Source organism: Oncorhynchus tshawytscha, linkage group LG15 (assembly GCF_018296145.1).
Source record: "Oncorhynchus tshawytscha isolate Ot180627B linkage group LG15, Otsh_v2.0, whole genome shotgun sequence".
Lineage (NCBI taxonomy): Eukaryota > Metazoa > Chordata > Actinopteri > Salmoniformes > Salmonidae > Oncorhynchus > Oncorhynchus tshawytscha.
In genome coordinates, this window is record NC_056443.1 from 5,735,352 (window position 1) to 5,876,769 (window position 141,418).

At 43.7% G+C, this 141,418-nt stretch overlaps 10 protein-coding genes across 21 annotated transcripts in view; 5 read left to right on the forward strand and 5 right to left on the reverse strand.

Moving 5' to 3' along the window:
* Positions 1-10,497: 10,497 nt before the first annotated feature.
* Positions 10,498-29,036, forward strand: LOC112214201 (phenylalanine-4-hydroxylase). Its single transcript, XM_024372786.2, has 13 exons — positions 10,498-10,676; positions 11,897-12,013; positions 18,395-18,578; positions 19,785-19,873; positions 20,457-20,524; positions 20,944-21,140; positions 21,239-21,374; positions 21,645-21,714; positions 23,622-23,678; positions 23,788-23,883; positions 27,307-27,440; positions 27,585-27,700; positions 28,135-29,036. Exons 1-13 carry the CDS (start codon positions 10,617-10,619, stop codon positions 28,176-28,178), a joined length of 1,368 nt encoding a protein of 455 aa, XP_024228554.1. The 5' UTR covers positions 10,498-10,616; the 3' UTR covers positions 28,179-29,036.
* Positions 29,037-29,496: 460 nt separating this feature from the next.
* Positions 29,497-41,352, forward strand: LOC112214922 (tyrosine 3-monooxygenase-like). The gene is made up of 12 exons (XM_024373954.2): positions 29,497-29,815; positions 29,957-30,134; positions 30,263-30,351; positions 30,513-30,580; positions 30,735-30,785; positions 30,938-31,083; positions 31,432-31,567; positions 31,758-31,827; positions 31,942-31,998; positions 32,227-32,322; positions 32,478-32,611; positions 39,769-41,352. The coding sequence occupies exons 1-12, from the start codon at positions 29,588-29,590 to the stop codon at positions 39,926-39,928; spliced, it is 1,413 nt and encodes a 470-aa protein (XP_024229722.1). The 5' UTR covers positions 29,497-29,587; the 3' UTR covers positions 39,929-41,352.
* A 3,244-nt stretch (positions 41,353-44,596) lies between these two features.
* On the reverse strand, positions 44,597-55,226 carry LOC112214202 (nucleoporin Nup37). Of its 5 annotated transcripts, none has more exons than XM_024372787.2 (10): positions 55,098-55,226; positions 52,942-53,154; positions 52,608-52,732; positions 50,108-50,180; positions 49,753-49,847; positions 45,836-45,926; positions 45,554-45,735; positions 45,368-45,418; positions 44,989-45,082; positions 44,597-44,830 (listed from the first exon to the last, which is right to left on the reverse strand). In XM_024372787.2, exons 1-10 carry the CDS (start codon positions 55,098-55,100, stop codon positions 44,717-44,719), a joined length of 1,041 nt encoding a protein of 346 aa, XP_024228555.1. In that variant the 5' UTR covers positions 55,101-55,226; the 3' UTR covers positions 44,597-44,716. The 5 variants fall into 5 exon arrangements, with proteins under 5 accessions (XP_024228555.1, XP_024228556.1, XP_042153933.1 ...); XM_024372788.1 differs by lacking the exon at positions 55,098-55,226 and adding an exon at positions 55,003-55,091; XM_042297999.1 differs by lacking the exon at positions 55,098-55,226 and adding an exon at positions 55,007-55,031.
* Positions 55,227-55,349: 123 nt separating this feature from the next.
* LOC112214203 (PCNA-interacting partner) lies at positions 55,350-67,951 on the forward strand. Of its 4 annotated transcripts, none has more exons than XM_024372791.2 (9): positions 55,350-55,479; positions 56,602-56,886; positions 57,010-57,113; positions 57,680-57,839; positions 57,972-58,123; positions 59,593-59,770; positions 59,902-59,983; positions 66,377-66,542; positions 67,087-67,951. In XM_024372791.2, exons 6-9 carry the CDS (start codon positions 59,667-59,669, stop codon positions 67,350-67,352), a joined length of 618 nt encoding a protein of 205 aa, XP_024228559.1. In that variant the 5' UTR covers positions 55,350-55,479; positions 56,602-56,886; positions 57,010-57,113; positions 57,680-57,839; positions 57,972-58,123; positions 59,593-59,666; the 3' UTR covers positions 67,353-67,951. The 4 variants fall into 4 exon arrangements, with proteins under 4 accessions (XP_024228559.1, XP_042153934.1, XP_024228560.1 ...); XM_042298000.1 differs by having other exon boundaries at positions 57,685-57,839; XM_024372792.2 differs by having other exon boundaries at positions 56,649-56,886.
* A 95-nt stretch (positions 67,952-68,046) lies between these two features.
* On the reverse strand, positions 68,047-69,653 carry LOC112214204 (pro-MCH 2-like). Its single transcript, XM_024372794.2, has 3 exons — positions 69,315-69,653; positions 68,494-68,635; positions 68,047-68,138 (listed from the first exon to the last, which is right to left on the reverse strand). Exons 1-3 carry the CDS (start codon positions 69,555-69,557, stop codon positions 68,089-68,091), a joined length of 435 nt encoding a protein of 144 aa, XP_024228562.1. The 5' UTR covers positions 69,558-69,653; the 3' UTR covers positions 68,047-68,088.
* A 10,975-nt stretch (positions 69,654-80,628) lies between these two features.
* On the reverse strand, positions 80,629-102,965 carry LOC112214206 (insulin-like growth factor I). Of its 4 annotated transcripts, none has more exons than XM_024372797.2 (5): positions 102,606-102,965; positions 100,933-101,092; positions 88,146-88,327; positions 86,192-86,227; positions 80,629-84,041 (listed from the first exon to the last, which is right to left on the reverse strand). In XM_024372797.2, exons 1-5 carry the CDS (start codon positions 102,651-102,653, stop codon positions 83,982-83,984), a joined length of 486 nt encoding a protein of 161 aa, XP_024228565.1. In that variant the 5' UTR covers positions 102,654-102,965; the 3' UTR covers positions 80,629-83,981. The 4 variants fall into 4 exon arrangements, with proteins under 4 accessions (XP_024228565.1, XP_024228563.1, XP_024228566.1 ...); XM_024372795.2 differs by having other exon boundaries at positions 88,065-88,327; positions 102,606-102,961; XM_024372798.2 differs by lacking the exon at positions 86,192-86,227 and having other exon boundaries at positions 102,606-102,959.
* A 7,206-nt stretch (positions 102,966-110,171) lies between these two features.
* On the forward strand, positions 110,172-114,640 carry LOC112214207 (WASH complex subunit 3). Its single transcript, XM_024372800.2, has 6 exons — positions 110,172-110,378; positions 110,604-110,768; positions 110,888-111,028; positions 112,330-112,437; positions 112,523-112,587; positions 112,754-114,640. Exons 1-6 carry the CDS (start codon positions 110,328-110,330, stop codon positions 112,848-112,850), a joined length of 627 nt encoding a protein of 208 aa, XP_024228568.1. The 5' UTR covers positions 110,172-110,327; the 3' UTR covers positions 112,851-114,640.
* Positions 114,641-118,744: 4,104 nt separating this feature from the next.
* Positions 118,745-122,083, reverse strand: LOC112214923 (DNA damage-regulated autophagy modulator protein 1). The gene is made up of 7 exons (XM_024373955.2): positions 121,683-122,083; positions 120,878-120,945; positions 119,949-120,091; positions 119,366-119,543; positions 119,215-119,273; positions 118,977-119,069; positions 118,745-118,875 (listed from the first exon to the last, which is right to left on the reverse strand). Exons 1-7 carry the CDS (start codon positions 121,811-121,813, stop codon positions 118,831-118,833), a joined length of 717 nt encoding a protein of 238 aa, XP_024229723.1. The 5' UTR covers positions 121,814-122,083; the 3' UTR covers positions 118,745-118,830.
* Positions 122,084-124,348: 2,265 nt separating this feature from the next.
* Positions 124,349-141,198, forward strand: LOC112214208 (N-acetylglucosamine-1-phosphate transferase subunits alpha and beta). Of its 2 annotated transcripts, XM_024372802.2 has the most exons (22): positions 124,349-124,655; positions 124,957-125,042; positions 125,190-125,309; positions 125,682-125,732; positions 126,209-126,411; positions 126,573-126,637; positions 126,837-126,971; positions 131,021-131,182; positions 132,126-132,305; positions 132,578-132,748; positions 133,157-133,280; positions 133,407-133,604; positions 134,115-135,289; positions 135,533-135,732; positions 136,047-136,266; positions 136,468-136,581; positions 136,681-136,766; positions 137,045-137,084; positions 137,182-137,240; positions 137,619-137,786; positions 138,579-138,669; positions 139,449-141,198. In XM_024372802.2, exons 1-22 carry the CDS (start codon positions 124,524-124,526, stop codon positions 139,518-139,520), a joined length of 3,852 nt encoding a protein of 1,283 aa, XP_024228570.1. In that variant the 5' UTR covers positions 124,349-124,523; the 3' UTR covers positions 139,521-141,198. The 2 variants fall into 2 exon arrangements, with proteins under 2 accessions (XP_024228570.1, XP_024228569.1); XM_024372801.2 differs by lacking the exon at positions 137,182-137,240 and having other exon boundaries at positions 137,045-137,143.
* LOC112214209 (cholinephosphotransferase 1) overlaps positions 141,195-141,418 on the reverse strand; it is a 16,368-nt gene continuing 16,144 nt past the window's right edge. The window contains exon 8 of the mRNA XM_024372803.2: positions 141,195-141,418. This exon is cut by the window's right edge and continues 1,458 nt beyond it. The gene's annotated coding sequence lies outside the window, so the exon portion shown is untranslated.

Below are 141,418 nucleotides of genomic sequence, written 5' to 3' on the forward strand. Positions count from 1 at the left end.
GGCCATCTGCCTGTGTTTCTCAGGGGATCCCTTTCTCTCCTGAGTACTAGACGGGATGTTTTATTAATTCACTTTCACCTGATTACACCCTCTCTGTGAGCCAGCGTACATTAATAGGCATTTCATCAACGTTTAATCAAGGCTGCAGCACAGCGAACCGGGAACCAGGGATCAGAGCATCCTGGTCAGAGCATCCTGTTCAGGTCAGCAATAAAGGGCCAATACAGGGACATATGATTGCATTAGGGAACACGCACACACATAACAAGCCTCATGAGAACTGATACTACAGCCAGAGACGCAAAATAATATTGTAAATACACGCCGCAGCAATTGAGCAAAGTCACCCACTCAATTCAGCAATGTCGCACACTCCAACAAAGGACTACCATAGAAACACAAAGAAGAAGAACAACACACTAAGCGCACACCGGAGGAACCACAGGTGTCGGAATACAATGGGAGCATTATACGACGCAAGATGGAACCGCGGACGAGGAGATCGGGTTCAGAAGACAATCATGCACACGGCAAACCTATTACGGCCACACAAAAGAGCAGGGTTAGCTCCCCAGCATGGACCGGACCAGGTTCAAATTAGAGACAAAACCAGAGAGCAGCCGGATCCAAAAGAGAAAGCCCAGGGTCAGCTATAATGAGAGCTGAATGTGAGCATCCAACCGGTCCTGTTTAATGGGGTTCATCCCCGCAAGGTCTGTGTCCTGCCTCTGGTGTGTGTACACGTTTGGTTGTGGGTCAGGGGGCTGCAAGGGATCCGTGACCCCGAAATGACCTCTGGGAGTCAGAGGGGACCCCCACTGGCAGGACAGAGCTCTCTTTATACTTTAATCTGGTAGCACAGAGGATCAATATGGCTACCATCGGCGCTGGTGATTGTGTGAGCAGGAGTTAGCGTTCCAGCCATTTTCGGCTGCTCACCAGGTGGCTGGCGCACGGACACAAAGCCAGCATCCCTCTGCCACCCCGGTCACAATGACCTCTGGGACGGTGGCACACCACCGGCTAACCTACTTAACATTCATTAGTGTCAAAGAGGTGAACAGATGCTCAGGTCTTACAGCTCTTCTCTCTCATGTTCTCACCGTGGGACTCATTGAACAAAGTTCGACGTGTTTTTCATTTGGGATATGGGAGAGGTCCGGCTTCAGTCCATTCTGCTGTTGATTAAGAGGAGGGCTGGGTGGCCAGACTCACCCTGTCCTGGTGGAGTGCTGAGCAGGAGCCATGATGCCAGGTGGTGATGTTGACTGGACGTCTGGGCCGGGCCAGGAGCCTGGTAGGATGGTTATTCTGGTGCTGTTGTTCTCTGTCCAGTCTGTTCCCCCAGTAAGGCTCTGGCCCTCGCCCGTTCTCAATGACCCACATGTCCCCTGAACTAATCTCTCCGACCTCTCTATTAAACTGTACATTACATTCCCTCTCTATCGCCCCACTGAGTGAGAGGACAATGTGACATCTACAGGTCAATTCATATGGCTCACACTACAAAATATGCTCTTTCTCCATGATGTTGATATAGCTACCTCACTCTTGCAGTGACTGAATAGACATGGGGAGGAAGAGTGAAATACCTTCCTGTGGGGGACTGAAACTGTGTTTTCATACGTGGATTATTGCTGTTAATAATGACCACCTTGTTAAACCAGTCTAAGTCACTGGTGCTATTCCCAGAGTAAAAACAGATGAATGTAATACAATACTAACGAACGTAGAGTTCCTTTTCGTCATAACTTTGAGACACATTTACACACAAAAACACCTTTCATGTTCTCTTGTATGTCCTTCACATTTGGGTCAGGCCCCGTGATCCTCCAAAGCCATGAATGAAGATCGTCCCAAACCCAACCACACACACACACACACAGAGGCCAGACCAGAAAATACAAACAGCTGGACAGAGGGCTTTTCAGCCCAAATACAGAGAATAGACATGGATCACGTTCTGGGCTGCTATAACGCTAGAGCATAAGTCTCCTAGCCATAATTACATTACAGGGGATATATCAATTATATCCCCTGAATATATCAATTCCCCAAATCAGACCTCATGAGTGTGAATGTGTACATGTGTGTGTGTGCCTGTGTTCATTCTAAACAGAGACCTATCAATCAAAACGTATTCTCTAGAGTGTGTCTGTCTTCAGTTGGATGTTTTTTTAACTTAGAATTTGTTTTGAGGGGACATTTTGTTAAAATAAAAAAAAACAGTAGTGACATATTAACAAACCCCAAACCAGAGAGTAACGGTAACCGTTGTCCCCAGTGACAAGAGGCAACACCGTAACACACACTGACACAAACAAGCTTTCTTTAAGGTTGTTTGATATCTTTGACAGCCTGTCTGAATTTTATGTCTAGTAGAAGCTCTTTCCAAGCTGATGAAAAGCTGAAAAATGTAACAAGTTCTTGTAAAGCTGTTTTCCTTTACAGTCCATTAACTTTGTAAAAGTTTACGTATTACACAAGTCTTTTCCCATATGAACTCAATAAGGAAATGAGTTGTTTCGGGACAGACTAAAGCTTCATGGGTGTATCTCAGCTCCTGACCCTGCCTATACAGGTCCCTTCCTAAAGCACACTCTCCCCTTGGCTCCCTCCGTTCTGCCCAACAGGGGTCTCTGCAATGCACCTTGGGTAATCCAGATGTCACAATGCCAGTTGCTAAGACACTGCTTGGAAATGCATTGTAAAGGGAAGCACAGCCTGGGATAAGTCACTGGCAGTCTGTTTAATGCTGTGATGTCTCAACACTGTTTTACGATAATGGGTCATTTTCTTTGATATAGCTTATATCATTATTATAGTTATATCACCCTTATATTATGCTTGTCTGAATGCCCCGAATTGAACTGCAGTATTTTCTTCTAAATGACACACCACAACTGATCTGACGTCAGATCCATACCAAGATTGATACTCCATTGCAATCCACAGGTTAAGTGTTGAACTAATGGGGTAACACTTCATTTTGAGGGTCTGCCTGTATACTGGATGAACCATTACAACCCTATACCTGCTGTTACAGCATTATTACCACTTTGTCATGTACTGTTCTGTTCCTAAACCCCTTATTATAAGAACCTGAAAGCATATAGAAATGCTAAACAACACACCTTATGAATTGACTTAATGCAATGGTTTAAAAAAAGAGGTAATTAATCAATAAGGCCCGAGGGTTGTGGCATATGGTCAATATACCACGGCTAAGGATACAGACCTTAGCCGTGGTATATTGGCCATATATCACAAACCCAAGAGGTGCCTTATTGCTATTATAAACTGGTTACCAACGTAATAAGAGCAGCAGAAATAACTGTTTTGTCATACCCGTGGTATACGGCCTGATATACCACGGCTGTCAGCCAATCAGCCTTCAGGGCTCGAACCACCCAGTTTATAATAATGTTTATAACCTGTTTAGAATCAGATAAAGAGTTGCTAAGGCAATAGCATCCCCAGCACATTCACTCACAAAACATGCATACACACACATTACACGCGCAAACACACAAAGCTGACAAAGCCCAATAAAAATACCAAATACTGTTCTAAGGGAGAGAGACCTGCCCACTCTGTGCTGCCCATTGTTGGCAGCAGGGCTGTGAATCAAAGGGGGGCTATGACCTGGGCTGGGTCTACCCAGCAGGACTGAGGGGAACCCTGCTACCCGAGCTCACTCCAACCCCTGGTCCCCGCTCAGCCTGGGGCACCACACTGGGCCCCCCCTCCGGTACCAACGTTTTTTCCCTTATCTCATCAATCTGTCAGCTTACCCCTGTGACACACTGCACAATATGGTCCCCGTATTCCTCCATTAGTGCCCTCTCTCTCAATATGGCCCCAGCATTTCTATATCAATGACCTCTATCCCACTGGGCAAGGCCCCTGTTCTGCCTAGTAACAACCAACAATACGATCCACAGCCATGCACATCCTCCTCATAGACTGGGCCACTATTCACTAGAGTCTATATTCATCAATACACAAAGCTGCATGCAATAACACCCATAATGTTCTGGGTCAAAATGACATCTTCAAAAACTATTCTGTGAGTGTCCCTATCAAGGAAACAGCTGGTGCATGCACGTGCAAAACTGGCACACTGGCACAAAGTAGGCCTATAAGAAAGAGTGGTATTCAAGAAACCCAAAATGCTGGTCAACAGGCCCTCACCTATTCAGTACAAGTTGGACACATGTGTATGGGGGTAACAATCAGGGAGAGAGGGAGATAAAAAGAGAGAAAAGAGAAAAGAGAGAGAGAGTGTGTCTCTCTTTGGAGAACCATGCCACTCGATTGGACTCACTTTAGAAACAGACTATTCAATTCATTTCCAAGTAAGAAAAGGAGACTCCAAATTATACATGGAATCTCTTCAATGGTGATTCTCTTAAATAGCAAAAAGGGGGTAGGCTGAGGACTGTATAAATTTGACATATACAAGGTAGCAGGGCATAGTGATTGTTGCTTCCCCAAAAACTTTTTTCTTTCAGAAAACCCTTTCCTTGCTGAATAGGCACCTATTAGTGACTCCATTTTAGGCACAGGGCTCTTCAATGGCTCCTCACTGTGCGTCTTTATCATAGTCAGGCCCTGAATGCAGGCAGCCCCCCTCCTCCTCCACCCCGAGCCCAGCTCCTCAGACTGTATAGATAGGTGCTGGAGGTGTGGTGGTGGCTGAGGTGGGGCGAGGTGGGGGTGAAGTGGGGTGTGCTGGGGTGGGGTGAGGTGGAGTGAGGTGGGGGTGAAGTGGGTTGTGCTGGGTTACTCTCGCACCCTGTTTCGAGCTCCAGGTGTGGTGGGTTAAGCACAGCGCTCTGAAGCCACTAAAGAGGACTCCATTGTACAGGCGCACACTTTCTTTGCCAGCGTTCTACATGCAGTAGCTGATCTCCATAAAGCCCCCCCATGCCTCTGGCGAATCGCTGCACACCACCTTCAAGCCCCTGTATTGTTGCTGGATTATTCTGGAGTTGGACGAAAGAAAGAGAGGAGAGGGAGAGGGATGTCTGTACTTTATCTCCAGGGGAGACGGAGAGTAACGAATGAGCTTCGTTAGAGAAGTGAGTTACTGCGCCGAGGGCCCCACAAACACCTGCAAGGAGACAGGCACGCGCAGAGGCCAGGGCAAGGAGGTCCCGTTGTTTATCTAACTGTGCTACCAGCCCTCTTCCAAAACTTCAGTGTACCCCAACCTCATGTCAATCCCTCAATGTATTGTAGCCCCCACAACAATACTGTAATATTCTACTGTCCATCACAATCCCTATCCACCCTTCAGTCCTCTAAAAATACTGTCCAGGACTAGTCCATCAGAATGTCCCCTGGGCCAAGATACCAACATTCTTTGAAAGGTTTAATAATTGTTACTGTTTGTGTATGTGTGTGTGCCTGTGTGTACATGCATCTGTGTAAAAATCAGCTTTTCAAGAGGGGAGTTAGTTATAGTGTGTGTGTGTGTGTGTGTGTGTGTGTGTTATGTGTGTGTGTGTGGTGTGTGTGTGTGTGTGTGTGTGTGTGTGTGTGTGTGTGTGTGTGTGTGTGTGGTTGAGAATACAGAGAGTGAAGTTGAGAGAGAGGGGCTGTATGATGAATATGGGGGCATTGTTCAGCCATGCTTACCTCCACGGGCAACCATCTGCTCCCTGTCAATGCGTCACCTGCTCGTCTGGGCCGTCTCCACGGAAACCGGGGGAGGGGGATTAGGAGAGGTTATGCCTTTGAAGGGAGGGGCCACAGCGACAGGCGAAGAGGAGGAGGTTGCCTGGGGAGACCAGAGGAAGGGTTACTCAGAGAATGGTGTCCTCTGGTGGAGGAAACTGTATGTCAGCACATCACAATGTTGAATACAGGTCGAAAAGTGTTCCTGGGCAGATCATGTGGTCAGGAAAAACTCTTGGCCCTATAAATAACCTCTGAGCTATTCTTGTGGAATGCTAATGCCAAAATATAAACTCGCCGAGGTTTGTGTGGAGCTCATTGTAAGGCTTTCATTGACGTCATGCAACAGCCAGGAAAGCTGACCAATGTAGTGAACACGACTGTAGTGGCTGATTAGCTGCTGTGAAGTGATGTCCTGTCTGTGTGGGCAGCACAGTGAGACTGGTATATTGTGTGACAGAGAGCAGGAGGATGTCGGTCCATCACAGGGATCTAATTAAGGCACACAGGTACAAACGCTGTGCAGTCTGCCTATGATCACCACCATGTAAACACAGGCCTCAGCGCCGCTTGAAAGGCGTGTGTGGGAGTTCACAATGGACCTGATGAATGCATCAGCCAGTGGCTGGAGGCAGGAAGTATTGAAACCGTCAATGAACACAGGAGCAAACAACACTGGGCTTTAAGTTGGACTCTGTCACCCCATCAGCTTCACTGGTAAGTTACCATGCATCAAGTTACATTAATAGGTTCTCTCATTAACTTGGAATGAAATAACATGCTATTTAGCAGATGATGAACAATGAACGAACCAAAGAAACTAAGTCTCCTGGCTGGGTCGTTCACCCACTCAGACAGACAAACTTCGAGGCAAACAAACATGGGTGACCATTATACTTTCATGTCTCTGGTGATATCATGGAGCTCAGATTAGAGGGATATTTCTGTAAATAATACTATGTATATAAAGGTAGAGATAGGATGGGTGGTGATACTAAGAGTTGTGTAGAACAAAGGGTCTGGGGGGAGTGAGAGAGAGGGGTCTGGCTTCACAGTGCACACACTCACTGCTGAGGAGGAGCAGCCTGCCACACATGGACGCTCACCTGGAGCCGTTCTCCTCAGACCCACAGAGAGAGAGAGGAACACAGCCCTGGGGGACAGGAGAAAGTCTGAGTGACAGGTGAAAGTGACCAAGTCGTGGGGAGGAAACACCTATTGTGTTTGGTCAAGAGGGCAGAGAGCCGGCGCAGAGAGATAGGGCCTGCTCAGCCGCCCGCGTCCCTCCTAAAGACGAGATCGTCAGCCAGCCTCCACACCCAGGGGCCTTTAATGGACTGAGGGGGTCGGTTTAACTCACTCTCTTTACCTCATCGTTTAACCCCCCCCACACACACACCCTTGGGTCACCAACTGCCAGGTTAGAGACACAACCAAACCCCTCTCCACCAGTACCCTTTTATGTTGTGGAAACAAACCCTAAGGCTAAAACGTATCTCATCAGTTAGGCCAGTTCTATTTGAGGTCAGTTCTACTTGGACTGGTGACAGACAGACTTCCTCTTTCAGTCTAAATAAAATCTACACTTTTGAGATTATATCTGCCTCTCTTCCTGTGACTCCAACAACTTTCGATGGTATCATGGTAGTTTCCTAATACAAACACTGCACTACCCCTACAACTGACATTTCAGAATCAGATATTATATGAAGTCAGAGAGACAACTGAATGGTGTCCAGAAAAACCTGCATAAGTCCACCAAACACTTCAACCCAGATTCTACAGTAAAGTAGAATTTGGTCTCCCATCATATGGAGTAATTATTACTCCCTATCCACCATTCTCCCAATGGGCCTACCGACATTGGGCCTGCGTCCTCTCTGTGCTGGCCTGGGTGAGATGTGCTGTGATCCTGGGAGAGTTGCTGTCAGGGCCACGTGTAGCAGGGAGGTGGCCGGGGGTGACTTTCCTGGGTGTAAAATTCAATTATGCAGCGGGTGAGCGTGTCTGAGCGTGTCTGTTGAGAAGCGGTGGGCGCACGGCTGCCTGTTCCCAGCGTGCGGCGAGGGGGTTAAGTGCCACAGAAAGAGCTCCATTATCCGAGTGAGAACAGCCCATGTGGCTGGCCACACGGCCCCCATTCCCCTTTCACTCTCTTTACAACAGCCCTGCTGAAAGCCTCAAAGTTTAATTCTTTATCCCCCCCTCCCCCTTCAATCTCTCTCCCGCTCTCTCACTCAGTTCAAAAAGAGTTTTGCACAATGCCAGTGGAAACCCAGAGTAGATTCTTCAGCACCCCTGTGGACACTGGGCTGCGGCTGGGAGACAGTGCACATGTGGGCCCGATTCACAGGACTGCCGTCAATCAGGCCATAAATCAACGACATCTCTCATGAAGACACAATTAAGCCTCACAACTCTATAATGCCCCCCCCTGTCATCTGTCTTGTCCCAACCCAGCTTCCTAGTCTAGTCTCTACAATCACACGGACTCTGCAGTTATTCAGACGAACACCACAACAACATAATTGAATCCGAGGTCTGTGTTGCATAATGATAGGGCAGATAATGACTCACAAAAGGTCTAAGAAATTCACAACAGCTGGAATACATGTGGGAAACATTCAGGGAATGGGTCCTGAGACAGGCTAAATGTTCATTCCTCACTATTTTTCACATGAAGCACCCAAATGACAAAATGCCCCAGAACACATTTGACCCAAGGAGTACTTAGTGAGAACAGATGCTCTGTGTGAGACAGAGAGAAGAGGACTGAGGCTCTATGGAACAGGCCGTTGTCCGCACACACTTGGCCACTTCACATGAAGAACGAGCAATTGTCTCCATCACCGTTAATGACGCAGTGAGTCCTCGATCTGATGTACAGTGTGAAGAACACATTGAGGAAGCGGACAGGCACATTAATGAGGTTTAATGACACCGTTATTACAGCATTGACTATCTGTGCAGCTATGCAATGGAATCCAACAGCAGTCATTGGTATAGGAGACAAGTGTGTAGTCACTGATATACAGTGAGATGACATATGTGCAGTCTGAAGAAATGAATGCTCTTACACAGGAGGTCAAGTAGAGGTCAGACCCTCTCCTTGCATACATTTATCATCGTGTCACTATCCATAATGACCATGAGTGGGTTGGGTGTGTTCTCATTGTTAATACCACATTGTTGAATTGTGAGGAGTAGGCCTATTCTATCAAATGCTTGTTTGTGGTCTCTTTTAACAAGGAGAGGTAGATAGGCCTACCTTCTTTGGTGTAGAGAATTCTGTGTATATTATTGATAGGCCTACCTTCTTTGGTGTAGAGAATTCTGGGTATATTATTGATAGGCCTACCTTCTTTGTTGTAAAGGAGAATTCTGGGTATATTATTGATAGGCCTACCTTCTTTGGTGTAGAGAATTCTGTGTATATTATTGATAGGCCTACCTTCTTTGGTGTAGAGAATTCTGGGTATATTATTGATAGGCCTACCTTCATTGTTGTAGAGGAGAATTCTGGGTATATTATTGATAGGCCTACCTTCATTGTTGTAGAGGAGAATTCTGGGTATATTATTGATAGGCCTACCTTCATTGTTGTAGAGGAGAATTCTGGGTATATTATTGATAGGCCCACCTTCATTGTTGTTGTAGAGGAGAATTCTGGGTACATTATTGATAGGCCTACCTTCATTGTTGTAGAGGAGAATTCTGGGTATATTATTGATAGGCCTACCTTCATTGTTGTAGAGGAGAATTCTGGGTACATTATTGATAGGCCTACCTTCATTGTTGTAGAGGAGAATTCTGGGTACATTATTGATAGGCCCACCTTCATTGTTGTTGTAGAGGAGAATTCTGGGTACATTATTGATAGGCCCACCTTCATTGTTGTTGTAGAGGAGAATTCTGGGTACATTATTGATAGGCCTACATGTCTAGGCCTATTGCCTTACTGTGTTCGTTGAACACCAGCAGAAAGGATGGAGCTGTATGACAATTTATTTAAATAGCTGTTTTAACATTTTAAATTAGAGTCATGTGAAATACTTATGGCTTATTCATCAGTTGACAGGTATGTTGCCCTGGCACGTGACACAAAAAAATACAGTATTCCTACATGGCTTAGTCCTATAAGACACTCAGGATCAAACTGTTTTTATTTTGAAAAGTAATTTACAACTCTCCGTTTGTTTTTATGGAGAGGGACGTCATGTAGGCAGGCCGCTGAAGTGGCGCTGTATTGAACATAAGCTACAACCTGTTTTAACCGGTTGTTCGGCGCCACCTTGTGGCTTTTAGGAGCACCATCACGCCACTGGATGCTGGTAAGAGGGGCCAAGCAAGCAAAACCGACCCCAAAACATTCATAACACAAAATACCTAAAAAACTGCAACAAACTTTTGATCGATACAAGTTGCGTCGTTTACTGTCATAACGTAGCCTTATATGAGTAGCAGCTACACAACTTTATTGATTTTAGGGTCATTATAGTGGTCTAATGTCTCATTATGAGCATGCGTCACAGTATAGGAATGCATTGACCATCCTCTTCATCAATATACCTAAGTCATATTCATCTGTTACATCACAGGGAAGTCCTGTGGGTGGAGGCTTGGTTATGGTAATGGTTATGAAACGTTGATTCTGAACATTTACTCAGCCACCTCTACCCCAGCACTAGACAATAAGAACCAGGTGTGCCAATATAGCAAAGAACAAAATGTGCCAATATAGCAGTTTCATAACGTCATGGCTCCATAGGGCTATACTCATTCGCGTGACAGGGATACAAACCATAAGGGGGTGTGGTGTCAGGTGGGACAACATGAATGGCTGAAGTTGAACTTGAGCTGCTCAAACAAATTCGACCAAAGCACACACATTCAGCATCAGTAGTTTCATACCTGCGCAACGAGAAGACTGGAGGATGGACAAGGCATACAAAAATATTAACGGGGACTATCCCACACTGGACAATGGCAAAGAGGTAAGCAATATTAAACATCAAATCTAGTGTAAACAACCATATTAAATGTTTAACAACATACATTTATGAACTTGTTTTTCACTAATAATATAATGGTGATGACAATATGTTATAATGTTGAATGAGTAATATACATTTATAAACTTATTGACTTATAATACTAGAATGAGGATAACTGATGGTTTTATGATTCTATTCATTTAATATAGCCATATCATTATTATTGTGCAGTAAATTCCATGCCACGAGATAGGGAAGGGAACAGGTATATTTGGCATTAGACAAACCCCCTTTAAAACGTGCTATTGTATGAAGTCACAGTGTCATTTGGTGAAACGGCTATTAGAATGGCAGCTATGTTATTCATTGTCCAGCTACTGTATGTTGTTCACTGTGGATGGAATTTTCTAGTCGGCGGAATGGCAACACAGACTAGACTATTGTAAACATCTCATAGTCATTGTGAATCATATTAAAAGGTCAGTGACTATGAATCCATGCAGGAATGTGTGTGATAAATATATGTATAGATGTTTTTAATCTGATCTAGAAAAGGGGTGCACAGTTTAACACCAGCTTTTGCTTGAGAGGTAATGATAAAACGTTTAGTGTTTGTTAATTCATCACAATAACGGACTGTGGAGATTCAAAATGGATAGAATCCCAATAAACATCGAAGTTCAAGGAATTGTGGACGTCGAGGTATTTGTGCTGAGTAGAGATAAATAGTCGATTTGGATGAGATGGTGTCAGGGGTCATTACTACAAAAGGTCAGAGGGGAAAGGTGTGAAAGCTTTGCGCTTTAAGAGGTAAGTCTTTTAGAATACGCAAAATAACCTGGGTTCTATAACCACAGCCCACACACAAACACCAAACATGATTTTTCATTGTGAGTGATACTTTCATTCATGGATTAAATTAACACAATCCTAATGATATAATGCATATTTGTTCAACTGTATGATCTACCTGGATTCCAATCAGGTTTGTGGGTCAGATTGTGGAGGCTCAGTCATTAGGGAGTGGGCGACGTGTTTGCGGTTCGGCTAATCAGAGAGCGAAAGAGTGAGAGGGCATAAAGGAAGAGAAATAGCTGTGTAGTTGAGGTAATGCCAAGGGTCACCACGCTACAGAAGGTTGCCCCCTGGAATGTGTGCAGTGGTAAGGTCCAGCCCCGGGGGTCATAAGTCAAATTGCTGTGAGTCTTGTCTTGTTGCAGAGGAAAGGCTCCATGTACCTGGAGGAAGAGACCAGTGCCAAGGCGGGGGTGCTGTCCTGCTTCTTCTCCCTGAAGGAGGAGGTTGGGGCGCTGGCCAAAGCCCTCAGGCTGTTTGAGGTAAATCACTCAACATAACCATGAACATGAATGTACACAGTATAAACAAACAATTTTACATGTGCAGTGATGTACTGTAGTCACACACATGCAAAGTAATGTTCAATCTTTATTCTGAAATGCTCTGATGTGTTTGTCCAACGAGTCATGGGTCCAATGAGTCATGGGTCCAATGAGTCATGGGTCAAGGACAAATAAGAAGTAAAAAACCTGGAAAGCTAAAAAAAGAAAAAAAGAAAAAGCTGGAAGCAGTAGTAGCTGAAAAAGCTGGAAGCAGTAGTAGCTGTAAAAGCTGGAAGCAGTAGTAGCTGAAAAAGCTGAAAGCAGTAGTAGCTGAAAAAGCTGGAAGCAGTAGTAGCTGTAAAAGCTGGAAGCAGTAGTAGCTGAAAAAGCTGAAAGCAGTAGTAGCTGAAAAAGCTGAAAGCAGTAGTAGCTGTAAAAGCTGGAAGCAGTAGTAGCTGTAAAAGCTGAAAGCAGTAGTAGCTGTAAAAGCTGGAAGCAGTAGTAGCTGTAAAAGCTGAAAGCAGTAGTAAATGTAAAAGCTGGAAGCAGTAGTAGCTGTAAAAGCTGGAAGCAGTAGTAGCTGAAAAAGCTGGAAGCAGTAGTAGCTGTAAAAGCTGAAAGCAGTAGTAGCTGTAAAAGCTGGAAGCAGTAGTAGCTGAAAAAGCTGAAAGCAGTAGTAGCTGTAAAAGCTGAAAGCAGTAGTAGCTGTAAAAGCTGAGAGCAGTAGTAGCTGTAAAAGCTGTGAAAGCTGTAGTAGCTGTAAAAGCTGGAAGCAGTAGTAGCTGAAAAAGCTGAAAGCAGTAGTAGCTGTAAAAGCTGTGAAAGCTGTAGTAGCTGTAAAAGCTGTGAAAGCTGTAGTAGCTGTAAAAGCTGGAAGCAGTAGTAGCTGTAAAAGCTGAAAGCAGTAGTAGCTGTAAAAACTGTGAAAGCTGTAGTAGCTGTAAAAGCTGGAAGCAGTAGTAGCTGTAAAAGCTGAAAGCAGTAGTAGCTGTAAAAGCTGTGAAAGCTGTAGTAGCTGTAAAAGCTGGAAGCAGTAGTAGCTGTAAAAGCTGGAAGCAGTAGTAGCTGTAAAAGCTGTGAAAGCTGTAGTAGCTGTAAAAGCTGGAAGCAGTAGTAGCTGTAAAAGCTGGAAGCAGTAGTAGCTGTAAAAGCTGTGAAAGCAGTAGTAGCTGTAAAAGCTGGATGCAGTAGTAGCTGTAAAAGCTGGAAGCAGTAGTAGCTGTAAAAGCTGTGAAAGTTGTAGTAGCTGTAAAAGCTGGAAGCAGTAGTAGCTGTAAAAGCTGGAAGCAGTAGTAGCTGTAAAAGCTGAAAGCAGTAGTAGCTGTAAAAGCTGTGAAAGCTGTAGTAGCTGTAGAAGCTGGAAGCAGTAGTAGCTGTAAAAGCTGGAAGCAGTAGTAGCTGTAAAAGCTGTGAAAGCTGTAGTAGCTGTAAAAGCTGGAAGCAGTAGTAGCTGTAAAAGCTGGAAGCAGTAGTAGCTGTAAAAGCTGTGAAAGCTGTAGTAGCTGTAAAAGCTGGAAGCAGTAGTAGCTGTAAAAGCTGGAAGCAGTAGTAGCTGTAAAAGCTGTGAAAGCTGTAGTAGCTGTAGAAGCTGGAAGCAGTAGTAGCTGTAAAAGCTGGAAGCAGTAGTAGCTGTAAAAGCTGTGAAAGCTGTAGTAGCTGTAAAAGCTGGAAGCAGTAGTAGCTGTAAAAGCTGGAAGCAGTAGTAGCTGTAAAAGCTGAAATAGCTGTAATAGCTGTAAAAGCTGCAAAAAGCTGAAAAAGCTGTGAAAGCAGTAATAGCTGCAAAAGCTGTAAAAGCTGAAATAGCTGTAATAGCTGTAAAAGCTGCAAAAAGCTGAAATAGCTGAAATAGCTGTAAAAGCTGAAAAGGCTGTAAAAGCTGTAAAAGCTGAAATAGCTGTAAAATCTGAAAAAGCTGAAATAGCTGTAAAAGCTGAAATAGCTGAAATAGCTGTAAAAGCTGTTAAAGCTGAAATAGCTGTAAAAGCTGAAATAGCTGTAAAAGCTGTAAAAGCTAAAATAGCTGTATTATTATTTATTTAATCTTTATTTAACTTTAAAAGCTAGATGTTAAAATAGTTTCTGTAGGTGAGAAAGAGAGGTGAGTATGAGGCTGTTGTTCAGTACAAGCACAACAGCAGGCTATAAGCAAACGATCAGGTGTTTTTATCCATGTCATACCATGCGTACCAAATATGAATAAAACAGATGGAAAAAGACTAATCCACAGTATCTTCAGAGTCAACTTCACAGCTGTGTTCTGGACCAGGAAAACGGCTTCGTCACTCCTTCAGGAAGACAGTTATTTTGTTTACATTGGAGTCATTCAGCAGACACTCTAATCCAGAGCCTTTTACAGTAGCGAGGGAATACATTTTCATACATGCTTTCATATTGGTTTCCTGTGGGAATCGAACCCACAACCCTGATGTTGCAAGCGCCATGCTCTACCAATGAGCTCCACGGGACCATTTATCACTAGCAACTTTAGGGAGGTAACGATCATGCCCATAAAAATCAGAGAGACTAAAAGATCAGACAGAAGTTTACTAGCTGCCATTTGTCAGTCCAGGGGACCAATTTCAAGAGACAGCCAGGGCTTCACACTGAGTTAGCCAGACCTTCCCTCGTTTCCCTTCTCTCCTCCCATGTAAGAATTTACAAGATACGCAACCAAAGGCGCTTCATAAGACAGCATGTTTCCAGTTAGCGCCAGATGTTCGAGGTTACTGACCATCCTCCTGCATCCTGGTACCTGCCTCAGTAAAGGACCCGTGTCTGGCTGAATACAGTACATAGTTGTACACACTGTACTGTAACTACTGCACCCCCATGAAGTATGAATAATGGACATTTCCCTGGGGCAGAATGTACATGAACATTTAACTAGCCAAATGTTAGTGGAGAGTTTCCAGCAGGGTGTGAAGGAGTTGGAGGACTACCCCAAGGTTTTTTTTACATAATGTATCATTCAAGTCCTAGGCTTTAGGTTGGTGCAGTAGGTTCCCTCTACCTCTGGGTAAAAAGTGTTTGTCAACATTGTTTCCTTGTTATTTCGGAATCAAAACGATACCATTGCTTTCATTATGGATGATGCTGTAGCTGTCTTAACACATACATGTTGAACATTGTTGTGTCACTTTAACCCAAGACCTTTCAACCAGGGTTCAAGGTTTGGTCTATTTGAAATATTTTGAGTTTGTTGACAACTCAATCAAATATTAACCAAAATGTGATTGTTGATCTGACATCTTTGTCCAATGTGCTGGTTGCCCAATGTATTAGTAGCCAATGTTGTTAATGTAGGTTACTGCATTTAGAGTTGAGGGGATGTAAGCCTGACAGTGTAGATTTACGGCTCTATGGTAACTGTTAGTGTGATGACATCTTTATCTTAGATATCTACGGGAGCAACTGTGGACACAATCTTTCCAGGCCGCTCTTTGATCCACGATGCAGGCTGAGGTTTCTGTTTTTGAAATAGTCAAACAGACTGGAAGACACCCATCCGACCCCAAAATGGTCACCAGTTATGGCTACTGCGTTCATTTAACCATGTTGTGTTGTTGCCACCAGCAACAGTTGACCCTGTACCAAGGTGCATTGTTTTTTATTTATTTTGTGTTGACTTAAACGACTGTGTACTTCGTAGCACGCAGTCGGGGCTGTTGGGCAGCACATCCATTGTTTCACCTTCGACGATGAAGTGCTATCAACGTTTAATGTCCTAGTGGTCAAAACAGAATTGGATTGTCTTGTGCCTCACTTGTAGGGGAGAGCGGGGTAAGTTGTGTCAAAGGGTTAGTTGAGCCACCCCTTGTTTCTAAGAAACCATACACACAATGAATCATCTGACCAAATATTTAGGAAGAGGTCATCATTTCATGGAGTCTTGTGAAGGAAGAAACCACATGGAAAAAGTGGTAAGTTAGGTCCAAAAAACAGAAAATAAATTAATTTAGTGTGCTATACGTTTCATGATGCTTGAATCAAAACCAAAGTAGATGGTTTTATACATCAGTTGGGGTCTCTATAAACTTCACATGAGGTTCTAAACCTAGCTTGAAAGTTCATCCTTGTAGCTCTGTTGGCTAATATAGACAAAATGTTTGCCTTGGAGTAAGTTGAGAAAATGGACATTAGGACAAGTAGAGCCAATGGTTACCATTCTCCATACAAATGTTTCAATTTGGTCAGTTGTATGCATAATATGCCTGCAATAGGTCATGCATATGAACTCAAGATATTGCATTTGTATTGTTACAGAGCAGACATCCTCATGTCCTGTGTATACAAATGTAAAACAATCAGGGGTCTAGCCCCCTTTAGGTTCTTGAGAGAGCAGCCAACGGAGTGAGAGAGGGGAAGAAGTCCATTCGATCAGCAGCAATGGATGGGGAAAAAATAGACTGAATGACACTGAAGAGGTACATTGACAAAAAAAGAAAACTAACATGTTCCTTGTGAAAGAGAGGCTATGAGAGAGTAGCAGAGGCACACGAGGTCTTATCTGATTGACATGGAGGCTGAGCTTGATAAACATATCAAGAATTTCGCAGACCAGTTTCATGGGCCTAATCGCCTCAAAATAACTTGCCTACGAATTGGTACATCGAAACAACATCCCTGTCCCAGACAACTGGTCACGAAATGGAAGGGTTAGTGATTTTGTACAGAGATATCTATATCTGAAAGTAGGCATACATTTAAATATACAATATACCACATCCCCATTCCATGAAGTAAACTTTGACCTTCCATTCCCATCACCCACTCACCCCATCCCTATTTTCAACCTACCCAGGGTAAGTTGTGACAAGAGACCACTTTTTTTGGGGGGGCAAGCCGTTTTCAAAACTATTATGAATTCTGATTATTTCCAGGGACACACACCATCCTGAAATATATGTAGATATCTTTGTTAGAAAGAATACTATATTTCCCTTGATGTTGTGATGCTGAATGTAAATAACAGCTCAACTTACCCCACTCTCCCCTACAGATTAAAAAAAACTCTTAATGTGTGTTTGTGGAGATGTGTGAGATCAATAAGTATCTTCCACATGCTGTGCTCCAAATGTAAACATGAGAAGCTCCTCTGCACCTATGAGCTCTCATTCCCCAGATCCACCCCCTACTCCGCCCCCATCTCCCTGTAAAACCCCAAACCTCCCCACCATCAGACCAAGTTTTAGTCCAATCACCTTCCAGCATCCACACCCTCCTTTTCTATAAAAACAGGCCACGTTACCCTGACAACCATCAACATCAGCTGCCCCCCTGTAGAGCACCTCTCAGTCAGCAGTGGGAAGACAGGATCATATGCATGGTTTCGGAATACAATGTTCCCATATGGCTTTATGTATGTGGAGTGAAACATCGAAGGCATCCAAGTAGAAACCATCATAATTTGAATGTGAGAACCTGAAAATGACAGCTCAAGTAGGAAGGACCGAATACAAAGGAAACGTTTACATTGGCTCCATATATCCATATTACCAGCTGCATAACCAGCATCATTCATACCCATGTACATATACAGTGTTCATTTGGAGTCAAGAAGTCCTCCTATGCAGTTCCAGTCCCCAGTTACATCTCACTAACTCCCTGTTTATCCCTCTGAAACGCCAGCCCATGTGATGGATGACATGCGAGGAGTTAATTCCTAGCATCAGTAAGCTTGTCATGACCGGACCAAGGCCTTAGCCCAGCCAGGGCACTGGAAGGATTAATGTCACTCACATGAGGCCTTGTGGTAGACATTCATTCCACTTCAAAAGTCACCAGGAGCATAGCGACATCCCTAGGAAGTACACAAATCTACCCAAATGACCCATAGAGGCCCTGGGTCCACATTAACTGGGCGGGGGGCATATTTTGGAGCGTTGTTTTGTAACTAAATGCTGTTGGATGTTGAAACAACAGCAGATTCATATGGTTGTTGTGCAAGCCCTTTCAATGCTACCACAGCTCACGTCCTGGGTCTAGTCGGTTCTATAACATCCAGCCCACAGTTAATTATCTGGGTGATTGTTTAGTGGTGTACTGTTCTGTCCTAAGGGCATGGTCGACTCCACAAAGCCTGTCAAATGACCACTGTTTGGATGTGCACTTGGCGCCCTCTAGGGGTATGCTAAGTCCACACAACGTATTTCCAGTGCTGGATCGTCATGAGTTGAATCACAGGTTTGTAAACTCATTTTTCAAAGATGTAACCTAACTTTTATTGTCAATAATACAATAATGCTTTTAAAGTAAATATACAAAACAAAATAACCAAAGAAATAAAGTGATTTACAAGATCTAATAGCAGGATTGAACCACCCAGCACAGGATTTACAGAGCTACATGGCTTCTCCTCTGTCTCTGACTCAACAGGAGAAGGGCATCAACCTGATGCACATCGAGTCTCGCCCGTCGCGACTGAACAACCAGGAGTTTGAGTTCTTCATCAGCGTGGACACCAGCTACTCCAAGTCCCTGGACGAGGTCATCGACGGCCTGCGCACCGAGATCAGTGGCCACGTGCACGAGCTCTCACGCAACAAACAGAAGGACACAGGTGTGTGTATCAGGATTGGGGTTAATTCCAACTCTCGGCAATGCTTTTTAATTAGGAATATTTGGAATTGGAATACAGAATTACTTTTTGAATTGACTAGAGTTGAAATGGAATTCATCCTAATCCTGGTGTGTATGAGTGTATGTATATAGAAAGATATTATCAATGAATAATCAATCTAGATATGCATATAACATATTAGAAACCATGACTGAAAGTTTTAAAAACCATGACTGATTCAAATCATGACTATTAAATCATTATTTTAAGTGTACTTAACAATAATTATATGATGATATATTTGTGTCTAGGAGGGAGAAGGGGGAAGTAGACAAAGCCTGTGTGTGTGTGTCACATGATCTGAACTTTGGGTGGCGCTTTAGCAGGCCATCAGCCAGACTGTCTAATGAGGTGATGAGCGTCGCCGCGGAGATGGATGGCCTGTCCCTCACATCCAGCCTCCTTTATTAGTTGTTTCCACAATGACATTAGTTTAGTTACTGGGCACCAACTGGCCTGGCTGCAAACAGAGGAGCCCAGTGTCACCGACTGTCACAGAACAGACTGCCTCTATCACAGACCCAGAGGAGGGAAATCCGAACAGGGTCATCGCTCATCCCGGACAGATAAACAGGGCCACCACCAAGCCCCCTCTGCCTAGCCCTATGGTCTACTGGACAGGGCGACAGGTTAATGTGTGATTGGAGGATATTAGAGATATTTATGGTCTGAGATGGAGACAGGCTGTTTTGAGAGGAGTCTGGTGGGATCCCATTGTTCTCCTAGCCTCAGGCTGGACCACACGGCCTCGATTTAGATTAATGGTTCATGTCCAGTACTTCTAACTGTCATAAATGAGCCAATGGGTGACCTTCTCTGGTGCTCTGTTCACTGTCAACATGGTTACTGGATAGTGTTCTATCCCAATACAAAGCACCCTGCAGGCAAATCCCCCTCAAAGCCATCCACATCAATAATCATTTGGGCTTCACTTGTTTCAATCAATTTACATTTTGGAACTGGACATTGAACACAAGGCAGATATACTACAGACAATTGTAAATAATACTAAATTGTAGTTTTCTACATCTCAAGAAGTTATGCACCATTGTTTTGACTGATTTTACTCTGGTCTGTTTTGGCCATGTATATATCTATTTGTCATTCACCTGAACTGGGTAATGAGGAGATTCCCCCGTCCCACAGTTCCATGGTTCCCCAATGACATCCAGGACTTGGATCGCTTTGCCAACCAGATTCTGAGCTACGGATCTGAGCTGGATTCTGATCACCCTGTAAGGATCAACCATTTATTACTGTCTGTTTACATCCTACACACTGTGTACTGGCTGTCTGCTTTGTATTGTATGTGTGTCTGCATTGTTGGGAAGGGCCCGTAAGTTGACATTTCACTGTTAGGTCACACTTGTTATACGAAGCGTGTGACAATTACTATTTCATTTGATTTGTGTGTGTGCGTGTACATACGCATGTACATGTGTGTGTGCATGTGCACCCACACGTGTGTTTTATGAAAGACTCAAATCGTGATGAGTCCCCACTCTGCTATCTATTCTAATGGAAACTCTCTAGGGCCCCAAATTGATGTCATTGCTTTAATTGAGCCCCTATAATTATAGATAATTGCTCCCTTTTGCCACCGTCTATAAAGTGAAATGTATTCCTCATGAGCAGCATACATTCTACAAAGGCCTCATTTGAATATGCGTTTCCAGCCAGGGCTCTCAGCAGAGTGGGAGAGTATGATGCTGTCAAAGAGTCCAAGTAGTCCTAGCTGAGGATTTACACACTATATACAGGGCCAGGCAGTGACCATAAATAAGATCTAACATGGATTACTTCTGTCTTTCACTCCAGGGCTTCACAGACCCAGTGTACAGAACCAGGAGGAAGGAGTTTGCCGACATTGCCTACAGCTACAGACAGTAACTATTCATCCATCCAGACTAGAATACTTTTTCTCTTGGGCTACTAGAAGTGATCTATGTCCCTCTCCTCCAGCCTCATTTCAGTCCCCGCTTGGCCTTTTATTGAAAATGACCACAAACAAAAGGGGACAAATTACAGAGGGGGCAGTGGTGGATTTGAAGCCTCTAGCTTTGTTCGCATAATTGAGACTTCATTATTCCCAGGAACTACAAAGAGCGCCAGCCCCAATGAAAACGCCCTCACAGGAAGCTCACATTTACATAGCAGTGGGACCTTGGTAGAATAATGAAGTGAATCCACTCACTGATCCCCCCCTCATCCATCCTCCCTCACCAAATAGGGACTGTGTGTCTGTGCATAGAATAACATATTATACACAAGTGTGTTTTAACAACAGTGTGTCTCTCTGTTTCAGTGGCCAGGTCATTCCCAAGGTGGAGTACACAGCGGAGGAGAAGGCCACATGGAGCACAGTGTTCAATGAGCTGAAGACTCTGTACCCCACGCACGCCTGCCGCGAGCACAACCGTGTGTTCCCCCTGCTGGAGCAGTACTGCGGCTACAGGCAGGACAACATCCCCCAGCTGGAGGACATCTCACACTACCTGCAGTGTAAAGACAACCGATTGTGCCTAAGTGCCCCACTTCCTATGCTTCTATCAGCGTCCCACATACACTGACATGGTACCCTCCCCTCCTCTCTGTTTTAGCGTGCACAGGTTTTCGGCTGCGCCCAGTTGCTGGCCTGCTCTCCTCTCGGGATTTCCTGGCTGGTCTGGCCTTCCGAGTCTTCCACTCTACACAGTACATCCGGCACCAATCCAAGCCCATGTACACACCTGAGCCGTAAGTGTCACCCTCATCATTTTAAGGGGAAAAAAACATCAAAAAGACAACATTGCCATGGTATGTTTTATGGGCCGTCCGATTTGTCATTTTCGCCCGTTTCCACACCCATAGAATCGGTTGGTAATCGGTTTGCAAATTACGGCACCCTGTTAAGTATTTTCGGCCGGCAAACGCCTCTGTTGTGTCCGTACCTTTATATAGGTATCACACCCCACCTTGGGACCAGTTGAATATGTTCTACAGTCATTGACTTACATCTCTCCACAGGGATGTCTGCCATGAACTCCTGGGCCATGTTCCTCTGTTTGCTGACCCGACCTTTGCCCAATTCTCACAGGTAAAGAACACAAGAGGACATGAACTTTCTTTAACCCCTGCTGGTATCATAACTTCAGAGAACTATCGTTGGCGTGAAAAAGGGTACCACTTTAAAGATCAGCTTCAAACACAGTCATGCTAGTCATAATGTTGAAGAGGATTGAGGAGAATACCATGCAACTGTACTGCATGTGTCAGTTTTTCTCTAATATTGGTTTTACTCCTGTAGAACGCTTTCATCTGTGTTACAGCACAATATCCTGAAGCAGATACAGTTGAAGTCAGAAGTTTACATACACTTAGGTTGGAGTCATTAAAACTCGTTTTTCAACCACTCCACAAATTTCTTGTAAACAAACTATAGTTTTTGCAAGTCTGTTAGGACATCTACTTTGTGCATGACACAAGTAGTTTTTCCAACAATTGTTTACAGACGGATTATTTCACTGTATCACAATTCCAGTGGGTCAGAAGTTTACATACACTAAAATGACGGTGCCTTTAAATAGCTTGGAAAATTCCAGAAAATGATGTCATGGCTTTAGAAGCTTCTGGTAGGCTAATTGACATCATTTGAGTCAATTGGAGGTGTACCTGTGGATGTATTTCAAGGCCTACCTTCAAACTCAGTGCCTCTTTGCTTGACATCATGGGAAAATCAAAAGAAATCAGCCAAGACCTCAGAAAATTCTGGTTCATCCTTGGCAGCAATTTCCAAACGCCTGAAGGTACCACGTTCATCTGTACAAACAATAGTACGCAAGTATAAACACCATGGGACCACGCAGCCGTCACACCGCTCAGGAAGGAGACGCATTATGTCTCCTAGAGATGAACGTACTTTAGTGTGAAAAGTGCAAATCAATCCCAGAACAACAGCAAAGGACCTTGTGAAGATGCTGGAGGAAACAGGTGCAAAAGCATCTTTATCCACAGTAAAACGAGTCCTATATCGACATAACCTGAAAGGCTGCTCAGCAAGGAAGAAGCCACTGCTCCAAAACCGCCATAAAAAAAGCCAGACTACGGTTTGTAACTGCACATGGGGACAATGATCGTACTTTTTGGAGAAATGTCATCTGGTCTGATGAAACAAAAATAGAACTGTTTGGCCATAATGACCATCGTTATGTTTGAAGGAAAAAGGGGGAGGCTTGCAAGCCGAAGAACACCATCCCAACCATGAAGCACGGGGGTGGCAGCATCATGTTGTGGGGGTGCTTTGCTGCAGGAGGGACTGGTGCACTTCACAAAATAGATGGCATCATGAGGGCAGGATAATTATGTGGATATATTGAAGCAACATCTCAAGACATCAGTCAGGAAGTTAAAGCTTGGTCGCAAATGGGTCTTCCAAATGGACAATGACCCCAAGCATACTTCCAAAGTTGTGGCAAAATGGCTTAAGGGCAACAATGTCAAGGTATTGGAGTGGCCATAACAAAGCCCCGACCTCAATCCTATAGAAAATGTGTGGGTAGAACTGAAAAAGCGTGTGCGAGCTAGGAGGCCTGCAAATCTGACTCAGTTACACCAGCTCTGTCAGTAGAAATGGGCCAAAATTCACCCAACTTATTGTGGGAAGCTTATGGAAGGCTACCTGAAACATTTGACCCAAGTTAAACAATTTAAAGGCAATGGTACCAAATACTAATTGAGTGTATGTAAAGTTCTGACACACTGGGAATGTGATGAAAGAAATAAAAGCTGAAAGAAATAAATAACTATTTCTACTATTATTCTGACATTTCACATTCTTATAATAAGGTGGTGATTCTAACTGACCTAAGACAGGGAAATTTTACTAGGATTAAATGTCAGGAATTGTGAAACTGAGTTTAAAATGTATTTGGTTAAGGTGTATGTAAACTTCCGACTTCAACTGTATGGACAATAACATGATTTATTTGATGCCATTCTGAACAGGAAATCGGTCTGGCTTCCCTGGGTGCCCCCGACGAGTACATTGAGAGGCTTGCTACTGTAAGTATCTCAGACGGCTGTAGTTGATGTTGTGAGACGACTCCTGATACCAGAGGAAGGCAAAACAATATTGAATGTGTGATGAGCCCTTGTGTCTGCCTGTCCACAGGTCTATTGGTTCACAGTGGAGTTTGGCCTCTGCAAGCAGGGCTCTGAGATCAAGGCCTATGGAGCTGGTCTTCTCTCATCATTTGGAGAGCTGCAGGTATTTACATTGGATTTACACCTTCCAGAGCGACTTACAATGACAAATAGATGCTAGAAGCAGCCATAGTGGTCACATGTTGGGCATCTTCACAACAGAACAATTCCGGCGCCGACAGAGATGGCCGCCTCGCTTCGCGTTCCTAGGAAACTATGTAGTATTTTGTTTTTTTTACGTGTTATTTCTTACATTGGGACCCCAGGTAATCTCAGGTTTAATTACATACAGTCGGGAGGAACTATTGGATATAAGAGCAACGTCAACTCACCATCATTACGATTAGGAATACGACTTTCCCGAAGCAGATCCTCAGTTTTGCCCACCACCCAGGGCAATGGATCGGATCCCAGCAAGTTTATTAGCAAGTGCATCAGCGATGTCGTACCCACAGCAACTATTAAAATATTACCAAACCAGAAACCGTGGATTGATGGCAGCATTTGAACGAAACTGAAAGTGCGAACCACTGCTTTTAAATCAGGGCAAGGTGACCGGAAACATGACCGAATACAAACAGTGTAGCTATTCCCTCTGCAAGGCAATCAAACAAGCTAAGCGTCAGTAGAGACAAAGTAGAGTCGCAATTCAACGGCTCAGACACAAGAGATATGTGGCAGGGTCTACAGTCAATCACGGATTATAAAACGAAAACCAACCCAGTCGCGGACCAGGATGTCTTGCTCCCAGACAGACTAAACAACTTCTTTGCTCGCTTTGAGGACAATACAGTGCCACTGACACGACCCACTACCAAAACCTGCGGACTCTTCTTCACTGCAGACGACGTGAGTAAAACATTTAAACGTGTTAACCCTCGCAGCCTGCAGCCCAGACGGCATCCCCAGCAGCGTCCTCAGAGCATGTGCAGACCAGCTGGCTGGTGTGTGTACGGACATGTCCAATCAATCCTTATCCCAGTCTGCTGTTCCCACATGCTTCAAGAGGGCCACCATTGTTCCTGTTCCCAAGAAAGCTAAGGTAACTGAGCTAAACGACTACCGCCCCGCAGCACTCACTTCCGTCATCATGAAGTGCTTTGAGAGACTAGTCAAGGACCATATCACCTCCACCCTACCTGACACCCTAGACCCACTCCAATTTGCTTACCGCCCCAATAGGTCAACAGACGACGCAATCGCAACCACACTGCACACTGCCCTAACCCATCTGGACAAGAGGAATACCTTTGTGAGAATGCAGTTCATCGACTACAGCTCAGCATTTAAAACCATAGTACCCTCCAAGCTCGTCATCAAGCTCGAGACCCTGGGTCTCGACCCCGCCCTGTGCAACTGGGTACTGGACTTCCTGACGGGCCGCCCCCAGGTGGTGAGGGTAGGTAACAACATCTCCACCCCGCTGATCCTCAACACTGGGGCCCCACAAGGGTGCGTTCTGAGACCTCTCCTGTACTCCCTGTTCACCCACAACTGCGTGGCAATGCACGCCTCCAACTCAATCATCAAGTTAGCAGATGACACTACAGTGGTAGGCTTGATTACCAACAACGACGAGACGGCCTACAGGGAGGAGGTGAGGGCCCTCGGAGTGTGGTGTCAGGAAAATAACCCCACACTCAACGTCAACAAAACAAAGGAGATGATCGTGGACTTCAGGAAACAGCAGAGGGAGCACCCCCCTATCCACATTGACGGGACAGTAGTGGAGAAGGTAGTAAGTTAAGTTCCTTGGCGTACACATCACGGACAAACTGAATTGGTCCACCCACACAGACAGCGTGGTGAAGAAGGCGCAGAGACGCCTCTTCAACCTCAGGAAGCTGAAGAAATTTGGCTTGTCACCAAAAGCACACAAACTTTTACAGATGCACAATCGAGAGCATCCTGTCGGGCTATATCACCGCCTGGTACGGCAACTGCTCCACCCACAACTGTAAGGCTCTCCAAAGGGTAGTGAGGTCTACACAACGCATCACCAGGGGCAAACTACCTGCCCTCCAGGACACCTACACCACCCAATGTCACAGGAAGGCCATAAGGATCAACAACCACCCGAGCCACTGCCTGTTCACCCCGCTATCATCCAGAAGGCGAGGTCAGTACAGGTGCATCAAAGCAGGGACCGAGAGACTGAAAAACAGCTTCAATCTCAAGGCCATCAGACTGTTAAACAGCCCCCACTAACATTGAGTGGCTACTGCCAACATACTGACTCAACTCCAGCCACTTTAATAATGTAAAAATTGATGAAAAATGTATCACTAGCCACTTTAAACAATGCCACTTCATATAATGTTTACATACCCTACATTACTCATCTCATATGTATATCCTGTACCCAATACCACCATCTACTGCATCTTGCCTATGCAATTCTGTACCATCACTCATATTTTTATGTACATATTCTTCATTCCTTTACACTTGTGTGTGTATAAGGTAGTTGTTGTGAAATTGTTAGATTACTCGTTGGTTATTACTGCATTGTTGGAACTAGAAGCACAAACATTTCGCTACACTCACATTAACATCTGCTAACCATGTGTATGTGACAAATAAAATTTGATTTGGTTGCCATTTAGCCATGTGGCTATTTTTGCGAGGGTGTCTTTCATGACCTGTTTTTATGCCCACGTGCGCAGGCCTCCTTTCTGCAGTTCTAATATAAACAAATCCCTATGAGGTAGCCCAGTGGGCTGTCAGTCAGCAGCATCGCATTAGTCAAATTGAAGACGGTTCTCAGGGCAGACCTGGTTGTAGCTAGATATGTCGGGGACAGTTCTAATCTTAACCTAATTCTCCAAACCTGCCAGGTAAGTTCTCCTAACCTGCTACGAAAAGTAACTTCCACTAGTCAAAACCGTCAGATCTGCCCTGATACCAATCTTGGTTTCCACTAATGCGATACAGCTGTCAATCAGTTTGTTAGTGGTCCACCCAGGGCTCAGGCTAAATGTGTCACTGGGGGAAACTGGTGAGGAGTGGGTTAGTGGTTCACTGGAAAAGTAGGGGGCAGAGACAGAATTCATATCTTAAGTCACATCAGACATTGTAATCAGAGGATGAGCAGTTAGCTGAGTCATATCACAGCAGGACGCCATTCACACTGCACTTCCTGTTTACTACTACCGAGGCGCACAGAATGTCATTGAGGAATTGCACACTGCTAGTGGTCCGTGACCTCAAAACACCAAATGAGGACTTGTAACCTGGATTCTGCTCATTGTAGATTGATTCATGACAGTGGTGCATCTCCCATGACAGTGGTGCATCTCCCATGACAGTGGTGCATCTCCCATGACAGTGGTGCATCTCCCATGACAGTGGTGCATCTCCCATGACAGTGGTGCATCTCCCATGACAGTGGTGCATCTCCCATGACAGTGGTGCATCTCCCATAAGTGGGGATTAGAGTTGGAGTCAAACTCTGGAATAACATTTGACTGTTTGAATTGTTTTACAGTACTCTTTGACAGACAAGCCCAAGATTCAACCATTTGACCCTGCAAAGACCAGCCTCCAGAAGTACCCAATCACTGAGTTCCAACCCGTTTACTTTGTTGCAGAGAGCTTTGATGACGCCAAAGAGAGAGTCAGGTAATATTTAACATCTGCACAATATTAAACGTTAATTATGTCACATTCATTCACTGCATTTGCTTTGGAACTCTGGATCTTTATATCGCAATATATACGTTCACATTTTCAATTGAAAGTCCTATGTTATGACTCTTTATACAGGAAATTTGCCGACACCATCCCCAGGCCTTTCTCAGTGCGCTACAATGCGTACACCCAAAGCATTGAAGTCTTGGATAACACCCAGCAGCTGAGAAACCTGGCTGACAACATCAGTGGTGTGTGACATTTCTATGGAGTCCTCATAAAACGAACGTCTCAATAACCCCTTATGCAAATACCAACATCAAGTACTACTGGAAATGGATTCAAATGAGATTTTCTACCAATTGTCATTTATATACACTGTGTGTAGTATATGCTATTTAGCGTACACTTTTATTCAAAGCGGCTTACAGTGATGGAGGCATACATTTTACATAAGGGTGGTCCTGGGAATCAAACCCAGTACTCTGGCATTGCAAGAACCATGACCTACCAACTGAGCTATAGAAGACCACGCTAGGATTTATTTTTGTCTTGCCTTTTCCAAATTGAAAACAGTTTAATGCAATACAATATTGGTATGAATGCCCAACTCCTACTGGAATGTAATGTTTCTTAATCTTTCACAGATGAACTACCTAATGTTATCATGTTGCTTTTATTTTAGGGGAAATTGGGATCTTGTGCAATGCCCTGCGGAAGATGGAGTAAGGAGACCACTTTGGAGACATCCTTCAATACTGATGTGCGCAATGATAGAATCTCAATGCATTTCATCAATCTTGTAGATTTCCATTATACTCTTTGTATTTATAATCTGTGTGCTTGTCCATTATAACATCTAATGCATTCTGCTTCATCTTTATATAAATTATTCATAAATACCTACTGCATCCCAGACACTAGTCATTTTAAGTAGAACATTTTCATTTTAGTCGTCAATATTAGAGGAGCACTCGCTCAATGAATCACACAGACATACTACTAAGCCAATGAAAATGCACATCGAAATTAGTCACTCATTGTAAATATGAAGTTACATAAAACAAGTATTAAGTTTAAATGAATTATTCGATAAGTGAGTGAGTTTTTCGTTAGATTTTTGTTAACACCAACAAGGAGAAGTATTATTTTAACATACCCTTTTCAGTATGTTCTAGAAATCCAACACCGCCACTACAGTATTGATAGGTTAACCGATGTCATTTTCTGTAACCAGCTGAGAGGGATTACATTGGAAGAGTGCTGTTCCAGAACTATTAGCTCAGGCTTTGAAGACGATCTAATTCGCACTTGAGTATTCTATCTATATTGGTTAAATCGCAAATAACAAAAATACATCCTTGCATTATGCTAGAAATAGCTAGGCCTATATAACACAACAAGGAAATGCAATGTGTATGTCTAGCATGTTAGAGAATGTGTTTGATTATATCCTGAATTCTGATTAATCCAAATGATCGACTGTTTTTCCATTCTTTACTATCACGTGTTTGTATAATAATATAGAATATAATGTGTTATTAACTTGCCAAATAAATGTATGCTTAAAAGGTCCTTTCAGGTCAATTCTCAAAATAATTGTGTTTTATTATTATTATTAGGCTATAATTGGTTGTGAGGACATATTTTGTATTAGAGTCTGTCAAAGTGCGTTTCAGCACCTTGGAGAGCATCCCAAGTCAGGGGAAAATAAATGTCCTGTTGCACCTGTTACAAATCAATGGAAAGAAAAATATATAGCCTAGAATAAATGTAAGTAAAACTCAATATTCATAATCTTATTTTGTAGGCTACAAAACGTTTTTCTCTCTCAATATATTAGGCCTATACGTGCTTTCATAAACTGTGTTTTATTCCATTAAAAGGTGATTGATTGGCTGTTATGACGCATAACACCTAAAAGTGAGACGTGTGCATTTGCGTAACTCATTTCCATAAAGAATTGTGTGGCACTGGGATATAAACCTGTCTCTCTGCTGATAGCACAGCTTCAGACACTGCCTCGGAGAGTCTCAGTATCCGGTAATAGGCCTATATAGACTATTCGATCAAACAAATCATAGCAACTCTACAATATTATTTTTAAGACAGTCTACGATCAAATTGACATAAGTTCAATGAAGACAGAGAGTGTGGCGCAAAACATTCCGTTCGTCGGCAGAAAGCGAAGTCTGATCGAAGATGCCCGGAAAGAGCGCGCCAGCGGTTCATCTTCCCCTGGCCCATCGCGGGGCGGTGAAAACTTTGTGTTTGAGGAAAAGGAAGGAACAGTGACACTGAACATTCTTTTCGCACTCAGCCATGAGAAGAATGCAGGGTTCTTTAAAACTGGCAAAGTATTTGAGGTAAGGAAAACATGTTCATCATTAGATATGAGTTGCAGATGGAGAGCTTCAATAAAATCAGGTCTACGGCATCGAATCAAGGTGATAAAATATACATGTGTTTGCTTATATATGATATGTATGTCTTTACCATGGATTCAGACGTTTGAAGCTAAGCTTCTGCATATTGAGAGCCGACCAGGGAGGAAGTCTAAGAACAGTGGCTGTGATGATCTGGAGTTCTTTATGAGGTGTGAAGTGCACATCTCGGACACAGACATCTTCATCAACTCACTCAAGAGAGTCGCCGACGACGTACGCACTATCCCAGAGGAAAAAGGTTATAATACAATTTGAATTAAATAATAAATCACACGTTTCTAATAATAGTGACGTTTTTCTTATCTATTCATTTAAATTGTGTGAAATAATTATGCTCTGACATATTTTCCTGTTTCCTTGTTTTAGTTCCCTGGTTCCCCAGAAAGATCAGAGATCTGGATAAATGCAACCTGTTGATAACGAAATATGACCCAGATATGGACCAAGATCATCCAGTTAGTGTTTACCTTAGCAATATCGCTAGGCTTCCATTTATATGGCATTGATACAATACTTGTATAATTAATTGGATTGTTAGAAATAAATACTCAACTATCAAAAAGGATAACAAACTAAAAATGTCATGGTTAACTAATTGTTATGATTCCTTTTTCAGGGATTCAGTGATCCAGAATACAGAAAAAGAAGGTGCTTCATCGCTGAACTTGCAGCAAATTACAGACAGTAAATTGATCTCATCATTCTCACCTTTCAAAAAAGATATTCCCATGTAGTCAGTCGATCTTAGGTGCCAGCACTGCATCATTGGACCAAAGGCATGCCATTGTAGAAATGCATTCGTAAAGGAATGATTGATGCATCCATCTCTGTTCCACAGGGGGGAACCATTACCCAGAGTGGAGTACACACCAGAGGAGGTGGCCACATGGTGAGAATAACAGCTGATGTATAGTATACTGGAGATGGACATCATACCATCCTAATAGACTTATTTCATAATGATAATGGTCTACAGTCAGTATACCTGTGGAGTTGGAATGACAGTGTTCTAATGACTCTGCTGCTGCTGTCATTTAACAGGAGAGAGGTGTACCGGACCCTGAGGACCATCTACCCTGACCTGGCATGCAGACAGTTCCTGGGTGGGCTGCAGCAGCTGGAGAGAGAGTGTGGCTATGGAGAGGACAGTATCCCCCAGCTCCGGGAGGTCTCTGCCTTCCTCAGAGGTGAGGCCCAGCAGCCTATCTCGGCCTGAGGGACAGAGCAATAGCAGCACTATGCCCAGCTTCAAGGAATAGAATAAACATGGACAGAGGCAAATCCAGCATGCCCATGACTTTCCATTGAATGACCAATTCTGGTCGATGACTGTGCGTAGTGCGCACCTTGTTAGATTGATTATGCCTCGTTATTTTATTGTAGATTGCTTACAACAGTAATAACAACATTAGGGATTGTTCTCGTACTGCAGAAACACTACAGGCAGTCACTGTTCACCATGTATGAACATCAGCATCCATGCTGTGAATATGTCTCTGACAGTGGTACCTTGCGCTGTGTTCTTGTTTGTCCAGAGAAGACAGGCTTCCAGCTGCGTCCGGTGGCAGGGCTACTCTCCGCCAGAGACTTCCTAGCTAGCCTGGCCTTCAGAGTGTTCCAGTGTACCCAGTACATCCGCCACGCCTCCGCACCCATGCACTCCCCGGAGCCGTACGTCAAATGGTGTCATTGACATAGTAGAATCACTCGAAATAAGCAGTGTGTGTCATAATATTCAGTTTACTAACTGATCATAAATAATAACATATGTATGATTCATGTGTATCATGATAATCAGTTTAATCAATGGACATATTCATGTGCGTCATGTAGTCACTGCTCTTTCGCTTCCTTCTCTCAGAGATTGCTGTCATGAGTTACTCGGCCATATTCCTATGCTTGCAGACAAAGAATTTGCCCAGTTTTCCCAGGTAAAAACATTTAGACTTGTAATATGGTTCATATGGCGTAATAATACATCCATTATAATAATACATAAATTGTCTTATCAGTGCGCAACACTCACAATTGTTTGACATTTGCAGGAAATTGGCCTAGCCTCACTGGGAGCATCAGACGAGGATATTGAGAGACTCTCAACTGTAAGAGCTGACCTTTGAGCTTTCATTTCAAAATAAGCAGTTACCAATCAGATGTAAAACATAAGATACTGCACTGAGGTTGGGTGTTGGACTGCAAATTATGGACCTTTGCTGCCATCTAGTGGAAAATATAAAATACTGACCAATCTGACCATTTGATGAATGTGTTGTCAGGGGTGAAACGGAGCCTTATCATTTCCTCATCACTTGTTGCCGTCCCTCCGACAGTTGTACTGGTTCACCGTGGAGTTTGGACTGTGTAAGCAGAATGGAACTGTGAAGGCATATGGTGCCGGCCTCCTGTCCTCATATGGAGAACTCATTGTGAGTAGTATTTTACATTGGTACTCTGTAGAATTGTACTGATAGAGGGGACTAATTCCTAATTTATTATCTGTTTTCATATAACATGCCACTAATCATTTCTGAAGGAGTCTAAAACGATAACTAATCACTTATCTCTTACTTCCATCTTTCAGTATGCTCTCTCTAACGAACCTGAGTACAAGCCATTCAACCCAGAGGAGACAGCAATCCAGCCTTACCAGGACCAGACATTCCAACCTGTCTACTTTGTCTCAGAAAGCTTTGAGGATGCCAAGATTAAGATGAGGTACATCAATGCATACAAGTGGTGAATGTCTATATGTGAGCACTTCAGTAAGTCACAGGAAATGTGTAACATGTGGCGTATACCTTGGATTTGAGTTGATCTTGTTGCTCCTGGACACGGGGCTGCAGGGGTTTTGGGGAGGAGCCAGTGGGAACCTCAGGGGATCTGAGGACACAGAAGCAAATCAGACTGAAGGCAGCTGTTTAGGAGTTACTCGTAATTAGCATATTACGTTTTGTAATATATTAATGTAATCTGATTGAGCAGAGTATGGATGGACATGGGCAACTCCAGTCCTTGGGGGCCAGAGTGGTGTCACACTTTTACCCCATCCCTAGCACAAACAGCTGAGTAACCTAATTCCATTCTAAACTGAAGACCATGGTTAGTTGATTATTGGAGTCAGGTGTGTTAGTGAACACATGTATTTATTTATTTCACCTTTAGTTAACCAGGTAGGCTAATTGAGAACAAGTTCTCATTTACAACTGCGACCTGGCCAAGATAAAGCAAAGCAGTGCGACACAAACAACAGAGTTACACATGGAATAAACAAACATACAGTCAATAATACAATGGAGAAAGTCTATATACAGTGTGTGCAAATGAGGTAGGATAAGGGGGGTGAGGCAATAAATAGGCCATAGTGGCTAAATTATTACAGTATGGCAAATTAAACACTGGGGTGATAAATATGCAGAAGATGAGTGTGCAAGTAGCGGTACTGGGGTGCAAAGGAGCAAAATAAATAACAATATGGTGATGAGGTAGTTGGATGGGCTATTTACAGGTGCATCGATCTGTGCGCTGCTCTGACCGTTGGTGCTTAAAGCTAGTAGGGGAGATATGAGTCTCCAGCTTCAGTGATTTTTGCAGTTCGTTCCAGTCATTGGCAGCAGAGAACTGGAAGGAAAGGCAGCTGAAGGAGGAATTGGCTTTGGGGTGACCAGTGAAATATACCTGCTGGAGCGCATGCTGCGGGTGGGTGTTGCTATGGTGACCAGTGAGCTGAGATAAGGCGGGGCTTTACCTAGCAACGACTTATAGATGACCTGGAGCCAGTGGGTTTGGCGACGGATATGAAGGGAGGGCCAGCCAACGAGAGAGCATACAGGTCGCAGTGGTGGGTAGTATATGGGGCTTTGGTGACAAAACAGATGGCACTGTGATGGACTGCATCCAATTTGCTGAGTAGAGTGTTGGAGGCTATTTTGTAAATTACATTGCCAAAGTCAAGGATTGGTAGGATAGTCAGTTTTACTAGGGTATGTTTGGCAGCATGAGTGAAGGATGATTTGTTGCGAAATAGGAAGCCGATTCTAGATTTAATTTTGGATTGGAGATGCTTAATGTGAGTCTGGAAGGAGAGTTTACAGTGTAACATGACACCTAGGTATTTGTAGTTGTCCACATATTCAAAGTCAGAACCATCCAGAGTAGTGATGCTGGACGGGTGACCTCATTATGAGAGAGATGAGATGACCTGAGTAGACACTCGGAGTCCATACTTCCGAACATTTCAATTTAACCCATAAGAGTTTTAAGCCACGTCTAAGCCAGGGGAGGGGGTACTACTAAGCTATATGGAATTGTTTTAAGGTCATACCAAGGATCATTTTTCTATTTGATTTTGAATCTGGAGACCCCTTGAAGTATCAAAAAAAAAACATTTTATTTACCCCTTAGAAGACGATTTTCAGAATGTCATCATATGCTATTGGACCAGGTCTCGCTAGGAAAAGAGATGTTATCTCAATGAGAAAAAACTATATAAATAAAGGTTAAATAAAATAAATGAATCTGACAAACACCCCGCGGTCACATTTGACCGCAAATGCGGTGTTACATAGGCGGATGCAATGCATTGAGCCTCATCCGAAGTAAAAAACAGATATCTCTTGTTTAAACTGACAGATTCTTATGATAATTTTTTTATTATGATAATTAGATTTCCGCGGGGGCACGGACATCGATCTTAGGGTTTTTTAAACAGGTTCTCTGGCACAAAATCCATATCAGCCAATTAAACTTGTCGATTTACTTGCACGTGACAGAACACTAAATTGTAGCTGGTCCCATCCGATAACATGGCACACGTTAGCCCTATGCTAACCTCACCAGGTGGCACAAATTATGCATCAGCCAATTACAATTGTCATCGTGATTGGACGTGTTCCAACTCTTGTTCATGGAAGCATCCTTAACACACCCCAGTCCAACAGGATGCTCCGACCATCAAAGCAACCGTCACATGTATTTGACTGACTGGTCAAATTGCTCTCGTGTTAAGTGCCAAGTCCACGTAATTGTCGTAGATTGCGGCAAGGGTTCGAATTTCCCGAGTTTCCTCCCCTTTGAAATGTATATATACTGTATTAGGGTGCTGAAAAGGGACGCCAACAGCTTGAAAGGGAAGATGATTAAATAATTGAATAAGGAGATAACTCTTTCTTCAGCCTTGCATCCAAACGCACTGCTATGGCCTAATAATTATATGGCATAGGCTATATTACATGGACATGAACACAAATGTAGGCCTACAATTTGTTATATGCATATTTACAAATCATCTACTTTGTCACATATGCGTTATTTGACTCGAGGAGGATGAACATTACAGTGTACAGTAGGATTGTAGTTAGTATCATTATCATCCTACAGATGGCAGTATTGCAGTTATTTTAAAATAAGTTTATCACACTTGGCTGTCATGAGTATATTCTTATGTAGGTAGGCTACACTTACAACCAGGCCTACAACGTTTTGTAGGCTATGCATTATTATGATTATTATAATCATCCACTTGGTCAAATGCGTTTTGAATTGAGCATCAAGGACCTGCAGTGAACAGTGTCTTCCTCAACAAAAAAGCTTGCCAGGAGGGTGACTCGAACCCACGGTGAACTACTGGTTTCAAGCCATCCGTTTTAGCAGTGTGCCACCTTGAGGCAATAATGATAGTGATAGTCTACATGATATTTGACAAATCCATAAGGCTCTCCGTTTTTGGGGTTTTACGATGTACGATAAACGTACACGTTGTAAGGACCTCATCATTCTTCCATAAAAGCACATGGATGTGTGTGAAACAGAAACGTGGGATTTTGTCATGAATGCAAAAACATGAAAATGTCTATTGTTAGTACTAGCTAGTAACGTAGTCGAGGATGCGTCAATGCAATATTGGCTCACAACTATACAGACCAACAGAACAGCAAAGATTGTGGATATACTGACAAGATACATGGCCCTCTGTCCTAACAATGGTGGTAGTTGTCTAGAAAACGGCACGGCAGGCTGTCTTGCTCCCTCCTATCCTTTTTGTGGATACATCTCATTTTTGTAATCTTATTTGAATATTCGATGAGAGTTGTTGACGTCAACCGCCTGTATTCAATGGAGAGAGATGCTATGCTACCAAAAATAAAAATGCTACGCTACCAGCTTCATGCCATGAATATGTATAGCTATCTCGAGACAACTCCAACATGAAGTGTTTTTTCCTCAAAGTTACCGGGATGTCACGTGTCCTGCTTATATCAGTACACTCATAACAACTTAATTAAGCATTACGGAACCTCTTGTAGCAATTAAGCTATTCATTTTTTTGTTGACCAAATTCGACGCTCATTGACTTCCATACAAAAACTCCTTGCCTGGGTGAATGAAACAACGTCACCTGCTGGAAGGAGACAGATTTTCTGCGAGTTGGGCCTCTCTTCCTGTAGGTTTAAAATATCCCTCTAGTGGCCAGGGTTGACCTATTTTATGCCATTGGTTGGTGGATATAAGTCTAAGATCTTTGATAGGCTGATGAAGAATAAGTGCCACCTGTTGAGGTTAGCATAGGGCTAACGTGTTCCATGTTATCTGATGGGACCAGCTACAATTGTGATGGTGCCGGAGGGGATGGCTGCTGTTTTATTGGCTCTGAACCAACTGTGCTATTTTGTATTTTTTTTTCTCGCATTGTTTGTAACTTATTTTGTACATAATGTTGCTGCTACCGTCTCTTATGACCGAAAATAGCTTCTGGACATCAGAACAGCGATTACTCACCTCGAATTGGATGAAGAATTTGTCTTTAATGAGTTGGACGGGAAGGATATACTCCAAACACCCAAACAGGCCCAGTTTCCCCGTCATTCGCTGGAGAAAGAAACTGAGATTTCACTTAAAGAGATCGGGGTGCCTTGTGAGGATCAGGCGACGAGTGGCTAATCTGCCTTTGCCATCAGTACTGTTAGCTAACATTTAATCGCTGGAAAATAAAATGTGACGAACTGAAAGCACATATATCCTACCAACAGGACATTTAAAACTGCAATATCTTATGTCATTAATAACTTAAAGCTGGCGGGTTATACACTCTATCGGCAACATAGAACAGCAGCCTCTGGTAAGACACAGGGCGGGGGCCTGTGCATATTTGTAAACAACAGCTAGTGCACAGTATCTAAGGAAGTCTCAAGGTTTTGCTAGCCTGAGGTAGAGTATCTCATGATAAGCTGTAGACCAAACTATCTACCTAGAGAGTTTCTGTATTTTTTGTAGCTGTCTAAATACCACCACAGACTGATGCTGGCACTAAAACCCCACTCAATGAGCTGTATACATGCAGGGAAACTTGAATCAGTTTTACCTCATGTCTATCAGCATGTTCAATGTGCAACCAGAGGGGGGAAAAAACTCTAGACCACCTTTACTCCACATACAGAGACGCGTACAAAGCTCTCCCTCCATTTGACAAATCAGACCATAATTCTATCCTCCTGATACCTGCTTACAAACAAAAATTTAAGCAGGAAGCACCAGTGACTCGGTCTATAAAAAAGTGGTCAGATGAAGTAGATGCTAAACTACAGGACTGTTTTGCTAGCACAGACTGGAATATGTTCCGGAGTACACTACATCAGTCACTGGCTTCATCAATAATTGCATCGATGACATCGTCCCCACAGTGACTGTACGTACATACCCCAACCAGAAACCACGGTTTACAGGCAAAATTCGCACTGAGCTAAAGGATAGAACTGCCACTTTCAAGGAGCAGGACTCTAACCCGGAAGCTTAAAAGAAATCCCACTATGCCTGCCGACAAACCATCAAACAGGTAAAGCATCAATACAGGACTAAGATCGAAATTGTACTACACCGGCTCCGACGCTCGTCGGATGTGGTAGGGCTTACAAACTATTACAGATTACAAAGGGAAGCACAGCCGAGAGCTGCCCAGTGACACGAGACTACCAGACAAGCTATATAACTTCTATGCTCGATTTGAGGCAAGAAACACTGAAACATGCATGAGATCATCAGCTTTTCCGGATGACTGTGTTATCACGCTCTCCGCAGCCGATGTGAGTAAGACCTTTAAACAGATCAACATTCACAAGGCCGCAGGGCCAGACGGATTTCCAGGATGTGTACTCCGAGCATGCGCTGACCAACTGGCAAGTGTCTTCACTGACATTTTCGACCTCTCCCTGTCTGAGTCTGTAATACCAACATATTCAAGCAGACCACCATAGTCCCTGTGCCCAAGAACACTAAGGCAAGCTGCCTAAATGACCAACGTTTGTAGCCATGAAATGCTTTGAAAGGCTGGTCATGGCTCACATCAACAACATTATCCCAGAAACCTTAGACCTACTCCAATTTGCATACCGCCCCAACAGATCCACAGATGATGCAATCTCTATTGCACTCCACACTACCCTTTCACACCTGGACAAAAGGAACACCTATGTGAGAATGCTAGTCATTGACTACAACTCAGCGTTCAACACCATAGTGCCCCAAAAGCTCATCCCTAAGCTAAGGATCCTGGGACTAAACACCTCCCTCTGCAACTGGATCCTGGACTTCCTGACGGCCGCCCCCAGGTCGTAAGGGTAGGTAACACCACATCCGCCACGCTGAACCTCAACACGGGGGCCCCTCAGGGGTGCGTGCTCAGTCCCCTCCTGTACTCCCTGTTCACTCATGGCTGCACGGCCAGGCACGACTCCCAACACCATCATTAAGTTTGCCGATGACACAACAGTGGTAGGCCTGATCATCGACAACGATGAGACAGCCTATAGGGAGGAGGTCAGAGACCTGACGTGTGGTGCAAGGACAACAACCTCTCCCTCAATGTGATCAAGACAAAGGAGATGATTGTGGACTAGAGGAAAAGGAGGACTGAACACGCCCCCATTCTCATCAACGGGGCTGTAGTAGAGCAGGTTGAGAGGTTCAAGTTCCTTGGCGTCCACATCGCCAACAAACGAACATGGTCCAAGCACACCATGACAGTTGTGACGAGGGCATGACAAAATCTGTTCCCCCTCAGGAGACTGAAAAGATTTGGCATGGGTCCTCATATCCTCAAAAGGTTCTACAGCTGCACCATCGAGAGCATCCTGGTTACATTACTGCCTGGTATGGCAACTGCTTGGCCTCCGACCGCAAGGCACTATAGAGGGTAGTGCGTACGGCCCAGTACATCACCGGGGCCAAGCTTCCTGCCATCCAGGACCTCTATACCAGGTGGTGTCAGAGGAAGGCCCTAAAAATTGCCAAAGACTGCAGCCACCCTAGTCATAGACCGTTCTCTCTGCTACCGCACGGCAAGCGGTACCGGAGCGCCAAGTCTAGGTCCAAGAGGCTTCTAAACAGCTTCCACCCCCCCAAGCCATAAGACTCCTAAACATCTAATGAAATGCTACCCAGCCTATTTGCAATGCCCCCCTTCTACACTGCTGCTACTCTGTTATTATCTATGCATAGTCACTTTAATAACTCTACCTACATGTACATACTACCTCGAATGTACATATAACCTCAATTACCTTGACTAACCGGTGCCCCTGCACATTGTGCCTGTACCGGTACCCTCTGTATATAGCCCCGCTATTGTTATTTATTGCTGCTCTTTAATTATTTGTCATTCTTATCTCTTACTTTTTGGGGGGTATTTTCTTAAAACCGCATTGTTGGTTAAGGGCTTGTAAGTAAGCATTGCAATGTAAGGTCTACACTTGTTGTATTCGGCGCATGTGACAAATAACATTTGATTTTGAATGTAGCTTTCTGTTACATGCAAGTAAATCACGGATTTGAATTGGCTGATATGCATTTGATGTCAGAGAACCCTATTGTTCTACCTGCAGGCGGTACTCATCATCCATCCAACGGCCCTTCTCTGTCCGATACGACCCATTCACTTGCAGCCTGGAGGTTCTGGACCAACCCAGTAAGATCCAGCATGCCCTAGGCCAGATGAGAGACGACCTGAAGATACTCCACAGTGCCCTGGAGAAACTGGGCTGAGGGCCTCAACACTGAGCCAGAGACTCAGGGAGTGAAACTGATACATACATCTGGAGGGGTGGAAAGGGGAAGCCATTTTGGGTCTTTAAAGGTGCAATCTGTCATTTCTCTGTGTGGCCATGGGGCCAAATGCATAAACAATCAATGCTCAAATTGCACAAAATACAGTAGTTCCATTTAAGGCAATCAGTTGAATTATCCACCTCTTCAACCTGCTGGGCTAATACTTGCATTATTATTATTGTATTTTTTTAGAGACTAAACTAGATTTAGCATTTAAAAATGGATGTGAAATACTGTGTATATATTTAGTTAACTGAAAAAACATAATTTATATTTACGTGCAAGATTCATTAATATTTCCTTGTTGGGTGCATGTATTGATATGTACGGTGACGTTATACATGTATTGTGAGGAGAATGTACAAAGTGATACATTTTATTTTTTATTTTTTTCAGTCCAATCACAAAGGGCATGAAAGCGAGAGACACACACATGGGGGTAGGAAATGTACAGGCTGAATATGTCCGAGAATGTTTATCTTAGTAGAGAGATTACAGAGAAAAACTTTAGAATGCATGTGTAAAATAGTGATCAGAAAGAGAGCATGGAGGGAGATCAAGGAAAGAGACAAAAAGTATACAAAGTCTGTGCATTTGCGTTTGAGAGAGCAAGAGACAGAGCGAGAGGGAACATGAACATCAAAGAGGGTGGGAGTACTACAATATAAGCCCATGTGCCACTGCCTCCCATTCCAAACCAACTGTTTCCATTTAGAAAATTCTTGGAACCCATTTGTCTTCACGTGTTATTAAGTAAAGGGAAGGAGCTAATTATGAATGATTTAAATATCATGTTTCCTCAGCTGGCTACTGTCAGAGCCAGTACTGAGGCCCAGTGGATCTAAAGCTGGACCTGGTCACACAGACCTCACAGTATAACACTACACGGTCAGTAGGGTTTCACAACTGGCATGATAAACTCTCTCCATCTCCTCTCTCTTCCTCTCTCTACCTGTGGGTTCAAGGGGTAATAGATGCCTTGTTTCTGTATCAGTGACAATGTGTCTGCACTAGAGTTCACCCGTATTAATTTTAAAGCCAGAACGGAAATCGGTTCATAGATCTACTCCGACTGTAAAACATCATGATGTACACAGTGGCTGTGAAAGCCTCCGACCACCTAGAGTGGGAGTCCTTCCTGTTCAATTATTCCAGTGTAAATCAAACATGGTTCACTTTACTCACAGAGAAACACAACCTCTCCGGTGGAGAGAAAATGGTGCACAGAGCCGAAGATTGATCTACAATACCGCTCGACTTGAGTGCAGCAGTGCACACATATCCACTTGCTTAACCCAAATTCGAACACTTAATAATTTTGCATCTCTCAGCTTACATCCAGCACAGCTCGAATCCAAAATCCCCCCAGAAAATCACAGACCACTGGGATCCAAATCTGCTGAGGCCCCTAAACACAAAAGGGGTTGCCATGACGATACGATAACCACTACTGGTTCCAAGCAAAATTATCCTGCCTCACATACTAACCACAAATCCCCCAATGATGTACAGTATCATCCTGCCTTCAGAATTTAAGTGTTTCCTAATGTCATGGACCATCGTTACCTTGGCACGCTAGCCTCCCCAGACTCAAAAGGATGGGTCATTGGGGTTCACAGAGTCCTCGCTGAAGACATAGATGAAGCACAGATCATGGACTGTTTTTTGCCGCATTCATAAACAAAAAAATGCTGCTAAACACAATGATTACTGCACAGAGACACTTGAAATTAAACGATGACCAAAATGATCCAATTTACATTTTGTGTAACCCACTGTACCGAGTGTTCTAATGATTTATCGTAGTCACATTTAGTCTGTATTGTAATGCTTTGCAGCCTTTTCTCTCAACTGCCCTCATCCAGATCAACACATTTCCCCTTCAGGCTGGTTTTACATTGTGTAGGCCTAAGAAAATCCCCAGGAGATTAAAGGAAAGTATTTTTTTTACCTCAAAAGAAAACCTCTAATCTCTTCCTTTGTTTTCTCTCCTCTAATACTGCTCATTATTAGCATTTGTTCTCTTTTTCTTGAGCCCCTGGCTTCGTATATGTGGGTTGGGGCGGAATTAGCTGAAGGTCTCATCTTGTCTGAAGTGGTGGAGGGGATTACAGAGAGAGAGGTGGAGAGTTCACACCTGTCTGATCTCTCTTTGATTCCTCTCTGCGTTCGTTATTACATTACAACTGGAGATTAAGCTGGAAGCCAAGTTGGCCTACTAACCAGGATAGCATTTTATGGCCTATGAGAAATAGCTCTATCATGGTTATCCTACTGTTCAACTTCAAACCAAGGATCTCCTTGTTCAAACAAAAAAATAAAGAGGTTAAGGGTCATGAGAATGACCTAATATGGATACTTTAATACTGCAAGCTTCAAGCTCAGTTTACACCTGGTTTAAATTGCCAAAAATGACATGGTATGTCAAAGAAGGTAACAAAGCAGTTTCTGAAATTCAAGACCTAGGGCAGCAACAGTACTAGGTCTGGGATTAATGACAGATTCTCTTGGTTGTTCCGGGAGGGTCCTCTTCAGACAGACAACTCTCCCCAAAAAATCACGAGGCAGACACATCGAAACTAATGTTTGCTGTAGTTTTAGTGAAGGTAGTTGATACAAACTAGCCACTAGCAAAAATGCCCTCATTAAAAATACCAGCTACTATGTGTCCAGGGGATGTTTACGATAGGGCAAGAAGTGTATAAGGCAGTGACTTAAAAAAGCTGGATGTACCAACGCCACCCTTTCCTCTATGCCAAACTTACATTGTATATTCATACCGTACCTCTCTGAATCAGAGGGGTTGGGTTAAATGCAGAAGAAACATTTCAGTTGAATGCATTCAGTCGTACAACTGACTAGGTATCCTACTTTCCCTTTCCTTTCCAGACGTGTTAAGATGGATCATTGGTACATTCTGGGAGGCAAGCCATCTGTCCAGAACAGGGATGGGTAACTCCAGTCATCGGGGACATGATTGGTGTCACTTTTGCCCCAGCCAGCACACCTGACCCCAATAATCAACTAATTGTGATTTTTTGTTTATAACACAATTGGTTCAATCACCTGTGTTTTCTAGGGATGGAGGAAAAGTGTGACACCTCTCCAGCACCATAGTACTGGAGTTGCCCATCCCTGATCTAGAGAGACTAGAAACAGGGGTGGGAGACCACCAGGTGGTGATCTTGGGTCATTTTGATTCTGGGAGACACGATTGATTGAGAGATTCATGACTCACATTTCTCACAAAAACCTTGCACTTTGCAATTCTAATTCACCCTAAGAGGATATTATAGTCTTTGGAAAATGTTCAGTGGTGTGTGCATAGAGAGGTTGCGGCGTCTTGATCTCCAACATTGATTTCTCTGTGTTTCACATAGCCATTCGAGTACCACTTGTGTCCAACACTGCAAACGTACGGCACCGACCACATTGGACTTGTTCAAACAAAGAGTCGACCAGGAGAGCGGTAGCATGTTATGATTGTGGATGGTGGCTAGTGCGTATGCTCCAAGAAACATACAGGCCTGTCTAGCGGGATTGAAAGAGTGGAGGTCTCACCTCCCCTATACCTGCCTCACGCAGTCGTGCAGCAACACCGGTGCACAATAAAACCTACTGTTTCACACCTTAAACATACATTAATGGAGTAAAATAAACTGTTCTGTGTTAATCCTTGTAGACACACAACTCCATCCAAAGGACTGTGCCCTCAGACTAAAAAAGATCCATCCGTGGAAACAAGTGATTAGCTGTCACTAAATATGATTCATGATCAAATTTAATGCTTGCCCTCTTGTAGTTCTAATGCAGTTAGTAAGTGGTATTCTCGCACATGGGCCGTCCAATAGGATACAATGAGCCCTTGTTTCTAATGGAGTACTCTGCGTCTGTTGGCTTATGGTCCAATGTCTCCCATGCTCCATCTCAGCATCACTGATCGTCCCCACCCACTAGAACGATGAGATGTGTGGCTCTTGTGTTTTCTCTTCATCTCCCTCTTCTCTGGAGAGACAAATCACTCATCCCCTCTGCCAGCCAGTAGTATCTGACCTGAAAAGACCTCAACTCCCAGTTCCCTGAGCTTCTCTTCCAAAACCTTATTTCTCTCTTTTTAGTTTCCTGCCCTTGTCATAATCTCAAGGATAACCCAATAGCAGGAACAGGCTGCATGCATTAGTCTTTCGCCTTCCCAGGCCTCACTCTACAGGTGTTATAGGACCCACATGGGTGCTGTGTGTGTGCGTGAGACAGATTGTGTATGGGTGAGTGTGTGTCTGTTTTACAGAGAGTGAGCACCTGTAGAGGGATTGTGATGTTGACCGGTAGAGTAGAGTGCTGGCAGCATTGAGCGCACACATTCCTGTGAACTGCAGCTCACCCTGAGGTGCTTGGCAGAACATCATAACAAACGAGCACTGATACAAAGCTTCTGAGAAAGACAGAACCAGCCCCGCTTTTCACAGAAGCCAAGTTCCACCCTTCTGTTTGTCTGGGTATGACAGTTTGTCTGTTTGTCTGGGCGGTCAGTTGTCGGACTCTAAAATAAACATCAAAAGTCCAGGATGTGTAAACTAAGTTCAGAAGTCAAAACAAACAAAAACATGGAAAATGAAATACTTTATTGAAAAATTATGAAAATAGAAATATCCGACCACACCTCATGTCAAACAGTTTCAATGTACATTTGCATTGCCTCCCGTATGTCCATAGGGAGTGACTGCATTACATTTCTGTCATCCAAAAAGAGAGCTTTCGGTCACCGCCAATGACACAGAGTGGGAGGGACCTGTGCCAGCTTAGACCCGCCCCCACCGTGGCTGATCCAATCATCACGGGCTGCAACCCCGCCATATAAACATAAGAAACCAGGTTCAGGACGCATGTTACGTTATCCTCATTTCCAACACTCTTACTGAACATTATTCCTACACTTTTATTACTCAGAAACTGACACACTGTGTCTATGCAAACAGCCAAACACACAGCTCACTGACCTGCGGGTGACCAAGGTGATGCACTAGTAACTGACTGCTGATCTTGCCTGGACATCCTGTTGTGGAGAAGAGATTCTCATTGACCCGAGACCACCTGGAAGACATGACACCCGTGGTTACAGTAATTGCCATCACCATTATCATCATCACCACAGCCATTATCATGGACGTCGTCGGCAGCAGCGGTATCAGCCGGACTACCACAACATGCATCACACAACTCTGAAGGTCAGAGGAATTGGAAGCATTCAGGATCCTTGGGACATCCCTACCCTAACCATAACCCTTACCTTAACCATTTAACATCATTTCAATGGGGGAGGGACATCCCAAGGATACCAGATAGCAAGGACTTTGGAAGCATGGACAAAGCAGTTACCTGAAGTTTCCTGCTCGTTCTACATGGGCAGGCCTCTTCTCTTGTGGGTAACTATGAACAGACAAATAACCATTAACAAATCCCATGTCTTCATACAGTAGTGTTAAACAGCATGTAACGGAGGTGATGGGTAACCTTGTCTGGGTTCAAACCCAGTCGGTCACAAGCATCTGTCTAGACACTCACCTGGAGCGGGTAATATCCCAGATGACCCAGTCGCTGCCCGTCACCGCGCCCACCTTGATGGTGTTGGTGAGGCACCAGTCGGCCGACATGAGCGGCGACTGGCCGCAATCCAAAGAAAGAATGGCCTGCTGGGTAACCAGGTCATAGAACCGTATCGTCCCTTTTTTCTCAGCCACCATCAGCTATACAGAGGACAAAGGTTTAGTATCACAAGCTCTTTTCACTCGCACTAAGTATTTAAACTCTCATTATGAAACTGGAGAGCACTGTTACTGTACGTACCTTGAAGGCATCTTCAGGATGCCAGCACACACTGACACCAGGAGAGCGTAGTCTAAATGTAGTGGTTTCATTCCCCTCCAGGTCCCACACCCTGTGGGGACAAGAGGCCATCTAGCATGAAAGGGCACTAGCTGGACACTACAGGATGGTCAGAGAGGGGTTGTGCTCAGGGGAAATGAACCGTTTAAGGACCGTAAGAAAATGATTCTCCTGTCCTCAACTGCCCGTTTACAAAACAACCTGAGACAGGAAGTCTGCAATTCAAAAACAACTGGGTCTGAAAACAGGTCCTGTCAAAAATGACAAATGATCAAATCCAAAAAACAAGATTAATAGGCACTCAATTAGCTGTACTGGAGTTGGATGCGCGGCAGTGTTAAAAAATAGCTTCCGGAGTCCAGCCACCCCGTGTGGGGAGGGGAGAGGCGATGACGCGCAGCACAGCGCAGACAGATGCCTTGGTGCTGACAGCACACAAAACAAATGATTACACACGCTAAATGGCAGCTAAAAATATCAAAAATAACAAAGACATCATGGCTGGCTGGATGTTTTTGTCTCACAGGATCCATGTCAAAAAAGCGAAGTTACAAGCCTCCATCCAAACCCACCTTTCCCCAGGCGTCTGAGACGCTCTTCGGAATGTACTCTAATGAGTGAGTAGCACACACCAGGCCTGTAGTGATGCCAGTGTTTTTCTGAAAGCACGTAATGCCTGTGTGTAATTTATCTAACTTCTGTCAGTTGTCCAAGAGATGCGGACACAGAGCCTCACTAGTACCACCCTTCTTTCAGGGAAAAAGGGATCTTGGTCGTAATCTCCCCCTTGAGCTGTGAAGACAGGAGGGCGGGGCCATGCGCTGACGAGCGAGAAGGCCGAGGACACAAGGCAAACGTGCGCACGGATGTAATAAATCACTTGGAGAGGACAGGCTGCTCCCAAGACCAGGATCTACTCTTCAACCACATCGGAGAGCCCTCCTCAGCGAACACAAGGCCTCAAATCTCACAAAACATTCCCCTAAACCAGGGAGGAATAAACATGCAAGCGATGTGAATGCGCTGACTGATGAGGTCATGCAGAAGACATCTAATAAAGGCCCAAAGCCCATCTAAATGTCAAACATGTTGGAGAGATGTCTGCAGTGATGCAGAGGAGAGGATATGATTATGCCCCATCCCAGATGATAACCTCCGTAAACAAACTTTTCCTGTGTCTTCCCTGCAGGGGATAAAACACCCTCACGTTTCTCCATGAGAGCTTTTGCTTCTTGACTTGACAAGGAAGTCAGAATGGCCCTGTGTAGAGTGAGGTGCAGACCCTCCTCCATAGAACATGAGCAAGGTTGGAAACCTCAGACCACCGCAGACAAACAAGCATAAACACTCTCTTCTCAGACCACTCGCCAAGCAGAGTTCAATCGCACGCTACGCCGCATCCGGCCAAGTTGTGGTCCACCACTTTGCCCTTCAAATGGGGAATGATTATGATTTTAAAATTATATATATTTTTTTAAATGTAATCCTTGCTGAACAAGGTGAAAGGGGGCAAGAAACAAGACTGAAACCAACACTGACAAAGAGATGTGTAATTGCATAACACTACAGCTGACGTGACATCAAGCATTAACACTGGGCTTCATGTACAATAAAGTTAAAAGGCGAGACTGCATTTGAAGTCTGTGTGAAGATGTGAGTGAGAAACAGCAGCCACACTTTTTCATTTCAGGCAACGTTTTCCAAATGAGCGGAGGAAATGGGAAACGTAGTGTGCACCTTGTGAACTAAATTATGAGAGTGTGCAGGGTAAATAACTTTGGCGACACTCGGCTGGAACGAGGGTTGAGAAAGACAAACAGTAATCCCACCTCAGAGCCTCACAGGGGAGTCCAGGCAGAGGTGCACAGCACGCTGTCCTCCCCGAAACCACACCAACATCCATCTTGATCAGACCTGCTCAAGTGTCTTGAACAATAACATGTTCTTTAACAGACATTTGGACTGTTGAAATAATTATCTCGGCCATTTGTCATTTTTATTGGATCAGTTTGCTACTCTCGCTAGAGTTGATGATGGGATCCCCTAGAACAGAGCAAAAAGAAAGTGTGAGAACATGAGAAGAAAAGGAGAAAAGAAGAGATGAAAGACCGGAATGTTGTAGAGTGGACATGGACATACTAACTGACAGATAACTTGACTGATGGGCTAGAGGGGGGAGAAAGTCTCAAACTATTGCAATAACGCCTCAGAAATACTTCCCAAAAGGATGACACAGAGTAGATCATACACAAAACAAATAGTTGAGATCCCGCACAAATAGTTGCAGCAGGTGTCTCTGTTCAAGCCCCTTGAGTAAGCTGTATTCTGCTGATCCATGTCAACACGAAACCAGAGCTGGCTGAACTGAGGAATCCATCTCACTCAACAGAAACATACCTACTGCAAATCCAACTGGAAGCTAACAGACAATGGGAGCCAAGCCCAGAGAGGTTAGGACCTCTAGCAGACACTCTGACCTCTGTGGGAGGCTGCGACCTTCTAGCTGCTACAGGTGGCTACTCCGGCTGGAGTAAAGTTCCCACGACGGAAAGGACAGTGCTGACAAAGAGCACATCAGAGTTATGGTAGTGCAACCTGCCAAGTAGAGAAGACGGTCCACTGTTCTTTTCTCTCACCCTATCAGGGGTCTCGGTTTCTGTGGGCTGCCTGGAAGGCCCCTCCCCTGTTAACTTGATCTTTCCCTAGTTCCACTTTACTCTTCCTCCTGCGTCCTATATTTTTTCAACGTGACAGAATTTAAATCTTTCTGCAGATGGAGCCGAGCAAGCGTACCCATTTTCTCTGGCCAGACCATTATAGAGGGAGGCTGAGGGAGAACTGTTCGCTGATGTTTCTCGCAGTAGCAGAGCTTCATCACCAGCCCGAGCTGAGGCCGCTCTCTCCCCACAGCCCTCATCCTAACCAACACTTTAGAGCATTTAAGCAGGGCGGAAGGAGATTGAGGAGATAATTCAACCATGGCCTGTATTTGATGACTGGAAGTGTAACCGCGAGCTCCAGGCTCCTGGAATTATGAGTTTATGAATAGAAAGCAGATGTTTCAGGTGTGTTTCTCATCCAGGGAGCTTTGGGTTTAAAGATTGATATGAGAGACGTGCTCTTTCAGGCTCTAGCGGAGAGAAAAGTAGGGGCCAGTCATTCATTTCTAAGCTGCTAACTTGATTAAACGTTCTCCCCCATCAATCACAGGTCAAACAATAAGAGCTCACATTGTGTGGGAAGGGGCAAAGAGGAAGTAGGATTTGGGCCAGGCTTTCACCCTGTCTGGACCTTAGCTACAACCCTAGTTACTAAGGTAACAGGAGGACCCTCAGGTTCAGTGGAGGCTGCTGAGGGGAGAACGGCTCATAATAATGGCCGGAACGGAGCTAATGGAATAGCAAACACCGGGTAACCATGTATTTGATACCATTCCACTGATTCCGCTCCAGTCATTACCACAAGCTCGTTCTCCCCAATTAAGGTACCACCAACCTCCTGTGCCAGGTTACCCCATGGTTACACCTTTGGCTAACAACACACTCTTTCCTTCCTTGCTCCACTACCTAGCTACTGATTGATAGGCCACATTGGGGGACCTTGTTAAGAGTCAACCCTAAGGAGGGGAACAACCTCCACCAGTACTGCAGCTAATTGGATTTACATATTTAACCAATTACTTTGAAAAGCTGGAGAAGCAGCGGTGTGATTCCGCACGGCAACACCAGCGTGTGTTGTGATAAGCATTGGGTTTCATTTTGGAAACAGTCAGGACTTTCTGCACCATTAACAGAGAACAGAACGCAGATCCAAGAGCTGGGGGAAGACACGCTCATATTATTCTTGCTGAATGAGACCGGGAGGAGGTTCGGACTGACCTGCATGTATGGTCATCACTGACCGAAGCGATTTGTTTCCCCTCCGTGGGTTCAAACACTAGGTGGTTGATGTAGCTGGTGTGACCCTCCATCACCTAGACAACCACACAGACATCACCACAGAAGATACAATTAACAAAACACTGCATTTGGTGCGAGCCTGTAAGACCGTTCCCTGGCTCCTTATGTGCTGGGTTCTTGATTAGACTAAAATAAAAAGCCATTCACTAAGTGCCTACTGTCAGTGTGCTATATACAAACTGCTTGATTTAAAGAAACCAGAAGCCAACTGAACTGACAGGTGCAGTAGTTCCAGTGGGATCTAGTCATGAGGGCAGGGGCTCCAGTACTCTACCTTGACTTCATGTTGATTCTGAAGATCAGAAGTCAACAGCCTCACTTTTCTGTCTGCTGCAGCAGTGCAAAATCTGGAGGGAAAGACGGAGAGAAAAACAAAGAAAGAGAACATCAAAACAGAGCCCATCCTACTATAAGACACGCGAACGCACCCAGGCACACGTCCATGTCTATGCTTGTGTCTGACTGCACTGCAGCGTGGGCTGACACCTTTGGATGTGTGTGTGTGGTAAAGACTTGGACATGGATCAATGGAAACACTGCCAGGGAGATTCTAAGTGCGAAGATAAACATGGAGAAAAACAAAGATTCCTCATGCCATTTGAGCATTGCTAACGCCTGGGAGACGACTTTGCCTCTAATCAGTTGTAGTATATACCAGCGCCTGCAATTACTTACAATTACACTCTCTCACTTACAAGAAAAACACATCACACACATTTGCAGTCACAGGAACAGACGGATTTGGCATGATGTCACGATACACAGCCAGAATATTCCCCCAAGCAACTGGTACAGGTGAGTATACCAACAACTGATACCTAGCCTAGTAGTTAGCGAATTGTGGAGGGCATATCACCCTTCTTTCAACTCAAACCTCTAATTCAATACATACTTCAGTCTTGCAATACGAACTAGGCTATCGAGATTTAGCCTACGCTGCAGGAATATTGTCAATGAAAGAACAAGTGCCACGTGGGAGAACATTTCTTCATGAGACAATCTTCAAAGAGTTGTCAATGTCACAGGGTTGACTAATGACTGGGTCTGTTTTGGCCCTGAGCTGATTGATGCTGGGGAAGTGTTCCTGACAGTTCCCCAGAATCTACCAGGAGGTTGCTGACTGAACCTCACATGGCTGGCCTGGTAGAATCTGGGATCCTCCCAGCGTAAGCCCTCTACCCCCTCCTCCTCCTAGCACCCTCGCCGGCCCCCGTCTCAGGCACGCCAGTGAGAACACTGTGCTTTTCCTGGAAGGCATAACTACGTGCAAAACTAGGGGAGGGACAGAACTTGAGCGGGGGAGCCATCAGTGTAATAACACGTGCGCACGTCACACGCCAGCCCCAGGGCCCTGCAGACTTAACCACGGAAGGCCAGGAAGTATCGCTATCTTTCCCTTTCAATTAAAGAAACTTGGAAACATCTCCCGCGGGATTACAGCATTCCCATCCACCATTCCAATTAAGAGGAAAACTTTGCTTTCTATGTAATAACGTTCAACTTCCTTTTTTTAATCAAACCACACCTGAAATAACTGGGTTGGTATTCCACCGCTACAATGTGCCACAGACTAGAATGATGACTGAGCTTCATACGGTAGGTGAATGAGGAATACAGCTGGGCCAAGACTACTGAGGGTTTCATACCACTGACTGACACAGAGGTGGTGTAGATGGATGACCCAGAGACATAGTTAGATAAATCTATGGCTCTGGGATAAGCAGGTGGTCAAGCCATACATACCTACACGTACCCAACGTTCACAAGAGGCAGACCTCATTGTTCCTAGAATTTCTAAGCAAACAGCTGGAGGCAGGGCAGAGCTCCATTTTTATGGAATGGTCTGCCGATCCATATGAGAGATGCAGAAACGGTCTCAACCTTTAATTCTTTACTGAATTATCATCTCTTCAGTACGTCCTATGATTGAGTGTAGTCTGGAACCAGGGGTGCAAAGGTGAATAGCAACGCATTGGAGTGATGAACCACCCTTGCTGTTTCTGCCTGGCCGGCTCCCCTCTCTCCACTGGGATTCTCTCCACTTACCCTATTACGGGGGCTGAGTAAGTGGCTTGCTTGTGCTCTCTGATGCCGTCAGTAGGACGGGTACATCACGTCTTGCCAGGCTCTTTTCGCTATACTCAACTTGAGTAGTTGAGTCACTGATGTTATCTTCCTGTCTGGTCTTACGCCCCCTCGGGCTCATGTGATGGGGGAGATCTCCACAGGCTATACTCGTGGTCTGTTGATATCCCTCTGGTGGTGTGGAGGCTGTGCTTTTGCAAAGTGTGTGGCCCTGTCCAGGGGTATCATGGGAGAGGGCCACAGTGTCCCCCGACCCCTCCGTCTCAGTCCCTAATATATATGCTGCAATAGTCTACCTACCGGGGGGCAAGGGTGGGTCTGATCTATCTGACGTTTTTCTCCTGTCTGATTGGAGTCCTGTGTGATCTTAAGTATCCCTCTCGCCCTCTCCTGCTCGCTCGCTCTTTGGGCTTTTAGGCTGGGTTTGTGTATAAGAACTATGTGGCATCTGCTGATATAAAAATGGCCTTTATAAATACATTTTACGTAGTGCAGCTTCAACCCACAGCGGTGGCTGGTCCAAATAACCAACTAACCAAGTCTTCAGTCTGCAACATGAGCTGAATCAGCTGTTACTTACTGCAGGGCTGGAAAGAAAGCCTGAAACAACCAGCAGCACTCCGGGACCAGACACCCTGATGTAAAGACAGAAGACAGCTGTAAGAACTAAAAGGTTTAAGGTAGGCTACCTGATGAGTTGGGGCAGCTTGTCCAGCCGAGACTCAGGGCTCCATGCGAGGCAATCCACACGTAACGCATGATGGAAAACACGCAGTGTGGTGAATTCAACCCCCTCTACCTCCATGTCCTCCTCCTGCACAAACAGTGGTTAACGTCACACATACAGCAGTGGTTTACATCACACATGGCACCAAAACACAGACTGTTTCTCATTTCCTTGTGTCCCCTATCCATGCCTCCTTAGAGAGGAACCTTGGGAGGATCTTCTCTTCAGATTCATTTTGAGAAGGGAGGCTAGAAGAGAGGACATGAGGAAGAGGAATCTGGCATGCTACCACTCACCTGGAAGCGGCAGGTGCCAACCACCACATACTGGTTTCCTCCATAGGCCAGGAGGGCAGCTGAGCCACTGTCAAAGGGGCTGAACTCCACCACATGGACGTAGTCGTCACAGGGCACTGTGTAGCTGGCTCCTCGACCAGAGTCCTCCATGCTAAATGTATTTTTGGTGATGCTTATGTCCGGTGTATTTACTCTTTGGTTTGACTTTACCACCTGCATCAGGATTGGGGGTTAATATTAACTTCCTGATACAGAAACAGCACATCTGTATTGAAAGCCAAAAATAATACTTCCGTATGCATACTCAAGCGAGCCAAAGCTTACATTCTCCAGTATTGGGCTAACTCGTTGAGGGGGATTCATGTAGCCTAAACATTAATGTGCCTGTTTAATTTCTGTGGTAGTCACTGAGGAAATCACTGTAGGGAGTGACAATAAGATAACCATGAGATCAGAACTTCCCTAAATGCAAAACCAGTCATATAGATCCCTTGCTACAATTTGACTAGGAGAGATATACCAGAAATACAGACTTGCCCGGCTTTTCTAGGAAGGGTGCGGTGAAACACCCTTCTTCCGGCACATGTGGGTCGGGGAGGTTGTTTAGATGGAAGTTTTTTAATTGTGTGAAAGGTCATAGGTGACAGCTGTCAGTGATCACATAATGGGACATCATTCTTGCTGTTGTACTGACATCATGTAGGCTGTAGGTTCCCAAACTGTACGTTCCCAAAACTTTTCACTCAGACCCCACTTCCAGCATTGGGGAACATCCCCAGTTTGAAAACCACTGGGCTATTGAACTCAAGGTTAACAGCTAGGGGGATCCACCAAGTGAAGGCAACAGAACACCATTTCACTACACTGGATCATTCAGTCTCAAGTGTCATTGACTGCAGTCTTAAAGGGGCAATGTGCAGTTCGAACAATTACAGAGCGGACCACACTGACACTGATTTGGTAAACAGCTGCGGGATGGTGCTTGAGAAATGCAACCACTCAAATTCATGGACAGAGCTATGGATGGAAGTACTGACCATCTGTGACAGGGGTAGGCAACCTTGGTCCTAGAATGTCACAGGCACTTCATGTTTTTGATTTAACTGACCTGGAAGACCAGGTGTGTTGAATTTAGGCAATCAGGGAACTGATCAATTAACTAAGTAACTAACTCAGTGTGGTGCCTAGTTGGGACAAAATCCTGTAGTATCTGTGGCACTCCATCCAATAACAGGGTTACCTACCCCTGATCTATATCAAAAGTATAGGATTAATCAGATTTTGAAGCTATACAGTAATTGAAAACAAAAGGAATAAAACACAAGCTTACATTGTGGGTTCTGATTGGGGTATGACAGTTGAACTAAGCTCACGAGGCATCTACGAGTTATATTATTCAATAATCAATGGGTATGCAACAAACAAACAAAAAGATTTAGAAGGTCTAAAAATTATTGTAGTAGCTTCAAATTGCCCTTTTAAGCAGGCAAGCTAATTACTTTAGTTAACGTACTGGGGACTTAGTTCGTTCTAAAAATGTTTTAGATATCCCCGTATTTCAGGAGTTAAAATATGTCTGGATAGGTATGCACAATCCAAATATATGTTACACATAGAAGACAGGCTATAATATAGTTAGTAGGTTAGGGTCAATGAGGCATGCCCTGGCTATTGCTAGCTCAACAGTGCACAAACGGTCAGTACTGTACCTAGCTAGAATACTTAGTTCGCGGCCGATAGCTAGGTAGACCATCTTCCTTGTAACCACCAGAAAGGTGGTAGCCTTGGCTTCAGGACATGCTCTGATAATGTAACATTGTGAAATGCTATGTAACTAGCCGACCCCCCCCCAACTGTTGTAAAAGCTAGCTTGCAATATAGCAGCGCTTGCTAACTAGCTATTAACGTCTAAACACGACGCTAGTTAGCTGATAGACAGCTAATATCAGCCAGGGAAACTACTCAAACGCTAGCAGCCTACAACACACTACAATATAATACAAAATATTTCAACAAATAACGTGGCCTTTTAACTAGCATATAGCTCATTCATAACCATACCTACGCGCGCCTTTCAGCATGTTAGCTACAACTTCTGCCCCCCCCCTCAAAAAAACTGCATTTGTTCCCCAGTTGATGTCCGTGTTGGAACGTACCATGCCATTTTATTCTTCAATTCTAGGGGGACCACACTGAGATTTAAAACGCAATGGTTCAGCGCTTTGACACGTTACACACTATTGCTATATTAAAAACACGTTATAAAATAATAATTAATAAACGTTCTCACACGAAACATAGTCAGACATGCTAAAAACAATGTTGGGTTCTGTGATAATGAACCACAGATAGCGGTTGAAACAACATGGGCGTGGTTAAATGATGACACAGAATCTGATTGGTCAGAGTGGTTATTTCGCAGAATTTAAAAAATGTCAACGCATCAGCTGCTTGTGCATTGGCTACGTGGGTGAAGAATGTATTTTGGCGATACGCTCACTACATACGCCCCTGTTTGAGGCTGTAACATTTGTTTAGGTAAGTATATGTTTAATGGTGTTTTATATTTTCACTAGCTACCAGCAACCTACATCTGTATTCTTGTAGATCTTATATCCACTTCAATTAACGTTAAACATTCTAACTAATACATTGTTATAAGACGTCATACAGTACTTCGTTTGTATTGGTTACATTGCCGTTTTTAGGGTTTCAGTACATATAACTAAACAGTCTTGTTTATCATCTTCACATGGACAATCGCGAATTTAGAGGACAGTCTGAAGACAATAGTGAGAACCTTCAGGCGAGAAGGGGGGAAATCTGTTAAACTTACTAGAATTCTACACTTTATGCCATGGGGCAAAGGAACATGGTGGTTTTTATAGCTACTCATACCATTCTGCAATGAGGCTGAGAATTTGTCATTTTTTTAAGCTAATTTCCTGCTATTCTACATATTTTGCCATGAGGCTGAGATTTTTTTGTTGTTGCAGTTTTACAGCTAATTTCCGGTTATTCTTAGCATATTTGATATGGTTTATAATGTGTTCATATTCTATTGGGGACCATGTACATGCTACAATATCAGTACTTGTTGCATTTACAACTTGTCTAAATCCTAGCATCTACTGATTTCAACTAGTTTATAGCTGTGGATTGGCTGTAATAGTGGCAGGTATTTTTTTTATTTTTTATATTATTTTTATGGAATCATTCATCTAAAGCTGGCTATCTAACAAACAACATACAGTGCAGACATTTTTCCCATTCATTATTTTACACCATCTTTATCACAGAACTGGTAAACCATGGTTGACCCAAATGGCTGGTATTTATCCCATCAGAAGAAGCTTCAAGTCCATTCTGGTGTACCACTCTTGCGTACCACGTAGGCCCCCCAAGCCTGCTGTGGTACGCCAGTGACTGTGGTCCTAACAGACACAGGGATCAAAGTCATAACATTTAGTGACAACACGTTTTGGAGTTACGCCATCTGTTACCCCTATTATAGCCATTTGGGCCTGGTTTCCCCTGATCACATGGTCAGGAAAGACTCCTGACCCTACAATAATAACATAATTTGTCCCACCCTTGGTCCCACCAGACTGTATGGGAGGATAATTCACCATGAACTATGCATTCTGATTCCCTTCACAGGCAGCAGTCATGGCTTTAAGCCATCTGCTTTTGCTCTCTTCTGACAGGAGAGTGGAGAGTTCACTGTTGTCCTGAGCGACGTCCTGATGGCCTGGAAACACTTACTATTAGACAAACTTCACCTGCCCCTTTACAATGACTCTTCCTGACCAGAAAACTATGACATCATCAGGAAAGAATACGACTCCTTTCTGAAGCGCACCAACACTATGGACTTGATTGATATCCACTCTATGTACAAACAGCCGAGGGTTGATCCGGGACCCTGAGGAGCCTCTGAGCTCAGTGAGTATTAGGCCTGATTGAAACTAGGATGAATGACCATGATTGGAAGTTTTAGTCAACTGTTTGATAGTCTCGAAGGCCAGTTACGCTAACTGCCAAATCTGTGTTCATGTTGTTGCCAAGGTCCAGCTGTTTCAGTCCAGTAACATGGAGACCTATGAGGTGAGGGATTCCCTGTCCCAGGTCCCCTCGACTCATCAAGCAAGTCAAAGCCATGCAGCACACATGTAAGCAGATATGTCATAAGCATGTATGAACATGTCAGCATAGTGTAAGCAAACTGACTCTCCATTCTCTCCTCACATAAGAGAAGGTGGTATGGCCAGAAAAATAAATGTTACATTGGCTCATATCATTGTGCAACCAAGGTACTTTCTTTCACTCTTCCCTCTCGTTTTCCCAGTCAGCCTGGCAAGCCTTTCATTCTCTCTTAGCTTTTCCAGTCTTTCTCAGGCACTGGAATCTGTCTCGCTCTTATTAACAGGAACTTTAAATCATATCACTCAGATTTAAGAGCGAAATGTGAATTAAATTACCAGGCAGATGTTTTAAAACGTAACAGACATTGTGGGCTAGGACATGCGCTGCTCTCTCCAGGCTGCTGCCCTGTCAACTGTCTGATTTATGAGTGGGTAGAATACGGGTTGCTACTGTAATACTGCCTGGGGATGACAAGGTTTTTGAAATGTTGGTTTGGGTTGAAGATGGTGTTCTGACTTTAAATGGGGCCGTCTGTGTGTAGTTTGTGGCATCGGCTGTTGTTTTTAAAGGCTGCTAAATCCCCAATGGGTAGGAAAGGTGGCGAGGAGGGTCACCTGCTCCTATCTGGATCAGCTGGTCAACTCCAAGAATGACATGGCCCTAGCGCACACCCTTGACACCCCTGGCAGATCGCTCGGGCGTGTAGCTTTTACTGACCTGAAGCACGGAGCAAGAACATGTCACTCTTCTTGGTAAGAATGACAAAATGGCCTCTACACTTTCCGTGTCTGTTTCCTATCATTACACTGACGTATGGGTTTAGGCAATGAATGTTCACATGACAATCTTATGATCTCGTAATGTTAATCATCTATATATTGCAGGCTGCGACATCATTTGCCAGAGTGGTCCAGCTGGGAGGAAAGGGCTATGCCCCTGCTGAGTCTGACCTGAGGAACCATGTTAAAGGCCTGTCAGACTTTGTCCATTTCACAGACAACCTGGAGGAGATATTGGGAGACAACCCTGACCCAAGGTACCCAACCTTTATTAATGGATATGTTTTTGTACTGTAGTCCCTCCTGGTTTGTCTGTTTTCTTCTGTTTGGTGCCTAATGAATACCACCCTGGCCTGGCAGACTCCATCTCTGCTTACCCTTGTCATCAAATCCCACCTGCCTATTGCTGTGTACAGATCTGATTTTCCCCTAATGACTTCTGCCCCAGGTTCTCATGATAACATGTGAATTACTAAAACATGTTTATCTCGGCGACATCAAAGTAAAATTGACTAAAAGTAAAAAGATAATATGTTCCTTCCTTGGTTTGATTACTTAGTTAAATTATCATCAAACTTTAAGATTTCATTGATCACTTTCATGGCCTGTGTATAATTACAGATTCAGGTTTTCTCCATCAAGCGTTTGGCAGTGCCACAAATGTGGTTAAGAGATTGTTTGGTCATTCAATGAAAACGTGTGGACTGAACTCAAATGCAATGGGAGAAGCCATGCTGTGTCACAACAAGGCCTCATTTCCCCTGAATTGCAGTAGCAACTACAGCGCTAGATGATTGACACCTTGGCACTCAGATATATAGCTGTAGAGTCCATGATATTGGATGTATTGTCCCAGTTCCCTCATAGCAGGGGCCTTCTGGGTGTTTATGACTGAGGATTTTCTCCCTGCTCTGCTGTGGTGCCTCTCTGATGGGACACTGGACTGATCTGATGCCAGAATGGCTCTTTCAACAGCCTGCACCCCTACCTCCCCCTTCACACCCTCAGTGGAGTACTGTATTTCCACACACAAACACCTTCTCTGAAGGGTTCAGGGCCTCTTGTTCAGCTAACATCTGGTATCCCAGATTATTCTCTTCCAGAGACTCACTCCCCTCATCATAGCTGGGTCAGAGAATCTAGCCTGCTCCTTCTCCACCCCACCTTGCTACAGTGTTGACACTTGCTGCTCTTTTCACACACCCCAATAATGTTACAGTCACTTCATGGTCAGTGGTGAATGAATAAATAAAGGTGAAATAAAAAAGTGATGAGTGAACCCTTAGAAAAAGGGAGCATCTTTATCATCTTTCTACCCGAGACTTATAAGTAGAAGGCTGCTTGACTTGTCTTTGTAATGGATTAGATAATTACAAATGTTTTATTATATTTTATGTACACTTGTTTTTCTCAATATTGCTGGCGTTCGTCTGGTAACCAGTATCAGGGCAGCTCTGTTGAAGGGGCGGGCCAGTGGAGATGTCAGCTGCAGCATACACAATGATACCGCCAAGGACCTCAAAAGAGCAGATCGCTCAGATCCACCTGTCCCACAGACTGCAGTTGGCTAGTGGGACAGGGATCAGCCCAGCCAGGGTATGACACCTTTCTGGGCCAACGGATCCAACCTCTCTCAGCCTACATGTGGATCAAACAAAAAGGGCCTTGACATATACATGAACGCCATCATCTTAACACTATATGGTTTTGTGTATATCCTTTTCAGCCTAGATACCATGCTATTAACCACACCACTGCTTATGGAGGTCGGGAGACTGAAGGTCCTGATAGCATTGCTGGATGAAGATGCTTTGGCACCGCCATTCAGGAACAAGGCAGTCTTACTCTCTGTGGATCAGGCTGTCCTCTGGGGAGGAGGGGACCTGCATGCTCTTACTGTTCCGGTAAGCCTCATCTCGCACGCACACACACTAATCAATGCTTAATATGCTAATAATTCATAGGTTTTCACAGCCTATCTAACCCCTAACTTATAAACAGCTGCTTTCAGTCTGATTTGCTTCTGTGTCCTCAGATCCCCTGAGGTGCCCACGGGCTCCTCTCCAAAACCCCTGCAGCCCCACGTCCAGGAGCGACAATATCAACTGAAACCCAAGGTACACACAGCCCGCCCACCCTCCAAGTAAAACCAGGAGACCCGAATACGAAACATCGAATCAGATGTCCAAACATTGAAAAATAATGTCTTTACGTTCTGTAATTTCTCCCCGGTATTGTATTATTTATTTGCTCAGTTGACGCCCCTCATCTTATAACTGGCTTCTACACGTTCACATTTGTACAGCTGTGTTTTTGCTCCCGTTAATCCAGTGTGTTGCTCTGAGTTGAGTCTGGGGTATAGAACTACTCCTCTACAATCGGGGATTCAAACCGGCAATCTCCCAGTGACACGTTTTATGCTTCTCAACAGGGCTCCACCCTCTTGGTTTGATAAGTAGCTGGTCAGAAGATGCTCTACTCCTCTGCTTTTGTCTATCCCTCTGAGGGTTTGCCTGTTTACTGTGTCATTGTATAGCATCCCTAGATGTGTTCTCTTTTCATTATCAGTAGGCCTGGGACAATACCAGTATCGCAATATTTTTCCATAGCAAAAATGAAAACTCAAAGCAGAATTCTTTGGTCCTTTTTAAAAATACATTTTTTTAAAGGATACAGGTTGTCTGCTGTAGCTTGGAGAGAAAAATAAATGTGACATATGTTTGTTTCCAACATTTGGGTTCTTTTCCTAAAGTGAAACACGCTTCATGTTTTTTTTCCTTGCCATGATACTACACTGGTATCGGCCCAAATGATCTTGATATAAACGGATTGATATAACCAGCGGATGTGGAGAGATTCTCAGTTAGCAGTGTGGTGTTTGCAGCCTGGAAGGCTGTGGGCTTATCGACTTGCCTCCGTGTACATGTTTGCTGTTTCCACGATGTGCTAGTAGAATTGAGACCTGGTGCTAACATGCTGTGCTCGTCAGTAACAAGTATACCGTTCCGCAAATACAACCTGGATGTAGAAACTGCTTACTCCTCTAAAAACAATGACAGTTTGAGATTTAAAGGGGCTGGGTTGTTCTGTGAAAGACTGCTTGAACCCCTTTCAAACATGTGTGCTAAACACATTTTGTGGAAATGGGCTCCTTTATTTGATTGCGCTAGCAGATGTCACTTTAGCTCCCCACATTCTGGCCGTCTTCCTGTGAGTGCGCTGTAATGGTCCCTGGGCGGCTCACCGCTTCCTGAACTCGGCGGGCGGAAGCTTTCTGCATCCACTTCACTTTAAAGATGCCATATCAGTCACTTAACTCGACTAGTAAGGGAAACTTGAATGGTTGTTGTCTGCTGAATGTCTTTATCAACCCAGGCCCCTGTCCAATAGTTTCATCATACGCTGACGGCAGTCACCTGGCACACGTGCAGATGGTCACATTTGAGTTTTTGCATTGTGGTTATTTTTTCCATGCTTTTGTGTGTTTCAGACAGATTAAACACAGCAAGTTACGTGAGCTTAATGATGTATTGAATTGCATAATTTGGATGAATGGTATGATAAATTATTGATTGACGTCTCTGTGATAATTTGATCTCTGTAACAAGATGCCTTTCAATGCTTTGACTTATTCCTCTTCACCATGAAATGAAAGCTGGCTCATCATAAGAGGAGCTGCCATAAGAACACAATGTGTCTGCCAACTCCTCACCTAATATCCTGATCTTGCAGGTGGGCTATTGGGCTTGTGTGCGTGCATTCAAAAACAAACACCAGACCCGAGAACAGAGCAATTGCTTGCACCTGCTGTTCCTTGAGGTCTCATCAGGATGGGCTTACCTTAGCCTGGCCAGGCCAACCAGTCTATAGAGGTTGTTTTAGGACAGCCTCAGAAGCGGTGCCCCTTTCCCTGTAATAGAACTAGATGCTGCTCTTTCCAGCTGCTGTAATTGGATTAAGTGTGAGCTGTATGTCAGGAGGACGTCATGTCAGTCTTTTACCTCTTTGCCTGCGTTATGTTCTCCCCTGTCCGTCATTATTTCTGGCTTTAGCGAGGCGTTTTTATCAGCATGTAACGAGGGTACGTGTACATTTCATGCTTGGTGATCCGAGGGTTAAATGTTGTTTTAGGTGCTCGTTTGAGAAGTTATTTTGAGTTCTTTGAATAGCCTTCTCTCTGGACTTTAATTTCCCCCCTTTGCTTTACAGTCCCACCCAGTTTTGCACACCGTTCTTTTTTCTCCAATGGATTCCTCCTTCCCTACTGCGGTTCTGCTGCTGGCCTGGAGGGAGAAATCTTTGAGTTGTGATAATCCCCAGCAGGCCAAGATCAAACAGGGGATAAAGGAGTGGATCATCCAGGGCCCGGTTTCCCGATAGTGATGGAATTTAGGCTTACGGGTGTTTTTAACGATGACTCTTGCCTAAAACTGCTAAATATGTAACATGCATCTCCCAAAACACAACGCAGAGAGCAGGGTCGTGAAGTGCATCTTGGAGCATGTGCCGAGGATGATGGGAGCGCTGCTCTCGGATCCGCTTTCTCCATTCAAATATTTCCTTAATTATAAAAAGTTATTTCAAAATACTGACAACAGATCAGCTCCGAGAGATATTACTCCCATTGCCGCACATTTTGACACGGTTTATTGTAATGCCTACCCAATAAAAATTAATTTAAATCGCTGATTTGCCACATGATACAATAGGCTACACACCATGCAATGTATTGAAATTATACAGAGTAGCCTACAAGTAGAAACATGTATAACTCAATTGATTGAACATAACATGTATATTTCAATGTCATCTCGATTTTCATTTGTAGCATATTTTTATACGTCGCTTGTTTGTCAATTGCAAAGACAACTTGGTAATTCTGTTATCCGTGGTCAGACGGATAAACCATGTGATTCTTTGTTTTGCGGGGATCTGTATATAAAGTGATGCGGGAGGGCAAAAAAGCATCTGACGCATTTAGCTGTTCTACGAGTGTGAGGCAGGCGTTAGATTACGAGCGTTTTCAAGTGCAACGTTAACGAGACAGATTTAACGCTACTCCTACGAAGGTTCTAACAATGAATGTAGCTTTAAGATGCTTTTGAGAAACCGGTCCATGAGCCCTATACTACGTACGTGGTTTGAGACGTTAACGGGTTAACTTTGTTCAACTCGAGAGAGCCAGTTCCATTGGCAATTTTAGCATGTAAGTATTGGTGGGGCTAACTACCCCAATCGTTTAAAAATAATAATTTTTAAGTGCATGCCAGCAAAGCCACTACACAACACTAAACAATACATGAATTGCACTATAACTGTGACAAACGGTGCCCACATAAAGCGGTGCCCCAACAGCAGAGTTTTCTTTTCAGCACCATGGAGTTAACCTTTACCACCACTTCACCTGGATATCAGTGGAGCCTTGTCTGGCTGCGAAACAGCTAATTTAGCCTCATTTACTGCCTTTAAAAAAACATCTGATATGGCTGACTTGCTTAAACAAATGTGGTTTCTACTGACAATTGAGATGTTCAAACTATGGCATAAGGGAATGATGAGCGGATGAGGCAATCTTCAATTTTGAGTAAGACTTTTTAATGAGCGAGTTAAGACTAGTCTTTCAGCACTTTTGAAATGTACAGCGACAGAATTCAGAACATGGGCAATTCTTACAGTATTCGCACTGTACACCATGACCTTTCCAAATATATTTTCCAAGTCAGAGCTTGTCTTTACCCCCCCCCCCAAGGTCCCAGTTGTCTTGAACTCGCTGAGGTTCCGAGTTTCCAGTTTTGAACATGGCAGAAGTCATGCTGGATTGACAGCATGGCCAATTGTATTCAACCTTTTCTGGCCCATGATGTTGCATGTGAATGTTTTATCCTTTTAAGCTTGGGAAAGATACCCAGACTTGGACCACACCCTCTCCATTGAATAGCAGGCTAGCGCTTGCAGTTAGCCATTGATTCCTTCCAAACCACTTATTGTTGAATTTGAGATTTCCAATGTAATGTTTTCAGACCCCTTGGCTTTTTCCATATTTTATGTTACAGCCTTATTCTAAATTGGATTATATTGTTTCCCCCATCAATCTGAACACAATATTCCATAATAACAAAGCAAAAACTGTTTTTTTTTTTCTCATGTTTTGGCAAATTGAAGAAATTAAACAACTGAAATATTACATTTACATAAGTATTCAGACCCTTTACTCAGTACTTTGTTGAAGCACCTTTGGCAGTGATTACAGCCTCGAGTCTTCCTGGGTATGATGCTACAAGCTTGGCACATCTGTATTTGGGGAGATTCTCCCATTCTTCTCTGCAGATCCTCTCAAGCTCTGTCAGGTTGGATGTTGAGTGTGTCTGCACAGCTAGTTTCAGGTCTCTCCAGAGATGTTTGATCGGGTTCAAGTCCAGGCTCTTGGCTGAGCCACTCAAGGACATTTAGAGACTTGTCACGAAGCCACTTCTGTGCTTTGCGCCATTCATCTTTCCCTCAATCCTGACTAGTCTACCAGTCCCTGCTGCTGAAAAACATCCCCACGGCATGATGCTGCCACCACCATGCTTCACCGTGCGGATTGTGCCAGGTTTTTTCCAGACATGACGCTTGGCATTCAAGCCATAGAGTTCAATCTTGGTTTCATCAAACAAGAGAATCTTGTTTTTTTTTTTTGTGGTCTGAGAGTCTTTAGGTGCCTTTTGGCAAACTCAGAGGGCTGTCCTGTGGCTTTTCCTGAGTGGCTTCTGTCTGGTCCCCCGCCATAAAGGCCTGATTGGTGGAATGCTGCAGAGATGGTTGTACTTCTGAACAACTTCTCCCATCTGCACAGAGGAGCTCTGGAGCTCTGTCAGTGACCATCAGGTTCTTGGTCACCTCCCAGACCAAGGCCTTTCTCCCCTGATTGCTCAGTTTGGTGGTTCCAAACTAATTACATTTTAAAAATGATGGAGGCCACTGTGTTCTTGGGGACCTAAAATGCTTCAGAAATGTTTTGATACCCTTCCCCACATCTGTGCCTTGACGCAATCTTGTCTCTGAGCTCTATGGACAATTCCTTCAACCTCAGGGCTTGGTTTTTGCTCTGACGTGTGTATTTCCAAATCATGTCCACAATCAATTGAATTTACCACAGGTGATGATCAATGGAAACAGGGTGCACCTGAGCTCAATGTCGAGTTTCATAGCAAAGGGTCTGAATACTTATGTAAACAAGGTATTTGTTTTATTTTTGATAAAGTTGCAAACATTTCTAAACCTGTTTTCGCTTTGTCATTATGGGGTATTGTGTGTAGATTGGTTAAAACATTTTATTTATTAACTCTTAGAATAAGGCTGTAACAAAATGTGGGGAAAGTCCAGGGGTCATAATACTTTCCAAATGCACTGTATAACTGATGAGTACCGATACATTTTATCTTCATATGACAAGGATTTGCCAGTAGTGTCGACTTGATTCACAATTACTGCTTGCTAGTTAAGATTTTGAAAGTATGATTTTGACATGATCAGTCCAATCAAAGCTACTGTTATAACGTCATTTTATCTGTGGCCAATGAACTTGAGCCTTCTTGGATGGGCACTTCTAATGTAAATCTATGGCAGCACCCAAGGTGCTTGAATATTCGAGCTCTCCTCGTATACTCTGCGGTGGCATAGTGTCCCCATGAGTGACAGAACACTGAGCCTATCACGGCACAACTAGAGAAAATTACCAACACCTACGCTCTGTATTTTCCTCTGGCCCAGCACCACAAAGCACTATGCTAAAACACCTGCATTTTGGAGCTGCCTTAATCAAGAAAGCAAAGAAGAGACCACGTTTGTATGCAGCTTTAACTCCATGATACTTAAAAGTTTTTTTTTTTTTACATTGTCTGCAAACTGTTGTGACACTTATTGCCACTTATTTTAGCTAATCCGGTGCAGCTCTGCCCCACCTGCCCTGAATGACAGGTCGCCACTGGCCAGTTCCACAACAGTGCTCGCTCACCTTTAAGCCAGCTACATTTCTACAGCAACGAATACTTCAGAACTAACCTGATCCCAGGCTGGCAAACTCCATTTATCTTGAATGAAGCCACAGTTGAGGACCTCCCTCTCACAAATATTGAGTCAACCCCTTAATTTGAGGAAGACTACTGATTTAAAAATATTTGATAAAAATAAAATGCCTCAAATTACAGGCGTTGGGCCAATAACCGAAAGGTCGCTGGCTTCTAGGTTCATTGTCTAATGGCTGAAAAATTGTGACGTAATGACGTTTTTCCTCCAGAACTTGCAACAAAATAGTTTAGATTAACAAGCCTGTTCCTGGAGATCTACCATCTTGTATATTCACTCCACCCCTAATCTAGTGCACCTGACCCTAATAATTAGCTGGTTGATAAGCTGAATCGGGATGGTTACAACTGGGGTTGGATCGAAAACCTACAGGAGGGTACCTCTCCAGGAACAGGGTTGAAGAGCTGTGATAGTTTCTCTTTGATGTTCTTTTTTTTTTTTAGGCCAGATCTCAGTTTGCCTGCACGTACCAGGACGACTCGGAGCCACCCCTCAACCGCGTGCTGGGCTTCCCCAGCATCATCCAGGGCCCCACCTGTGTGCAACAGGCTCCCAAGTGGACCCTCACTACTGTGGACTCCACCTCTGCCCAGCTCCTTGACAGCAGAGGTAAAAATGTCTAGTTGTGGCATCATTCTCCCTTTCTCAGAGACCTGTAACTGCATGTACTAATCTGCATGCATGCTGGTGAACTGCTCCAGATTTCCTCACATATAGTGCAGCGCAGTTACATACACCCCCCCCCCTTCAGGGATTGGCTTCTATTCCCTCTGACGCCACAGATTCGGATCGATGCCCAGACCCACCTTCCCAGCCCTGGCCTCGAACCCTGCCCAGTCCCAGCCCTGGGACTGGTACTTACGATCAACCTTTAAATGATTCCCCATTTTATAAAACCTGGCCGCCCCCACATCTGTAGTAAAAACCTACCCCCACCCCCCTTCTTTCTGTGGGAATCCAGGCTCTGCGCCATCGGTTTACATGACAAATGTTCACTTTCAGCCCGCTAGAATAAACACTCTGGCTGTTAAACTACAGGCTAACGTCAGCAATTTTATCAGTATTTTTTATTTTTTTTCCTTTTTCCTTCCTCTCTTATGTCAATTTTTTTCGACCCCAATTGTTAAGCTCTATTACTGTTTCCTCTCTCCAGTGGAGGTTTACCCAGAGGCTGAGAGGAAAGAGGCCCAGCGAGGAGGCACGACCCGGGGGGTTGCCACAGCGCTGGGGCCCAGGAGTGGAGCAGGCGGGGGCGGTCTGAAGACCAACATCCAGACAGAAGGAAGCAGCAAGGCCTGTAAACGGAAGCTGGTGGATTGTAGGGAACATTGTGGGTCAGAGAACCAGCTCCCTCTGAAGAACCCCCCCCCCCACCACTGTAACATCAACCAAATTGTCAGGGAAGACAGCCCCGAGTAAGAAGAAACTGATAAACTGATTGCCGGACAGGGCAAGCTCACCAGCTTCTTCAGATTGTAAACTATTCATTGTCGTGTTGAAGTAGAATGCAGTACTAGTAATGTTTTATTTAATCAATGGTCTGTCTTCTTTGAAGCTGAATGTTCCTGTAATCAATTGCACTTGTTTTTCCCCCAGTGGAGTTTGGCCTGATTTCAGAGGCTTTATTGTACTTTCTATTTATTTTTTGCCTCTGTTGTGCTTTCCAACAATTGACAGACATCATCATTTTGAAAGAAAGATCACCAGCTGTCGTGCGTCTGTGGGAGAGTGTAATGCAATGATGCAGAAGAGCTGTTGAGGCAATGTGGAAAGTCTGAGAGTGGTTAAAACCCAAGCAGATCTGTTTGATAGCTAAACTGCAGGCCAAGCCTCCGCAGATCATCTCCCTCTAAGACAAAAGGCCCACCGCTAGACACTTCTCCTCTCTCACATGCATCTTCACTACTACTATCATAAACAGTATAGAATTTCTTATTTTCTTCACAATGGTGACTTTCCAAAAGTAGCTATATTATGTGACCCAGAATTGACACGTACAATTGTTTTCAGGTTTCTCAAAACATTTTTAATAGTTTTATACATGGTTTGTTTTTTAGAACCATGCCACAGGTGTAAGGAACACATAAGGAAAGTGTATCATGTTTTGCAGGAGATTGACAGACGGCAGGGCAGCAGTGTAGGATTCACCACACTCTTATGCTTGCGAACAGGGTCGGTACACTCGTCCGATCATGCATCGCAGCACTGGAGGGAATAAAATTGGTAGAATTGCAGTGATTAAAAAATAATAATAATTTAAGCATTAAACTGCTTTTAATAGTGATGTCATAACCTTCAACAGTCTTCAGTTTGTTGCTTTTATGTGTCTGAAATGTCAGAAGTCCAGCTGATAAAACTCTTGTTCAAGTAATGAATGGAATATCATGGTGAAAAGGGTCAACACCCTCATTGATGGTTTTAATGCCGGTATCGTGTCATCAAGTCACCCATTTGACATGCTGAATGACGGTGACCTGGATCTTTCTAATGCGCACGATTGAACGGATACAGGAACCGTAGAAGGAGAAATAACAAAAGGAAGTCGCTGGTCGATACTTACTCTCAAGGTCGGCCTCCCTGCGCTCTACTTTCAGGCTATATTCAGCAGGAGAGCGATCTGTGGCTCGGTCGGGGAGGACAGGAAGGGCTCGGGAGAAAGCTGTGTTCATGCTACGTCTGGTGTGCCCTTTCAGTCCAATGTCCTGTGGGACAGAAGGCTAGGTCACTGTCTGGCAGACTTCCTTTAGTGGATCAGCCAGCCTCTACATTAGTATTCTCTATCCACTGATGATTATATTGCAAAATCAGATTTGGTGTACCAAACCCGAAGGTTATCTAGCTTGCATGTTACAACAAACATATAACAATACACATGAAAGGGCTATAGAATCCAATGTCAAAATTAATTGGACTGTGGGATGGTGTTTTTCCTTTCCATTCATTTGGGATTGATGCATGCCATTTGCCAGATGGACATTTAAGAAGCGGCACAGATCTTCTGGGTCTCAAACCCCGGCCTTCTGGAGTCTGGTCCTGAGCCAGGCCATATGAAACCTGTATAAAAGTGGCCCCAGTTATCCAGACATCTAATCTGCCCAAGTGGCTTTATAACCTCTCATCACTCTCTCCTGTTCCAGTACAGCAGAGATAACCATGTCCATGACTTGCATGACATACAGATGCCAGAAACTGAATCACTCCACATGCCTGCCAAACCTTTGATGGAGCGGAGACATTATCGTAGATTTTGCCACTGTGGGAATCTAATCAAGATAAAACACCTATCCGTTTCATCTTTGTTTGATGATGGCTCAAGTTTGAGCAAATGTAAAATGAGGAAGGTTAGTGTGATGATGGACATGGATGACGGAGGATACTTACTGAAAGAATGATGATCTTTGTGTTGCTGTCGTCCAGTCCGTTGTCCAGGATGAGGTCCCGTCTGAACCTCGGGGCAGCCAGAGCGTTGTCGCTCATCATGTCTTCGCCTAGTATCGATCGCAGGCTCTCCTGCTCTGTCCTACCCTCGTCCAGCTTGCCTGTCTGTACAGCAAAGACGGCCGAGCGGGTGTTAAACTCAGAGAACAGCACCAGTGTGAATATAACAGAGTATAGGGAGATCATGATTCCTACTATATTATCTTGGTTCTAACGGCCTTGCGAGGGTAATTGAGAGTGGACTTTAGTTGCGCTCACCTGTGATGACTGTTGATCTGTGGCCCATCAGCTCTTTTTATATCACGAAAAGCCAAAACAGTGTTTTTTTTTTAAACCATCGTAACAAAGCCGTCAAATATGTGCGTAGAGGAGATTTGAAGTCTCCTGCTTAGCTTGGCCCATATCATCATAGAAAAGGGTGTCATGTCAAAGGTCATAGCCAATATGTATAGCTCCTTTATGTAGTCTAATCAGAAGGCAGGGTAGGTGAATAATAGCTGGATTACTGTCAGATGTAAGGACATGCTGGATTTGAAAGAGGGGGGCAACATCTTTTCCACAGTCATCTTTTCCCTCCCGTAGAGGGGTCTCCTCGGGCCCCTCAAAGATCATAGGTCTCAAATTGGCCTCACAAAGGTCTCACTTCTCAATGCTGTCCACTTTCAAAGGTGGAAAGTCAACGGTGGAACATATGCCTACTGTGCAATCTGAAAGAAACCAACATATTGCCTACAATGAGTTATCATCACCAAACTACGTCAATGGCTACAGTTATCAATGCTCTGTGGGGAGAGAATATCATCCAGGGTGAACAGTCCTGGTATGAATAGAGGCTGGGTCACTAAGGTCATGTCATCAGACTTCAACAAGACTCATAGAGAATGAAAACAGACCCAGGTAGCATCAACCGAACTGACCTATTGGTGATTGGGTATACACCCTTACCGGTTGGGTATTACAGTAGGTGGGAGGAAGTCCCTGACTTTCCTGACAACATAACCTAAAGGATACTCCAGGTGCTAGTTATAGGCTATGTAACAATAGTTTATTCTGTTCTGATCCCATGGTCACAGGTCAGGAAAAACTCTGGTTTCTAGTCATTAGAACCTTGGGTGTTAGCTTCATTGCCCCACGACTAGGCCCTGCCCATAATGAGAAGCCCATTGACTGCCATCTGTGGCTTACATGGCTGATCACATCATATTCACAAGGGTAATGGCTGTGAGTTTAGGGAAATGAGCGTGGAATAGTTTTACAAACCAAAACTAAAGGCCTTGTTGACATAGCTCTCCCAAGCTCCTCTTCAGTTCAGTTAGGAAAACAGACAAGGGCTTACCTTATTAACATCACAGTAGCTACAGCAGAGGGATGGAGAAATGGGACATGAATAATAGTTATTGAACTCAGCTGAAGTGATTGTTCTTGGAGTTCACAGCCTTTATTTTGTGAGTATTTTTGTTGGAGGCTAACGGACTCTAGTGAAGGACTGAACTGGTCCACAGGGGCCCAACTGTTCCAGGAGCAGCACAACTCAACCTGGGAGCTTCAAGATCTATTGTTTTAACCTCATTCTCTCTCTATCCCACTCTCGCTCTCAATCTATCTATCTCGCTCACTCTCTATCTCTATTCCACTCTCGAACTCAATCTATCTATCTTTCTAACTCTATCCCACTCTCGCTCTCAATCTGTCTCGCTCTCTCTATCTCTATCCCGCTCTCAATCTATCTATCTTGCTCTCTCTATCTCTATCCCACTCTCGCTCTCAATCTATCTCGCTCTCTCTATCTCTATCCCACTCTCAATCTATCTATCTTGCTCTCTCTATCTCTATCCCGCTCTCAATCTATCTATCTCGCTCTCTCTATCTCTATCCCGCTCTCAATCTATCTATCTCCCCCTCTCAATTCAATTTACAATTGAAGGGGTTTTATTGGCATGGGACACACATGTTTACATTGCCATATCAAGTAAAATCGTTAATAAACCAAAGTGAAATAAACAATACAAAATAAACAGTAAACATTACACTCACAAAAGTTACAAAATAATAAAGACATTTCAGATGTCATATTATGTCTATTTACAGTGTTGTAATAATGTGCAAATAGTGAAAGTACAAAATTGAAAATAAACAGGTTGTATTTACAATGGTGTTCTTCACTGGTTGCCCTTTTCTTGTGGCAACAGGTCACAAACCTTGCTGCTGCGCTTGCTCACTGTGGTATTTCACCCAATAGATATGGAAGTTTACCAAAATTTGATTAGATTTTTAATTCTTTGTGGGTCTGTGTAATCTAAGGAAAATATGTGTCTCTTATACAGTATAGTCATACATTTGGTAGGAGGTGCAGCTCAGTTTCTACCTAATTTTGTGGCCAGGTTAATTTTTCTATAGGTGATGGCTTTGTTATGGAAGGTTTGGGAATACTTTCCTTTTAGGTGGTTGTAGAATTTAACGGCTTTTTTCTGGATTTCGATAATAAGCAGGTATCGGCCTAATTCTGCTCTTCATGCATTACTTGATGTTTTACATTGTAGAAGGAGCATATTTATATTTATATATATTTATATATATATATATATTTATTTTTTTTACCCCCTTTTCTCCCCAATTTCATGGTTTCCAATTGTTAGTAGTTACTATCTTGTCTCATTGCTACAACTCCCATACGGGCTAGGGAAAGACGAAGGTCGAATGCCATGCGTCCTCCGAAACACAACCCAACCAAGCCGCACTGCTTCTTAACACAGCGCGCAGCCGCACCAATGTGTCGGAGGAAACACCGTGTGCCCGGCCCGCCACAGGAGTCGCTAGTGCGCGATGAGACAAGGATATCACTACCGGCCAAAACCTCCCTAACCCGGACGACGCTAGGTGAATTGTGCATTGCCCCATGGACCTCCCGGTCGCGGCCGTCTGCGACAGAGCCTGGGCGTGCAGCCAGAGTCTCTGGGCTCTGCGATGCAGTGCCCTAGACCACTGCGCCACCTGGCAGGCCCCAAGGAGAATATTTTTATCAGAATTCTGCATGCAGTGTCTCAATTTGTTTTTTGTCCCATTTTGTGGATTCTTGGTTGGTGAGCGGACCCCAGACTTCACAACCATAAAGGGCAATGGGTTCTATAACTGATTCAAGTATTTTTAGCCAGATCCTAATTGGTATGTTGAATTATATGTTGCTTTTAATGGCATAGAAGGGCCTTCTTGCCTTGTCTCTCAGATCGTTCACATCTTTGTGGAAGTTACCTGTGGCGCTGATGTTTAGGCCGAGGTATGTATAGTTTTGTGTGTGTTCTAGGGCAACAGTGTCTAGATGGAATTTTTGTTTATGGTCCTGGAAACCGGATATTTTTTGGAACACCATTATTTTTGTCTTACTGAGATTACTGTCAGGGCCCAGGTCTGACAGAATCTGTGCAGAAGATATAGGTGCTGCTGTAGGCCCTCCTTGGTTGGTGACAGAAGCACCAGATCATCAGCAAAAAGTAGACATTTGACTTCAGATTCCAGTCGGTTGAGGCCGTGTGCTGCAGACTGTTCTAGTGTCCTCACCAATTCGTTGATATATATGTTGAAGAGGGTGGAGCTTAAGCTGTATCCCTGTCTCACCCCACGGCCATGTGGAAAGGAATGTGTGTATTTTTTGACAATTTTAACCATTCACTTGTTGTTTGTGTGCATGGGTTTTATAATATTGTATGCTTTTCCCCCCCAACACCACTTTCCATCAATGTGTATAGAAGACCCTCATGCCAAATTGAGTCAAAAGCTTTTTTGAAATCAACAAAGCATGAGCAGACTTTCCTTTTTTTCTTTTTTATTATGGTGTGCAGGGTGAACTTGTGGTCTGTCGTACTGTAATTTGGTAAAAAGCCAATTTGACATTTGCTCAGTACATTGTTTTCACTGAGGAAATGTACGATAATGCAGAGGATTTTCCCAAGGTTGCGCTTGACGCATATCCCACGGTAGTTATTGGGGTCAAATTTGTCTCCACTTTTGTGGATTGGGCTGATCAGTCCTTGTTACCAAATATTGGGGAAGATGCCAGAGCTAATGATGATGTTAAAGAGTTTAAAATGGGAATTTGTGGTCTGTATATTTGATAATTTCATTGAGGTTACCATCAACACCACAGGCCCTTTTGGGTTGAAGGGTTTGTATTTTGTCCTGTAGTTCATTCAATGTAATTGGAGAATCCAGTGGGTTCTGGTAGTCTTTAATCATTAATTCTAAGATTTGTATTTGATAATGTATTATTTTTTGCTGTTTGTTCTTTGTTCTAGGGCCAAAAAGATTGGAGAAGTGGTTTACACAAACATCTCCATTTTGGATAGATAGCTCTTCATGTTGTTGTTTGTTTTCCAAATTTCCCAGAACTGGTTAGAGTCTATCGATTCTTCAATTACATTGAGCTGATTTCTGACTTGCTGTTCCTTCTTTTTCCGCAGTGTATTTCTGTATTGTTTTAGTGATTCACCATAGTGAAGGTGTAGGCTCAGGTTTTCTGGGTCTCTATGTTTTTGGTTGGATAGGTTTCTCCATTTCTTTTCTTAGGATTTTGCATTCTTCATCAAACCTTTTTTCATTGTTGTTATTGTTCTTCGGTTTTCTGTTTTGTTATTTGATAGGGAAGCTTGTAGGTCAAATATACTGTTTAGTAGGTTTCCACAGTACTTTCCTTCCATTTATAGCATTTCTTAATTTTATTCAGTTCCTTTGACTTTGATGCCTCATTATTGAGTATTGCTCTGTTCAAGAAGACTGATTTTGCTGTGATCTGATATGGTTGTCAGTGGGCTGACTGCGAACGCTCTGAGAGACTCTGGGTTGAGGTCAATGTTAAAGTATTCTACAGCACTACTGTAGGAGTCCCATCGAAGCCTACATTGTACATACTCAGCGTGCGACAGAGCGTGTCTATTGATCAGTTGCTCCTGTTTGAGGTGTTGGGGCTGCATTTGAGGGCGATGTCCTTTAGGGTCCGGGCAAAAGGGGGCACTGCTGCCTTATATAGGTGGACCTGGTCGTAAAGGCTGTTCAAGTCCAGGGTGGAGTGGTGGGCCAGGTAAACATTTGGTTTTGAGGCAGAGTCAAGGGAAATACTTGTGTTTACCCGCTGTATGGTAGCAAGGTAGAAGTCTTTTTGTGAAAGCAGGGTGGAGATAACCACATGTGCATTGGGAAAAGTAGAAGAATCTTTTTCAATCAGTCCCTTGAGTGCTGTGGCCACCCTTTCCTGCTATGCTCAGGTCATTTGTGCTTGTGCATATTATTATGTGGCTGGGTGACCCTAGTCCGTCCTCAGACAGAAGGTCTAGGGTGCGCTGGGTGTTTGGACACCAGCGTTTAGACATTGTGTGTTCGGGAAAAAGTTTATTTTCTTGTATATATTTCCAGTTTGAGTCCATAAGGACTACAATTTGTGGCTTGTGTATATCCTCAGTGGGTGTGTGTGTGTGTGTGTGTGTGTGGGGGGTGTATCTTTCTCAAGAGAGAGCTTATCCTGCTGAGCTATCTCTTTGATTATGTGAAAGTCCAGCTGAAACTGTTTGGGGTTGCCACCTACCATTACTGTTCCAGACTTGTACAGGTTAACATTGGCTGACTCAGAGTCCCCTTTGTCTAATAACCAGAGTTTCTACCCATCGCTAACACCCCCCCTTAACAGAGGGGTAGTGTGTTAATATAGCACTGCACAATGCCAGGGGATGGTCTATGTGGAAGATTCATTTGCTAATGTTCCCATTTTTATAGTAGTCAGCAAAAAGAGTATTTTGATTTTCCAGAAGGAGCTACTTTTTGTACTCTTTTCGTGCCTTTCATTGTTTTACATCCAGAGAGTACTGTATTGTAATGACCTCTGAACAGCAGGAGGGGATTTTAAAGGCCTCTGCATTTGGGTGGGGTAGGCTGTGAAACTCTCCTGCCATTGTTGGGCTCATTGGCTTAGACACCTCTCACTTCCCACCTCAGTGCTAATTGAAGTTGAAGTCCGATATGTTCTGTCCTAGCATAGTTTGGTAGCCTGAGCATTCAGTCCTGATAAAGTAAAATATATCATTGTAATGTGTTTTTCTTCTTGACTTTAAAAGTAGCTTCAGACTAAACATTAATAACTCCGTTCTAGGTTGGATGGTGTTTTCAGGTTTCTGTTGTTTGTTTGTCAGAGCATTTTCTGTATGGCTTGGAAATAAGAATCTTTGGTAGTAGGAATCCTTCCAGGTAATTTTGTCCAAAATCAGGTTTGGAGTTTTGATTTGGAGTGAAGGTTATGTTTTGGAGTGTAGTATCCTACATATGTCATTGCCGGAAATATATATATATATTATTATTTGTCACATGCGCCGAATAAAACAGGTGTAGACCTTACAGTGAAATGCTTACTTACAAGCCCTTAACCAACAATACAGTTGTAAGAAAAAAATTAACTGAACTTAAAAAAGAATCAAATGAAAATAAGAAAAAATAATATTTATGGAGCAACAAAAAAAATAACAGTAGCGAGGCTATATACAAGGGGTACTTGTACAGAGTCAATGTGCAGGGGCACCGGATAGTCGGGGTAATTGAGGTAATATGTACATGTAGGTAGACGTAAAGTGACTATGCATGGATAATAAACAGAGTAGCAGCAATGCAAATAGTTTCATTGAGGTTACCATCAACACCACAGGCCCTGGGGACAATGCAAATAGTCCGGGTAGCCATTTGATTAGCTGTTCAGGAGTCTTATGGCTTGGGGTAGAAGTTGTTATTAAGAAGCCTTTTGGACCTAAACTTGGCGCTCCGGGACCGCTTGCCATGCGGTAGCAAAGAGAACAGTAAATGACTATGGTGGCTGGAGTCTTTGGCAATTTGTTGGGTCTTTGGCAATTTTCTTCCGCTGACATCGCCTGGTATAGAGGTCCTGGATGGCAGGAAGCTTGGCCCCAGTGATGTACTGGGCCGTACGCAGTTGCCATACCAGGAGGTGATGCAACCAGTCAGCATGCTCTCGATGGTGCAGCTGTAGAACTTTTTGAGGATCTGAGGACCCATTCCAAATCTTTTCAGTCTCCTGAGGAGGAAAAGGCATTGTCGTGTCCTCTACACGACTGTCTTGGTGTGTTTGGACCATGATAGTTTGTTGGTGATGTGGACACCAAGGAACTTGAAGCTCTCAACCTGCTCCACTACAGCCCCGTCGATGAGAATGAGGTGCGTGCTCGGTCCTCCTTTTCCTGTTGTCGACAATCATCTCCTTTGTCTTGATCACGTTGAGGGAAAGGTTGTTGTTGGTGATCACTGCTGTGTTGTCGGCAAACTTAATGATGGTGTTGACCATGCAGTCATGGGTGAACAGGGAGTACAGGAGGGGACTGAGCACGCACCCCTGAGGGGCCTCTGTGTTGAGGATCATCATGGCAGATGTATTGTTGCCTACTCTTTCCACCTGGGGGCGGCCCGTCAGGAAGTCTAGGATCCAGATGCAGAGGGAGGAATTTAGTCCTAGGGTCCTTAGCTTAGTGATGAGCTTTGAGGGCACTATGGTGTTGAACGTTGAGCTGTAATCAATGAATAGAATTCTCATATAGGTGTTCCTTTTGTCCAGGTGTGAAAGGGCAGTGTGGAGTGCAATAGAGATTTCATCATCTGTGGATCTGTTGGGGCGGTATGGAGAGAGTCTATCGGATTGGAGTGGGTCTAAGGTTTCTGGAATAATGTTGTTGATGTGAGCCATGACCAGCCTTTCAAAGAACTTCGTGGCTATTGACGTGAGTGCTACGGGTTGGTAGCCATTTAGGCAGGTTACCTTGGTGTTCTTGGGCACAGGGACTATGGTGGTCTGCTTAAAACATGTTGCTATTACAGACTCGGTCAGGGACAGGTCGAGGATGTCAGTGAAGACATTTGCCAGCATGCTCAGACTACACGTAATGGTAATCCGTTCTGGCCCCGTGGCCTTGTGAATGTCGACCTGTTTAAAGATTTTACCGAATGTACTGTATCTAATTCTAAATCTAACTCTAAATCTATCTTTTTGTAAAAGCATGCTGAACAATGCAGGAGCTCATCTGCTCTCATCTGCTCTGTCTCTCTCTCTCTCAAAATGTGAACAGTCCTGTGGTATTTTTTGTATTTTAGCACCAAAAACACAATTGATATCAATTTGTCTTGTATCAGCCCTGCTTGTAAATCGTGGAAGACCCTGTAGTTAAAGCATATGTGGATGAACCCCCTCCTTTCTTCAATGACCTTTGAGATAGCGAGGCTCAGGTTCTTTATCTGGGGGTTTTGCAGTTTTCCCTTGAGTTACATTTCTAGGAAAACATTATCATAATTCTACAACTATAGCACATTAACATAAAAGGGAATAGCTAAATAATCTTAAAGGAGCAAGATGTCCTTTGTGTTCTCCGGTCATATTTGTTTGATCTCCTTTGAAGTCAGAGGGAGAGTTGAACATGAGCGTTTCCGATCTTCAGTTGTTGGATCAGAGAATCTGTGCACCTTGTTCTGATGATTTTTATTGGCTCAGCCAATACATCATGAAATATTTCAATTGGGTAGTAAACAACTCAAACATAGGGATCAGGAGAGGTAAATAAGTGTGTATGTTATGTGGAACAAAAACAGGGCACTGGTGATATCTTTATTTTCGGGAATAATGACTTCTAATAATGACATGTATGCCAAAATATATCAGATATATGAAACTGTTGATTGACTTGTCACAGTATGCCGCTACAGCCTTAATGTTTGCTATCTTGGTTCAAAGTTTCCCTCTGGGTTTGACAGCTTAATTGCCCATCAAAACTTAGAGAGATGGCTGGCTGTGGGGACAGTTTTCCCATCATCTCTCGCTGCTGCTTGCGTCACCTGTCAGGGGGCGGTGTTGTAATCCGGTCAAATACATCTTTCAGTCAGAACCGAAACCCTCTGAAGACCTCGCCAGATGACACCATCAGCAGCATCATGTTATGGTTCTCTGTGGAGCAACATATTATTTCCTTGTCCTGTTCTAACACGCTGCTTTTCATCGCCAACCCTCAACTCCTATAGTAAAAACAGTACAGAGCTGGGAGAGGAGTACGTAATGCTGGGAACTCCAGGATGCTCACTGTGTACAGATTTCTGTTGTTGTGAAGATGAAGGTGGGGGCCTTGAAGTCTGTCTGGTGTGGGGGTGGATGCTTGGAAGTGGGGGCCTTTAGGACTGTCTTGCAGCAGGCAGAGTTGTGGGTGTAAGGGGCTACGATTGGGCAGGCCTCTTTGTTGCCCAGAGAACAGACCATGGTTTCCTGGAACAATGCAGCTGATGAGAGGCTCTCCAAGGAAAATATGGGTCTGACATCATGGGTTCTTAAAGCACACAGCTGAGCCAACACTCTCCTGCCATAATCAGTACTCAGTGAATTTCCACTGCTGAGGGAAATGGAGGAAAAATAAGACGGAGAAGCCCCTATGGGCATGGGTCCCTTCCCCTTCTACACCCAGGTATGGCTAGAAGTTCAAATGGAGAGTTTCAGTTTGAAATGGAAATGCATAATCCAATGATATACAAAGTTACTGTCACATTGGCTGGTGTCCTAAGGAGAGAAGAAAGACAGGAAACAGTAGTGATGAAGAAAGATGCTGAGTTGAAGGACGAATATACAGTGAGAACAATAATTGCAATTGCCAGTCCTTCGTACTACTGTAAAAGTAATTGATACCCAGTTTATTATTAAATGAAAACTACGTAGAATTTTGCCAGACTAACACAAATCATCCCTCCCCCTAAAACAACCAAGAGGAAAAATAGTGAAATTGGAGTGTATTAAAATAAACCACAAGGTCATTTAAAAGACAATAGCGTATGTAGTTGTAGTAGGGTTTTGGAGCTTCCACTTCAGGCCTGATCCAAAATCGGTGTCCTTAGGTGCACTAAGCCCAGAGCACATAGAGTCCATCTGATAAATATGGGAAATAGATACTTGAGACTGCTCCTTCCAGAATCTTTCTGCTGGTGTTGCAGAGGTGCAATGGAGAAATTCACGATTAGTTATGATATTACAGAATTACAAATCAGGAATTAGACCGCAGATGTTAAATAGATTCTACATTTTTTTATTGTTTTACATAATACAGCATTGAGGAACATTTCATTTTGTAAGGAATCAGTAGTTTACTATGAAGTATAAAAGTGAATTATGATGATAAACTGATTTGTTATGGTGTGGTCATTGTGGTCCAAACCACTCCATGCAGTTACCCCAATACCCAGCCTCTTGTATCCATCAGAGGTTTCTTGGAGATTTATTTAAACTCTAAATCGTGCAAGCTTGCAAACTGCAATTTGTCTATTCGGGCCTAATAATTGATCTTGTATTAGTCATTGAGAGGCTTGGATGCAATACCATCCAGGATTGCCGGGCCAGACACTTGCCAACTCCCTGCTCCACACTTGAAACTGTTATGTCTGCTGAATGGAAGCCAGAAGGCCAATTTATCTGTGAAAATGACTTAAATGTTTGGTTATATATTCATAAAAAAGTGCTGACAGCGAATGAAAGCTTTGTCCTGTCACTGCAGAGCCGTCCGTCCTCTAAAAAGCTGAAAACACAGGCACAGCTCTCCCCTCAGTGAACCCACACCGACCCTGTTTGCCTTGGCGGAACATGCCATCTTTTAGGAAGTATCACTTTGTCATCCAGTGTGTATTCAGTTTCAGACTGATGGTGAAATGATCTCCAATCTGAATCGTGTGTTGACATACAGCCGACAGACATAATTGATTTTTTATCGTTTTTGCACATGCTCAGAGAGACAAAAGTGAGCTTTGTTACAATGCAACACTAATGTCTATGTCAGTGACACCAAGGTTTATTTTGCAGGTCTGACCTTGCTGTGGATAGCTTACTGTGCTATAATTACAAAGTAGGGAGAATTGTGTGTTAATAAGATGCATTGCTGTAGAATGTCTCCTGGACCTCTCTGTTTCATTACATCCGTTGGATATTCATACTTGACGTTCATTGGTTGGTTTTCCCTTCCATCAAGCGAGAGGGACATGGTGATCAATTGCACTCCAAATACTGATACAAGAAAGAAAACTGTTCGCCTGGCTGTTTATGTTTTTCTTCTTATGTTTGCTTGCCAAGTAACAGTGGTACAAACATCTTTGTGTTATTTTATTAATGGAGGGTATTCAAAGGTTTCTCAAACGTGCCTGCAGAACATTCTGACACGAGCATGACAAATGATATGAAATAAGTGCTCAGACGTTGTCATAATGTTGACAAGTGGTTTATTCAGCAGGAATGGTGAACAATCTGTCAGTATTTAAACATTTTCTACAGAAGGCAATCGAGCACCAGAAATAACAGCGCTGTAATTAAACAGTTTCTTAGATGATGGTGAGCTTTGGAATCCCATGGCAATCAATTCAAATGTTTTCCTATTCTAGAGCGCTTGATAGAGTCAAGTTCCTATATGTAATTCAAAATACAGTTTTCATTCCTGTTTGTGACATTGTATCTGCTAATTGTGAGATAAATGGTGACAAAGAATCAGTCAAAATAGTGTTTTGGGAGTCAGATAACTGGATTAAAAATCTAGATTCTATCATGCTCATAGCTTTCCTCTGTTGCTGCCCCTCAAGAGGCCACCATTATTATCCTTTATGCCTGCATATTGACAGTCCCACAAAATCCCACATGGTAAACTTCCATCTTCAGCTTTGTTTCAGGGAGAACTACACTCTTAGAAAAAGAAGTGCTATCTAGAACCGAAAAGAGTTCTCCGGCTGTCTCCATATGTTAACCCAATGAAGAACCCTTTTTGGTTCTAGGTAGAACCCTTTTGTTTCCACAAAAAAAAACTTTTCACAGAGGGTTCTACCTGGAACCAAAAAGGGTTCTCCTGTGGGGACAGCCAAAGCCTAAGAGTGTAGAACTGAACTGGGGTCAGTCTGACCAGCGTATGCTTCAGGGAATGAATGAAACCTACACTTGTATTACTCAAGCAGCATTAGCATAGCTGATCAGATGGATGGAGACATCGATCAAATGTGATAGCTTATGATTGACAGTTGTCAGTTTACCTAAACTGTATTTCATTAAATACAAAGCTGACAATGCAAGTTGAATTAGATTGTGTCTTAATTTAGCTGAGATCTTTGGTATCAGTCTGGTGATATGGCACTGAAGGACAATCGTGCTGATAATAGGTTTTAAAACCACATACATGCATCTCACGGAGGGTCAAATGGGATGCGGCCATAGAGGTCATCCTGGCTTTCAATTCACCTGGCAATATCGTCCGTAGCTATATGTGAATGGACAAGATGGAGGCCTAATCTTAACCACTACACAACAACTACATTGTATTGTATGTGTTGATGATTACAGCTGTGGGTTGCTGATAGATGTAAGGATATAAGTACCACATTAATACTTTAGGTCAGACTGTCATTTTAATACTTTTTTTGGATAATTTCTAATCCCATTTTTATTGATGTCCGAATGCATCAACAGCCCAAAATTGTAAAAGGTTGTAATAAATTAAACATGTCTTAATTTGTGGGGAGCTGAGAACCAGATCTGATTCGCTGTGTCACTTAAGCTCTTTAACACATGGGCACATGGTTTTACAAAACAAATCGTTCAACCTTAATCATACATATTCGTAAGCATCAATGCCTTGGCTTTCTGATCATCAATGTGGTGCGTTTACATACATTTAGTTCAGGACAAACAAAAGTGCACTATGACTTTTAACACCTTAATATTATTGAAGGATCACAGTTCACAGTGCTTTTTGTCAAGTTATTTGGCATAGGGATCTATATTGAGTAACAATAATTTAAAAACAGTAGAAAAAATAGCGTTTTGCCTTCTTGGGACCACAATATGATACTTTTTTTTCATGCATTCACAGATTTCACACAAAGACATTTGCTCGCTTATACTACTACCTTATTGAAATCGCATACAAATAAAAACACTATTAATAAAATGGTGGCCACAAGGCTGTGCAAAAGGGACGACCTCCAACGATAAGCTTTGCCATCTCTCTTTCTCTTCCTGTTTTAGCCCACCGCTGCAAGTAACAAACTACAAAATAGCACCATTATACAGTGGATAGGATTTTCTTAATACGGTTTTGCTATATGATACCATCATGTACAATAATAGTAGAAGAATGCATAGGATAACATAAATGGGAGTATTGGTTGATTATACACACAGAGGAGGAAGAGATGTGACGGGTTGTCAGGTTGCTGAAATGGTACAGTAAGACTGTCAGGCATCCAGATTGTGCAAACAGCCATTACTCTCTGTAATCCTGACGCAAACACAGGAATTCTCAGAACGTGGTCTGATGGAACCAGTGTGTGAACCTTGCTCACAGTAGCAGAGCTCTGAGTGGCTTAGCCACAAAACAGACTGTGTTTGTGTGTGTGCACAGCATTTTTAAACTGCAGCCCTGTTTGTAGGTGTGTGTTTCTGTGTTTCTAACAGTATTTGAGTTGCATATCATTCACTTGAGTGAACTGTATGTGTTGCTGTTCATTTTATCGCTTTTTTTAATGAAAAATCCATGCAGTCCATGTTCATACAGAAGAAGCAAAGGTCCCTCCCTAAGCTGACAAAATAAAAGAATGCAGTGAAATCAATCATTAATCGTCTTCCTGTAGCTGGCTATTTTTAGCGCCCCTCTGTCCTGTCCTCTGCATTAGAATCCATTTTTAATCAGACCAGATATTAGACCCAGAGAATCTACGGTGAGTCTTTACAAATTAAATTTACATTGAATCTCCTCAAAATGTTCTGTTTACAGTACAGAATGTAATATTACTGTCAGTTTCACTAGAATGGCTTAGCAGTACAAGATGATTGTGTCATCAGAATAGGTCTCTGGTCATGTCGTTGCCTCAAAGCCAGGTTCTTATGGTATGGTTGCATGTAATACGCTTACTGTCTGTTGAAGTAGACAATAGTAAATAAATAGCCTTAATGAAACACGTGACAACTGTGAAATCATCTTTTGGCCAGAACTGACTGACGCTGAAATAACATTCTTATTGAGGTTCTAATATATTATCAAAGCAGTGGTTGTTAGATGAGAATGGGGGGATTACTTATCCAATAGCCCGACTACTTTGCGTGGCCCAACCTCTCAGTGTAAAGCTTGAACTCTTTCAGAGTTCAGGTAAAGAGGATGGACCATTGGCTCCCATAGACAGACAGATAAAACTGCTGGCTGCCCTCCTATTGGCTGTATGTAGCACAGAGCCTATCAGAGGCCACCAGGGACACTATAGCTCAGCTCACACATGGAGGTATAAGAAGAAGAAGCTCTTTGATGTGTAAGCAGCTAAACTAGTCTGTTACATTGGTTTGACATGGAATATAATTCCTTCCAATATGAAATGGTGCAGTGTATAAAATAATAAAAATACCTCTCATTTAACCCCAGCACTTCACCTCTCAGCTAGAGACATTACACACAAAGCTTATTACCATTAGCATTGTACCATTATCCACCTTTTGTTGTTTTACAGTGAATCATTCCACAGGGGCACCAGGTATGGGCCCACCCTTCTCTCATCCGTGTCAGCCTGTCCGTTAGATTCTGTCTTCTACATTCGGTAGTTTCTTCCCCCTGTGTTTCCTCGACTTGAGTTCTTCTGATGTACCTCCTGAAAAGGGTGGAGGGGGAACAGATTTTTAGGAGGAGAAACATTAGATAAGTGGATTAGGAGAGTGGGAGAAAAACAGCTTTGGGTCAAAACCCAGTGCCTGTGCCTAGAACAACACAGCTGTACAATTAATGGGTGATGATTTCATAACCTTTTGCTATAGTGAAAGAGCCACAAACAGTACAGTATCGAGTATCCTCCCTACCAGAGCTGATAGGTCATATTCAAACCACAAGCCACCAGAGCGGCACTGACATTCAACACACTGTCCCTCTGCACATGAATAAATCAATGTGATTATATGCATGCCGTTACCCTCTGTAACTAGCATGCCACAAATCTGTTGCAATCTGAGGACCAGGGTTTCAGCACAAAATGTACAGTATGAAAGTAGAATCTGTCTGGGAGAGAGAGTGCCCATGGGTCTACCACAAAAACCACTTAGTCCTCCGCCTCTTCGCTAATGGCTTTCTTTTTTTGAGGAGAGTTGTAAAATGCACCAAGTCCAAGCTTAAAAGGACAACATGGACACACAGGTGGAATTGGGAATCTAAGGGAGAGGAAAGAAAAGTTTCTTCTGGTTGGGTTGACTACTTCATTTGGACTGGGATTGATTACTAATTAAATTCTGTGCTTGTATTTCCTTCCCTCTCACAAAGAAGTCAATATATGCTGACTGTATTCTGTTGTAACCTGGCCAAGGTGTAATTTACTGTGTATCTACTAAACGAAGGTATAAACAGCTACTTATAACAAAGACAAGTATGCATCACATATGATGGTAGTCATGGTACCAATCATAGCATGCTATATTCCACACTGAACAAAAATATAAACACAACATGTATGTGTTGGTCATGAGCTGAAATAAAAGATCCCAGACATTTTCCATATGCACAAAAAGCTTATTTCTCTCAAATTTGGTCCACAAATTTGTTTACACCCATGTCAGTGATCATTTCTCCTTTGCCAAGATAATCCATCCAACTGACAGGTGTGGCATATCAATAAGCTGATTAAACAGCATGTTCATTACACAGGTACACCTTGTGCTGGGGACAATAAAAGGCAACTCTAAAATGTGCAGTTTTGTCACACAACACAATGCTACAGATGTTGCAAGTTTTGAGGGAGCATGCAATTGGCATGCTGACTGCAGGAATGTTCACCATAGCTGTTGGCAGAGAGTTGAATGTTCATTTCTCAAATTATTCCTCTTTAGAAAATTTGGCAGTATGTCCAACCGGCCTCACAACCGCAGACCACGTGTAACCATGCAAGCCCAGGACATCCATATCTGGCTGCTTCACCTGCGGCCACCCGGACAGCTGATGAAACTGTGGGTTTGCACAACCGAAGAATTTCTGCACAACTATCAGAAACCGTTTCAGTGAAGCTCCTCTGCTTGCTCTTCGTCCTCACCAGGGTCTTGACCTGACTGCAGTTTGGCATCGTAACCGACCTCAGTGGTAAAATTGTCACCAGTGATGGCCATTGGCTGGAAAAGTGTGCTCTTCACGGATTAATCCCGGTTTCAACTGTACTGGGCAAAAGTGTGGGTGAGCTGTTTGCGCTGATGTCAACGTTGTTATGTGCCATTCATCTACCGCCATGACCTCATGTTTCAGCATGATAATCTATGGCCCCATGATGCAAGGATCTGTACACAATTCCTGGAAGCTGAAATGTCCCAGTTTTTCCATGGCCTGCATACTCATAAGACATGTCACCCATTGAGAAGTTTGGGATGCTCTGGATTGACGTGTACCACAGCATGTTCCAGTTCCCGACAATATCCAGCAACTTCGCACAGCCATTGAAGAGGAGTGGGACAACATTCCACAGGCCACAATCACAAGCATGAACAACTCTATTCGAAGGAGATGTGTCGCGCTGCATGAGGCAAATCTTGGTCACACCAGATACTGACTGGTTTTCTGATCCACACCCCTACCTTTTCTTTAGGATATCTGTATTCCCAGTCATATGATATCCATAGATTAGGGCCTAATTTATTTATTTCAATTGACTTATTTCGTTATATGAATTGAGTAAAGTCTTAGAAATTGTTGCATGTTGCGTTTATATTTTTGTTCTGTGTAGTTATAGTAGGAAAGTACCACTGCAGTAGTGAAGGACAAACAGCCTACCTTGCAAGATGTGTGACTATGCCCAGATAAAGGTTTCTGTCAGGAAAAATAATAAAACCGTTGAGATATGAGACATGTGTTTTCCACTGTGGTAATTTATTGTCCCAATGGAATAGTTAGCCACTCTCTAAGGGGTAAAAGTCAGTTACAGGTATTTTCTGTCCTCATCAGCAAGCCATAGCCTTAACATCTTAACTTGGAGTGCATGCTCTGGAAAAAGCCTGACACATAGTGTCTTCGAAAAGCATTCAAACACCTTGACTTTTTCCACATTTTGTTACGTTACAATCTTATTCTAAAATGGATTAAATAAAAAAATGTTCTCCACAATCTACACACAATACCCCATAATGCCAAAGCAAAAACAGGCTTTTAGAAATGTTTGCGAATGTATCCAAAATTAAAAACAGAAGTACGTTATTTACATAAATATTCAGACCCTTTGCTATGAGACTCAAAATTGAGCTCAGGTGCATCATGGTTCCATTGATCATCCTTGAGATGTTTGTATAACTAGATTGGAGTCCACCTGTGGTAAATTCAATTGATTGGACATGATTTGGAAAGGCACACACCTGTCTATATAAGGTCACACAGTTGACAGTGCATGTCAGAACAAAAACCAAGCCATGAGGTCAAAGGAATTGTCCATAGAGCTCCGAGACAGGGTTGTGTTGAGGCACAGATCTGGGGAAGGGTACCAAAAAATGTCTGTAGCATTGAAGGTCCCCAAGAACCTTCAATACTCCCGAGTGGCAAAGCGGTCTAAGGCACTGCATCTCAGTGCTAGAGGAGTCACTACAGACCCTGGTTTGGTCCCTGGCTGTATCACAACCGACCGTGATCAAGAGTCACATAGGGCGGCGCACAATTGGCCCAGCATCGTCCGGGTTAGGGGAGGGTTTGGCTAGGGTAGGCCGTCATTGTAAAATAAGTATTTGTTTTTAACTGACTTGCTTAGTTAAACAAAGGTTAAATAAGATCATTTAAAAATAACACAGTGGCCTCCATCATTCTTAAATGGAAGAAGTTTGGAACCAGGAAGACTCTTATTAGAGCTGGTTGCCCGGCCAAATAGTAATAGGGGAGAAGGGCCGTACGGTGAAGTATCATACTCCATACGGTGAAGTATGGTGGTGGCAGCATCATGCTGCGGGGATGTTTTTCAGCGACATGGACTGGGAGACTAGTCAGGATCGAGGCAAAGATGAACGGAACAAAGTACAGAGAGATCCTTGATGAAAACCTGCTCCAGAGAGCTCAGGACTTCAGACTGGGGCGAAGGTTCATCTTCCAACAGGACAATGATCCTTAGCACATAGCCAATACAAAGCAGGAGTGGCTTTGGGACAAGTCTCTGAATGTCATTGAGTGGCACAGCCAGAGCCCAGACTTGAACCCGATCAAACATCTCTGAAGAGACCTGAAAATAACTGTGCAGCAATGCTCCCCATCCAACCAGAGCTTGAGAGGACCTGCTGAGAGGAATGGGAGAAACTCCCCAAATACAGATGTGCCAAGCTTGTAGCATCATACCCAAGAAGACACGAGGCAGTAATCGCTGCCAAATGTGCTTCAACAAAGTACTGAGTAAAGGGTCTGAATACTTATGTAAATGGGATATTTTAGTTTTGTATTTCATTATGGGGTATTGTGTGTAGATTAATGAGAGAAAACAATTAAATTAATTTTATAATAAGGCTGTAATATAACAAAATGTAGAAGAAGTCAAGTGGTCTGAATGCACTGTATGATCTAAAAATCAAATATACTGGAAGACCCACTACAATGTTCTATATCTATGTCCATTCTGTTTCGATGATGTCAACTGTGCATCCTCTTACAATGTATATCTGTTTGGTGCTGTGCTCACCTTCTTGGTTTTTGTCTTGTCTGGGTGCTGTGCTGTCCTACGCTCTGTGCCTCTGTCCACGTTTTGCACTGCAGTACTAACCTTAGGTGTTCTTGGCATGTCTGTGTGGCGCTGTGCGCGCACAGAGCGAGCTGCCTTGCCAGACTTGACAGGGGCACAGTACATTTCGAGCCGCCTCAGCTCGCAACTCTGGAAGCAGCACTCGTCCACAATACCACGGTTATGTGACCGTCGTGAACTGGGGCCATAGCCCGTTGGTTTACCTGAGGGACGGAAAGGAATAAGATTTTGTGTTACTACATGTGAAGACGTAAATAGCATGTAGAGAACATGTACAGAGCATGTAGAGAGCATGTACAGAGCATGTACAGAGCATGTAGAGAGCATGTACAGAGCATGTACAGAGCATGTACAGAGCATGTACAGAGCATGTAGAGAGCATGTAGAGAGCATGTAGAGAGCATGTAAAGAGCATGTAGAGAGCATGTACAGAGCATGTAGAGAGCATGTAGAGAGCATGTAAAGAGCATGTAGAGAGCATGTACAGAGCATGTAGAGAGCATGTAGAGAGCATGTAAAGAACATGTAAAGAGCAAGGATAGCTGTCATTCCAGTTTGTTCTGTAAGTAAATAAAAAAGAGAACTGAAGACAGCTTGTTGCTTAGGATTATAATTTTTGGACCTCCGTGTATGTTTGTCTTCATGTTATAGGTCGAAGTTAAACGTTGAGGTAAAAGTAGAGGTCATAGGCATGTTAAGTGTTGTGTCACGGGTATGTTAAGTCAACCACAGGTGCTTTAAAAGAGCCAATGGAATCATATACAACATAACCCATTACAGTCTTGGATATGGACCAACTTCTTTAGTGCAGATGTCCTGGAAGGTTTTATATCTGTGAGCTGAATTAATCCAAAAAGCTGTAATCATTTGTGGCTGTGCGCCAGGACCTGGGCCCTGTAATAGCTGAGTGCTAACGGCATGGTTGTGGACTTGATTATTCTGATATATGGACAGTGTTAATGACATTGATTTCTTCACTGCAAAATTTACAGGGTATCCCATTGCACTGTGCAGACCCTTTTTGGCAGCCGTGAGGCAGTAAAAAAAAAGGTCACGGTCACCGTAACATTGAGAATATCACATTCGGACATGTTAGACCCATTAGGCCAAACCTCAACCCCTCGGGGCCCAATCCGCCTGTAGAGAAAGTAGGCCCAGGCCTAAGTCACACCCTCTGGCGTACGGGTTGGTCGTTTCATTCACATTTTCACCTGGCAACCCAGCAGCCCTTTATTGCTGACAATCTCAGAGCCAGTTGGACTCTGGATACTGCGGATGCTGTTACAATGCAGCCATGCTGTTGTTTACTAACAATATATATGGCTTTCCTGAACCATGACTAGACCCATAGTTCCCATACATGCAAAAGACAGACAGTTGTTGACACCTAAATTGTGTGGGGGGGTCATAGTAATGGCAGGAAGAGAATAAAGGAAATGGTATCAAACACATCACACACATGGTTTCCATGTGTTCGATATCAGTCCATTCACTCCATTCTAGCCATTATTATGAGTTGTCCTCCCCTCACCAGCCTCTAGTGGTGAAAAGCCAGAGAGGCTCACTTGGAGGTCTGGTGCTCTTCAGTATGAATCGGAATCTGAGCACTTCTCTGAGAACCCAAGTCACCTTGTACAGTGATGTGAGTGGAAGGGAGGAGGAAGTTAGGAGTTGCTTTGACACCTGAATTCCAACATCTTTCGACTCCCTCTCTCCAAACCCACTTTCTTTCAGTGGCCGTTAAAAAAATATCCCACTCTCCATTTACAATTCCCTGCTCACCTCGGGCAATATAGCCTTGATAGGCTTTTCCCTGTTACCAAATGAAATAATAATAATGTAATATGGCATTTACAAGGAGGAAATGCCTTTCCCTTTCAGAGTTAATAGCTCTTGGCCTGGGAGCCTGCCAGTGCTGACAAAGTGCATTAACTTCTGCTCTATGCCTTCCTTATCTTGACAATGTTGTTTTGGACAGAGAGGAGCTCCAATTCAGAAACAGATGCATCTCTCCACAGTTCTCAGTCAGGACCCTGGGTACAGTGTGAAGAAAGATTATGGAGGGAGTTGTACTGTGTGAGAGAAAACACTGATCTCAAGTCAGATGATGAGATACAGTGTGTGTTTGTGGATAGTTCAAGGTGAGAGGGTTCTATACTGGCTCAAAGGTTGAAGGTGTGAGGGTTCTATACTGGCTTAAAGGTTGAAGGTGTGAGGGTTCTATACTGACTAAAATGTTGAAAATGAGAGGGTTCTATACTGGCTAAAATGTTGAAGGTGAGGGTTTTATACTGGCTAAAAGGTTGAATGTGAGATGGTTCTATACTGGCTAAAAGGTTGAAGGTGTGAGGGTTCTATACTGGCTTAAAGGTTGAAGGTGAGATGGTTCTATACTGGCTAAAAGGTTGAAGGTAGGAGGGTTCTATACTGGCTAAAAGGTTGAAGGTGAGATGGTTCTATACTGGCTAAAAGGTTGAAGGTAGGGGGGTTCTATACTTGCTAAAAGGTTGAAGGTGAGATGGTTCTATACTGGCTAAAAGGTTGAAGTTGCTGCACTGGACAGCAAGAATAGTTGATTCAGCAGGCAAGGTGAAATCAAATCAAATCAAATTTTATTTGTCACATACACATGGTTAGCAGATGTTAATGCGAGTGTAGCGAAATGCTTGTGCTTCTAGTTCCGACAATGCAGTAATAACGAGCAAGTAATCTAACTAACAATTCCAAAAAAAAACTACTGTCTTATACACAGTGTAAGGGGATAAAGAATATGTACACAAGGATATATAAATGAGTGATGGCACAGAGCAGCACAGGCAAGACACAGCAGATGATATCGAGTACAGTATATACATATGAGATAAGTATGCAAACCAAGTGGCATAGTTAAAGTGGCTAGCGATACATGTATTACATAAGGATGCAGTCGATGATATAGAGCACAGTATCAACGTATGCATATGAGATGAACAATGTAGGGTAAGTAACACTACACAAGGTAGCATTGCTCAAAGTGGCCAGCGATATACCTACACAATTTCCCATCAATTCCCATGATTAAAGTGGCTGGAGTAGAGTCAGTGTCATTGACAGTGTGTTGGCAGTAGCCACTCAATGTTGGTGGTGGCTGTTTAACAGTCTGATGGCCTTGAGATAGAAGCTGTTTTTCAGTCTCTCGGTCCCAGCTTTGATGCACCTGTACTGACCTCGCCTTCTGGATGACAGCGGGGTGAACAGGCAGTGGCTCGGGTGGTTGATGTCCTTGATGATCTTTATGGCCTTCCTGTAGCATCGGGTGGTGTAGGTGTCCTGGAGGGCAGGTAGTTTGCCCCGGTGATGCGTTGTGCAGACCTCACTACCCTCTGGAGAGCCTTACGGTTGAGGGCGGTGCAGTTGCCATACCAGGCGGTGATACAGCCCGCCAGGATGCTCTCGATTGTGCATCTGTAGAAGTTTGTGAGTGCTTTTGGTGACAAGCCGAATTTCTTCAGCCTCCTGAGGTTGAAGAGGCGCTGCTGCGCCTTCCTCACGATGCTGTCTGTGTGAGTGGACCAATTCAGTTTGTCTGTGATGTGTATGCCGAGGAACTTAAAACTTGCTACCCTCTCCACTACTGTTCCATCGATGTGGATGGGGGGTGTTCCCTCTGCTGTTTCCTGAAGTCCACAATCATCTCCTTAGTTTTGTTGACGTTGAGTGTGAGGTCACTTTCCTGACACCACACTCCGAGGGCCCCCACCTCCTCCCCGCAGGCCGTCCCGTCGCCGTTGGTAATCAAGCCCACCACTGCCGTGTCGTCCGCAAACCCGACGATTGAGTTGGAGGCGTGCATGGCCACGCAGTCGTGGGTGAACAGGGAGTACAGGAGGGGGCTCAGAACGCACCCTTGTGGGGCCCCAGTGTTGAGGATCAGCGGGGAGGAGATGTTGTTGCCTACCCTCACCACCTGGGGGCGGCCCGTCAGGAAGTCCAGTACCCAGTTGCACAGGGCGGGGTCGAGACCCAGGGTCTCGAGCTTGATGACGAGCTTGGAGGGTACTATGGTGTTGAATGCCGAGCTGTAGTCGATGAACAGCATTCTCACATAGGTATTCCTCTTGTCCAGATGGGTTAGGGCAGTGTGCAGTGTGGTTGAGATTGCATCGTCTGTGGACCTATTTGGGCGGTAAGCAAATTGGAGTGGGTCAAGGGTGTCAGGTAGGGTGGAGGTGATATGGTCCTTGACTAGTCTCTCAAAGCACTTCATGATGACGGATGTGAGTGCTACGGGGCGGTAGTCGTTTAGCTCAGTTACCTTAGCTTTCTTGGGAACAGGAACAATGGTGGCCCTCTTGAAGCATGTGGGAACAGCAGACTGGTATAGGGATTGGTTGAATATGTCCGTAAACACACCGGCCAGCTGGTCTGCGCATGCTCTGAGGGCGCGGCTGGGGATGCCGTCTGGGCCTGCAGCCTTGCGAGGGTTAAGCTAGTTCTCACCCAAGGTCTATAGTTATAGACCCCAGACATCCCCTGTATGATGAGCTTGAAATATGTCCAGGTCAACAAGGTCAATCATTGTTTTGAGGATTTGACCACCAAAATGTAGGCTATAAGTAATCAGGCCATGTTATAGCCTCTTTACAATGAGAACTGCATGTGGAATACACCAGTTTTCACCTTGAGAATGAAAGGTAGCAGGTCTCATTGTTTGAAGACTATTTTAGGACTTTCATAACTTCATCTTTCTTTGTGTCCTCAGCTGGGCCCAGTTAAAGATGCACTCTCTAACTTTCGTATAATTTCAGCCAGTAGTTTTGATAGGGGCGCTCACGAGCCAAAACGGGTCCCTGTTTTTTGTGCACTACGTCATTCCATTGTGTAGGGCGGTAGGTAGCCTAGCGGTTAGAGTATTTTTATCAGTAACTGAAAGGTTGCTGTTTTGAATACCTGAGCCGACAATGTAAAAAATCTGTCGATGTGCCCTTGAGCAGGGCACTTAACCCTAATTTGCTTCAGGGGCGCCATGCTACTATGGCTGACCCTCTAAAACAACACATTTCACTGAACCTATCCAGTGTATGTGACAATAAATTTTTTATATTTTTTATATACTATGTCCTCCATTTTGTTTGATATGTTACAAATCCAATTCATGCAATCTTTTGTGCTTAAGATCGCGGAGTGCATCTTTAACCCCCGTTTACTGAATGGCATGTTGTAATTAAGCCAAAATAAACCATGATAAATTGTCACTTAACCATTGTTGCTGACGTATAACAAGGAATTTTCATGACGAGGGAAACCATCTTGCGAGGCCAAGCTTCTGATTATTCAATCAGACAGGTTGTATTGTGAGCCAGGAGTCGACTGTGCTGGCCCTGTTTTCCAATCCCTCCCAATAAGGCCCTCCAAATGAACATCCGCTCTTATTCTCAATGTAACCTGTAACCTTCTAAACAAACAGCTGGAGAGGAGAGAAAAATCATCTGGATGCAGATTTTAACATGTAGAAGAATCAGCTGTAGCTGGTTTGTAAAAAGCAGAAAGCATCAGTAATCAGGTGGAATAGGTTTTGGAAGGTTTTAAGTGCCACGTTTCAAGGGATCACTGACTGTAATCCCCCATGAACAAAGAGTTGGCGTCCTGTGTGCTGTTGTTGTAAACAAACTCAGACAAACCACCTTCTCCTGCCTGCCGTATGGTGTGGACATCCAGCCTGGTGGATGGTGTGAGAAACAGCCTGTTTGAGAAGGAGGATCCGTGGTGATTGGTAAAGGCTATTGTTTTGGAGTTTGGTCACAGACATTCAGGGCATGGCAGATTAGTGGTAGGCTACACGTCTTTTGTTTGTGTCACTGTGTCGTAGACAGACACCCACTACTACAGATTAGGGTGCAGTTTTGTTTTGGTGTTGTGTGTTGTTGCATGCATCTATTGGATGGAAGGGGGCCCATGTGCCCCCTTTTGGTAGGGTGAATGAGTTTGAATAGATTAGATTGAGACTAAGTGCTGCATAACAACTGTTTGGCCGCGTAGAGAGAGGCTCCATCATGACTTGAAAGAAGGAATGTCTGCAACTCTGTAATGCTCCCCAGTGGTTTATTAAGATGCACACAAGACAAGGTTTTGATCCCACTGGGATCTTTGTCAGGTCAGTCAACAATGTCTTAGCTGAAGAGCAAGGCAGCCTTTTAAGATAAACCTGTCTGAGATGCACACAAGCTAGAGGGATCTTTTCATCAAGCAACATTGACCTTTTGGCAGTCTATTTTTTTTTTTAAAAACCTTTATTTAACTAGGCAAGTCAGTTAAGAACACGTTTTTACTTACAATGACGGCCTAGGAACAGTGGGTTAACTGCCTTGTTCAGGGGCAGAACGACAGATTCTTGTCAGCTTGGGGATTCAAACTAGCAACCTTTCGGTTACTGGCCCAACGCCCTAACCACTAGGCTACCTGCCGCCCACAGCATGATGGTAGTGCCACAACAGCAGAGAGGCATGGGTTGGAATATAAACCGTACCTTTAACTACCATTATTGTGCTCATGATCATGCTGAAGTTGCTATGAGATTTTATTTGTTATGTTCAGTGCATTCGTGAAGTATTCAGACCCCTTCCCTTTTTCCACATTTTGTTAGTTACAGCCTTATTCTAAAATGGATTGAATTAATACAAATCCTCATCAATTTACACACAATACCCCATAATGACAAAGCGAAAATCATTTTTTAGAACATTTTGCAAATGTACAAAAATTTTAAAACATAAATACCTTATTTACATAAGTATTCAGACCCTTTGCTATGAGACTCAAAATGAAGCTCAGCTCAGGTACATCCTGTTTCCATTGATCATCCTTGAGATGTTTCTACAGCTTGATTGGAGTCCACCTGTGGTAAATTCAATTGATTGGAAATGATTTGGAAAGGCACACACCTGTCTATATAAGGTCTCACAGTTGACAGTGCATGTCAGAGCAAAAACCAAGCCATGAGGTCGAAGGTATTGTTCGTAGAGTACTGAGACTAGATTGTGTCAAGGCACAGATCTGGGGAAGGGCACCAAAACATTTCTGCAGCATTGAAGGTCCCTAAGAACACAGTGGCCACCATCATTCTTAAATGGAAGAAGTTTGTAGCCACCTCAAGAGTTCCGCTGTGGAGATGGGAGAACCTTCCAGAAGGTCAACCATCTCTGCAGCACTCCACCAATCAGGCCTTTATGGTAGAGTGGCCAGACACAAGCCACTCCTCAGTAAAAGGCACATAACAGCCCACTTGGAGTTGTAGGCACCTAAAGGACTCTCAGACGATAAAAAATAAGATTCTCTGGTCTGATGAAACCAATATTTAACTCTTTGTCCTGAATACCAAGCGTCAAATCTGGAAGAAACCTGGCACCATGGCTACTGTGAAGCATGGTGGTGGCAGCATCATGATGTGGGGATGTTTTTCAGCAGCTGGGACTGGGAGACTAGTCAGGATCGAGGCAAAGATAAACAGTGCAAAGTACATAGAGTTCCTTAATGAAAACCTGCTCCAGAGCGCTCAGAACCTCAGACTGGGGCGAAGGTTCACCTTCCGACAGGACAACGACCCTAAGCCCACAGCCAAGACAACGTAGGAATGGCTTCTGAACAAGTCTCTGAAGTCCTTGAGTGGCCCAGCCAGAGCCCGGACTTGAACCCAATCTGACATCTCTGGAGACCTGAAAATAGCTGTGCAGCAACGCTCCCCATCCAAACTGACAGAGCTTGAGAGGATCTGCGGAGAGGAATGGGAGAAACTCCCCAAATACAGGTGTGCCAAGCTTGTGGCGTCATACCCAAGAAGACTCAAGACTGTAATCGCTGCCAAAGGTGCTTCACCAAAGCACTAAGTAAAGGGTCTGAATATCTACTTATGTAAATGGCATATTTCAGTTTTTAATTTATAATAAATTTGCAAACATTTCTAAAAAAAAACCATTTTTTGCTTTGTCATTATGGGGTATTGTGTGTAGATTGATGAGGGGAAAAAAACAATTTAATCAATTTTATAATAAGGCTGTAATGTAACAAAATGTAGAAAAAGTCAAGGGGTCTGAATACATTCCAAAGTAAAGAATATAAACGCAACATGCAACAATTTCAATGATTTTACTGAATTACAGTTCATATAAGGAAATCAATTCAATTGAAGTAAATTCATTAGGATCTAATCTATGGATTTCATGACTGGGCAGGTGGCGCAGCCATGGGTGGGCCTGGGAGGGGATAAGCCGGCCAATAAGAATACATTTTTCCCCCAAAAATGGCTATATTACAGACAGAAATACTCCTCAGTTTCATCAGCTGTCTGGGTGGCTGGTATCAGACGATCCCGCAGGTGAAGAAGGTCCTGGGCTGGCGTTGTTAGGCGGCTTATGGTAGAGAAATTAACATTAAATGATCTGGCAACAGCTCTGATGGACATTCCTACAGTCAGCATGCCAATTGCACGCTCCCTCAAAACTGAGGGACAACAAATCTCTGGCATTGTCTTGTGTGACAACTGCACATTTCAGTGTGGCCTTTTATTGTCCCCAGCACAAGGTGCACCTTTGTAATGAACATGCTGTTTAATCAGCTTCTTGATATGCCACACCTGTCAGGTGGATGGATTATCTTGGCAAAGAGTGATGCTCTCTAACAGATGTAAACAAATGTGTGCACAAAATTGGAGAGAAACAAGGTTTTTGTGCTTATGGAAAATGTCTGTGATCTTTTATTACAGTTCATGAAACATGGGACCAAAACTTTACATGTTGCATTTATATTTTTGTTCAGTATATTTGAATGACCTCTGAGACAAAAGTCAAAGAGGCAGGCCACTCACTGCTCCACCCTGCTACTTGGATAAAGCTATGCTGGAGACACTGCAGCACATAGCTCACATTCCTCAAACGAGTAAGGCTGAAAAGACAAGGCTCTCCTCCAGAGTGGGCACAGAAAGGATCTGAGTTTTACAGCCTCGCTGTGGATAGTAAGAAACAGTGAATTCTTGGAACTGGTGCAGCGCACTGCTTGTGGAGTGTCAGGGAGTTTATGGATTGTCGGGGTCTACGAAAGCTGCTATAGACCTGGAAACTACCTCTTTATCACTGGTACCACAAAGAGTTTATAGCCTAGCTAAATTTCCCTCACATTTTCAACTGAGGTTTTGTCTGCTTTTGTTAGGCAATTAAAAGCCAGTATGTAAGAGCATTTAGGATCCTAACTCAATGAGTTAGGGTCTCATGGGACGGGATAAACTGGATGGGCCAGGCAGTTCAAAATGATATGACATAGCAAGCTTGGCTAGCTCTGGCTAGTTACAGTCTAGGAACCATTTACAAGGGTTTAAGTTTCGGTTTTAGACCTAAGTAGAGGCCTCAGATGAAACTGTAGACTATAATAATGTGGGCACAATATCTGTACGAGTTCTTTATGGTCAAGCCTGGCCAACATCTCCAATAGAACAGGTTTATTTCAACTCAAACCTTTGTGTCTTGACTCCAAACTGACAGAACTCAAATCTAACATCCCCATCCTGTCCTTTTCCTGAGATGTCTCTTTGTTCTGCAGAGTAGTTCTTTAGTGAGGAGGGTCAACATTCTCATTTCAGCACTCCATGGAAAAACAACACCTTTTCACAGTGACAAAGTGCACACAAAGTGCAAGCAGGAGGCCTTTCTTTCTTTAGTGCTGAGTACCTTCTGCTGAGTGTGTGTGTGTTCAGGTCCAGTGTGTAAAACTAGAGAGGTGGGGAGGTGGAGGGGAGGGGGGCATCCTGATCATCCTGTAATCCCCCATAATCCCCTGCTGCTCCGGGACAAGGCCTAGCTGTGTGTGTAGTGAGGCTGATGTGCTGTTTACACGTTCTCCACTCTCCTACTCCAGCTGCTTCAAATAGAATAGACACAGAGAGACAAACAAGGCTGAGAAAGGATAGGATGGCTCATCAATGGCTGCTTAAAAGCAATTTACTCCCCTCTGTTGCTCATTCTGTTTAAACTACATGCTGTTGGGAGGGCGATGGCACAGTGCCAATCTGAATTTGTTTTCATCTCAACTATAAATGTATCTCATGTACAACTCTCTGAGCTAGTGGCTTCTGACATGGCATTATGAGACAATAAGGACAAGACTGGTTTGTCTATTGCCCTGTGTCGCTGAATCTCTGTGCCTTTTTCTGAATAGGTTTATCTCTGACCCTGACATGGTTCCTTCTGATTCAAATGTATATCACTAATACATTTACGAATACTCCCAGCATCATCCACATTAGAGATTTGGTATATGCCATGACATTGTATTTATGGAGTTACTAAGAGAAAGGTGGTGTGCCATAGAAGTCCTTTTTCATTTTAGTCAGTTGTAATTTTCCACATCCTAGTGCTCTGGAGTGTAGGTGCTTCATAGGGGTTCACTTTTAGACGGTGAGAGGAAATTCTTCAGAATAGAATAACCAGCTTCATCCAGAGTACATTACAGGAAGTGGGTGTGATCTAGAATAAAAGCTCAGGAAGAGTTGATTCATGTCTTCCAATGAATCTACAGTGCCCCAATGATCAGAGAATGTTCCTACCAATTTTCCTCCCAATTTCCCTGTCGTCCAGTGTTCCTATTTGCAAGCTGGGGTTACCCAGATTCTGTCCAAAAGACCCCCACGAAGACCAGATTCACGGTATGTCTGTATATCCACTCTACTCCACTCAACCTGGGAGGAGTTTGCCTGCTAAAGCATTACTAAGACAACTGAGGATTTCTAGGTCAGGCTAATAATTGGAAAAACTGACTACGGTTGTGGATTTAGTTTTTCTTCTTTAGACCACATTTTGTTTCAATAAAATATTTTTCCACCGAGTAGTATTTCACATTTCTGTCAAGGTAATGAAATCTGAAGTCTTGAAATGCAAGTGAGGCTACTTTAGCAGTGACATGGTGGGTAAGGTGGATTGGCCCTGCTACTCAGCCCGCAGAAAACCCAGTGTTGCTGCAACACTCTGGGGACACATCATCACTATGGTGGCTACCAAGTTCAACATGGTGCAGCAGACTGGAGGAGAAGAGTTCAGGTCGGGAGCAGACCAGACATGACGACCGCACAGAGTTGTCACACTTCCCAGTGCAAGAGACGACAGAGACGAAAATGGATAACCCAGATATCTCACTTAAAGACTCATTGTTATACATGTGGTTCCATCTGACAGCAGGAGAGAGAGACATACTGTCCACACAGCGAGCCACCTGCTGTACATACCTCAATGTTCCTTTCCAGAAAGGATGAAGTGTGCCTGAAATGTCCTCGACTCAATGTACCTTTTTTAACACGAGAACAAGGCATTGATGGATGGGCACTTTGCAGCTTAATGATCGCACAGTACAGTATATAGTCACATGGAGGTATGCAGTCTAGTTCCAAACCTTGACAGATTGAATTCCCAGAGCCAGATAAGGTCTATCTGAGGTCTGTGAGTTCATGATAGGAATGATTTGCTATTTATGTCCATTATTCAGTTCATCAATTAATCATCATAGAATAATCTTGTTGAAGATACAGTTCTATTCCAAATACAAGGCAATGCAGCAAGTTCTGGCAATTCAAGATTATATTCCATAGGCCATGTGAAGTAGCCTGATTGATAAAATGGTTCAGAAATCCCTTAAACACTCAGAGAACACATAAACCCCTTTCACAGTCTCACATCATCAAATCTCCCAGATCGTCTCCCACCTCATCAAAAGTATTTACACATATTAAATATTTCATCAAGTTCCCAGAAGAATTGTTGTCTCTCAAATATTCCCAACTCTGTCACAACTAGTCAAAAAAACACCTCAGGAGAACTTTCAATTAAGCCTGATTAAGTTGGAGCATAGAGCCTCTTTCAAGATGATTGACATCTCTGAGCTGTATTGATATGTCAATGTCAGAGATACAAAAAGATGGTGCACAATAATTGTTTAGCCTTGGAGAGGTGGTAAAGAGAGACTTGACACTTGAATGTGCAGTGATTTCATTCAATGCCAGCTAGGGAGCCTCAAGGCACCACATTCAGTATATGGCACTAATGAGCCAAACCACAACCTTTCTCAGAACCTTTTCCTTGGTTCTAATGGGAAGTAGTCCCCTGAGGGAAGGATCAGGGTCCATGTCATAGGAACACTGGCTACTGATGAGAGGGAGAACGCAACACCTTGACACAGCTCAGCACTGCCATATATTGCATGTTGTTCTGGCCTTTGTGCCTCCAATGGAAAATAGGAGATTTAAGTCCTGGATTCTTAGCGGATGGTTTTCTTTGGGTAGCTTTCCCCATTTCTGGTGGAAAAAAAGTTCACTGCAACATTTATGTCTTTCCCTCCTCCTTCTTACAGATAGTCAGCCTCAATTCCACTTAAAACCCCATCCCCATAGACCCAGCAGCCGTTTCAATGAGCATAATATACATATAGCTGTTTAACATCATTCTATACTTCATTTACCTCTCAGCAACCCCCAGAACCTCATTCCTGCTTCAAGGGCATTGCATCATGTGATTCTATATATTCCATTCCTCTAAATCAGTAAGTAGTCCATCACAATCAAGGATAGAGACTAAATATACATAGGCTTCTATACTCATCAACTCTTTCAAATCTGATAAGTCTACAGCTGAAATGTTTAATATGAGTGAGGAAAAAGGCAGAGGGAATGGTTATTAGAAAGGGAAGGCCAGATGAGAGAGATCTGATACTGTTTAATTTATGAGGTTGCGGCATTAGCGCTTTGGGAGAATGGAGCAGCAGCAATACTTTATGAATAAATAAAAGGTGCACTTACTGAAATAAAATCCTCTCTCTCCACACACAAACTGCAGCGTGTCCACCAGCTCCGCCCCACACAGGGTCTCGGGCCCCGCCCCTGTTGCCGCCGAAGTCAGGGTTAGGACGCACAGCAGCAGTGAGAGGGTGTGGGTACAGGAGACACAGCACATCGCACTCTGCGTTCAATGGGGAGAAGGGCACAGTTAGTAGGGCATGGCAGGCAGAGAATGTCGTCAGTCTCACCTTCCATATCCTATTTCACCAGTGTCAGTATAACTTGATGGCAGTGATTTCATATGCCTTCACCAGCCTATTTCAACATCCTCGTCATTTTGATTACTATACATTTGCGAAATATATAGCTACGTTTTCTAATAGGTTCACAATAAGTGAAGGAACAGGTGTCTATGGAACCGTGACGTCCAAAACAATCACACAATCATAATACAAAGAGCCTACAATAATACCAGTCTATGAGTTTTGGTCACGATTTACGCACGACTCACGTACGTATGGCCCTTGAAGTGTATTAACCCTTACAAGCATATTAGGATGTATGGAGCGGTGACTGCACGAGCCGCTTCCTGAGGAGAGAGTGCTTTCCCGATTCGAAGCACATACACATCATTATCTTGTCTGTAGTCTATTTCACTGATAATATTCCCGCAGCCATCAGACAGTTATGTTTCACAACCCGATAATCAAACTTTTGGGGTGTCATAATAAAGAACAATTGCATAGGAATTAGTCACAGAGAGAGAAAGGTATGCATAAAACTAATGCAGAAATCAATCAATGCGATAAGATATCTTTAAAATCGTTTGTTCACAAACAGTGGTTTATCTTCTTAAGTAGGCATGGTTTTAAGATAATGCAATGATGCCCTTGGTTTCTCTCATTCTCAGCTCCAAAAACGATCGTTCAGGACAGGAGCCACAGAGCCAAGGATCTTGCCTATCCAAACATGAGATGGAAAACGGTTCACGCGCCAAACCCAGCAGATGAAGCATAACGGGACAAATCTACATAATAAAGATAATTTACACAGGATTCATATACATCACAACCGCTACCACATAGTCATCCTGCCCAAAGGGTGCCTTCTTAGACGACTTAAACCCTTCCTCATTGTTTGTTTTCCTACAATCCAATGTGGTATCCAAACGCGGAGTCAGCAGAAATGACTTTGAAAGTTCAGTAACGTATGCAGCAACATTAGTGGTTTATATTCATGGAAACCGCACCGGTCAGCGCGCACTGCGCAAACGTGTCGAAACTCATGCTGGAAACGCGTTGAAACATCCACACGAGTGTGTTAACTCATGCACGCAGACATGCCAACATAACCTTATTTTCGTAAAGTCAATTAAAGTCAATGTTATAGCTAGGCTACAAAGAATGTCTATGTGAAAACAGTCAAACGTGCACTCACAGAAAATGCATGCACATCTACCTGCTGACATGTTCTGATAGTCATTTTGAAATAGTCTATAATAAAACCGATTTGTACCTTAATTAATTAATTAAATCCCTGAACTAAAATCATATGCTATAATCAAACATGGGTCTTTATTAATTTGTGTTTTGATACTGCAAATAAATCAGTTTGGTTCTTGCAACAAAAACAAAACAAAAAAAAAGAGTAAGTAAGGTGACAATTTGGTGTCAAAGGAAATTATTTAAAGTTACCTTGAAGACATCACATAAATGCCACTGGAAGAAATGACCGCTAGACATCCCCACGGGTCTCTGCACGACAAAGCCCAGCAAAAATGAACTTGTTTGAAGTCATTAAAAACAGTGAGAAAGTGGATAAGATGCAGGCAATGTCACATCTCAATATTCCGACTTTGTTCCATTGCGCAGGCTCGTTTTGGAGAAGTGAGATTTAGCGAACAGGAGACGGATTTAGAGAGAAAATCCCTCACATGTATCTACATTACACAGACATTTTCAACAGGAAACAGCTGGGGCAGCATTTGCCTTCTCCTCATCCTAAGTTATTCATTAAGGATTTTGGGCACATATTCAAATAACGTCATCGTTTATACTTTTCTTAGAATGGGATTGAATTTTGATCTCTTTAAGGCTTGGTTAGTAGTTCAAGATAGAACAAGACTCATACCACCCGCTCTTCTCAAAGCTTGTTATGTGTAGAAATCTCATGGATGAGTTGTTATAGGCGTTGGAAAATAGAATTATTGTCCACGAAGCGCTCGTGCATAATTTATGTGGCACATGTAGGCTATGTGTCTTCATATTCATCATCTATTACATACATATCTATCTCCAACTTTTGATTTAGTGGGCTGATTCGTCATCATGATTTAAAGATTTTCATAAACTAGAATATTTGAGTGTTTATGTACAGTGCACACACAGTCAACAGTTTTAATGGATAGCTTGCACATTGGTCTCTTTTTTCATACAATTCATATACGTTTATATTCATATATGTGAATTTCATCCCTGTCCTCAGGTCATCAGGATTAAAATCTTACATCTAACCAACTGATTATTCATGTAGTTTTATACATGTATTTTTAAATGTCCTCTTGTCAGGTCTATCTGTGCACACCATGGCAATAAATCATATTTTACAATGCAAATATTTTGACAACTCAGTGTTTGTCACTGAACAATGTATTGCCACTTGACATCCCAAGTGTGGTCTTTTTCCCAATCTGTGAATCTGCACTTTGCTCTCCCCTTGAATTGACATGTGTCCCAGTATCTGTTGACAACAGCACCCTTTCCATGGAAAATATGTATGCCCTTGAATAGGACAATCCTCTTTTTTTTCCAATAAAGGGCAGTGTTTTGAAAGACCACTGCCTAATTGTCCCAGGGCTTAAAGAGGGTTGATTTCACCAGCACTGATCCAATCACTAAACAGGAGATCAGTGCTGACCCAATCATAAAGCAGGACATCAGCAGCACAGCTCCAGTTAGCTCAGACAGTGTCAGCGCATCACATAAACAAGGACGTATCTAGAGAGGGCAGTGCGTGGGCACAAACAGGCAAAGATGACACCTTATAATGCCACCAAAGTGGGTCATAACATGCAAGCACATTCAAAGACGTCACAGGGTGTATGAGGACATTCAATTCACCTATTTAAACCTCATATGGGCAGATAGTGACTACATTCATATACAGTTTTCACCCAATGCAATATGTTATGCATAACACTATTACCAGTGTTACGTGGATGAGCACAGCAGGGAATATAAAAGGTTTCAAGATGCCTCGATAACTATGATCAAGCCCAACATTCTATCCACCCCAAAGCCAGTTCAGAACATTGGGGCATTATCATCCAATATGCTGAATGGCACAAAACAGGAGCACAATGCACCATACACATTTTCACTCCCTGCTGTGTATTGTGTCGTGGTAACGAGTAACCATATAATAGTAAACAATGATGCACCCCTGATTAAAGACAAAGCTGCTTGAGCTGACCTTGTCAAATCAGGGAAATTAAAATAAAACTCCTCTGGTTCTAAGAAACTTACAGAAACCTCGCTATCAATCTGTGTTTTCTGATGAAAAGCTCATCTAATTTGGCAACCATCTTCTCAGGTGATTATAAGTCCCACTTCCATGAATTATGACAAATATGACTGTTATCATTACTACTGGGGTATGGCTATAATGATGGCCTGTTCTTGTCTGACTATCCCCCAATGCAGTAGTAGACTGACCTTCCTTTCCTTCTCCTGCCCACTCCAATATGCAGCATTCAGGGTTGTACCTCTGCCAGCTCTCTCTCTCTCTCTCTCTCACTCTCTGTCCCTTATTCTCTGCCTCTCTTATTCTCCCTTTCTTTCTGTCTGTCTGCCCTTCTCTCTCTCTCTCTTGCCCTGTCTCTCTCTCTCTCTCCCTTGCTCTCCTCTCTCTCTCTAACTTTCTCTGTCTCTCTCTCTCTCTCTGTCTCTTCCGCCCCCTTGAACTCATTGACCAGGAAAAGGCTTGTTTTCACTCACAGGGATTCTGGACAGGGAAGAGGTGCTGACAGCGTCCTCTGTCTGGACTGACCTGCCAAACAGCCAGGCCAGAGGTAAAGACAATGGTCCAGCATACAGATGAGTATATGAGAAAGATAAGCATTTTAAGTTCACACGAGGACACACAGGGGGCTGAGAGAGCAGTTAGACTCTGTGCTCTCAACCCTGTTTCATTCTACTCCTTCATAGCATTGATCTTAATTGGGGTGAACTATTCCCTCTTGATTAGTTTGAGATGGCTCTTGTGAGTTAGGCTGTTCTTTTCTGATCAGTGATTTCAACCCAAAAATATTCATATGAACTAGGCAAACTGAGCTATTCATTGTGTGAGAGAGGGGGTAAGTTCATTTTTTCCCCCAGTATTTAAACCACTCAGTGATGTGGAGTGGGTTTCATTGAAAAAGAGGGGTGCGGTGCTGATGTGTGTGCATGTGTTATCAAAAACATATTTCGGTGCCATACCATGTCTGTTCATATGGAAGAAATAAAGGTGCGTCATGGAGCAGCAGAGCGAGAGGGGTGCTTGTTTTGATACTTGCCGTTGCCGCAGCAACATGTAGGGGTCACAAATGTTTCGGTGAAGTGGGCAGGAAATTCCATGGCGCCTGTTGATGATCAAATCCCAATTTAAATACTGTTCTATGATAGTTTAACTATCCGTGTCAGATTGATGAACATGCTGGATTCCAGTAAGAGAACATTTGCAGAAATAGCCTTGTGTGCTCAGAAGTAAGGTTGCCAAATTCCACGAACTTTCAATAAATTCCCTGGTTTTCTGAAAATTCTGGTCGGAGGATTCCTGGAGTCAGGAGGGAATAAGCAGGAAGTCCGTAATCCTCCAACCAGGATTTCTGAAGAACCAAGGAATTTATTGAAAGTTCCTGGAATTATAAAACCCTACTCAGAAGACATTCAGAAATCTTGTTATCAAAGCAAATATTACCGAGCTACCAGGGTATCAGGTCAAGTAGTGACTACAGTCATCTATGGGAATTGTGATACAGGAGAAGGCTATTCCTCAACTTGCAGGATTGCAGTTCTATTATTAAGAGCCATGTATTTATTATCAATGTTTAATAATGCTGTCATTATTTAATCATTGTCAAAATTCCCAAACTCTGTCTTTTACGGCACATAGGAAAGTTCCTCAGTGTCAACGTGCTTACAGACACAGGATTCTGTCAAAACAGTGAACACTCTGCAAATCCTGGGTGATGCAATCATACCAATACAATTCAAGTATGCACAAGTTGCCAGTAGTTCAGAGAGTGCTCTTGATGTAGGAAAAACCCTGAGAAACATAGCTTTTTAATTACCGTAAGCTGTCTATGCCCCACCACACTACACTCTCAGAGGACCCCTCTAAGTAAGAAACCTGTTCATTCTGTAAGTATCCCTACAGAAAAGTACTCCCTCCTGCAGAAAGCCCTGTCAGCAACGTGTTGAATGTGTTTGTGTGAAACATGTATGGGAAGCTCTCAATCAAATATATTTATAAAGCCCTTTTTTACATCAGCCGATGTCACAAAGTGCTATACAGAAACCCAGCCTAAAACCCCAAACAGCAAGCAATGCAGATGTAGAAGCACGGTGGTTCGGAAAAACTCCCTAGAAAGGCAGAAACCTAGAGAGGAACCAGGCTCTGAGGGGTGGCCAGTCCTCTTCTGGCTGTGCCGGGTGGAGATTATAACAGTACATGGCCAAGATGTTCAAACGTTCATAGATGACCAGCAAGGTCAAATAATAATAATCACAGTGGTTGTAGAGGATGCAACAGGTCAGTACCTCAGGAGTAAATGTCAATTGGCTTTTCATAGCCGAGCATTCAGAGTTAGAGACAGCAGGTGCGGTAGAGAGAGAGAGTCGAAAACAGCAGGCCCGGGACAAGGTAGCAGGTCCGGTGAACAGGTCAGGGTTCCATAGCCGCAGGCAGAACAGTTGAAACTGGAGCAGCAGCATGACCAGGTGGACTGGGGACAGCAAGGAGTCATCAGGCCAGGTAGTCCTGAGGCATGGTCCCAGGGCTCAGGTCCTCTGGGAGGGGGGAGAGGGGGTGAGAGAGAATTAGAGGGAGCATACTTAAATTCACACCGGACTGCGGATAAGACAGGAGAAATACTCCAGACATAACAGACTGACCCTAGCCCCCCCAACACATAAACTATTGCAGCATAAATACTGGAGGCTGAGACAAGAGGGGTCGGGAGACACTGTGGCCCCGCCCGACAATACCCCGGACAGGGCCAACCAGGCAGGATATAACCCTACCCACTTTGTCAAAGTACAGCCCCCACACCACAAGAGGGATATCTTCAAACCACCAACTTACTACCCTGAGACAAGGCTGAGTATAGCCCACGAAGATCTCCCCCACGGCACGAACCCGAGGGGGGCGCCAAACCCGGACAGGAAGATCACGTCAGTGACTCAACCCACTCAAGTGACGCACCCTTCCTAGGGACGGGATGAAACAGCACCCGTAAGCCAGTGACTCAGTCCCCATAATAGGGTTAGAGGCAGAGAATCCTGGTGGAGAGAGGGGAACCGGCCAGGCAGAGACAGCAAGGGCGGTTCGTTGCTCCAGAGCCTTTCCGTTCACCTTCACACTCTCGGGCCAGACTACACTCAGTCATAGGACCTACTGAAGAGATGAGTCTTCAATAAAGACTTAAAGGTTGAGACCGAGTCTACGTCTCTCACATGGATAGGCAGACCATTCCATAAAAATTGAGCTCTATAGGAGAAAGCCCTGCCTCCAGCTGTATGCTTAGAAATTCTAGGGACAATAAGGAGGCCTGCGTCTTGTGACCATAGTGTATGTGTAGGTATGTACGGCAGGACCAAATCTGAGAGATAGGTAGGAGCAAGCCCATGTAATGCTTTGTAGATTAGCAGTAAAACCTTGAAATCAGCCCTAGCCTATACAGGAAGCCAGTGTAAAGACACTAGCATTGGAGTAATATCACATTTTTTGGTTCTAGTCAAGATTCTAGCAGCCATGTTTAGCACTAACTGAAGTTTATTTTGTGCTTTATCTGGGTAGCCGGAAAGTTGAGCACTGCAGAAGTCTAATCTAGAAGTGACAAAAGCATGGATTAACATTTCTGCATAATTTTTGGACAGAACATTTCTGATTTTTGTAATGTTACGAAGATGGAATAAAGCTGTCCTTGAAATAGTATTGATATGTTCATCAAAAGAAAGATCAGGATCCAGAGTAACGCCGAGGTCCTTCACAGTTTTATTTGAGACGACTGTACAACCATCAAGAATAATTGTCAGATCCAACAGAATATCTCTTTGTTTCTTGGGACCTATAACTAGCATCTCGGTTTTGTCCATGTTTAAAAGTAAAACATTTGCCGCCATCCACTTCCTTTTATGTCTGAAACACAGGCTTCCAGGGAGGGCAATTTTGGGGCTTCACCATGTTTCATCGAAATGTACAGCTGTGTATTGTCCACATAGCAGTGAAGGTTAACATTATATTTCTGAATTACATCACCAAGAGATAAAATAAATAGTGAAAACTATAGTGGTCCTAAAACGGAACCTTGAGGAACACCGAAACATACAGTTGATGTGTCAGAGGACAAACCATCCACAGAGACAAACTGATGTCTTTCCAACAGATAAGCTCTAAACCAGGCCAGAACTTGTCCGTGTAGACCAATTTGGGTTTCCAATCTCTCCAAAAGACTGTAATGATCAATGGTGTCAAAAACAGCACTAAGGTCTAGGAGCACGAGGACAGATGCAGAGCCTTGGTCTAACGCCATTAAAAGGTAATGTACCCCCTTCATGAGTGCAGTCTCAGTGCTAGGATGGGGTCTAAAACCAGACTGAAGCGTTTTGTATACATTGTTTGCCTTCAGGAAGGCAGTGAGTTGCTGCGCAACAGCTTTTTCTAACATTTTTGAGAGGAATGGGAGATTCGATATAGGCAGATAGTTTTTATATTTTCTGGGTCAAGGATTGGCTTTTTCAAGAGAGGCTTTATTACTGACACTTTTAGTAAGTTTGGTACACATCCGGTGGATAGGGAGCCGTTTATTATGTTCAACATAGGAGGGCCAAGCACAGGAAGCTCTGACAGAGCAGTTCACTCCTCACGATATGATAGAGTGGCTTGGGGGTAAGGGGGTAACCATCCACTGCTCACTCCCTGGCGGAGGGTAGGGGAGGGGAGGGGAGTGGGTGCGGTACTCCTCTGCCCGCTGCCTGGCTCAGAGTATGTCCAGGGAAGAGGCTCTGCCAGGCCTCAATTATGGGGGAGTCATCCAGGACACACTGAAGCAATTACAGTCCCATATAAATCAATATGCTGCTGGTTTAAAAAGTGATCTGCTCCCAACACTCTCTGGATAGGGTCTGACTCAGGAGGTCAGCTTAATTTTTGTTGTTGAGTTCTTCATAAATCAAATCAAATCAAATGTATTTATAAAGCCCTTCTTACATCAGCTGATATCTCATAGTGCTGTACAGAAACTCAGCCTAAAACCACAAACAGCAAGCAATGCAGGTGTAGAAGCATCATAACAATTTTGTTTGATACTGGGCAGAGACTCTTCCTGCCTGTTGAACTACGTTGAATTGGCATGGACTGGGCTTTCAGACTTGTTTACGATCAGGTGGGCAGTACTAGGCATGGGCTATGGCTTCAGTTTGCTCTTAGGTCAGGTTAGAGGGTTTCATTTCTGGCTGACATCAAGTTTAAGGGACTCTTATTTCAGACAAGTCCATTCAAATCAAACGGTTGGAATCGAGTTCAGATTGAGGTCAAGTTGGAAAGCATTTTTGGTTTCCTGTGTTTTGTTTTTCATTGGTTCTGCTGCTCTCCTATGTAGTAATAGTTCACAACTAATCAGGCATGATCCAATGCAACTCACATTGTGGGTTGTCTCCAAAAGACTATAGCATCCGAATCATCATCAAAATGAAGTTGTCAAATAATTTGTGTTGACGGCTTCATCCATTAACTCATCATCTCTGCAAACCATATTACGGTAACTAAGTCATCCTTGCCTGGATCAACATAATTGGGGCTTGTTTTGAGACGCTGCACATTTATTAACCATTATACTGTACTCCCTCCTTGTGGTGCATTGAACACACTACATTTGTGGCAATGAACTGTTAACCCTCCAGTTCAGGTGATGGAGGTATGCACCTTCAACCTTGGGTTCATTTTGATTTCCAATAAAGAAGAAGAAAAACTAAGCACCTCATTGGCTGATGTACCCGGAAGAGCAGAATAATAATGACGTCCGTTTTGGATCACTGTGAAGTCACATGAAGCGTATTACAATTCCCATCTCTCTTTTGCAGATTGTCATTAAAATATTACTATTAAACAAAGTAATCGCGAGTTAACCGATAGTTTGCCTAAACGATAAAAACATGGACGAGGACGGTTTACCGATTGTGGGATCGGGAATAGATCTGACCAAGGTGAGTGTTTTCCGTAGCCGAAGACATCTTGGTGGCTACTGTAGCTAAATTAGCCATGATAGCTTTAGCTTGTTTTGTTAACAAGCTGAATGACTCCCGGCCAAATAATGTAATCAAGTAAATGTTGTATCTAATGAGTGTGTGTAGTAAATGTGTTTGAACTCCCTGCTCTGTAAGTAAATAAACATTGCCGTTTTTCCATGATACTGAATGATATGGTCACAGGTCCCAGCCATACAACAGAGGAGAGTCGTTGCCTATCTCAACCAGTTCATTGTGCACACTGTTCGGTTCCTCAATCGTTTTTCGACAGTTTGCGAAGAGAAACTTGCATGCATATCTCTTCGGATACAGCAGATTGAAACTACCCTCAGCATTTTGGAAGCAAAGGTATGTGTTTTGTATACAATAAGATGGGACTTTACTATGTCTTTGTTGTATTGTGTGCTTTGCTGCTCTGGGCATACCAATATGATAATGTCAGTACGTGCTGATTTTGTTCTATGTAGCTATCCTCTATTCCTGGTTTGGAGGATGTCAGGGTGGAGGGTGTTGGTCAGCGGCCAGCTACGGAGGTCAACAGTCCAGTCCTGGTCCCAAGTCAACCAGAGACCCCTATAGCTGTGGCTGTGCCATTGCAACCTCCTGAGGTACGCCCCTCCACACACATACATTGCCTTCAGAAAGTATTCATACATCTGGACTTATTTCACATTTTGTGTTACAGCTTGAATTCCAAATAGATTCAATAAAATAAAAATTCTCATGCACCTACACACAATACTCCATAATGACAAAGTGAAAACATGTTTTTAGAAATGTTTGATAATTTATTGGAGATTTAATACAGAAATATCTCATTTTTGTAAGTATTCTCCCCCTTTTCCTATGACACTCCAAATTGAGCTCTGGTGCAGCCAATCCTTGAGATGGCAGTAACTTGATTGGAGTCCACCTGTGGCCAATTGAATTGTTTGGACATGATTTAGAAAGAAACACACCTGTCTATGTAAGGGCCAACATTTGACAGTGCATGTCAGAGCAGGAACTGTATCATGAAGTCCATAGATCTCCAAGATATAATTGTGATGAGTCATATATCTGGGGAAGGGTATGAAACCGTTTCTAGAGTGTCAAAAGTTTTCAACAATACAGTGGTCTCCATAATTGGGAAATTGAAAAAATATGGAACTACCAAGACTCTGCCTAGAGCTGGTCGTCTGACCAAACGGGCAAGGAGGACCTTGGCCAGGGAGGTCACAAGAACCAAATGACAACTCTGATAGAACTTCATAGTTCCTTGGTTGAGATGGGAGAACTTGTCAGAAGGACAAGTCTCTACAGCACTTCACCAATCTGGCCAGACGGAAGCCACTCCTGAGAAAAAGGCACATGACAGCACACCTTGAGTTTGCAAAAAGGCACCTGAAAAACTGCAGTCATAAGATTATGTGATCTGACACAATTTTTACTCTTTGGCCTAAATGCAAAGCGCTATGTTTGGAGTGAACCAGGCACAGCTCATCACCTGTCTAACACCATCCCTACTGTGAAGAATGGTGGACGACCTGCAAACGGCCTTAGACTGGGGCAACGATTTACGTTCCAACAGGTCAATGACCCTAAGCATACAGTCCAAGTACTTGAGTGGCCCAGCCAAAGACGAGACTTGAATACCATTACATCTGTGGAAAGACGTGAAGATTGCTGTTCACCGCCACTCCCCATCTAACTTAACAGAGCTTGAGAAAATCTGCAAGGGAGAAAATGATGTATTTGATACCATTCCACTGATTTCGCTCCAGCTGTTACCACGAGCCTGTCCTCCCCAGTTAAGGTGCCACCAGCCTCCTGGGATTTCAACATATCCATGTTGATGGAACAATAACTTAAAGACTTGGTATATTTGTGCATGATGGAAATACTGAATTGCAGTATTGACTCCTTGTAGGCCTCTCCAAACATACCAGACCCAAGAGCAGCGGAGGCAGCAGGAGACAGTAGGATGACTGTGGCCAAGGACCCACGCTATGCCAGATATCTCAAGATGGTGCAAGTGGTGGGTCTCTCTACATTTTCACATTTCTACAGAATATGACATCTGTTCAATGAAATCCGTAATTTAGAAAACTATTCAAAAACAGGGTGTTCCAGTTATGGCGATAAAGAATAAAATGGTCCAGGAAGGTTTGGATCCCAACCTGCTTGAGTGAGTGTGCTTACATTACGTCTTAGTAATATCTGTATTCTCATACCTCGTAATCCAATACGTTTTGTTTTATACCCCACATCTGAATCTTTCTGAATGTCATAAAATGGTGGTCCTACATGTATTCAAAGTAACAATGGCGATTCCTACATGTTTCTGTTTGCAGCACACCCGATGCACCTGTGCCTGATGCCGTCAAAAAGAACACACTAGATCAAGATGATGACGGTGACGATGGCAGTGAGTCATCTTTCAGCGATTGATCTGCTGTCTTGGCCATTTAGCTGCCTATAGGGAACTTCCTTCCCTGTCACCTGTGCTCCGGGCCTTTTCTACTGTGCTGCTGCAGGGGCACAGAAGGACTAGATGCCAGTGTGTGCTTGACAGGCAGAACTACAGTGCTACCAGACAAAGTCCCACTTCTGTGGATGATCTCCAGGGATGCATGGGACTTACAAAAGGAGGCAGATTAAGTATCTGAAATGCATTGTAGATTGAGTGAATGTAAACGAGACAGTTGATAATGTCTGTATCCAGGTCAGCCACTGATCGTGTGGATGTTATATTTTTGTTTCCATTTCTTCTCCTGAAACATTTGATTGGTCATGGACATGGTGTTTCTTTGTCGTTTAGCAGTGAAACAGATGGAATGACAAGCATGGAAAGTATCAACCAGATAATCGATTAGTAATTGATCATTCTTTTCTTTAGACTGCACTGGGCAAACATGCCTCTGCCCCTTTGTCAATATCATGTGAACATTCCAATGCCTGAAAGAGATTGTGGGCAGCAGGTAGCCTAGCGGTTGAGAGAGTTGGGTCAGTAAGTGGAATGTTGCTGGTTGGAGTCCCCGAGTCGATTAGGTGAAAAATCTTTTTGCCTTTGAGCAAGGCACTTATTGCCCCTGTAAGTCGCTCTGGATAAGTGTCTGCTAAAAGACAAAAATGTAATTGTGCTTTAGTCACGTTTGTTTTATTTTGACAGTGATGTCTGCATGTTACACTTGTGAGAGGATGATATGTTGTATCTCATGTCCATAATAATGTTTGTGAGAACATTTGATGGGTACTATTTTTCACTACAACTGCTGTATGAAGGATGTCCTACAGAAATGTTGAGGACTGTTCTCTGGCCGATTCGTCACTTTTAATTGAGACATTAAGCTGTGAACTGTAACTGTTCACTCCAGGAACAATGTGAAGAACAAATGAAGGAAATTACATTTCTCCAAAAGTGCATCTTGGGAAAAAAAACACCACTAGTTGTGAGCAATGTGTCAATTACAATGGTACCGTGTAGACTAAATTAACAGTAGTACCTAATGGGAATTCACCTCAATCTTCTAAAATTATACATCTCCATCCCAGATTTAACCATGTTAGCAAGCCTTTCAGGCCCTTGATTCCCACTGTTGTGAAGGCATTATGCCTTGGCCTTTAAGTCCAATAGTTTTATACTACATCCCTTTTTTTTATCCAAATGCTCAGAGATCCAAATCATCTTCACATTGTTTGTAGTCGTCTCTGGACAGAACACTGCAGTGATGGGAGTTTTTCAATTGATTATGAAAGAGGGTAGATGGAGTGGTGTTAGACTGGAAAGCACTTTGTTCACGAGCGCAAGGCAAGCAGCATTGATATCGGAGTGTTTACGCCGTTTAGCCTGAAAAATAAAGAACACATTTTGCCTCAAGATATGTGGACATCATTTTATTCAAACACTATTTGGGTTTTGTGTTTGGAACATAGAAGTACTTCACACATACAGTAGCCCTGTATGTATTTTGAGTTACTTTATTACAAAGGTATACCATAGATATGCCTCAATACCATGAGTTTTTCTTGAGCAAAATACCCATTCTAATATAAAACTGTTAACATTGGAGTCGGTAAGTGTACATACAGACTCTTTCCATAAACTTGTGATGGGTGAAATTAATTTTCTATATCTTGTGATTTTCTTGTGCAATACTGACCTTTGTACCACCTGGCTGATGAACAATGGGTTACATATTTCCTTAACCCAATAAATTCTCGAATTGCTGGTCACAGGATATGTTTTGTTTTGTGGTTAACTGTTAAGACTATGTTGCAATGACATCCTCCGGAAGTTGTCATTACTGTGTAGGTCTATGGAAGGGGGTGAGAACTGTGAACCTCCTAGGTTTTGCTGTTGAGGCTACTGTAGACCTTTGCAAAATAGTGTGTTTTAATCAATTATGAGGTGATGTGATTATATTGAGTAGTTTTCACTCAAAATTCTAACTTTTTAAATGGTCCTCCCCTTCCTCCTTCGAGGAGCCTCCACTGCTACACATGTATGTAATCTAGCCTATACCAGGGACGCAACATTGCTTTTCGAAGTGGAGGGGGACATAATATATATTGTGGTGTACAGCAGGTCAGCCACCAGGGGGAGACTCAGAGGACTGGTGACAGACGGTGTATCATCGAGGCCTGGTGACAGATGGAGCCATCACGAGGCGATGGCTCCATCTGCTGGATGTGTCAGGTCTCGACGGGTTCTCCGGCCAGGACTAATTGGGGCTGATTGGGAGTCGGTGAGTAATCAAGGGCTGATTGCTCACCAGCTGTGCAAGGCCCATAAAGCTGTCAGAAGGGCAGCACACAGGGAGAGTGTAGGGAAAGAAAGGACTCCCATATAGTTGGGAATGGTTACAGAGATAACAGGAGTGAGTGCAGTTTTGATCCTGACAGAATACAGCAAGACCCGGAGCCCAGAAGACTGTATCCCGGAGAGGGTCTCATGGGGGAGACCTTTTCTTTTTGAATTATTATATAAATAAACACCCTTGAAACCGAGCTAATCCTACTCTGTCCGTGTCTGATCTGTGAAACAGCTAAGCCAACCACTCGGAGGCACCCATTAACTTGTTTTGTATCACATTCCAATGATAAAACTGGGGGGGCAAAAAGGACATTTCAGAATGGGGGGATACATGTGATACAGTGAAGGTTGAGCCACTGGCCTATACTATAGTCGTGATGATTATGTATGTAGCAGTGCCAGTAGCCTATGTGCCGGTCTGCATTTTTACATTGAATTCATCGATTTCACAAATAGCCTATCGCAAACATTGTCGAATTGAAGTATACCATACAAAGTTACATGTGCATTAATAGGTTATATAGCAAAAGGCGGATACTAACTGATGTGAATGAATGTAGGCTATAGCTATATTATTGAGTTCCTATAGTACATAAAATGCTAACCAGAGAGTTAGATGACCTTTTCAAATATAAATAATTCACAATCTGATACGGATACAGTCAAGACTGTAGCGTGGGCTCGAGTCTGGAATCATGGCAAACTTCTTTTAAATAACTGCCATAGACTCATCTGTAGGATGATAAGGAGAGTGCAAACTACAATCATGAATTATTAATTATTATTATTAATCTTCCTTTTCAAGCTGTTGGCTGTAGGCTATGTCCATTCTCAACACACTAACCCAGTAAATGTAATGCTACATTTCAAAGGCGGACAAAAACTTGAGTGAGATTTGAGCCCTTGCCACAAATCTACACAGAGAGCAATTTGACCAGTCAGTCAAACACTTGTGATGTAGTTTCTTTGATTATCAGTAAGCGCTGTTGTACTTCTGTTAAGGACACTTCCATGAACACGTCCAACTACAGTGCCTTGCGAAAGTATTCGGCCCCCTTGAACTTTGCGACCTTTTGCCACATTTCAGGCTTCAAACATAAAGATATAAAACTGTATTTTTTTGTGAAGAATCAACAACAAGTGGGACACAATCATGAAGTGGAACGACATTTATTGGATATTTCAAACTTTTTTAACAAATCAAAAACTGAAAAATTGGGCGTGCAAAATTATTCAGCCCCTTTACTTTCAGTGCAGCAAACTCTCCAGAAGTTCAGTGAGGATCTCTGAATGATCCAATGTTGACCTAAATGACTAATGATGATAAATACAATCCACCTGTGTGTAATCAAGTCTCCGTATAAATGCACCTGCACTGTGATAGTCTCAGAGGTCCGTTAAAAGCGCAGAGAGCATCATGAAGAACAAGGAACACACCAGGCAGGTCCGAGATACTGTTGTGAAGAAGTTTAAAGCCGGATTTGGATACAAAAAGATTTCCCAAGCTTTAAACATCCCAAGGAGCACTGTGCAAGCGATAATATTGAAATGGAAGGAGTATCAGACCACTGCAAATCTACCAAGACCTGGCCATCCCTCTAAACTTTCAGCTCATACAAGGAGAAGACTGATCAGAGATGCAGCCAAGAGGCCCATGATCACTCTGGATGAACTGCAGAGATCTACAGCTGAGGTGGGAGACTCTGTCCATAGGACAACAATCAGTCGTATATTGCACAAATCTGGCCTTTATGGAAGAGTGGCAAGAAGAAAGCCATTTCTTAAAGATATCCATAAAAAGTGTCACAAGCCACCTGGGAGACACACCAAACATGTGGAAGAAGGTGCTCTGGTCAGATGAAACCAAAATTGAACAAACTTTTTGGCAACAATGCAATGTGGGGCGGCAGTGTAGCCTAGTGGTTAGAGCGTTGGACTAGCAACCGGAAGGTTGTGAGTTCAAACCCCTGAGCTGACAAGGTACAAATCTGTCGTTCTGCCCCTGGACAGGCAGTTAACCCATTGTTCCCAGGCCGTCATTGAAAATAAGAATGTGTTCTTAACTGACTTGCCTGGTTAAATAAAGGTTAAAAAAAATAAAAAATAAAAATGTTTGGTGTAAAAGCAACACAGCTCATCACCCTGAACACACCATCCCCACTGTCAAACATGGTGGTGGCAGCATCATGGTTTGGGCCTGCTTTTCTTCAGCAGGGACAGGGAAGATGGTTAAAATTGATGGGAAGATGGATGGAGCCAAATACAGGACCATTCTGGAAGAAAACCTGATGGAGTCTGCAAAAGACCTGAGACTGGGACGGAGATTTGTCTTCCAACAAGACAATGATCCAAAACATAAAGCAAAATCTACAATGGAATGGTTCAAAAATAAACATATCCAGGTGTTAGAATGTCGAGAATCTGTGGAAAGAACTGAAAACTGCTGTTCACAAATGCTCTCCATCCAACCTCACTGAGCTCGAGCTGTTTTGCAAGGAGGAATGGGAAAAAATTGCAAAACTGATAGAGACATACCCCAAGCGACTTACAGCTGTAATCGCAGCAAAAGGTGGCGCTACAAAGTATTAACTTAAGGGGGCTGAATAATTTTGCACGCCCAATTTTTCAGTTTTTGATTTGTTAAAAAAGTTTGAAATATCCAATAAATGTTGTTCCACTTCATGATTGTGTCCCACTTGTTGATTCTTCACAAAAAAATACAGTTTTATATCTTTATGTTTGAAGCCTGAAATGTGGCAAAAGGTCGCAAAGTTCAAGGGGGCCGAATACTTTCGCAAGGCACTGTACATCAACGATTTGAATTGGCTGATAGGGAATTTCCGACAGGAAACTATCACAGCCACCTGGTGAGGTTAGCATAGTGCAAAATGTGCAAACTTACTGTATGTAATGGGAACAGGTAATATGTAGACATTGATCACTTGCCACTATGTCAAAGAGTTTAATTGGCTGATGCTTAAACTCAACCTTGAACTTAAACTTTTCTAATGTTCACAAGTATGGCCTGTAGTGTTTATGCAGTTTAGCCTGAAAAATAAATAACACATTTTGGCTAAAGATATGGGGCCGCCTTATTCAAAAACGGTGTTTGTAAACATAGAAATACATCACACATACAGTAGCCCTGTATGTATTCTGAGTTACTTTATTACAAAGGCATACCATAGATATGCCTCAATACCATGAGAAAGAGGTTTTCTTGAGCAAAATACCTAACTAGAAAAATATTTACATCGTAGTATCAAACGATTAACATTGGAGTAGGTAAGAGTACATACAGCCTCTATCCATAAACTGGTGATGGGTGAAATTAAGTTTCTATATTAACTTGATCTTGTGATTTTCTTGCGCAATACTGACCTATGTATCACCAGAGGATGAACAATGGGTTAATGCTTTCGTTAACCCAGAATGTCACAGGATGTGTTTGTTTTGTGGATAACCGCTAAGACTGAGGCTATGTTGCAATGGATACAGTATAAAAAAATAAATCATACCATTCAGATAATCTCATATACATTTGCTTTATAAAAGTAGAAAAAATACATTTGATTTTGTAAATATTCAGATTAAAAGGTTCAAATCAATGCTTCATCAGGAATAGTCCACAAACTGTGTTCTCAGCTTCAGAGTAAACTTCTGTAAGAAACAGGACAAAGAGAAATAAAAACACTCAAACAAAGGAGAAGAAAAGGAGAATCATTCCCACCACAATGACAGAGCGGTGACTGAAAACTCACTTTAAAGTCGTGGATGTAGGTGAAGAAGAAGAAGATGAAGCTGAAGGCCACGATCCACTCACTCACAGCACTCACCAGATGGAACACATAGTCCTGTATTGACAGGGAGAGTCGGATAGAGACTGATATTGTCACGTATAGATTCTCTGGCCTATGAAGCCTATATGGATCCAGAATATCGTCCATCTTTGTTGTTTATGTGAGTGGTGTTCTTGGTAAAGATGTGCTCATACTGTACCTCGTCTTCTGTTTTTCTATGAAGTGTGGTTTGTGTCACGAAGACAGCACAGACAACAGCTGGATGGAAAATGAAGGAGATATTTTCTTTGATAAAACAATGATCATTCATGATTAAAATCGATCAGGGTTACTATTGTTTTCAAGGATACTGGGGAAAACTGCCAGGAAGGCGATGGTTGCAATTCCTGTGCGCATACGACACAAGGCCAAGGAACACCCATAGGGGAAGGCCTTATAGGATATGATGGACTGGAGGATGGTGTACAGAACACCAGACACAAAGAAGAGTAATGCACCTGCATCATGAACTATCGTAATCGTTGTCTCCTGGGGAAAAATAACATGCCAGAGAGATCATGTATATAATATCACATATCACACTGTCACTTAATGGTAACCCCCCCCACCATCTTCTCACAAAAGGGGTGACAACCCACTGGGAAAAAACTGGTTTAATCAATGTTGTTTATCATTTTAAATAATGAAATTCAATGTGATGAATTGAATAAACATGGAAAACTGATTGGATTTCACCCAACTTTTATCTTAAATCCAATTACATCCTACTTGGCACACACTGGTTGAATCAAAGTTGAATAGGCAAATTGAACGGACTTCTGTGCCCAATGGGATGGTGACATTTTTTTGTTGAATTCAAGTCAGTTGACAACTCAGCCAAATGTGAATCAAAACTAGTTGTTGAACTGACGTTTGTGCACCGTGGCAACCTACCTGGAAAGTAGCGACAAAACACATCCCCAAACAAGAAAGCATTCCAATCCAGAAAGCAGCCTGGTTCAGTACTGGGGGCACACCACCTGCTGTCTCATTGAGCTTCTCCACAAACTTGTATCTGGCATACATGGTGGCCATACCTGTAGAGGAATTGTCATGGCACATGGAGTGAATGTTTTTATTAGCACTTTTCACATTTAGACAGTATACGCTCACAGTAGGCTATTGTAGGTATATGTAAAAACCTGCTGCAATATGTATTTATTTGCACTTTAAAAAATAGGTAAAAAAGAAAGACAAACATAGTGAAGTGAAACCTAATAATAGAATATCATACCATTTATCCCCATCTGACCATGCATTTCTGCTTTCATTTTCTAAAAAATGGGAAGTGTGAATAAAGCTCTTGGCATTGTCTCTGACCTGGAAAAACCCATTGGAGTTTCTCACAGGGATTGTTCACCCAAATGACAAAAGAACACATTGGTTTCCTTACCTTGTAAGCAGTCTATGGACAAGGTATGACAGCATATCATGCTTTGGTTTAGTTCCTCTAGCACCGTTTACACATGCTAATGTTTTAGCATTTGTGGCACAAATCCCATTTACCAAATCATGGGACCAATATTAGTATTTTTCGGGTGTCATGTCCAAATCATCCAGAAGTATCTACAACTAAGTGTGAAGCTCAACAAATTCACTTATAGATGATTTGAACATGATACATGAAAAAATGCTAATATCGTCCCATGACATTAGCATGTGGAAACAGTGCCAAGGAAACTAAACCAAAGCATGAATTGCTGTCATACATGGTTCATAGACTGCTTACAGGGTAAGGAAACCAAATATGTAATTTGGGTGAACTATCCCGATACACTAAGACAAAAAGCCCTTTCGTGGTTTTAGTGTCTTTCTGTGCTCACCTGCAAATGCAGTGATGACCGTCATCAAGCCAAAGACACAGCTCTCTGGGGGTTCAGCCCCAGTGTCACTAAAGAAAGAATAGTTCAAGTTTAATGTGTGTATTAATGCCATGTCTGGAGGTCCTTTTAAATAATTTGGATTTAATTGAAACAATACATTATATAAAAAAATCATTATACATATTGAATTATAACTGAACAGAAAGTGATATCATTTGTTATTAAATTAAATCAAAAAATGTAATCAAAGCAAAATCATACCATTGGCATAATATATTAACCAAATAGACAATTGCATTTAAATTGTGAAACCATACCATTTGATGACAAACAAATAATTCGGGTTTATCTACAGAAAATATTACTGAATAGAGGGCTTTGATCGTTTGAATAGAGCGCTAATTAGTAAAACCATTATTCATTATCTATGCCTAGTAATGTTTAGTTTGCATATGTGTTAAATGTCTATCTGCTCAATAAACAAAGCTGTTTAAATGTCAAGTGAGGACACACACCGGACATTAAGGGGTTCACAGGCCCCCACGCTGTGGACTACACAGCTGTGAACTGGGAACCAGCCAAATACAGCATTCAACTTGTGGTGGGGAAAACGAAACTGATTTATTTTTGTTGCAAAATTGCGATATGATTTCCGTTAATATCGCCGGTTTTGATGAGTGGAAATAAAGAAACATTATTTCCAATACCCCCACTGATTTAAATAATAATAAGTAAACGCTATTATTACGGCAAGTTCGTGGAAAATAAAAATGCTCAGGCTGCTGATAAATATTCATAATCTTACCTTATATAGGGGAAGATAACATCCACATCATGCTCGAACAATGCAATTAGGTAGGAAACAATAAACGTGCTTGATGACCAGATGACCAAAAAAGTTGGTAAAAAGCATATTCCCTCCAAGAACCAAAACATTTTGTCAGCAATAAGGAAAAGTTACCACGCAGACAGACCGACCTTTGTGCAAGTTATAAAGAATAAATACGATGCAGAATACTGACAGGTAAAATCCCTCTGTCAATATTTCTCAGAGTTTAGATTTGAAGTAATATTAGAATTTGTCTAATCGGCCACCTAAAAAGTGACATCTCTTACTGTAAACTATACTGTAAACTGGTATTTTGCAATCACGTGGTCTAGACAGTATTGAACTTCAGTCAAGTTGAGTGTGGGCTGACGTCGGTACCTCTTCCAAATCATTTCCGCATGTAACAGAAAATAAGACGCACTGCTTTACATAAAATGGCTACACACACACGATCACCATTTTTTTGTCATCCTCTTTTGAACCAAAATGTATTTCTTTCTTTCTTTCTTTCTTTCTTTCTTTCTTTCTTTCTTTCTTTCTTTCTTTCTTTCTTTCTTTCTTTCTTTCTTTCTTTCTTTCTTTCTTTCTTTCTTTCTTTCTTTCTTTCTTTCTTTCTTTCTTTCTTTCTTTCTTTCTTTCTTTCTTTCTTTCAACTTCATTGTTCATTATTCATTCTAATCTGAGTGGGTAGGCCTGCAGAGGGATGCATCCATTCTACACTGAGTATTCAACACATTAAGGACACCTGCTCTTTCCATGACACAGACTGACCAGGTGAATCCAGGTGAAAGCTATGATCCCTTACTGATGTCACTTGTTAAATCCACTCCAATCAGTGTATATGAAGGGGAGGAGACAGGTTAAAGAAGGATGTTTTAGCATTCAGACAATTGATGCAACAATTGTGTTTGGGTGCCATTCAGAGGGTGAATGGGCAAGACAAAAGATTGTGCTTTTGAGCTGGGTATAGTAGTAGGTGCCAGGCACACCGGTTTGAGTCAAGAATTGCAACGCTGCTGGGTGTTTCACGCTCAACAGTGTTCTGTGTGTATCAAGAATGGTCCACCACCCAAAGGACATCCAGCCGACTTGACACAACTGTGGGAAGCAATGGAGTCAAAATGGGCCAGCAGCACTCTGCGGAACGCTTTCATCACCTTGTCAAATCAAATCAAATTGTATTGGTCACATATACATATTTAGCAGATGTTATTATGGGTGTAGCAAAATGCTTGTGTTCCTTGCTCCAACAGTGCAGTAATATCTAACTATACACAACAATACACACACATCTACAAGTAAAAGATTGGAATTAAGAAATATAGAAATATTTGGATGAGCAATATCGGAGTCCGGAGTATAGACATTATGGACAGTATGTGGAGAGAATATGTAGTGTATCTGAAGAATATGTCGATAGAATAGTACATGTACAGCACTAGTTGAATAGGATGGCCTTGACTAGAATACAGTATACATTATATACAGTACATATGAAATGTGTAAAACAGTATGTAAACATTATTAAAATGAGCAGTATTCCATGTCTATGTACATAGAGCAGCAACCTCTAAGGTGTAGGGCTGAGTAACTGGGTGGTAGCCTGCTAGTGACAGTGACTAAGTTCAGGGCAGGGTACTGGGTGGGGGCCGGCTCGTGATGGCTATTTAACAGTCTGATGGCCTTGAGATAGAAGCTGTTTTTCATTCTCTCGGTCCCAGCTTTGATGCACCTGTACTGAACTCGCTGGATGATAGCGGGGCGAACAGGCCGTGGCTCGGGTGGCTGAGGTCCTTGATGGTCTTCTTGGCCTTCCTGTTACACCGGGTGCTGTAGATGTCCTGAAGGTCAGGCAGTGTACTCCCGGTGATGCGTTGGGCTGACCGCACCACCCTCTGGAGAGCCCTGTGGTTGCGGGCGGTGCAGATTGTCAGTGATGTGTACCCTGAGGAACTTGAAGCTTTTCACCTTCTCCAATGCGGTCCCATCGATGTGGATGGTGGCGTGCTCCTTCTGCTGTCTGCTGAAGTCCATGATCAGCTCCTTTGTGTTGTTGATGTTGTAGAAGCTAAGCAGGGTTGGTCCTGGATGGGAGACCAGATGCTGCATGAAGTGGTGTTGTAGGACCAATAGGATACACTCTTTCCTTTGTCTAAAAAAATATCCCAATGCCCCAGGTCAGTGATTGGTGGCATTGCCCTGTGTAGGGTGCCGTCTTTCGGGTTGGGACGTTAAATTGGTGTCCTGACTCTCTGTGGTTGCTAAATTCCCCTCTTTAGCCCTCGTACTATCATGGCCACTTAATCATCGCAGCTTTCAATTGGCTCATTCATCCCCACTCCTCTCCCCTGTTACTATACCCCAGGTTGTTGCTGTGAATGAGAATGTGTTCTCAGTCAACTTAACTGATAAAATAAACAACAATAAATAAAAGAGTTCATGCCCTGATTAATTTAGGTTGTTTTGAGGGCAAATGGGGGAATAAACTCAATATTAGGAAGGTGTTCCTAATGTTTGGTATATTCAGTGTATTTCTGTGCATAGGACACACCACGCAAAATGTATAGCACAACTCCTCCTTGTCGATAGAGGGCGTTATAGAGTTTTTTTTAAAGCAGCACCCGGAACATTTGAGTCAAGGCGCATCATCACCATAAAGGAAGTGCAATGTTTGGTTATGTGCTTTGACAGTTTTTGCTAGGTGTCATGTGACAAAGAATACATCTTTCGTTTTGTAGTGTTTATTTTATATTAACTCCGATATGCTCCTGCGTCTTCGGTGAATGACTGAAGAGATATGGATTGCAAAGGAGAACCATGGTGATAATCAATTCAGTACTGAAACTCTTGCAGCGACAGACCTACACCTGTCTGTCCCATCGCTATGGACTGTACCTCTGCTTTGGAGGGATAGTCCTCATGATCGTCTCTGCCTTCCAGTTTGGAGAAGTAAGTAGCTTAGCTAGCTAACAAGCTAACCCTTGTCAAACGCAATGGTGTGTGTGTATGTGTATGTGTGTGTGTGTATATGTGTATGTGTATGTGTATGTGTGTGTGTGTGTGTGTGTGTGTGTGTGTGTGTGTGTGTGTGTGTGTGTGTGTGTGTGTGTGTGTGTGTGTGTGTGTGTGTGTGTGTGTGTGAGTGTGAGGTTACACTAAGTGAAGTAAGGCACGGCCTGTTCTGGCTGGTTATGTTGAAGTATACAATACATTCAGTGGTTAATAATATCATCCCCCTCTCTGTGTGTAGGTGGTGGTAGAGTGGAGTAGGGATCAGTACCATGTACTGTTTGATTCATATAGAGACAATGTAGCTGGGAAATCATTCCAGACTCGGTGAGTAACCCTCTCTGCCCAAGTGCTATCCACTACAGGGATAACCAGTGTTTCACTGTCTCAATTCACTACTCCATATCCTTCCTTTTGTCTATTTACTAATTTGAAACTGATGTGTATCTTCTCTATGGTGTTGTGCCGCTGTAGGCTGTGCCTGCCCATGCCCATAGATGTGGTGTACACCTGGGTGAATGGCACGGACACAGACCTGATGAAGCAGCTACGCGGTGTGAGAGAGCAGCTGGAGGAAGAGCAGAGAACACTGAGGTACTGCACATCGTCACAGAGACTTCAGTTACACGTCACACACGTTAGGCTACACAAATAGTATTAGGTGATTGCACGCGGAACATATTTGTTTTGGTAAAGGGCTGACGGAGAGAGGGTTACTGTGGTCCGCTGAATGTTATTAGCACGTAAAGCAAGCGGGTACTTATTCACATTACATGATTGAATCCTTCCCATTCATCCTGTTGTGTAGACTAGGGGACCAAATATGTAGTGTACTAATATTGCCAGAGGGAGATTCTTTTAGCTCAAAGGTCGATTTCCAATCACAATACTAGAACATTCCCCAACAAAACATTCCATGCGTAAACGGATCAGTGCGTTGACTTTCTGGACTGTTTCTCACCATAGGGAACGGCTGGGGAAGAATGCAAGTGATCCGACTGAATTGCCAAAGGACAGGTGAGTGACTAGATAGAAACACCTGTACATTACTGTAGATATACTGTGGTATTCACACATTCTTTACATCTCTAGCTCAATATGGATGCTTCCAAACTCTAAGGGCAGGGTGCTGATGATGAACCATCTTATTGAGACACAAACTACGGTCGTCTAAGATCAAGGGTTTTTGACATCATTGCTGGTATTTCCTGTTTCTCTCTCAACTGAGTGTTTGTGAGAACGGGTCTCAGTGTTGTCGACCAATCTGCAACAACAGGTGGCTTATGACCACAGACATTAAGGCGTGAGATGCAACCACAGCACAAAGGAAGCCTTGTGCAAGTGGTACAAACTACAGCGAGACAGAGCAGGGTTTTGCACTAGCCATAATGGTTTGGTGGAAGTAGTGATGTTGGACTGGAGTTGTGGACACCATCTTGATGTTTTGTGACCTTTTTTTCTTTCTCTTTATACGTCTGTGTTTCTGTTTGCAGTGTGAAGCCAGAATGTCTGCTGTCCCATTGTATCACAGCGCCCATGCTAGCCCTGGACCCGGCTCTGCCAGGCAACGTCACTCTGAAGGAGCTGCCTTCGCTCTCGCCCTCCTTCTCCGCCGCCAAGCTGCTGCTGCAGGTGGCCAAGCCCCTCCACCCCTCCACCACAGTGTCTGTGGTCGTCTTTCACTCTCAGGCTGATGGTAAAGAGTCATTGAAACTAACACTCCCAACGGGCACTCTACACACATGCTATTTCAGTTCACAGTTCTGCTACCCACTCAGTACGAGAACACCAATCATGTCATCACAGTAAAATCTCTCGCTCTGTCTGTATGGCTCTCTCTTATTCTCCCTCCCATAGCGGACAAGGCCTACACAGACGCACCCCGTGAGGTCCTGAAGCGCTCTGTCTCTAGATGTTACCTGGTGAGTTACCTGACTCTCTATGCTATTAGAAGTTCTATTGCACCAGACGCAATCAACACTTCCTAGTCCTTTCTGATTCCAGCACAATTATATGATTGAGCATTTACCCCAGTTGGATACACTGGTCCTTAAGGATGAATAAGCAATGGACACAGTCATATGGTAACAATAAGCTATTGTGCTGTTGTTCTTCCTGTAGACGACAGATAAGGAAGCACCGGGTCTGGTCCGCATGCAGAGCCTCGCCTACCTCAGTGGCTTCCCAGCATCCTTCAAGGAGACCGAGCAGCTCCGAGTCAAACTGCCATCTGTTGTCACTGGCAAGATCAAACAGGTAAGACTAACCTAGATGGAAAAAGGAAAACAAATGACATAATCTATCAGGAAAACACAGTGCTAAGTCAAATACTGTATTATTTTAGACAGGGTGCTGTATCTGTTATTTCACTAGAGGGCAGTGTTTCACAAAATACAGTATGGCATTTTATCATATGAACACATTCGTTGTTTTCTTAACCAGGCACAGATATGCCACAACATACTTTATTTACATTTAATGAAAAATGCAGATTTTAGTAAAAAAGAATGTACAATTCCAGGATATATTAATATAAGATATAATATGTAACTACATTCATATAGCCACAAGATGTCACCCTTGCTGTACCTCAGAATCATGATTTGAAAGATAGGCTAGTCATTGCTGTGCTCCAAACGTTTGTATATCAGACAGGATCCAGACAGAATCTATTGTGTTCAAACTGAACATAGACACTGTCTGTCTGCCATAACCACAGACCTTAAACAACATAACTATACCGAATTAAATAAGCAGAAGAGGTCTCATCTATTTTAAACCGATATTATGGTAGTAAAGAGCCCTGGTTTAGTTTGGCCACGGATTGTCTATCTAATAATTTTCTCTAATCAGAGCTCTGAGATATTTCGGGAGGAGGAATGCCAGTAACAAGCCAGATTACTCTGAGATAATACGATAAAACAATCCAATGATGGTTAACTACTGTAAAAAAAAAAAAGACTACTGTAGTTCTGTCTCACCACAGGCATAGTTAGACTATATCCATACAAAGCTACACTGAGTGTACAAAACATTAGGAACACCTTCCAAATGTTGAGTTGCACCTCCCTTTGCCCTCAGAACAGCCTATCAGTTGGGGGCATGGACTCGACATGGACTCAACAGTGTTTCCCACAGTTGTCAAGTTGGCTGGATGTTCTTTGGGTGGTGAACTATTGCTGATACACACGGGAAACTGTTGAGCGTGAAACACCCAGCAGCATTGCAGTTCTTGACACTCTCAAACTGGTGAGCCTGGCACCTACTACCATACCCTGTTCAAAGGCACTTAAATCTTCGGTTGAGACAATTCAATGTCTCAATTGTCTCGAGCCTTAAAAATCCATCTTTAACCTGTCTTCTCCCCTTCATCTACACTGATTGAAGTGGATTTAACGAGTGACATCAATAAGGGATCATAGCTTTCACCTGGATTCACTTGGTCAGCCTGTCATGGAAAGAGCAGATGTTCCTAATGTTTTGTCCACTCAGTGTATATCAGCCTTTTCTAATAACACTGGGCCAACATGTCACATTCCATCCATAAAAGTACTTTTGTCTGTTTGGAATTAAACAGCCTAATGCACATCAGAAATGGTCACTCTGGTGCTGCTGGGACAATAATAATCACTATGAATAAAAAAGGTCTTGGTCAACCTACACTACAACAGAAAGTGTCTGTGATCTGCAGACTCCTACAGGGAGCTCTCCTTATCCACCCCCTACTGCCTCTCTCCTTCTCTCTTCTCTTTCTCTGTGTCTCTCTGTCTCGTCGGGGGTCATGTGACAACAGAAGGGGATTAGGGTGAAACCCTATCTTGGGGAGCGGCCAAGGGGGTTAACATTAGAACAACTGTTTTGGGTGGCGTGGTGACAGGCAGCACACTGAAAGGTCACCAGGATTTTACTGACCTTCCCTTCTCTATCCCCCTCTGTTTCCTCTTTCTATTCCACCCAATCACTCCTTCTGTCTCACATAGACCTTTCTACAGCCCTCACAGGTGAGGTAGCCTTTATAAGCAGAGTGTATGGGGACAGGAGGTTCAGGAAGGCTGGCTGGGTGGGTGGGGGGTCCATCCGTCTGTCAGTAGCACAATGCAGGGATCCAGTTTCAGTGGTCTTCCTGGTGCTGTCGGGCTGATTCTGTGAAGAGGGATGGGCAGAATGCAAAGAGACTGGGGGAGAGAGGATGGGCAGAATGCAGAGAGACTGTGGGGGAGAGAGGGATGGGCAGAATGCAGAGAGACTGGGGGAGAGAGGGATGGGCAGAATGCAGAGAGACTGAGTGGGGGAGAGAGGGATGGGCAGAATGCAGAGAGACTGAGTGGGGGAGAGAGGGATGGGCAGAATGCAGAGAGACTGAGTGGGGGAGAGAGGGATGGGCAGAATGCAGAGAGACTGAGTGGGGGAGAGAGGGATGGGCAGAATGCAGAGAGACTGAGTGGGGGAGAGAGGGATGGGCAGAATGCAGAGAGACTGAGTGGGAGAGAGGGATGGGCAGAATGCAGAGAGACTGAGTGGGAGAGAGGGATGGGCAGGGTGGTGGTGCTGAGAGATGGACTGTATTTATAGACTGTGTTAAACTGAGTGCGATGGTGATGAAAGCTGCCCCACGACCCCCATCTGCTCACACTGTCGCCTAGAAAATACTGCCCTCCGTTTGTCTGCTCCTCTAACTGGCATGTTGCCATCCACACGTGTTGTGCGTTATTAATTTATAGCTAACTTGTATAGGATAGCCTGTGGTTTATGTACTCGAGGTTAGAATGTGCAGCTAGTGTGTCTGTAGAGAATAGACGAAAATAGTAAATAAATCGAACCCGTAAAGTACAGCTACATTCAAAGCCATGATAGTCACACAGTAGTACTGTTTTGGTGGGAAATCCTTCTATTTTTGTTTATGTATATCCTTTTTAGGTCTTTCAGATTCTGTATTGAACAGATAGTGCGAGATAATGACAGTGGGGAAAGATGGAGAGAGATTGCATCAAAGGGCAGTAGACTGGGCAGAGCATGTGGTTCAAGGTTTTACTGTATTTGTGGTTTGTACGTATACACCTTTGTCTCAACTGACTAATGACGTTTTTAAACAGTAATGAAATAGTTTAAAATGTCAGGAGTAGGAAAAACAGCTGATGTTCGGATCCTCTGGTCACTATTGACATTGGCTCATGATAACGGGTATGACATGACCTTAAATACTTCAACTAAACGCCTGCGTCTTTTGATGGGCTGCTGACGGGCAGATGTGGACGAGAATGTTGATGTTACTGCCAATAACCAATGCCTTTCCAAGTAAAGCTATATAAAGCCATGTTTACTATTGTCTTTGTGTTACCGTGACCTGGAGGTGTGTGCGTGCACTTGTACAGACACACGGAGCTGTGTGTTAACAGCTCCTATAAAAGGGGCTAATAAAAATGGAAATGTGATCTCCAGTTGGCTGTCCCTGCCTCATCTTAGGGATTTATATAACAACAGGAACAGAGAAAAAGCATGTCAATGGCTGAGAGGGAGACATGCAGCAGTAAGGTGTTTGGGTTCTGGCTCAGTGGTTTGTGGGCTGCCTGGAAGGCTAGGGACTAAGGAGATGAGGGAGTCGGGATCGATGGTCGTGAGAGGCAACGACTGAGATGACACATGCAAGGATACCGAGCCAAGCCTTCCATTCCAACCCTGAGATCAATACCAGCTCCCCCACACAGAGATGACATCACAGAACTTTCCAAGACCCCCCTCCTCCCTGCCACACACACACACTCCCTCACACTCACTCTCGTTCCCATATCCACACAGGCATGATATTGTTTAGTACTTCTTGAAGGGTACAGTGGTTGGTGGCGATGAGTCCTCTGCTTGGATGTGGTCCATCCTTTAAACTGGCCACGGGTCAGAAGTTATAGGTCAACATCAAAATCAAATGGCTTTGAACCTGGCTCACGTTCAGCCTAGTAGTCTGTGTATGTCACACGGAATTATTCCCAGGGACAGGAGCAGTAACCAAAGTCACAATAATGGATTTTAGGCAGCGCTTCATATAACCTTTGACATGGCCACTACATCTAAAGTGGTTCATAAAAATATATTTAAAAAAAGTGGTTCATAAAAATATATCTGGCTTGATGTCTGTCTTGTTGTGGAGGTTGTGTCCTTGGCTCCAAATAAAGGCTGTGATATTTGCGTTGTTTTCTCATGGCGCTGCTATGCTGAGTAGCATCTGCTGTCTCTGTTGCCACACTGACATGTCAGTGTTTCTGTCTCTCTCTCTCTCTCTCACTCTCACTCTCACTCTCTCTCACTCATAGTTCCAGCTGTATACGGAGGCCAGTATCGCCCTGCTCCATCTGAACAGCCCTCAGGACTTTACTGACCTGACCCAGCAGGCCAAAAAGAACCTGACCCTGGACGGGAAAGAGCTGACCATCAGCGCTGCTTATCTTTTCTGGGACCTGACTGCCATCACACAGGTAGGACCTTGTCGTGGAAATTTCCTCTATTTACCAAATCATGGGATCAAACCACAACACAAGTCAGAGTTAGTTATCAAAGTCCATCTTTAATTATATGAGCTCTATCACAACCCTGTGACTCTCAGGCAATTCAGTGTCTATCAATGAATTCTCTGAGAGCCCCTTACACATTGCAACTGAGATCCTTTAATAGCAAAGAACACACATAGTCAGACAGCATAGACATAATAAATCGTTCAGCTTTGTCTCCTTACTCAAACCGCGAAACCATAAACCAATCCTCCATATCAACAGGCATATATCAAATTGTCATTTAGATACAACCAATTCTAAATACAACCAATCCTGGACAAGCTCACGGGGAGCATAGAATGATTCCAGACACTGCCATCCTCCTCTCCCCGATGGGAAAAGTAGGGAGTGACTGGCACACAGACACAGTGGAGCAAAAGATATGTTTACACATGATGACACCTTGACCTCTCCCCTCTCTGCGGCCCATGCAACTTAGTCTTGACATAGAACAGATAACTGCAACCCCGCCACAGTATTATACAAAACTAACATTCTGATGAGAAGTAACTGACAAACATATGATGAATATAAAACATCTTACCTATGTTACCAACCAATTCTGATTATTCCCCAACAACCTCACTCTGTCCCGTCACTCACTCTATATCAGGGAAGATCAACAGTGTATGTCAAGGTGAAGAGGAGCTCTAACTCTTGTTTAATGCAGTTGCACTGTTCATTCAGGGTTTAGTAGGTATCACTGAGTGAAACTAAACTGCTGGACTGAGAACTTCCATTGTTTTCTACCTATTCGACCGTGAGGATAAAATACAATGACATGTAGTGCAAACATTTTGGATTGATCTCTTTTCAGAGCACGGTGAAAGCATGTCTCAGACCCCTCTGCTCTCTGCCCCCCCCCTAGTCCAAGCAGGACGAGGACGTCTCGGCCAGTCGCTTCGAGGACAACGAGGAACTGCGCTATTCGTTGCGCTCGGTGGAGAGACACGCCCCCTGGGTGCGGCACATCTTCATCGTGACCAATGGGCAGATCCCCTCCTGGCTGAACCTGGACAACCCCCGCGTCACCGTGGTAACACACCAGGTACACCTGAGACCTACAGTACTACTCTCACAGATATGATTGTTGACAATAACAGAAAATAAGGGATGTTGTGACCGGAGCAGGAAGAATTCTGGGCCTGTATCATCTTCAATTAATATTTTTGCAGGAATCTCCTTGCGAATGATTTTGCCGAAGATTGTATCACCGCCGGGCTGGGCAACCTGAGCATTTGCTATCTCATCCGCCATGGCGCTAGACGTTGGTCTAAGAAAAAAAATCCAAGTTGCCATATGATTGTCTCTCCTGTGTAGGATGTCTTCCAGAACCACACCCACCTGCCCACCTTCAGTTCCCCTGCCATTGAGACCCACATCCACCGAATCCCAGGCCTGTCTCAGAAGTTCATCTACCTCAACGACGACGTCATGTTCGGGAAGGACGTGTGGCCTGATGACTTCTTCAGTCACTCCAAAGGACAGAAGGTCCGGGTCTAGACTTCAAGTGTTACTAGATACACGGTCTTGAATTTAGCTCACTAGCTCAAGTTTGTGCTAATGTAGACTCTTGATCATTTCATCTAAATTTAATTTAATTTAATTTTTTAATTTTACCTTTATTTAACCAGGCAAGTCAGTTAAGAACACATTCTTATTTTCAATGACGGCCTGGGAACAGTGGGTTAACTGCCTGTTCAGGGGCAGAACAACAGATTTGTACCTTGTCAGCTCAGGGGTTTGAACTCGCAACCTTCCGGTTACTAGTCCAACGCTCTAACCACTAGGCTACGCTGCTAGCTCGCTAGCATGAGATTGGGTTAGTTCTGCTATTTTGTATATTGTAATATTGTCTTAACATCCCTACTGTACCTCGCCTGTCCTCTCTCCCTACAGGTGTACCTCACCTGGCCGGTCCCTAACTGTGCTGAAGGTTGTCCAGGCTCCTGGATCAAAGATGGCTACTGTGACAAGGCCTGCAACAACTCCGCCTGTGACTGGGATGGTGGCGACTGCCTGGGTGACGATCTCTCCTTTATCCCTCCCTGTACCAGTCTGCCTCTTCTCCTTCTTCCCTTCTCTCCTCCGTCACAACTCGTCGTTCACTGAGCTTTCTATTCTTCCTCTTCTCCATCCCACCACACAGGAGCTGGGGGCAGCCGGTTTGGGACCGCTGTGGGCGGAGTGGGTAATCAGCCCTGGCAGTTTGCCGGAGGTCTAGGTGGCATCGGGGGCGTGTCCAGCTGTAACCAAGGCTGTGCCAACTCCTGGCTGGCAGACAAGTTCTGCGACCAGGCCTGCAACGTGCTCTCCTGTGGCTTCGACGTGGGCGACTGTGGACAAGGTGAGTGTGATCTGAAGTAGGGCCAGGAGTTTTTCTTAATCACCTGACCTCAAACTCTGTGCTTTATTTATAGCAAAGATATTGATGACTAACCCAAGATGCGTTATGTGGGAGAAAATGAGCACAGTGGGCAGAACAAGCAAAGAGATGGGCAGTGCCAAGCACGAGCTAGCCAGATCCTATTTGCGCGTTTTAACATGCATTTACATAGTTTTTGTGAGGGAACGCCTATTCCTTGAAGTGCGCATGTACAATAACTCAATTCGCCCTTGCACTCCTTTTAAACAACGTAATAAAAAAAAACATTGGCACAGTGTCAAGTCTACAAAACCTATTGCAATTTGTTTGTAACAGATTCTACTTTTGTGAAGAGAAGACTCTAAGATCTAATTTTTCATTGATGAGAAAATGTGCAGAATGTCGGCCAAGTGTTTTTCCTGATCTGGTCACGTTAGCTCATCCAGCGAGGTGGAAGAGCAGTGATAATCTGTGTGTGTGTGTGTGTGGTAGATCACTTTAACCAGCTCTACAGCGTCACCCTGCTGAAGAACAGGACCTTGTACACCCTACCGGTGGGTGAGACCAGGCCATACTTCAGCTTTGCAGGCGTGGCTCGACGGGTGACCGAGGCCCAGGTCAGCGACAACCCAGCCGTGCGCCATACCTCGGTGGCCAACAAGTGGAAGACGGTCCACCTGCTCCTCCACTCGGGCCACAATGCCTCGCTGGTCCACTACAACCTCACTGTCCAAGGGGATGACGACAAGGAGTTCTCCCTGACCTTCAGCGTGGCTGTGGACACCCGCCAGCTCCCCCAGCCCAACGTGTCCGTGTCCGACCCACTCCGCAAAGACGGATCCAAAGAGGCCAAGCCCACCACCGCCACCGCAGAGCCTGAGGTCCCTTTCGAGGATGTCCCTCTGGAGAAACAAGGTCCCCGAGTCCTGAAGATGCCACCTGGGGAAAATGAGGTGATTGTGGATGTGCCTACGCTAAATGTGTCCCTGCTACCGGCGGCCTTGCAGAGTGAGCTTCAGAGGCTGCAAGGAAAGCTCCTGTTGGGTGACATCACTATGAAAGGTTATAACCTCACCAAGGCTATAATGCTAGGGCCGTACAAGGCTCTGGCCAATCGGGGCCCCAGGTTAACACCAGCTGACCAGATCAAACCCCAGGACAACCCTTTTAAAGACCTAGTAGGACATGTGGTGAGGAGAGAGGCAGACACACCACAGCTAGTGGAGGCTAACCCAGTAGCACAACACAATCCAGAAAGAAACGGAGCAGAGAAGACCAAAGAGCCAGAGGGAACCGAGGCACCAGAGGAGGTGCCCAAGTCGAGCATTGTTGGTGAGAAAGAGAAACAGAAAGCACAAAAGACTCCAGCAACCCCCATCCCAGTTCTAGTGGATGGTGAGTTTCCGAAAGCCGCTAAAGCCCAGGACACCACCCCCACAGAGAAACCTCCACCGTCCTCCAAGCTGCTGAGCACCCTGGTGGGCAGCATGTCCAAAGCCAAGGGCTCAGAGGGCCAATCGCAGCAGGCAGGGGCCGAGAAGGGACCGAAGGAAGGAGCAGAGGGCGCCCGGGGGGTTCCTGTGGGCAGGAAGCTGCACCACTACACCTCCTCAGACAGAGGCTTCCTGCCCTGGGAGAGACGGAAGTACTTCCAGGACCTGCTGGAGGTGAGCTGGGGTTGGGTTGTAATAATGTCACAAGGTCAGTCAGGAAAAATCCTGGCTCTTGAGATGAAGAACATAGAATCGAGAACAACCGTGCATTGGATTGAATCGCAAACACTTTACTCAGAAACGGTTTAACTTTTAATGTTCCAAATGTAAATGGGAATCTGAATGTTATCTGAATTTGATCAGAATGTTAATTGTGTATTCTCTTATTGCTTTCTGGCTCTTCTATGGCTGCTATAGGAGGAGGAGCGTCTGGAGGGAGAGCTGGCGTACCAGGCAGACAGCGCCGCCGCTGGCCGGAAGCTGCAGGACACCTTCGCCGACTCCCTCCGCTACGTCAACAAGCTGCTCAACGGCCAGTTTGGCTTCACCTCCCGCAAGGTCCCCGCCCACATGCCCCACATGATCGACAGGCTCATCATGCAGGAGCTCCAGGACATGTGAGTAACAGGAAATACTGGGTTAGTAATATACAAGACCGAAGTAGCTGTTGTGAGTGCTTGTCTAACAGGAGCACTCATTTGTTTACCTCGTTATAGTTAATTTGTTTTTTAAATTTTACTAGGCAAGTCAGTTAAGAACAAATTCTTATTTTCAATGACGGCCTAGGAACAGTGGGTTAACTGCCTTGTTCAGGGGCAGAACGACAGATTTTTACCCTGTCAGCTCAGGGATTTGATGTTGCAAACGCTCTAACCACTAGGCTACCTGCCGTTGCTGAACAAACTGATATGTGAATGTCTCCACCTTTCAGATTCCCACAGGCGTTTGACCTGACGTCGTCTCACCGCGTGCGTCACCCGGAGGACATGCAGTTTTCATTCTCCTACTTCTACTTCCTGATGTCGGCCCTGCAGCCGCTCAACGTCTCACAGGTGTTCGACGAGATCGACACGGACCACTCCGGCGTTCTCTCTGACCGCGAGATCCGAACGCTGGCCACTCGCATCCATGAGCTCCCCCTCAACCTACAGGTCAGTAGAGAAGTCTGGGTGTAGAAGATCAGGTCCCCGCGTGTCAATGTTGTCTATCATCGAAGGCCAAAGTGATCATAGATCGGCAAGTCTACTCTGAGACACTTTATGAATACCAACCTTGGTTTACTCCTGATTTAAAAGCTGATCTCAAACCAGTGGTACAGTGAGGTTAATGTGTTAGCGTGTGGCGTGTTGCAGGATCTGACAGGTCTGGAGCAGCTGCTGATCAACTGTTCTAAGACGCTGCCAACCAACCTGACCCAGCTACATATCGTTAGCCCTACACAGGAGGCATACTACGAAGCCAGCATGGTGACTACTCTACATTGCCTCTATGCTGTGGCCCAACAACATTTATAAGCTGTAGTAGACTTGAGGTGCAGAGACTGATTCGTGTGTTTGAATCCACAGCCTCCCGTCACTAAAGGTCTGGTGGTCCACTGTAAAGCCGTCACAGAGCGCATCCACAAGGCCTTCAAAGACCAGAACAAGTACAAGTAAGTCTTGTTCTAAAAAATTATAAAATAAAAAAAATCTATGTGAAATGTGTGTAACAACAAATGAAAATGCTGTAAAAACATTTATTTTTGTCCTCTGAAGTCCTCTGGTTGGGTCTTTAAAAAAATTTAAAAAAGATTTAAAAAAATAAATCAAGTCCTGTTCTCTACCATCATCCACGGTCCTTAATCTATATATATCACCCATCCTACATTTTCTCCAGATATCCTGACCCTATTTAAGATCACAGTAAACATGGAAACCTCTCCTTTGACAGGTTTGAGATAATGGGCGAGGAGGAGATAGCCTTTAAGATGGTGCGGACCAACGTGTCCCATGTGGTGGGCCAGCTGGATGACATCAGGAAGAACCCCAGGTGAGGTTAGAGAGTTGGGCCAGTAACCTTTTAAGATGGTGCGGACCAACGTGTCCCATGTGGTGGGCCAGCTGGATGACATCAGGAAGAACCCCAGGTGAGGTTAGAGCGTTGGGCCAGTAACCTTTAAGATGGTGCGGACCAACGTGTCCCATGTGGTGGGCCAGCTAGATGACATCAGGAAGAACCCCAGGTGAGGTTAGAGAGTTGGGTAACCGAAAGATCACTGGTTTGAACACCAGAGCAGCTGAGGTGAAAGATCTGTCCAGGGGCGCTGTACAATAGTGACCCTGGCCTTGACACCACTCCCTACCGGTGTCTCGGGGAGTTGGGATCTGTAGGTGTCCAGCCTAGTGCCTGCCTAATTAATATGTACTACTACTTCCTGTTTTATTGTTATACTACCTTTTCATATGACCATTTGACCATGATGTTGTTGATTATGATTTGACCACATCGCTGTGTTTCCTCACAGGAAGTTCATATGTCTAAACGACAACATTGACCACAGCCATAAGGACGCAGGGACTGTTAAGGCGGTGCTGAGGGACTTCTATGAGTCCATGTTCCCCCTGACCTCCCAGTTTGAGCTGCCCAGAGAATACCGCAACCGCTTCCTCCACATGGGAGAGCTCCAGGAATGGTAGGACTGGGGTGGTTTATGAGTGAGTGAGTGAGAGAGAGATGCATGTAGTTACATTCTTTTGTCATTATACCATTAATTGGTGGCAGTGCAGAAGCACAATGTGCACACAGTACAAGATGCCTGTACAGATACTTTTGTCAATTGTAGTATCTGTCCTAAATGATAGATGGACAGATACGTTATCTTACTGTATTAGTGCCATGTGAGACAGAGGTCTCTCCCCATTTCTCCAAGAGAAGAATGAAGGATCCTAGCTGTCAGCACCTCCGAGTCCAGCACTGCCATAAATGATCGCTGGGAATCCAAGGGGGTTATAGTGGGATCCTGCTCTTATAGCACCAGGCCTGAGCTGGAGGAATCTATCCAGATACCGAGACTTTAAAATTAGACTCGTATGAGCCACGCACATGACACTCCAAGGGTGTTAGTGAAGTGACAGGCGGGTGGTAGCAGAGGTCCCCTGATGTCACATTGTTACCCTCTCGTCCTCTCCCCTGGAACCACAGGCATTTCATAATGACCTTTAACCCTGTCACCCAAGCCTAAAATATTTCATAATTGAGACTGGACTCTGAATATGGTAGTCGTGACTTTTCGTCAAGTTTCTGTTTTGTATTCATTGATACTTCCCAAAAACATTTCACCCTGTCAATCACCCAATCATACTGGAGCCTAGGATCAGAATATGAGAGTGATGACTTTCAGGGAGCTATCTGCTTTGTCATGTGTTCATTGATGGCACAAAAATTGTTTGTTTATTTTTGCTGTCTTACTGTCTCTGTCTTACAGGCGAGTATATCGGGACAAGCTGAAGTTCTGGACCCACTGTGTATTGGTGACTCTGGTGATCTTTACTGTCGTCTCCTTCTTTGCCGAGCAGGTCAGTAGGACTTTACACTGTCATGTATATTTCCGCCTCGCTAATATAAACAGCACACTTGTTGCTTGTGATTTAGCACTTAGTTAGCTCCAGAGCTCCTAGCACTTAGTTAGCTCCAGGGCTCCATAGAGGGAGCTCTACAGGGGCACGTATCCCTCACTATCGGTTGAGCTTTGGAATGACTGAAATTTGCATCACTGAAATGAGACTGAAACCTGTCCATGTTGGACCGTGAGCAGTGGATGGTGGCTGAATGTTTTTTGTTGTTGATCATGGCACCTGTCAGATCTGAGGTGGTCGGGGTAAAGTTTCTCCTAATAAAGGTTAATCGCCAGAGTGACCGTGGAGGAATGGGCAATCCACACTGTGCACTGGGCCATTGGGACATGGAGGAATCTGCGGGAGCCGTCTTGTTTTTGTACCAAGAATCATCCCTCTCCTCAGGCTTAAGGCTCCACTCCTCCTTCCTTTTCCTTCCAGGCATCTGGTGCTTTGTTTGTAAACTGCCTCTTGAAGTTGGAGAGCTGTTTACATCTCTGTGGTTTATCGGCTCAGGCCTGGACCAATAAACCACCTTCTGGTGACTTTACAGGACTTATGTTGACTCTCCCGAAATGCTGTTGCCCTGATCTGTTCAAAGGCAAGAAAAATAGAGCAAAAGGCTCCCGCTCAGAGCCACATGCTGACAGAGGAATGTCGTTTCCCTCTTTTTCCACTCGTCTTTCAGTGTTTGTGTGTTTTGTGACGCAGTCCTTTGTGGTATTTTCTTCTTCCCTCAGCTGATTCTACTGAAGCGCAAGCTGTTTCCCAGACGCAGGGTCAGCAACGATGTCAACCCAGAGCGCGTGTGAAGAACGAGGGAAAGACGTCCTAATCCTCCTCTCTGCATCCACCCTCCTACCTGTCCCCTCCCTCAACCTCTCTCCTTGAGTTCAAATTGAGGCCCATGCAGGGGAGCGAGGAGGGCTATCCCTATATCTCGAAACGTCCTCATCTGGGATTGCATCAGCATGGCTCAAGGAGAGAGGGACTCTTGTAAACAACGTCAATCATGTGTGGCGGGTAAGATGATTGATGGGCATCACCTGGCTGGGAGATGCTGGAGTGATGTCGTGCCAGTAGAAGAAGCCAGAAACCAGACACTTCTCTTCTCTTCCACCAGGGGTGCCAGAGGGACTTATCACCCACACGCCACCAACACACCAGGCTGTGGAGAAGGACACTGACTGAGCCAACTATGTGCTAAACTGCTCCAGTCCAGTCAGTGTGGGCAGTGTGATTGATGTTCTGTTAAAACCATGATCTGGAAGCGATTGGCGGGAGACACCATCTGTGGTGTGGGTTTACAGCACCTTAACCGTGAGAGCTGTAACCTTGCGATGCATTCCAGAGGTTAGGTTGGACACTATTTTATTTTTTAAAATTGAACCTTTATTCCACAGAAGGAAAAAAGAGATCGGGGAGGGGTTAATCAGAATAACAGGAATTATGCCATTTGACCTGTTTCACCATGTCACTCCTGGTCAATGTCTACATTCAACACAAGTGCCTTATTTTAAAGAGTGGTGCCAGAAGTATTCCAGTTAGACTGTATGACCTTGTTTACCCATTGTCCCTGCTTGCCTTTTAAATGTCTTGGTTGGATTTGGTATGTACATGTCATAAGTGAGTTCTTTCAAAGGCATGGGGTTTCTGGGTGAAAAATGCCACACCGGTTGTTTTTTAAAATCGTGAATGTTTCACACAGTAGACCACGCAGCGATCAGCCATCCACACAGAATGTGTCCCTGTGGGATACTTTAAGTATAGCTCTGCTAGTGTCTGAAATTCAGATCTCTTCAGCATGCTCTGTAATGTCTGTGTTGTTCAGTGAATGCGTTCCTAATGAATGCCACGGAATGTTAATTTAGCTCCACAAGTGTTCTACTACTGACCCTCAGTTATTTTCTGATTCTATGGTCTCTCTGTTGAGCCTTTCATGCCTGAATTTGGTAGCTCTCCCCTCCGTTTACAAGCGGTGCATTGTGACGTTAATTATGATAAAATGTGAATGATTGCTAGCAGCAGTAGAACCATGATAATGTTTTGCTGCCTTACTATTACTGAATATTTGTAGTGTTGGTGTACTGTGGTATGCAGTGTGCCAGATTACACAGCCTGGTCTCAGTCTGGGACACTCATTAGTATATGTAACCAAACGTAGCAAGATCACTTAAGGCAAATATTAGGAGGGTGAGTGTATATCTAGCAACCCAAAGGTTGTGCGTTTGGATCAGACAATTTAAGAATTTTAATTAGTTTGTAGCTACTTTGCTAACCCCAGCTAACGTTCGTGCTAGCTACAAATGAATTACATACCATAATAAATGGAGTGCCACAGATTTATGTACAGAATACAACATGCTCTGAGACCAGGTTGAATTACAACAATGGGTGGTATGTGTCAAATTCACATTTGTTTGTTTAGTCATCACTTTGGCTCATCCCAAAATCTAAAATAAACCTGACTCGCCTAGTCATGAAACTGAATTTCTTGAATGGAAAATATTTATTTATTACAATAATTTAACTTGTTAGTATAAAGATGTTTTGCTTGTAGTGAACAGTACAATACCATGTGGCCTTTTCAATGCATAGTTTCAAAGTTCACCTTGAGTGGCTAACATTTCCAGACATTGTCATTGAAATGTCAATCTGAAGGCTCTCATTGGAATTCTACCCACCAATATATCAAAATGTCCTTTTTAGG

What these genes read in the sequence shown, in the direction of transcription:
- LOC112214202 (XM_024372787.2), bottom strand. An exon ending in TGGGATATTACCCGCTCCAG is followed by an intron (nt 45,419 to 45,553) that starts GTGAGTGTCTAG and finishes GTCTGTTCATAG; the next exon opens with TTACCCACAAGAGAAGAGGC. An exon ending in ATCACCTTGGTCACCCGCAG is followed by an intron (nt 44,831 to 44,988) that starts GTCAGTGAGCTG and finishes GCGGGGTTGCAG; the next exon opens with CCCGTGATGATTGGATCAGC.
- LOC112214208 (XM_024372801.2), top strand. Translation starts at nt 124,524, where the DNA reads ATGGTGATAATCAATTCAGTACTGAAACTCTTGCAGCGACAGACCTAC. An exon ending in ACTGAATTGCCAAAGGACAG is followed by an intron (nt 125,733 to 126,208) that starts GTGAGTGACTAG and finishes TTCTGTTTGCAG; the next exon opens with TGTGAAGCCAGAATGTCTGC. An exon ending in ACTTCCAGGACCTGCTGGAG is followed by an intron (nt 135,290 to 135,532) that starts GTGAGCTGGGGT and finishes TGGCTGCTATAG; the next exon opens with GAGGAGGAGCGTCTGGAGGG.
- LOC112214203 (XM_024372791.2), top strand. Translation starts at nt 59,667, where the DNA reads ATGAAGATGCTTTGGCACCGCCATTCAGGAACAAGGCAGTCTTACTCT. An exon ending in AATATCAACTGAAACCCAAG is followed by an intron (nt 59,984 to 66,376) that starts GTACACACAGCC and finishes TTTTTTTTTTAG; the next exon opens with GCCAGATCTCAGTTTGCCTG. An exon ending in CCAGCTCCTTGACAGCAGAG is followed by an intron (nt 66,543 to 67,086) that starts GTAAAAATGTCT and finishes TCCTCTCTCCAG; the next exon opens with TGGAGGTTTACCCAGAGGCT.
- LOC112214201 (XM_024372786.2), top strand. Translation starts at nt 10,617, where the DNA reads ATGGACAAGGCATACAAAAATATTAACGGGGACTATCCCACACTGGAC. An exon ending in ATTGCCTACAGCTACAGACA is followed by an intron (nt 20,525 to 20,943) that starts GTAACTATTCAT and finishes TCTCTGTTTCAG; the next exon opens with TGGCCAGGTCATTCCCAAGG. An exon ending in CCTTTGCCCAATTCTCACAG is followed by an intron (nt 21,715 to 23,621) that starts GTAAAGAACACA and finishes CATTCTGAACAG; the next exon opens with GAAATCGGTCTGGCTTCCCT.
- LOC112214204 (XM_024372794.2), bottom strand. Translation starts at nt 69,557, where the DNA reads ATGATCTCCCTATACTCTGTTATATTCACACTGGTGCTGTTCTCTGAG. An exon ending in CAAAGATCATCATTCTTTCA is followed by an intron (nt 68,636 to 69,314) that starts GTAAGTATCCTC and finishes TCTGTCCCACAG; the next exon opens with GACATTGGACTGAAAGGGCA. An exon ending in CAGGGAGGCCGACCTTGAGA is followed by an intron (nt 68,139 to 68,493) that starts GTAAGTATCGAC and finishes TATTCCCTCCAG; the next exon opens with TGCTGCGATGCATGATCGGA.
- LOC112214922 (XM_024373954.2), top strand. Translation starts at nt 29,588, where the DNA reads ATGAAGACAGAGAGTGTGGCGCAAAACATTCCGTTCGTCGGCAGAAAG. An exon ending in CACTATCCCAGAGGAAAAAG is followed by an intron (nt 30,135 to 30,262) that starts GTTATAATACAA and finishes TCCTTGTTTTAG; the next exon opens with TTCCCTGGTTCCCCAGAAAG. An exon ending in GATGCCAAGATTAAGATGAG is followed by an intron (nt 32,612 to 39,768) that starts GTACATCAATGC and finishes TTCTACCTGCAG; the next exon opens with GCGGTACTCATCATCCATCC.
- LOC112214207 (XM_024372800.2), top strand. Translation starts at nt 110,328, where the DNA reads ATGGACGAGGACGGTTTACCGATTGTGGGATCGGGAATAGATCTGACC. An exon ending in TGCCATTGCAACCTCCTGAG is followed by an intron (nt 111,029 to 112,329) that starts GTACGCCCCTCC and finishes GACTCCTTGTAG; the next exon opens with GCCTCTCCAAACATACCAGA. An exon ending in TTGGATCCCAACCTGCTTGA is followed by an intron (nt 112,588 to 112,753) that starts GTGAGTGTGCTT and finishes TTCTGTTTGCAG; the next exon opens with CACACCCGATGCACCTGTGC.
- LOC112214206 (XM_024372795.2), bottom strand. Translation starts at nt 102,653, where the DNA reads ATGTCTAGCGGTCATTTCTTCCAGTGGCATTTATGTGATGTCTTCAAG. An exon ending in ACAAGACAAAAACCAAGAAG is followed by an intron (nt 86,228 to 88,064) that starts GTGAGCACAGCA and finishes TTTTCCTGACAG; the next exon opens with AAACCTTTATCTGGGCATAG. An exon ending in ATAGTCACACATCTTGCAAG is followed by an intron (nt 84,042 to 86,191) that starts GTAGGCTGTTTG and finishes CACCCTTTTCAG; the next exon opens with GAGGTACATCAGAAGAACTC.
- LOC112214923 (XM_024373955.2), bottom strand. Translation starts at nt 121,813, where the DNA reads ATGTTTTGGTTCTTGGAGGGAATATGCTTTTTACCAACTTTTTTGGTC. An exon ending in CTTCCTGGCAGTTTTCCCCA is followed by an intron (nt 119,274 to 119,365) that starts GTATCCTTGAAA and finishes TTTTCCATCCAG; the next exon opens with CTGTTGTCTGTGCTGTCTTC. An exon ending in CCTACATCCACGACTTTAAA is followed by an intron (nt 118,876 to 118,976) that starts GTGAGTTTTCAG and finishes TGTTTCTTACAG; the next exon opens with AAGTTTACTCTGAAGCTGAG.